The sequence below is a fragment of the Elephas maximus genome, chromosome X (assembly GCF_024166365.1).
Source record: "Elephas maximus indicus isolate mEleMax1 chromosome X, mEleMax1 primary haplotype, whole genome shotgun sequence".
NCBI lineage: Eukaryota > Metazoa > Chordata > Mammalia > Proboscidea > Elephantidae > Elephas > Elephas maximus.
Window position 1 is genome coordinate 10,489,076 of NC_064846.1, and position 144,179 is coordinate 10,633,254.

Here is a 144,179-nt window from a genome sequence, read left to right on the forward strand (position 1 = left end):
CCGAACCCCTCACGTTAGCGCTAAACTCTGTGTCATCTTTTATTACCCGTGGGCAATTCTTGGTAAGCCTCGTTTCCTCAAGCATAGGCAAGTAACTCAAGGGCAGGAACCATAGTATTAGGCATCTCTCCAAGTGCCCACCACAGTACTAAGCGTAGGGAAATACTCAACGGGAACTTTTTTTCATTTTGCATTAGTTTCCTGCTGCAAACTTGGTGGCTTCAAATGCCATAAATGCATTCTCTTCCAGTTCTGGAAGTCAGAAGTCCTACATGGGGCACACTGGGCTAAAATGAAGGTGTAGCAGGGCCATGTTCTTCTTACCTTTGTCATCTTCTAGAGGCCACTCACACTCCTTGGCTTACGGTCCCCTCCCTCAGTCTTCAAAGCCAGCCGTGTAGCACTATCCAATCTCTCTGACTCTGACTGCTCTTCTGTTTCCCTCTTTCACTTTTAAGGACTCTTGTGATTGTGTTGGCCCCACCTGGATAATCTAGAATAAGCTCTCCATCTCAAGGTCAGCTGATTAGCACCCTCAGTTCCGTGTGCAACCTTAGTTCCTGCATGCTATCTAGCATAAGCAGCGCTGGTGGCACAGTGGTTAAAGTGCTCAGCTGCAAAAGGGAAGGCTGGCAGTTGGAACCCACCAGCTGCTCCAAAGGAGAAAGAAGTGGCAGTCTGCTTCTGTAAAGATTTACAGCCTTGGAAACCTTATGGGGCAGTTCTACTCTGTCCTGTAGGGTTGCTCTGAGTCAGAATCGACTCGACGGCAGTGGGTTTGGTTTGGTTTTAGGGTATGTAGCATAACATATTCACAGATTCTGGAGATTCAGACGTGGGCATCTCGGGAGGGCGATTATTCTGCCAACCGCACCCTCCACAAATTGGAGGGAGGAAAGGGGGAGGATGTGTATTTCCCCCTGTATTAGTTTCCCATTGTTGGTGTACCACATGTACAACAAACTTAGCACCGTAAAACACAACACAAATTTATCCTTTTACAGTTGTGGAGGTCAGAAGTCTGAAATGGTCTTACGGGCCTATGATCAAGGTACAACAAACTTAGCACCGTAAAACACAAGACAAATTTATCCTTTTACAGTTGTGGAGGTCAGAAGTCTGAAATGGTCTTACGGGCCTATGATCAAGGTATTGGCAGGGCTGATTCCTTTTGAAGGTTGCAGGGGAGAATCTGTTTTCTTACCTATTCCAGCTTCCAAAGTTCACCTGCATTCCTTGGCTCTTGTCCTCTTCCTCTGTCTTCAAAGTCAGCAATGGCAGGTTGGGTCCTTCTCAGATTACATCACTGTGACCCTGCTTCTGGTGTCACATCCCTTTTCTGACTCTAACACTCCTGCCTCCCTCTCATAAGTACCTTTATGGTGACATTTCTAGGAATAATCCAGGACTCTCCGCATCTCAAGGTCATCTGATTAGCAACCTTAATTACATCTGCAACCTTAACTCTCCCTTGCCATACAACGTAACATATCTCAGGTTCCAGAGATTAGAACATGGACGTATGGGACGGGGGGGCATTATTCTGCCTACGACGCCTTTTGAAAACACTTCAAGAAATTGTTCAAATATGCACAAAAGTAGAGAGAGAGTGCGACATTTATTTACTCACCCCCACCCCCAGCTTTGGGCATAGTTGATCTTCAAAGGTTATTCTGTGAGTAGTTTGGATATTATTTCATACAATGAATGCTAGTCAGCTTTATATCTAAACTATTTCAAACTATTTCCATTTCTTATTATATAAATATTGCTTGAGATTATAAAGTGCTCTTTCAAAGTTATTTTGTAGACTTTAATATTCACGATGGTTATAAATGATAGTAGACAGCACTTCTGAATACCTGAAAGGCAGAAAATTGTATTTAAAAATGAAGAAAAACAGGAAGGATACGGACTCACCTGGTATTCTGACACCACATGTACAAAAGAATACCTTTGAAAACAAATTTGTAGGACACTTTGTTGGGGGTTGTACTTTTTAAGTCCACGATCTACCAGAAACTCATAAATGCACATAAGCCAAGGATGGATTGCGTGTTGTATGGGGCTGAACAGATTTCAACGGAGCTTCCAGACTAACACAGAGTAGGATGAAAGGCCTGGTTATCTACTTCTGAAAATTAGTCAATAAAAACCCGGTGGATCACAAAAGTCCAATCTGCAAACTGATCATGGGGATGGTGCAGGACCAGGCAGCATTTCATTCCATTGTGCATGGGGTCTCCATGAGTCGGGGGCCGACTTGATGGCAGCTAACAAAAACAACAACATACTTTTTAACCCAACGACACATAGTTTTAAAATAGAAATCACTATAATTTTATACACTTTCATTAGAATTTATAAGATTTTCTTTGCAAAACACATTTCTTTAAGTTCTTTGATAGCTTAGTTATAAAACGTTCAGATACTGTTTTTCGTTTGTGTTCTTACCTTTCTCTCTTCCCAGAGCCTTGTTGGACTTAAAAATATCCACAATTCTCTGTCAGTGTTTAGGCTGGACGTTTTGTTTTATGTATGCATATGTTTTCTATTGTTGTTGTTGTTAGGTGCCATCGAGTGGGTTCCAACTCATAGCGACCTTTTACACAACAAAATGAAACACTGCCTGCTCCTCCATCGTCCTTATATTCGTTGTTATGCTTGAGCCCATTGTTGCAGCCATTGTGTCAGTCCACCTCATTGCGGGTCTTCCTCTCTTCCGCTGACCCTGTACTTTGCCAAAAATGATGTCCTTTTCCAGGGACTGATCCCTCCTGAAAACATGTCCAAAGTATGTAAGACGCAGTCTAAGGAGCATTCTGGTTGTACTTCTTCCAAGACAGATTTGTTTATCCTTTTGGCAGTCCATGGTATAGTCAATAGTTTTCCCTACCACCACAATTCAAAGGCCTCAATTCTTCGGTCTTCCTTATTCATTGTCCAGCTTTCACATGCATATGATGCAATTGAAAATACCATGGCTCCGGTCAGGTGCACCTTAGTCTTTAAGGTGACATCTTTGCTCTTCAACACTTGAAGGAGGTCCTTTGCAGCAGATTTGCCCAACGTGATGTGTCTTGATTTCTTGACTGCTGCTTCCATGGCTGTTGATTGTGGGTCCAACTAAAATGAAATCCTTGACAACCTCAATCTTTTCTCCATATACCATGATGTGGTTTATTGGTTCAGTTGCGAGGACTTTTGTTTCCTTTATGTTGAGGTGTAATCCATACCGAAGGCTGTGGTCTTTGATCTTCATCAGTAAGTACTTCAAGTCCTCTTCACTTTCAGCAAGCAAGGTTGTGTGCATAACGCAGGTTGTTAATGAGTCTTCCTCCAGTCCTGATGCCCCGTTCTTTATATAGTCCAGCTTCTCAGATTATTTGCTCAGCATAAAGACTGAATAGGTATGGTGAAAGAATACAACTCTGACGCACACCTTTCCTGACTTTAAACCAATCAGTATCCCTTTGTTCTGTCCAAACAACTGCCTCATAGGCACAATTAAGTGTTCTGAAATTCCTATTCTTCCCAGTGTTATCCATAATTTGTTATGATCCACACAGGTGAATGCCTTTGCACAGTCAGTAAAACACAGGTAGACATCCTTCTGGTATTCTCTGCTTTCAGCCAGGATCCATCTGACATCAGCAATGATATCCCTGGTTCCACGTCCTCTTCTAAAGCCGGCTTGAATTTCTGACAGCTCCTTGTTGATATATTGCTGCAGCCGCTTTTGAATGATCTTCAGCAAAATTTTGCTTGTGTGTGATATTAATGATATTGTTCGATAATTCCCACATTCGGTTGGATCACCTTTCTTGGGAATAGGCATAAATATGGATCTCTTCCAGTCAGTTGGCCAGGAAGCTGTCTTCCATATTTCTTGGCATAGACGAGTGAGCACCTCAAGAGCTGCATCTGTTTTTTGAAACATCTCAATTGATATGCCATCAATTCCTGGAGCCTTGTTTTTCGCCAATGCCTTCAGAGCAGCTTGGACTTCTTCCTTCAGTACCATCGGTTCCTGATCATATGCTGCCTCTTGAAATGGATGAATATGGACTAATTCTTTTTGATAATGACTCTGTGTATTCCTTCCATCTTCTTTTGATGCTTCCTGCATCATTTAATATTTTCCCCATAGACTCCTTCACTATTGACTTCAGTCACTAGTGTTCAATGCGTCAAACCTATTCTTCAGATGGTCTCTAAATTCAGGTGGGATGTACTCAAGGTCACCTTTTGGCTCTCGTGGACTTGCTCTGATTTTCTTCAGTTTCACCTTGAACTTGCATAGGAACAATTGATGGTCTGTTCCACAGGCTGCCCCTGGCCTTGTTCTGACTGATGATATTGAGCTTTTCCATTGTGTCTTTCCACAGATGTAGTGAATTTGATTTCTGTGTGTTCCATCTGGCAAGGTCCATGAGTATACTCGCCATTTATGTTGGTGAAAAAAGGTATTTGCAATGAAGAAGCTGTTGGTCTTGCAAAATTCTATCATTCCATTTCCAGCATTGTTTCTATCACCAAGGCCATATTTTTCCAGGTACTGATCCTTCTTCTTTGTTTCCAGCTTTCGCATTCCAATCACCAGTAATTATCAATGCATCCTGATTGCATGTTTGATCAATTTCAGACTGCAGCAGCTGATAAAAATCTTCTATTTCTTCATCTTTGGCCTTAGTGGCTGGTGTGTAAATTTGAATAATAGTCGTATTAACTGGTCTTCCTTGTAGGTGTATGGATATCATCCTATCACTGACAGCGTTGTACTTCAGGCTAGATCTTGAAATGTTCTTTTCGACGATGAATGCAACACCATTCCTCTTCAAGTTGTCATTCCCAGCATAGTAGACTATATGATTGTCCGATTCAAAATGGCCAATACCAGTCCATTTCAGCTCACTAATGCCTAGGATATCTATGTTTATGTCATTTTTGACAGCTTCTAATTTTCCTAGATTCATACTTCATACATTCCAGGTTCCGATTATTAATGGATGTTTGCAGCTGTTTCTTGTCATTTCAAGTCCTGCCGCATCAGCAAATGAAGGTCCCAAAAGCTTTACTCCATCCACTTCATTAAAGTCAACTCTCCTTGGAGGAGGTAGCTGTTCCCCAGTCATCTTTTGAGTGCCTTCCAACCTGGGGGGCTCATCTTCCAGCACTATATCAGACAGTGTTCTGCTGCTATTCATAAGGTTTCCACTGGCTAATGCTTTTCAGAAGTAGACTGCTGTGTCCTTCTTCCTAGTCCGTCTTAGTCTGGAAGCTCAGCTGAAACCTGTCCTCCGTGGGTGACCCTGCTGGTATCTGAATACCGGTGGCATAGCTTCCTGCATCACAGCAACATGCAAGCCCCCACAGTACAACAAACTGACAGATGAGTGGGGGATGTTTTATATAAGTCAGGCTAATGCTTGTTTGGGACAGTAGCGTACCACATGGAATTTACAGGTGTTTTTTTTTTTTATTTCTCACTTACACAAAGTCTGATGTGGATGTTCCTGGTTAGGAAGTTCTCTTGAGCAGCTATAGTCCAAGCTGTGAACTTGGGGCTTGGGCTTGGGCTTGCTTCTTCAACACTTAGCCATACAGATGTGGGAAGAGGAAAGGTGTGGAAAATTGCATGGGTCAGTTTAGGGCCAGGCCTGGAAGTGGTGCATATCAATTCCACCACAATCCACTGGCCAGAATGGGTCGTATGGTCCCACCTACATGTAAGGGGGGACGGAAAAATGTCATCTTCCTGTGTGCCTCAGAGAAAAAGGAAACCACGTGGTGAACACATAGCATTTGTCTCTGCAACCCTTTGTGTAGAAGATTTTCAGATCTTTGATCTGGAAGACACCTTAAAGTCCAGCTTCAACCTCTCATTTTATGGAAGTGGAAACTGAGGCCCAGGTCTGGGGGGGAAGCCTTGCAGAAGACTATAGGATAAGTTTCAGGCCAATATCCTATTATATCTAGTATCCAGATAGCAACTGGGGATTAGTTCAGACCCTTCTAGCATCATATGGTCCAGTCCTCTGCCCAGAGGAAAATGGAACATACTCATCAGCACCCCTGGCCTCCTTCTAATGAAGAGTTGATGCTTCTGTTTTTTAGTTGAAGAATGATGATATGTACAAATTTCTAAATTCTGAGGTAAAATATGTATATATATGTAATTTCCTAATATTTTAAAATAAATTTTAACTTTCAACTCATGGACTAGTGTGGCATTATGTTATTTTACGAGGCTAAAAGTTTTTTGCTCATTAATGAGTTTTGTTAACATTAAGTAGCATTTATAGAAAATATGCATGGGAAATACAACTGGAATACTTAATATTCATACTTTGTTATACTTTACTGTCTTGCCTAAGAGTTCAGGGAGGAGATGGCATTTGTGTTCTGCACATGTCAGTATCTCTAAACCTTTCCGTTAGTATTCACATTAGAGATAAGTGAATGAAAATAAAAATTATCTGGAAATTGAAATGTTTCTGCAGTAAATTTGAGGCTTTCATTTTCTAGAATACATTATTTATGGTTTCAGCTCTAGTAATCTTGTTTATACTGTGTGGCTAATGCGGAACGCACAGAAATTACACATGTAGAAATGTTTGGTTTGGAGGGTTGCAGTGGGGTAGCAGATCAGGAATAAAACAGTGAAATACAAATGCTACCAGCTTTTTTCTTCTCCCTCCCAAGGGGCACCAGAGCTCTCCCATGGCTACAGTGAGAAGAAGGCTATTGCTCCAAACCTAAATCCCATTAGCTCTGAGTCAGTTTCTGCATATTTAAGTTGAAACACCTTGGAGTGCTTGGTTTTTCCAGCTTTTGTCAAAGCTCTTCTGGTGGCTGTATGTTAGTGTTTGTCTTAGTTACGTTGACAGAAGGGTAGTGTACATATGTCATTCCATATGCAGGGTGTCACAGCCTCCTGGGGGTGCTACACACTAATAACAACAACAATAACAACAGCAACAACAACTAACACTTGGCACACAGTATTGAGTATGTGCAGGTCACTGTCTTAAGTGGTTTACCTATATTAGCTCATTTAATCCTCAAAGTAAAAGTACATATCTCTATTATGTTCCTTTTTTAAGAGCAAAGAAAGCCTTCCCAGAAGCCCCCAGCAAAATTCCCCCTAAGACCTCACTGGCCAGAATTACATCACTTGCCTATGCCTAAGCCAATCATTTTACCAACAGGAATGGGACCAACCCTGCTTGACGTAGAGTACAATCAAAGCTCATTCTCTAAGTCTGCAGAAGGACATTGTAATTCAGAGGAGGTTGGACAAAACCTGGGCTGTGTTAGCAAGAAAGAAGGGAGAGGTATGGCTATTGGGTATTAAGCCCGCCCGCGGTGTTTGCCATAATAGCCAGGAGAAAGGAGTAGTTATCTAGAGAATCCAATCTGGAGACAGTCTTTGAACACTAAATAAACTGAAAATAAAATTTAATTAGTATTTTTACCAGTTAAATATAATGAGCATTAACTAAAATCGCTGCACATTTTCTGGGCAGCTCTAATTAATTTCTTCTTAATGGTTTGCCATGTAACCCCAGGAAAGTCAACCTGAGCATTTGGCATTTCTTCTCTGAATATGACAACGCAACAATGTGACTTTTTAGTTCAAGAAACCAGAACTGTCATTCTGTGCTCTTGGTTCATCCCAGCTGTTTACAGCTTGATCTAGTCTTCTCTCTCCATCACCAGGGACCAACAAGGGCAGAGGGGAACACTTCAGTAGCCCCTCAAAGCGTTAGAAAGACCAACCCGCACTACATCAGAGGGCCAAAGAGCCTGGTACTCACAGGCATTTTGGGGAGAATACATCTGTGTATTCCTTCTGTTGCCTGGTTTGGGGTACAATCTTCTTCCCCTACTCCTGTGCATAATCTCAGTCAGTTCACATTACAGCACTTTCTCCCCAATCTTTCTTCCTAGATGTCTGGGATCACCACCAGTTTGCACCACTGAGAGGACACCTGCAAAATGTGGCCGTCTTGTAGGCATCAGTTTCTTTCATATTAGCTAGATAGATTTTTCCATATATAATATTTGTTATGGTTGAGATCATACTCTATTATATTGCTTCTTGATTTTCCACTTGAAATTATTCAGTCTAGCAGTGTTAAATTTTCCGTAAATCTCTTTGGTCTCTGATATGTGGGTCTCTCCCTGGGGCCATGCACCCTTTGTCTGCCGGTATTACCAGATTCTTCCTCCCCTATGACCCCATCTCCCTAGCTCATAGGTGACCAGTAAAGCACCATGATGTGTTTCAGTCCCTGGGAGTGACAACTGGCAAGATCCACTTTGTTCCAAATAGTGCAAACCCTTCTATTGTGTTCCTTGTGGAAGCTATACACGTATTCTAGCAATGCTGAGCCATAATACTTTTCCAGAAACAGGTGAAATGAAGTTTGTCATTCTCTAGTTAGACCCTGCATTTGACCCGAAGCTCTATCACTCCCTTTTTTCATCATACTTGGCTCCAAGTGGAATTGGACTTTTTCTGAAAATTTACTTTCAAAGGATGAAGATCTGCCAATGAGTATATTCAAAAGAACATGCTTGAGGCTTTTTCAACTGATTACTATGTTCAGGAGAGTGCCAGGGACTGACATTTCCTCATTCTGGAAGGGCCCGTTCAAATCCAGCACCCATCCCATAAAGAATTCCCCAGTCACTGCTGGAAGTGATCTTCCCTCCTCAGCCCTGTAGATTACTCATAAGGCACTTAGTCATTTGCATGCAAAGATTTCTGGAAAAGCAGGGCTGATCTTGACAGCTGACCTAAACATTCAGCTTGCTGCTATTCAGCTCCCCACCTTTATGCTAAGCTGCAGCTGCAGAGCTCACAGGAAATACACACACCCGAGCACTCCAGGAGCTATTTTATACAAGTGGATTTCATAAATAGCCACAAGCTCTTCTTATCTATCAAATCTCAACCCCCAAGCTCCCTTGTGTTCCCTGGAGAAGTGTGTGCTCCCCAGAGGAGTGCCAAGACAGGGAGAGAAGAAAGCCTTCGGGTTCACTCCTGTGAGTCCTTAACCCTGAGCCGCCAATGCATGCGTGTGCCAGGACAGCTGACTCCTGATTACTGAACTCCTTATCTAAAAAAGAAAGAAGACTGAGATTCCCTGCATTGTGCTTTATCTGCATTTCCAGAAATAAAGTGTGCTTCAGGGAGGAAAAAAAAGGTCACTGGACCACATTCATTATCAGGAAAAGAAGATTGTAAGAGGAATTCTTGAGCACAGGGCTATTCAAACTAAAATTTGAGCAAAAAGAGTTTTTTTCTCCTTTATAATATCACATAATTAAGACACACACACTTGATCTTTTTTATGGCAAACAGGAAGGAAGAGAAGGGGGCTCTTAATCTAAAGGTAAGAAACAGTCAGTTTGCAAATACTTGGTCCTGACACCTATGCCCTCCATTTTTGATACAGACATGGATGTGTACTGGGAAGGAATGTATGGCATAATCTTCAGGTTAAATCCTATCCTGGCCATTTCTCAGCCTCATTTTAGCTAGTTAAGTAGCCCATAGTTTCTTCCTCCCCAGAGTAAACTTTCTGTGTTTTTATTGTTGTTGTCAGTTGTCGTCAAGTTGGCTTTGGCCCATAGGGACCTTATGTATAATAAAATGAAATGTTGTTCAGTCTTGCACTGTCTTCATGATTGTTGGTAAGTTTGAGTCCATTGTCTTGACCACGGTGTCAATCCATTTCATAGAGGGCTTACCGCATTTGTGCTGTCCCTCCACTTTACCAAACATGATGTCCTTTTCTAGGTCTTTACCGATGACGCATCTAAAGTAAGCAAGACAAAGTCTCGCCATTCTCGCTTCTGAGGAGCACTCTGGTTGTACTTCCTCCAAGACTGATTTGTTTATTCTTTGTGGTAGTCCACGGCATAGTCAATATTCAAACTTTCTAGAGCACCCCAATTTGAACAGCATTTTTCAAACCACCCATCTCCTTTGCTTGGCTTTCAGAGACTGCACGGACAAATAGACAAAGTACTCCACAAGTGCCAGAGGAAGGGGGGGCTCACCCTGCAGGGCGTGGGTCCCAGTGCACTGCAGCCCCTGGATGGAGCTTTGTTTTCTTTTGTCCCCTTCATTGCCTTCTCTGAAGATAAAGAGTTGCCTCAGACTCTTTTCTCTCAGGCCCTAACATCTACATCAAGACCACTGTCCAGGCAAACCGCCTATCTCATTTAGACAGGAGTTCTCAGGACTCTGCCGGCCTGAGCCCTGGATGCCAGCACACTGGCCGGAATGTTAAAGGTGACTGGAAGAAAGTGGCAGACTGGCTCAGCTACTCAAAACGCAGTCCACCCCAAAATTATTCCTGTTATTCCTCCATAGCCCACTTCTGCTCTTTAGGTATTGGCTTGGAGCTTCTCCGGAGGCTCCCCAGGAAGGACTTCTTTTCTCTTTATTTGGGCTAGGGAGCCCTGGTGGTGCAGTGGTTAAGAGTTTGGCTGCCGACCCAAAGGTCGGCAGTTTGAATCTACCAGCGGCTCCTTAGAAACCCTAGGGGGCAGTTCTACGGTCCTGTAGGGTCACTATGAGTCACAACGGACTTGATGGCAATGGGTTTTGTTTTTTTTTTTTCTTTTCTTTTGGTTAATTTGGGCTAGATGGTTTACAATGTTGTTTCCTCAATTAATCCCATCCCATCTACCTTCTCTTTTTGTTGTTAGGTACCATCGAGTTGACTCTGACCCGTGGCAACCTTATGTATAACAGAATGAAACATTGCCTACCTGATCCTACACCATCTTCATGATGGTTGCTATGTTTGAGTCCACTGTTTTGGCTGTTGTGTCAATCCATCTCATTTCGGGTTCCTTCATTTTCACTGACCCTCTACTTTACCAACTAAAATGTCCTTTTGTAGAAATTGGTCTTTCCTGATGATATGTCCAAAGTAAGCAAGCTGAAGTGTTATCATCTTCACTTCTAAGAAACATGTTGGTTATATTTTTTCTAAGACTGATTTGTTCATACTGGTAGTCCACAGTGTGTGTGTGTGTATGTATGTGTACATATATATATGTATGCATGCATGTGTACAAATATATATGTATGTATGTACATGCATATATATATATGTATGTGTGTGTATACTTTCTACCATTGAGGATTTCTTTGAAATCTCTTGTCTTCTGTCTGCTGTCTTCCTGATTTTTCTATCACTGCAATAGGCTTTTCTCCCCCTTACCCCCCAAAATATTTTCAATAATTTCAAGAGGATCTTGGAAGAGAAGAGAGGGAGATATGTATGTTCAACACACCTTTTTGAACTTGAAGCCCAGATTTCTCTTTATCTTTTTTTAAATCATCTATTAGTTGGGATGTACTTCATGCCTTTATCTATTAGATAGGAAGAAGTCAGCCTTGTTAACTATTCTAGTTTAAGGAGCTTCTTAAGCACTTTGCACAAATTATCAGTGAACCTATCTGATTACATAATCATCATCTGAGCTAATGGCCTTTCAAGCAGCCTCTTTCTGAGCTCAGTGGCTGCTCTAAAGGACTTCTTCTCATTCCTATCACATACTGGTCCTATAGCTCTGTGTGGTGATTTATAACCCATCCCTTTTGGTGATGCCCTTTCTGAATATAATAATTAGAGAGAGAAGCTACGATATGTAATATGAGCATATAAACATCACCACACCATCAATTTTCCTACCATTGCTTCATTACTGGTTTGTTGAACATGGTGGTGTGGAACATTCATAGTTACTAAATTCAACAAAGAAATTTTTTAAGCCAAGTTGAGTCGCAATCTTCTGTTTTAAAAAAAAGCCCTTCTCCCTTATAAACGGTGATTCTTTTTGGATGCAGAGATATGGTCAAGTTGATTTTATCTCCACTCTGCCCAACACAAACAAAAGCCCTTTCTACAACATTCTGTAAATTCATTTTCTTTCTTTCTATTTCTCTATACTTCACTTGGAGTGATTTAAGCCATGGGGATCCATGGAATTTTGGGGTTACACAATCTGACCCTACTAAATGTAAACAATAAATTCTTGTTGTTGTCAGGTGCCATCGAGTTGGTTCTGACTCATACTGACCCTATATACAACAGAATGAATGAAATACTGCCTGGTCCTGTGCCATCCTCACAATTATTGTTATTCTTGAGCCCATTGTTGCAGCCTCTGTGTCAGTCCATCTCATTAAGGGTCTTCCTCTTTTTCACTGACCTTCTACTTTACCAAGCATGTTGTCCTTCTCCAGGGACTGATCCCTCCTGACAACATAACCAAGGTATGTGAGATGCAGTCTCGCCATCCTTGCTTCCAAGGAGCATTCTGGTTGTACTTCTTCCAAGACAGGCTTGTTCGTTCTTTTGGCAGTCTATGGTGTATTCAACATTCTCTCTTCGGTCTTCTTTATTCATCATCCAGCTTTCATATGCATAGGAGGCAATTGAAAACACCGTGGCTTGGGTAAGGTGCACCTTAGTCTTCAAGGCGACATCTTTGCTTTTCAACACTTTAAAGAGATCTTTTGCAGCAGATTTGCCCAATGCAGTGCATCTTTTAATTTCTTGACTGCTGCTTCCATGGGTGTTGATTATGAATCCAAGTAAAATGAAATCCTTGACAACTTCCATCTTTTCCCCATTTATCATGATGTTGCTTATTGGTCCAGTTGTGAGGATTTTTGTTTTCTTTATGTTGAGGTGTAATCCCTACCGAAGGCTGTGGTCTTTGATCTTCGTCAGTAAGTGCTTCAAGTCCTCTTCACTTTCAGCAAGCAAGGTTGTATCATCTGCAATAAATTAGAAAGTATCAGTTATTAATTAAAATGGATCAGTGAGATAGTCTCCACTTGATATAGCTACTTTGGTACTTGCATAAGAGGGCTACAAGAAAAACTGCTTAAAGCAGAAAAAACTGCTTACTGCACAGAAATCCTTCTTAATTAAAATCACCCCAGCTGGAAACACTGGAATCATTTTCACCTCACTCATGTCTTTCCTCACTCCCCTCTCCACCCCACAGCCCAGTAGGCATCAGGTTCTCTCAAAGTCCTGTCTTCCATGCCCACTGCCATTGCTGTACTTCAGGACCTCATCATTTCTTGGGTCAACGATTGCATTACCCCTGACTGATCTCCTTGACTCTGATCCAGTCCATCTAGCCCAACATTATCAGAGGGCTCATCCTACAACTCAGATTTGATCATGTCGTATCTTTTCTCAGAAGGCCCATTATGCTCTCCATTGCCTAAAGAATAAAGGCCCAGGCCCTCTGTGATCTGACATTACCTAAGCTTCCCAGACTCCCTTCCCGTTATCTCTTTGTCTTGCTCATACCATTTGTTCACCTTCCCCAGACAGCTTGCCTTTTGAACCAACTACAGGAGTTTCCATGTTTGGGTTCTCTCCTCCTGGAATATCCTCCAGCCCAAAGCTTACTAACCAAAAGCCTTCTCATGGTTCAAGGCAGGGCTTTGAACCAGTTCTGCCTGGTTCAGACATGGCCGTCAAAGAAAAATTGGAATGGACTCAAAGTTTTAAAACGTGAGTGAACTGGAGTGATACCTGGAAGGGGAAAAATTACAGGTTGAAGCCTTGCTAGAAACTTAATCTCTCTCTTAGAAAACAAAGGCAGCATGTGCATTGTATAGCAACTAAATCTCTTGATTTACAGAGTTGAGAACAGTGGTGCCCCACTCAAAGATGGTGGCCAACCATACTACTCTGAATGTGTTTCCCTCTTCACAGTCCTGGCAATAATCCAGTCTCCCACATCAGGCTCCTGAAAGGGCTCACTATGCCTCTTCTGAGTCTCCCATTCCAGGACTTTGACCCGTAATTTTCCCCATTCTAGTTATCAGTCTGCTTTACCCCAATTAAAAAAATTCGGGTCTGTTCTGATTTCCCTTTGTCGGCCATGATTGAACTGGTTCAAATTGGCTCGAAACCCTGCTTCAAGGTCAAGTTCAAAATTTCCCTCTTCCATGAAACCCTCTAAAAAAAACCCCAAAAATGATTTAATTATTCATTTCCTCACACACCCATAGGGCATTTACAATACTTCTTTTTCTTACCTTTTGATTTGAAAGCTCCTAGAGGGCAGAGTTCATTGTTAATTCATTTCTATCTCTAGAACCTCCTAGAGTGCCTTGAGTACAGAGTTAATACATTTCCCTCTGCACAATCTCTGATTCCATGCTAAAGTTCTATCAAATGTTAGCCAGAGAGGCTGTTTTTAAAAAAGGTCATTATTCTCCCTTTCTTAGAGTTTCTGGCAATTACAAAAGACTGTGTGTGTGTGTGTGTGTGTGTGTGTGTGTGTGTGTGTTTATGTGTGTATAGGCCTCAAGCATACCAATGATTGTGAAGATGGTGTAGGACTGGGCAATGTTTCATTCACTAGACATAAGGTTGCCCTGATTTGGAGCCAAGTCGATGGCAACTAGTAATAACTGTATGTATATGCACCATTTTTTAAAAATAGTATTGTGTACATGGAAAGTCCTTCTTCTTCCTCTTTTCTTCTCTGAATCATTTCTGTTTCCTTTGATAGCACTTTTCCATTTGCAGATCTTGATTGTTCTCTTTCCTCTTGCAGATTTCTTTCCATTTGCAGATCTTGATTGTTCTCTTTCCTCTTGCAGATTTCTTTCCATTTGCAGATCTTGATTGTTCTCTTTCCTCTTGCAGATTTCCCACAACTCTCTACTGATTCTTGCTCATCCATCCATATGTACGAATGAGACAATGGAAAAGCTGTGAGTTTTTTGCACACATTTCTGGATTGTTAAACTTCCAGCTTTCATTTTGGGTAAGCTGGCAGGAAATCAGTATTATGCTTTGGGGCTTATAAATGTCAGAATATGGAAGGTTTTGCTTTGGAACACCAACTCCCACAGTAGGTGTCCTAGTTTTCCTTAGATGGTTTCTTCAATCTCATTAGAGAAGAAACCTCTTTTCCCCCCACCCCCTCAGGGAGGGTAAGTATCTACCTGCCTGTTGTGCATATCTGTAGTAGAGAAAGGGGCGGACTGTCCTGTTTTCAGACCTTCAAATAACCATCGTGCATTCAGTCTTCTCTCTATGTTGCCCATTGTCTCCGAGTTATTAGCTTCTCTGGCCTTCTGCAGAGCAGATCAACTCCTTTTTTGGCAATTGCCTTCTCCCACAAATTCCCTCAGCCCTAGTTTATCAGTCACGATTCTGTCATCTACTTTCATTATTCTAGAGATTCATTGTTATCGCTTACTTACAGATATTCCTCCTCCCCAACTTCTCTTTGTTCTTATGCAATTATTACTTTGCTATTCTTTCACTATGGTTTCAATTGGGATTTGGAAAGGGGAGGAAGTAAGCACATGTGCGTGAGTGACTGACAATGTAAATATCGAACAATTGATTTTAGAGTAATGCAGTATCATAGGGGCTTCTCTCTTGGTAATTGCGTCTATTCCACAAACAGTAGTCAGTGGCGTTTTCAGTGATCAGAAACATGTTTTTCTAGGCTTGCGAGAAAACAGCTTATCTCTGTGACGTGAGTTTTGGATCATAGTTATGAGGTACAAATAAGGAAATGAGAATGAGTGGAAAGAGGAATTCCAAGGGGACATAACAAATAGGGATATGTGAGAGGGTGCAGAGAAGGAAGCAGAGGAAAGAAGCAGTAGATTCAGAAAATAAAGAACAGAAAGCAAAGGCAAATGAGATCACATTTTGATATAGGAGCAAGTAAACCCTAACAAACAACTTCAAAGCCATCAGAGGTTGCATATGTTGCCTCTGAAGCAAGAGCTTCCTATGCTACCAAAAGATTTTGAGATGCTCTGGTCTACTAGAAAAAATGAAATAAAAAACTCACTGCTCTCTACTCTGCCCTGTTTAACTTAGGGTCATCTTAACTGTGGGAACCTGGAAGATTAACTATACAACTGACCCATTTTTCAAACAACCTTGAGTACATGTCTTCCTACCACATTCTCATTCCAAATTCAGTCCATCCTCACACAATAATCCATTTGATAAATAGAAACAGCCCATACATGATTAACCTTGTACTGAACGACAGGCAAAATATTTCATGGCTATTTAAAGTTTATCCAGAATTCATCTGGATAAGGTCATCTTTTATATGAGTCCAGAGTTCTCATCAATACTGGATGAATATTCCGTAGGCAGAGCTCTTGCTCAGGTCATGCCCCTGCTCAGAAATCTCCAGCAGCTCCCAACTATGTACAAAGTCCAGGTTTCTGAGGTTGAACTTTGAGACCCTTCCAAAGTCTGACCTTAATATAGACTTATAGACCTTTTCCAATACCTCCACACATACCCATACATACACCCCGTACATATACTTGCCACACACACACACCTAAACACACATCCCACACAAACACACCACACACACGTACCTATTCATGTACACATACCCTCTCACACACACCCCAAATATATCGCACTTGCTCACCACACATACAATTTACACACATCCTACAATCCCCATAAAAATCCCCCACCCTCACACAAACCCTACACACCCCTACACAAACAACCCTCCACATCCCACACACACCCAATACCCCTTCACAGACACCCTGACAGAAACACCCCTACACACATCAACAAACCCCATACCTCTCCCCTCCACACACACATACTGCACATACCACAGACCCCCTGTATGAATCCAATATGTGAATTCCACAAGCACATGCTGAAACACCCCGCATATCCATCTCCACATACTCCTCACACACACCACAGTACACAACACACAACATCCCAGAGTTTTTTTAAGCCCTAGAGTTCTAGTGAGACACTAGTCAGAAGCTTATTCTCAACTGCCTCACAAGTACCCCCTTTAGTGCTTTCTTGACATATTATCAACACTAGGATGAATTGAGTGATAGTCTTTAAGACCACTCTCCTTGGGGAGATTGGGATGAAAGGGGATATAAGTACAGGGCCAGCACCCCTGGCCTATTTTTTCTCCAAATTCAAATTCTGATCACATTTTCCCTTACTGTTTTGTAGATAAAAAGACTACTTAGAGATGAGTAACACAGTGAACAAATAAACAACTGTGTGGAAGTAATGAGTGAAATTGACACCTCAGAAAATTGAGTTAGTGAATAAGAAAACAAAGTTGGGAAACTCTTAGAACACAGAGGAAAAATGAGAGTAGAGACAATATGGTGGAGAGGTCCAATGGGTACAAGCTACAAATAAAAGGCAGCCTTTTTTTTTAGAAGACAGGCGAAAACCTTTGAAACAGAAGCAATATTGAAGAAAAACACACTGGGAAAATGTTTATGATCTCAAGAAAGGCATTAAATCTAGAAAATAAGTGTTCACTGGGTTCTGTGAAAAATTAATAAAAGGAGATTGACATCTGGTGAAAATGTTAAAATGTCACAACGAAAGAATCCTCTAACTTGTCAAGTTTCTAAGTCCCACTAAAACCAAAACCAAACAAATCAACTCAATAATACTTATTCACAAAGGAACAAGATGAAATTAGCTTTAATCTCCAAAATGCTGAATTGAGGCAGACAGGAGATCAACAACTAGAGCCATGGTGGGAAAGGGTGTGACTTAAGAATTCTAAACTTGACCAGTCATTTATCTTTGAACATATTTGAAAGAAGTATATGTGCGTGTGTGTGTGTGTGTGCGTGTGTATATAGGTTTTGTGTGGTCAGAAGCTTTTTACAATTTAGGGTACCGTTTTTAGAAAAAGAATACCAAGTTAGATATGAACGCAAATATTTAGGCTAAAAAAAGCACAATAAATCGCAAATTATGAAAGATGACAAATTTGGGGGGGGCTTTTGGGAGAGTTGAGAATGGGCTTCTGACTTGTCACATAAACATGATCATGTTTCCCAATAACACTGGATGAGAGTTGTAATCACAGATTATATTAATAAAGGTCATAAAGGGAAGTCATATATGTTATTCTACTATTGACATTGCTTGTCAAATTCAATGGTCACTTCATTATCTTCCTCTTAGTCAATCGTTCAGTAGCATTTGACATAATTGACCACACCCTATTTCTTGAAACACTCTCTTTTCTCTGCTTCCATGTCACACCCCTGTTTTTAATTCTCCCTCACTGGCTGATCCTTCTCAGTCTTTTTTGTTTACTGGCTCCTCCTCCTGTACTGGGCTTCTAGAATATGGAGTGCCCTAAGAATTGAGTACTGTGCCACCTTCTCTGCTTTTTAGTATACAGTACTCTGGTGGTGATTTCATTTTGCTATATTGTTTATATTTATAATGGAACATGTTATATTTTATTTTTTTCTTTCTCTCCCCACCATGATGTAAGCTCCTTGAGGGCAGGCATTTGGTATTTATTCAGAGCAGTTTCCTTAATACCTAGAATACAGCCTGTCACATAAAAAAACATCCTGTCACATAGGTACTTAATACATGTGTTGAATAAGTGAATGCTTAATGAGTACTAGAAACAAAAAGTAGGTCTCTACATTTCAAATCATGGAAGAAGATAAAAGTGAGTATATGCAGTACACTGAACTAGGAATAAGTGTAAGGTGCAGTAAGAACATTTTGTTTTCTCCATTTTTCCTTTAAATCTACCTGGTGGACTATATTTTCCAACCCATGGATGAAATCTCAGGCAGTCATCATAGCTTAGCCACTCAATCTTAGATAATGAAAAATTCTCTGGTTGCTTTCATTAGTAATAGTTGCATTTTAGTAATGAATGTGTGCAGTCCAGGGTAATAAAAAAACTTGGACCTTCAAAGTTAAGGACTCTGTGCTCCATGTGCACGTCTCTTCCTTGCACATCTCCTCCTTTCTCCTCCACCCCCACCCCCCAGCATGTAGCTACAGTTTCTGACCTCTCCAAGGTAGAAAACAGGTGGAAGGGAAGTCAAGGTCAGAAAAGTCTTATCTTGACCAGAACCTATGGTATCTAATCTGGTGTTGGTGCCTCTGGCCTTGGCAGCTCTTTAAAGGTATTTCTTCTGGCCTGGTGGATGTTCAAATTTGCCTATGTACTTATTTTTTATTGTGCTTTAGGTGAGAGTTTACGGAGCAAATTACTTTCTCAATTTGTGTATTAATATTTAATACACAAGTTGTCTTGTGACATTGGTTGCCAACAACCCCGCAGTGTATCAACACTCTCCCCTTCTCCATCCTGGCTTCCTGTTACCATTCATCCAGTTTTCCTGTCTCTTCCTGCCTTCTCGTCTTTGCTTTTGGGCTGGTGTGCCCATTAGTCTCATGTACATGATTGAACAATGAAGCAGGTCCCTCACGTGTGTTGTCTTTGGCCCTATAGACCTGTCTAATCTTTGGCTGAAAGGTGAACCTCAGGAGTAACTACAGTACTGAGTTAAAAGAGTATCTAGGAGCCATCCTCTCAGGGTTTCTCCTGTCTCTGTCAGACCAGCAACCTGGTCTTTTTTGTGTTTGTGAATTTGAATTTTGTTCTACATTTTTCTCCCACTCTGTCCGGGACCCTTTATTGTGATCCCTGTCAGAGCAGTCGGTGGTGGTAACTGGGCACCATCTAGTTGTGCTGAATTCAGTCTTGTGGAGGCTGTGGTAGTTGTGGTCCAGTACTCCTTTGGACTAATTGTTCCCTTATGTCTTTGATTTTCTTCATTCTCCTTTGCTCCAGCCAGGATGGGACCAGTAGATATATCTTAGATGGATACTCGCAGGCTTTTAAGACCTCAGACACTACTCACCACAGTTGGATGTAGAACATTTTCTTTATAGACTATGTTGTGCTGATTGAGCTAGATGTCCCCCGAGGCCATGGTCCCCAGCCCTCAGCCCAGTAGCTCAGTCCCTCAGGGTGTTTGGATGTGTCTGTGAAGCTTCAATGACCTTGCCTTGGACGAGTTCTGCTGGCTTCCCCAGTATTGTGTACTCTCTTACCCTTTACCAAAGTTACTACTTATCTATTTTTAGTGTTTTTCCCTCCCCACCCTTCTCCTCCCTCATAAATATCAAAGATTGTTTCTTTCAGTGTGGAAACATTTTCAGGTGTTTTAATAATAGTGGTCTCATACAGTATTTGTCCTTTTGTAACTGACTTATTTCATTCAGCATAATGCCTTCTAGATTCATCCAGTTGTGAGATGTTTTGGAGATTCATCACTGTTCTTATTGTTGTGTAGTATTCTGTTGTGTGTATATACCATAGTTTGTTTTTCCATTCATATGTTGATAGGCCCTCAGTGCCTCCTTTTTCTTTTTATTTATTTTTATTATGCTTTGGGTGAAGGTTTATAGAACAAACTAGCTTCTCATTAAACAGTTAGTATACATATTGGTGTATGACCTTGGTTAATAACCCCACGACATCCCAACACTCTCCCTTCTAGACTTGGGTTCCCTATTACCAGCTTTCCTGTCCCCTCCTGCCTTCTACTCCTTGCCTCTGGGCTGGTGTACCCATTTAGTCTTGTTTTATTTTATGGGCCTGTCTAATCTTCAGCCTTTGGGTGAACCTCAAGAGTGACTTCAGTACTGAGTTAAAAGGGTGTCTGGAGGCCATACTCTCAGGGTTTCTCCAGTCTTTGTCAAATCAGCAAGTCTGGTCTTTTTTTATGAGTTAGAATTTTGTTCTACATTTTCCTCCAGCTCTGTCTGGGACCCTCTATTGTGATCCCTGTCAGAGCAGTCAGTGGTGGTAGCCAGGCACCATCTAGTTGTACTGGACACAGACTGGTAGAGGTTGTGGTAGTTGTGGTCCATTAGTCCTTTGGACTACTCTTTCCCTTGTGTCTTTAATTTTCTTCATTCTCCCTTGTTCCTGAAGGGGTGAGACCAGTGGAGTACCTTAGATGGCTGCTCACAGGCTTTTAAGACCCTAGTTGCTACTCACCAAAGTAGAATGTAGAACATGTTCTTAATAAACTCTGTTATGCCAATTGTTCCCTGAGACCATGGTCCCCACCGCCCCCATCCCAGTAATTCGGTCCCTCAGGGAGTTTGGATGTGTCTATGGAGCTTCCATAACCTTGCCTCGTACAAGTTGTGCTGGCTTCCCCAGTATTATGTACTGTCTTACCCTTTACCAAGGTTACCACTTATCTATTGTCTATTTAGTGTTTTTTCCATTCCCACCCCTCCCCTCCTTCGTAACCATCAAAGATTTTCTTTCTGTGTGTAAACCTTTTCATGAATTTTTACAGTAGTGGTCTCATACGATATTTGTCCTTTTGTGGTTGACTTATTTCACTCAGCATAATGCCCTCCAGATTCATCCATGTTGTGAGATGTTTCACAGATTCATCTTTGTTCTTTATCTTGCATAATACTACATTGTGTGTGTGTACCACAGTTTGTTTATCCATTCATCTGTTGATGGGCATCGAGGTTGTTTCCGTCTTTTTGCTATTGTGAACAATGCTGCAATGAATGTGGGTGTGCATATGTCTATTCATGTGACAGCTCTTATTTCTCTAGGATGTATTCCTAGGAGTGGAATTGCTGGATCATATGGTATTTTTATTTCTAGCTTTTTAAGGAAGTGCCATATCATTTTCCAAAATGTTTGTACCATTTTGGATTCCCACCAGTAGTGCATAAGAGTTTGGATCTCCCCGCAGCCTCTCCAACATTTGTTATTTTCTGTTTTTTCAATCCCTGCCAGTAATGTCCTGTGAGATGGTATCTCATTGTGGTTTTGATTTGCATTTCTCTTATGGCTGGTGATCCAGAGTGTTTCCTCATATGTCTGTTAGCCGCTTGAATGTCTTATTTGGTGAAGTGTCTGTTCATTTCCTTTGCCCATTTTTTAGTTGGGTTTTTTGTCTTTTTGTTGTAGAGGTGTTAGATTTTCCTACAGATTTTAGAGATTAGACCTTTGTTGGATTCGTAATTGCCAAAAAATTTTTCCCAGCCTGTAGGTTCTCTTTTTACTCTTTTGGTGAAGTCATTTGATTAGCATAAGTGTTCAATTTTTAGAAGATCCCAGTTATCTAGCTTATCTTCTGGAGTTTGTGTGTTGTTGGTTGTGGTTTGTATACTGTTAATTCTGTGTATTAGGGCCTCTATAATTGATCCTATTTTTTCTTCTATGATCTTTATAGTTTTTGGCTTTATATTTGGGTCTTGGTCTATTTTGAATTAGTTTCTGTGCATGGTGTGAGGTATGGGTGCTGTTTGATTTTTTTGTAGATGGGCATCCAGTTTTGCCAGCACCATTTGTTAAAAAGACTGTCTTTTCCCCATTTGGTGGACTTTGGACCCTTGTCGAAGATCAGGTGACTGTAGGCGAATGGATTTACATGTGGGTTCTCAATTCTGTTCCATTAGTCAGTGTATCTGTCATTGTACCATTGCCAGGCTGTTTTGGCTACTGTAGCTGTATAGTAGGTTCTGAGGTCAGGTAGTTTATTCTTCCTACTTTATTCTTCTTCAGTAGTGGTTTACTGAAACAGGGCCTCTTCCCTTTCCATATAAAGTTAATGATTAGTTTTTCCATCTCTTTAAAGAATGTTTTCGGTATTTGGATCGGGATTGCATTGTATTTGTAGAATGCTTTGGGTAGAGTTGTGATTTTCACAATATTGGGTCTACCTATCCATGAGCACGGTATTTTTTTCCATTTATGTAGGCCTCTTTTGGTTTCTTGCGGTAGTGTTTTGTAGTTTTCTTTGTATAGGTCTTTTACATCCCTGGTTAGATTTATTCCTAAGTATTTTATTTTTTTAGGGGCATTGTAAATGGTATTGTTCTCCTGGTTTCCTTTTTGTTGTTCTCTTCATTGGTGTATAGGAATCCAACTGATTTTTGTATGTCCATCTTGTCTCCTGCTACTCTGCTGAATCTTTCTATTAGTTCCAGTAGTTTTGTCATGGAGCCTTTTGAGTTTTCTATGTATAGTATCATACTGTCTGCTAAGAGGGACAGTTTTACTTCTTCTTTACCAATTTGGATGCCCTTTATTTCTTTTTCTTGCCTTATTGCTCTGGCTAGGACTTCCATCACAGTGTTAAATAGGAGTTGTGATAAAGGACATTCTTGTTTTGTTCCTGTTCTCAAGGGGAATGTTTTCAGCCTTTCTCCATTAAGAATGATGTTAGCTCTTGACTGGAGGGGGGATGGGAAGATAGAGAGAGAGGGAAGATGGCAAAATTGGCACGAAACGAGAGACTGTAAGGGCTGACTCAATAGGGGGAGAGCAAGTGGGAGAAGGGAGTAAGATGTATGTAAACCTACATGTGACAGACTGATTGGAATGGTAAATGTTCACTTGAAGCTTAATAAAAATTAAAAAAAAAAAAGAATGATGTTAGCTGTCTGTTTTGTGATACCCAAACCAAACCCATTGCCATTGAGTCAATTCTGACTCACAGCAACCCTATAGGACAGAACAGAACTGCCCCGTAGTTTCCAAGGAGCGCCTGGTGGATCTAAACTGCAGACCTATTGGTTAGCACATGTGGCTCTTGCCCTTTATTATGCTTAGGAATTTCCCTTCTATACCTATTTTATTGAGAGTTTTTATCAGGAATGGATGTTGGGCTTTGTCAAATGCCTTTTCTGTGTCAATTGAGATGATCATGTGATTATTTTCTTTTATTTATGTGGTGGATTGCGTTGATTAATTTTCTAATATTGAACCATCCTTGCATGCCTGGTATGAATCCTACTTGGTCATGGTGTATTATTTTTTTGATATGATGCTGAATTTTATTGGCTAGAATTTTGTTGAGAATTTTTGCATCTATATTCATGAGAGGTATTAGTCTGTAATTTTTATTTATCTATTTTTTGTGTTGTCTTTGCCTGGTTTTGATATCAGGGTTAAGCTGGCTTCATAGAATGAATTCATAAGTATCACTTCCTTTTCTATGTTCTGAAATAGTTTGAGCAGTACTGGCGTAAGCTCTTCTCTGAATGTTTGGTAGAGATCTCCAGTGAAACCATCTGCGCCAGGCCTTTTTTTTGTTGGGAGTTATTATTATTATTATTATCATTTCAATCTCTTCTCTGGTTATGGTCTGTTCAGATTTTCAACATCATTTCGTGTTTGAGTAGGTAGTGTGTTTCTAGAAATGTGTCCATTTCTTCTAGGTTTTCAAATTTGTTGGAGTACAATATAGTTTTTCATAATACTCTGTTATGATCCTTTTATTTTCAGTTGGGTCTGTTGTAATGTCCTCCATTTCATTTCCTATTTGGGTTATTTGTGTCCTTTCTTGATTTTCTTTTGTGAATTTGGTCAGTGATTTGTCAATTTTGTCGATCTTTTCAAAGAACCAACTTTTGTTGATTCTTTCTATTGTCTTTCTAGTCTCTCTTTTATTTATTTCTGCTCTGATCTTTATTATTTCCTTTCTTCTGGTGGCTGTGGGCTTCTTTTGCTGTTCTTTTTCTATTTGTTCGCGTTGTGTAGCTAATGTTTTGATTTTGTGCCATTTAGTGGCTGCATAGAGAGCTCCCAGTGCAGCCCTTTCTCTCTGCCACTTCAGGCCAATGGTCATGAACTCTCTTGATGGTTAAACTTGTCAGGCATGTGGGTCTACTGTGCCTTCTGCTCCCAACTTCAGGTTGTAGTTCATAAATAAGCTTGTGAAAAAGGTATAAAATTATAAGAGAATACTCCACATCTTGAAAGATATGTGATTTTACAGGAATACACATTATCAACATTGACTTTTTTTAAAAAGTAGAAAAGCAGAGTAGACAAACCAGAAAGGAACTCTCAAACTCTCCCAGAACAGATCATTTTGGGGCTAACTGGAAATATATAATGGCTCATCCCAATCATAAACTGGTCTATAAAATGGACAAATTAAAAAAGCCAATCAATTCACTTTATTGACATAACATAACCCAGATACAAACAAGTTTGACAAAAAAGGAAACAGTATATATTTTTCTTATTTATGGATATAGATATGAAAAACCATAAATAAAATAGTATTGATCAGAAACCAACATTATATTTTAAGAATGATACACATTCACTGAATAGGTTTTATCTCAGGAATGTTATGCACAAATAGTTTAAAACTATGCAATCTATACATAAGATACATGTCCTTATTAGGTCCCCATGGTGGGGTGGATACATAAGATACATTTCTCTATTAGGTCTCCAAGGTGGGGGGATACATAAGATACATTTCTCTATTAGGTCTCCAAGGTGGGGGCATATGATCATCTCAGCAGATGCTAAAAAAGGCATATGATAAACTTCAACACATATTTCTCATTATTAAAAGCAAACAACTTAAACTAATTTAACCAAAAGGAGGAATCCTGACAAAGACTCTCCAGCTCAAATCTGCACCCAACATCATATTTAATTATAATGTACTGGGGGTATTTCCTTTAAAAGCTGGATTCCAGGATTCCTTTCAAATGCAAGTTTCTCTCAAAACCAGGGCTTCAAACTGGTTTGGTCTGGTTTGACCCCCTGCTGAGAATTTGCATTTCTACTCCAGATAACTGAATCAATCTACATTTTAACAAGATCCCCAAGTCATTCTTATGTATACATCTACATTTCAATAAGATTTCCAGGTGATTCTTATGTATATATCTTCATTTTAACAAGATCCTCAGATAATTCTTATGTATACATCTACCCTTTAACAGGATCCCCAGTTGATCAGATGTATGCAGATCACCTGGGGACCTTGTTAAACTGTAGATTCTGATTCAGTATATCTGGGGTGAAAATGGAAATTTTCAGCAAAGAGTTGAACTGGAATGATCCAATTCGAAGCCCTGCTCAAAACCAGGCACAGATTAACCAGTAAGCAGGGTATGCACAGGCTTACATTAAGCAATCTGTAGTGCACAAGATGTGGCAAAAAACATATGAAATTGTGCACTACAGATTAGTAAATAAGCACAAATAAGCCCTGCATACCTTGCTTATTGGGTAATCCGTCCCTGCTCAAAACACAATGATGACATGGCCAATGCAAAGACTTGAAACAGAAATAAAGAGCTACCCTATTATTGGAAAACAGGAGCTACAATTACCATCATTTGCAGATTATATGACTGTTTATTTACAAATTCATGGAGAATCAGCAGATAATGAAAATGAACAAGTTTGTTTAGTAGTGCAGAACCTTGGAAACATTATACTAAGTGAAATGCCAGTCACAAAAAAGACAAACATTGTGTGATCTCAGTTACATGAAGTATCTGGAATAGGCAAGTATATAGAGACCAAAGTGGGGAGGCAGAGGGTAAAAAGGGAGACTCACCACTTAAGGGACACTGAGCTTTTGTTAAGAGTGATGGAAAAATTTGGAAATGGATAATGGTGGTAGCTGAATAACATGGTGAATGTAATTAATGTCACTGAATTGTACATGTGAAGAATATTGAAGTGGCACATTTTGTTACGTATGTATTTACCACATGTGCAAAAAAATCTATTTTGGAGCTTTAGTACCTTTCTTAGTTACCTAGTGCTGCTGTAACAGAAGATACTGCAAGTGGGTGGCTTTAAAGAACAGAAATTGTCTCAGGGTGTTGGCCATGTCGATTCCTTCTGTGAGTCTCTCTTCTAGCTTCTGGGGCCTGCCAGTGATTGTTGGCGTTCCTTTGCTTGTAGACATTATCTTCACATGGTCTCTTCCCCATGTGTGTGTCTGTGTCTTTGTTGTTGTTGTTAGGTGCCATTGAGTTGGTTCCGACTCATAGCGACCCTGTGCACAACAGAACGAAATACTGCCCGGTCCTGCGCCATCCTTACAATCGTTGTTGTATTTGACCCCATTGTTGCAGCCACTGTGTCAGTCCACCTCATTGAGGGTCTTCCTCTTTTCCGCTGACCCTGTACTTTGCCAGGCATGATGTCCTTCTCCAGAGACTGATCCCTCCTGACAACTCCTCCAAAGTATGTAAGACGCATTCTTGCCATCCTTGCTTCTAAGGAGCATTCTGGTATACTTCTTCCAAGACAGATTTATTTGTTCTTCTGACAGTCCATGGTATATTCAATATTCTTCGCCAACACCACAGTTCAAAGGCATCAATTCTTTTTTGGTCTTCCTTATTCATTGTCCAGCTTTCACATGCATATGATGTGGTTGAAAATACCCTGGCTTGGGTCAGGAGCACCTTAGTCTTCAAGGTGACATCTTTGCTCTTCAACACTTTAAAGAGGTCCTTTGCAGCAGATTTACCCAATGCAATGCGTCTTTTGATTTCTTGACTGCTGCTTCCATGGCTGTTGATTGTGGATTCAAGTAAAACGAAATCCTTGACAACTTCAATCTTTTCTCCATTTATCATGATGTTGCTCATTGCTCCAGTTGTGAGGATTTTTGTTTTCTTTATGTTGAGGTGCAATCCATACTGAAGGCTGTGGTCTTTGATCTTCATCAGTAAGTGCTTCAAGTCCTCTTCACTTTCAGCAAGCAAGGTTGTGTCATCTGCATAATGCAGGTTGTTAATGAGTCTTCCTCCAATCCTGATGCCCCGTTCTTCTTCATATAGTCCAGCTTTTCGGATTATTTGCTCAGCATACAGGTTGTTTAGGTATGGTGAAAGAATACAACCCTGACGCACACCTTTCCTGACTTTAAACCAATCAGTATCCCCTTGTGCTGTCCAAACAACTGCCTCTTGATCTGTGTAAAGGTTCCTCATGAGCACAAGTGTTCTGGAATTCCCATTCTTCGCAGTGTTATCCATAGTTTGTTATGATCCGCACAGTCGAATGCCTTTGCATAGTCAGTAAAACACAGGTAAACATCCTTCTGGTATTCTCTGCTTTCTGCCAGGATCCATGTGACATCAGCAATGATATCCCTGGTTCCATGTCATTTTCTGAATCCAGCCTGAATTTCTGGCCGTTCCCTGTCGATATACTGCTGCAGCCGTTTTTGAATGATCTTCAGCAAAATTTTGCGTGCGTGTGATATTAATGATATTGTTCTATAATTTCCACGTTCGGTTGGATCACCTTTCTTGGGAATAGGCATAAATATGGATCTCTTCCAGTCACTTGGCCAGGAAGATGTCTTCCATGTTTCTTGGCGTAGATGAGTGAGCACCTCGAGCACTGCATTTGTTGAAACATCTCAATTGATATTCCATCCACTTAGAAAGAATTAGGTTTAGGACCCCCTACTCTGGCATGATCTCATTAACATAACAAAAGAAAACCCCTATTTCCAAACAGTCACATTCATAGGTACAGGGGTTAGGACTTCCACAGTTCCTTTTGGGGGGACAGAATTCAATCCATAACTTACCTCAGACTATGATTGCTGCTCTAGGGAGATATCTTCCTTCAGTTGTGATGGAATATTATGCCCTCTGGCTCTTTAAATGGTCTAGACAAGAATGGTCTATTTGTGAACAGTGCTTGTGTGTCTTTTTAGAGTCACAGTTGAAAATATTGCCCACTGTGTTCCTCATTGCCCCTTACACAGGGACCCACCTGATAACCATCAGACTTATTCTGAGGCAACAGAGCTTGTTTCTGTAGACCAGCGTGTGTGCTTTCTTTCATCAGACAATGACTAAAGAAAAGATCCACCCTTTGGGCTTTCATTGCCAGAAATCTCAGCATCCAATTCAGTGCCAAACTGTAGCCACCAGCTTGACTCAGCCACATAGTAGAAATTTTCTCTCTCTGCTGACCTTAAATAGTTCTTGTCCTGTTTTATCCCCTGATTGTCCAGATTTGCATTTTTTTGAACTTCTAACATGTCTCAAATGTTTTTGGAAATGGTTTATATGTTGAATCCTGAAATAAAATAAAAATGTGAACCGCAATTATCAACTAACTCAGGAGAAAATAATATAGTTCTGTCTTAGTTTTCTAGTGCTGCTGTAACAGAAATACCACAGGTGGATGGCTTTAACAAACAAATGTATTTTCTCAGGGTTTATGAGGCTAGAAGTCCAAATTCAGGGCTCCAGCTCCAGGGGAAGGCTTTCTCTCTCTGTCAGCTCTGGGAGAAGGTCCTTGTCTTTTCTCAGCTTCTATTTCTTGGTTCCTCGATGGTCTTCATATGGTGTGGCACCTATCTTTCCCCATCTCTGCTTTTATATCTCAAGAGATTGATTTAAGACACACCCTACACTAATATACTGTCCATGGTGACAGGTTTCAGCAGAGCTTCCAGATTAAGATAGACTAGGAGGAAAGGCCTGGTGCTCTACTTTAGAAAATGAGCCAGTGAAAACCCTATGGATCATGACAAAATATTGTCTAATATAGTGCTGGAAGATGTGCCCCCTAGGTTGGAAGGTACTACACAATATCTGCAACAGTGGACTCAAACATACCAGTGATCATGAACACGGCTCAGACTGGACAATGTTTTGTTCTGTTACACATAAGGTTGCCATGAGTTGAAGCTGACTGCACAGCAACTAAGAACAACATAAGGGATATGGAAAAGTAGCCTGTAGATACCCTAGGAATGACTGAGGTCAGGGAAACACTATGTTACACCCTGCTGCCTTAACCATAAAATGAATAGATACATATTTTAATTTAAACCCGCATCTTGTCCTAGTTGACACATTTATTATATGAATACAACATATTTATGGTATGATGCAACCTGTTTAATCTAAGGTCTGTTGAGCCTCCCTTACATGCCAGGTACTCATATGGGTATTTCAGGTACCAAGATTATTAGAGATATTGCCTCCTCTCACCAAGCTTTCACTCAGGACCTCAAAGACACCTGACATCAGTTGTATCTGTTGTTGTTGTTAGGTGCCATTGAGTCGGTTCTAATTCAGCTACTCTATGTACAACAGAAAGGAACACTGCCCAGTCCTGCACCATCCTCACAACTATTGTTATGCTTGAGCCCATTGTTGCAGCCAGTGTGTCAATTCATCTCATTGAGGGTCTTCCTCTTTTTCACTGAACCTCTACTTTACCAAGCATGATGTCTTTCTCCAGGGACTGGTACTGTCTTAGGCTGGGTTCTGTAGAGAAGCAAAACCAGTAAAGTGTATAAATACATATATAGAGAGAGATTTATATCAAGGAAACAGCTCACGCAATTGTAAAGATTAGAACATCCCAAGTCCGTGGATCAGGATAGAGGCCTTTCCCAACTCACGGAGCCGCAGAAGCTGGTGAACCCAAGATCATCAGGTTGGAGAGCAGGGCTCCCGCTCACAGGCTATGAAGGTGGAGGTATCCCAAGGTCAGCAGGCAAGATTAGAAGTTTTCTCCTGATTTGCATAGGTGTAGGAGCTGGCGAACCCAAGATCAGCAAGTCGGGGAGCAGGACTCTTGCTTGCAGGCTATGAAGATCCACGAATCCCAAGATGGACAGGTAAGCTGCTAGCTCAAGTCCCAAGAACTGGAGGTCAGACAAGAGGCAGCTGTTGGATCCAGAAGGAAGTAGGTGGCAGAAGGTGGAGAGATGAAGGCTGAGGGGGCAGTGAGCCACCACAGGTCCTGCCCCCACCGGTACCACTCAGCAGATTCCATCATGGGGGTGATCACATATCAGATTTCAACAGGGAAGTGATCACAACATTATACAACTGCCAAAACTCTGAGAATCCTGGCCCAGCCAAGTTGACACACAATGTTAATCATCACAGGTCCCTCCTGATGACATGTCAGAAGTATATGAGATGTCTTGCCACCGTAGTTTCTAAGGAGTTTCTGGCTGTCCGCACTTCATCCAAGACAGATTGTTCGTTCTTCTGGTAATGCATGGTATATTCAATACTCTTCTCCAGCACTGTAATTCAAATGCATCAGTTCTTCTTCAGTCTTCCTTATTCATTGTCCAGATTTCGCATGCACATGAGGTGATTGAAAATAAAATGAAGCACTGTATGGACATTTCTGCCCACCAATTCTACCCACATACTTCTAAATTCCATTATAAGTGTGGCTTATCCTCTGTTGTGTGGCCGTTTCCTTCTTTGCTTTACAATAGCAATGCTCGTGTAAGCTAATTCAGCTGTGCGGGTCACTCAATCAAAGGTCAGTTATCAGCTCTGATTAAACAGGCTGTTGTCTCTTTCCATCTGTTATATCAGCTTTGAAAACAAAGATGCCAGAGACCCAGATACCAGGTGAATCTGTGCCCTATAAATAGCAAAGATAATAAGGTACTTCGGCTTTCTTCTAGTAAAACTTTATGTAGGGTCTTGGTGACTAAAATTATAGGCATTTAGAATGTCAGGGAGGGAAAGAAAAACTTATAATAAAATAGCACAAAGTTTGCCTCTCTGTAATAGTTATGAGTTTTTTTCCTGGCCTAAAATAACATGATTTTATGAGCTTATAATACCTGCTGGAAATTAAGAGTACTGCATTTTGAAGCTCATTAAGTGTTGATTACGTAAGTATTTCTGGGTGAAGCATCATGTAAATTTTCCTCCAAAAGCACAACCTACACTTTTTCTCTGTCTCTTTTGTTATTATTTTCTCAATTATGTGTTTGTAAAGTTCATAATTACTCTTAGTTATTATCATGAGCATTCATTTTCATATCTAGTAATAATCTTAGATCTGAAAAAAGTGTTGCCAAAGAAGCAATAGAGAAGTCTATGTACTGTTAGCTAGAATTAGCATTTATGAATATTTTAGTTGATTTTTCCGTAGCTCGTTTTCATCATCGCTACATTATTTTCTCTATCATAATTAAAAAATATATATATCTTAATCTCAATATGTATTAACATGAATTCATTTAGTTTTCAGTAGAGAACACTTGAAGCAATGGCTATAGCTCTGTTAGTTATGTCTCCAGATAGAAAGACCTGAGATGGCCAAATCGTGGGCTGGACACCATGATTCCCACAGCTTCCACAGAAGACGAGAGGTTCAGGAGTGGAGGTAGAGGGGAAGAGGGGCTAGTATTTCAAGCAGTGGACTTAGTTGAAGTAACCCAGGTGTATCAGTCTGAGTCCAATCAGAAGACACAAACCATATAAACTTTGGAGCTGAGCGGCGACAAACTGATAACAGGCACACTGGCTTTGGCTTTTACTGCCTTTGTGGGGCTTGGTCTCTCTGCCTCTTCTCTCACCCCTCTTCCGTCCAGCCACCCCAGGGTATTTTGAACACAGCAACCATGGTGAACTGTTAAAATTGATATTAGGTCATGTCACTCCTTGAGTGGTACAAATGCTTTGTGTTCCACTACTAACTTAAAGGTTGATGGTTTGAGTCTACTCAGTGGTGCCATGGAAGAAAGCCCTGGCAATCTGCTTCCCTAAAGATTACAGCCAAGAAAACCCTATAGGGTAGTTCTACTCTGTCACACTTGGGGTTGCCATGTGTTGGAATGGACCCCACAGCAGAGGGTTTGGATTTTGGTTTTAAAGCTTCCTGCCTCACTCAGAGAGAAAGCTGAACTCCTTACATCTACTCAGACATACACAATCTATGCTTCCTACCTTGACCTCTCTGACCTCCCCTTTACTACTCTTCTTCTCTCTCATGTGCCACCTCAGCCACAATGGTCTTCTTGCTGTTCGTCAAACATGCTAGGCAGCCCCTGCTTCAGACCCTTGCTTTAAAGTGCTACAATACAGCATGGCTGCGATAGCACTGCCCTGAGATAGCACATGGCTCACTCTCTGACTTTCTTTATTCAGATGTCATCTTCTTAGTGAAGGCTTCCCTGGGCATTGATCTCAAATTCCATCCTACCTTAACCCTTCAATCCCTCTTGTATTCTTGGCTTTTTTCTCTTCCACACTTATCACCAGCACATGGAATTCTGTATACCAGTAGAGGGTCAGCAAAAAAGAGGAAGACCCTCAACAAGCTGTATTGACATAGTGGCTGAAACAATAGCCTCAAGGATAGCAATGATTGTGAGGATAGCACAGGACTGGGGAGCATTTCATTCTGTTGTACACAGGGTCACTATGAGTTGGAACCAACCTAACAGCACCTAACAACAACATACCCAGTTACAGGAAGAAAGGCCTGGTGATCTGCTTCTAAAAATCAGTCAGTGAAAACACTATGGATCACAATGGTCTGATCCACAACCTACCATGGAGATGGTATAGGACTGTGCTGCATTTTGTCCTATTGTGCATGGGGTGGCCATGATTCGGGGGCCGACTCAATGGCAGCTAACAACAACATAATCAGTCATGCCATGGTTATACTAGTACGTACCTACTTTATAGGGATATTGTGAAGATTGGATGGCTAAACTAGCTATCTGTAGAGGAGCTGACACACAGAGAACACTCAGTAAATACTAGCGAAAGATAGCCAACAAGCCTTATGAAGGATAACCTGTGAAAGACTGTGTGTGAACCTTGGAAATCCCTTAGATTAAAAGCAGGCCTAATTTTTACCCCTACACTGAAAGCTGGCCAAGTGGCCACCTTGTCCCATACTTAAATACAGGCTTGCCTTGGAGATATTGTGGGTTATGTTCCAGACCACTGCAATAAAGTGAATATTGCAATAAAGTGAGTCACATGAATGTTTTGATTTCCCAGTGCATATAAAAGTTACGTTTACACTATACTATAGTCTGTTAAGTATGCAGTAGCATTATGTCTAAAAAACAATGTTGTTGTTAGGTGCTGTCAAGTTGGTTCTGACACATAGTGACCCTTAATTAAAACATACTTTATTGCTAAAAAATGCTAGCCATCATCTGAGTCTTCAATGAGTCGTAATCTTTTTGCTGGTGGATGGTCTTCCCTCAATGCTGATGGCTGCTGAATGATCAGGGTGTGGTTGCTGAAGGGTGGCTGTGGCAATTTCTTAAAATAACAACAATGAAGTTCGCTGCATCGTTTGACTCTTCCTTTCACGAAAGATTTCTCTAGCACGCGATGCTGTTTGCTAGCATTTTACTCACAGTATAACTTCTTTCAAAACTGGAGTCAGTCCTCTCAAACCCTGCCACTGCTTTATCAACTAAGTTTATGTAATCTAAATCCTTTGTCGTCATTTCAACAATGTTCACAGCAGCTTCACCAGGAGTAGACTCCATCTCAAGAAACCACTTTCTTTGCTCATCCATAAGAAGCAACTCCTCATCTTTTAAAGTTTTATCATGAGATTGCAACAATTCAGTCACATCTTCAGGCTCCACTTCTAGTTCTAGTTCTCTTGCTGTTTCCACCAGCTCTGCAGTTACTTCCTCTGCTGAAGTCTTGAACCCCTCAAAATCATCCACGAGGGCTGGAATCCACTTCTTCTGAACTCCTGTTAATGTTGGTATTTTGACCTCCTCCTATGAAACACAAATGTTCTTATTGGCATCTAGAATGGTGAATCCTTCCAGAACGTTTTCAATTTACTTTGTGCAGATCCATCAGAGGAATCACCGTCTATGGCAGCTGTAGCCTTATGAAATGTATTTCTTAAATAATGAGACTTGAAAATTGAAATTACTCCTTTATCCATGGGCTACGGAATGGATGTTGTGTTAGCAGGCATGAAAAGAACATTGATCTCCGTGTTCATCTCCATCAGAGCTCTTAGGTGACCAGGTGCATTGTCAATGAGTAGCAATATTTTAAAAGAATCTTTTTTTCTGAGCAATAGGTCTCAACAGCTGGCTGAAAATATTCGGTAAACCATGTTGCAAACAGATGTGCTGTCATCCAGGCTTTGTTGTTTCATTTATAGAGCACAGGCAGAGCAGATTTAGCATAATCCTTAAGGACCCTAGGATTTTCAGAATGGTAAATGAGCACTGGCTTCAACTTAAAGTCCCCAACTGCATTAGCCCCTAACAAGAGAGTCAGCCTGTCCTTTGAAGCTTTGAAGCCAGGCATTGACTTCTCCTCTCTAGCTATGAAAGTCTTAGATGGCATCTTCTTCCAATATAAAGCTGTTTTTGTCTACATTGAAAACCTGTTGTTTAGTGTAGCCATCTTCATCAATTATCTTAACTAAATCTTCTGGATAACTTGCTGCAGCTTCTACATCAGCTTTTGCTCACCTTGCGCTTTTATGTTATAGAGACGGCTTCTTTCCTTAAACCTCATGAACCAACCTCTGCCAGTTTCAAACTTTCCGTCTGCAGCTTCCTCACCTCTCTCAGCCTTCACAGAATTGAAGAGTTGGGGTCTTGCTCTGGATTAGGCTTTGGCTTAAGGGAATGTTGTGACTGGTTTGATCTTCTATCCCGACCACTAAAACTTCTCCCAACTCAGCAGTAAGGCAGTTTCAGTTTCTTATCATGCGTGTGTTCCCTGGAGTAACAGTTTTCATTTCCTTTAAGAACTTGTCCTTTGCGTTCACAACTTGGTCAACTGGTGCAAGAGGCCTAGCTTTTGGCCTATCTCGGCTTTTGACATGCCTTCCTCACTTAATCATTTCTAGCTTTTGATTTAAAGTGAGAGATGTGCGACTCTTCCTTTCACTTGAACACTGAAAACCCTATGGAGCACAGTCCTACTCTCACACACATGGGGCTGCCATGATTTGACATTGACTCGATGACAACTGGCTTGGTTTTTTTTGGTTTCCAAACCGAAAACCAAACCCATTGTTGTTGAGTCGATTCTGACTCATAGCGACCCTGTAGGACAGAGTAGAACTGCCCCATAGGGTTTCCAGGGAATGGCTGGTGGATTCAAACTGCCAACCTTTTCGTTAGCCATTGAGCTCTTAACCACTGCACCACCAGGGCTCCTTTTTGTTGTCAGTTTTATATAATTTTCCATTTTAAGAATATCAACTTCTGAAGGTCAGTTTCAAAAAGACTCAACAGATTTGATCTTGTACAAGAATGAGTACCTGGAAGGAGACTCAGTAGAATTTAGGAATGTCATGAGTGATGGCCTGTGGCATTATCAACAGAATGCCTGGACCTTAGTTATTCAGTCTCTTGATTGAAAGATACAAAATGCTTGCAAGCATAAAGCCTTCAAGAATTTTTTTCTTTTCTGATATCAGCCCACCTGGCCTGAGATTTTGTAAACCAGGTGACTTTTTGACTCTCAAAAACATGACATTTTTATGATGATAATAACACAAAAAATAAGTATCAGTTCTAATGTATCTGAAATATTTTCTATCAAACTGTGACCTTTCCTATTTGAGCTAGTATCTGAATCTTTTAACCTTGTGTTCCTAAAGCACGCTGAGAGATTCAAATGATATAATCTAAAATGTAAAGGTATGTTTAGTAAAATTGGCTAAGCCCAGATGTTTACTCAGGGATGTGGCAGCTACATAGGGCTGCTGATTGAAAATGGGGCCATAGGCTTCCAGGTTCGTTTGTCTGAATCGCCCTTCAGATGAGAGAGGCCACGGGACAGATCAAATAGTTTTTATTAGGAAGGGCATCTGAGGAATCTGGAGTGATGCCTCGGGGAGCTAGATTATAAAAAAAAAAAAAAAATAGTTCACAGGATATTTAGAAAACATTTGCACCCTCTCCTGGGAGTGGATAATAAGTGCTAAGTGTGCCAAGATGGTTCATATATGATGTGTGGGGCTATTCTCATAGGCTCCTTTCCATCCTTTTCTGTATATTTTTGAAAGACCTGAGCATATCTGATTCAAGTCCCCTTTCCCCTATATTCCCTCCAACTGTGGCACAGATAGATTGGGAAACCAGCAAAGTAGGAGTGCTGTATCAGGGCATGTGTGTCTTCCTCTCTTCCTCACCCCAATAGGAAGGGACTAAGTGATCCTATCATAGTAGGCCACTCAAGAGAAAACCCCAAAAGGGAAAAGAAACCGGTTTCTAAAATAGGGATAAGAGCTCTTCTCTGTAAATTCCTCCTGATCCGTTAGAAGAAAGTTCAGATCGTCTCTTCTGAAAACACTAGCTTACCTTTCTCCTCAATTGTCACCAAGCACTTCTAGGATGCCTTTCACATGCCAGGCACGACGTAAGGCAGAAATGAGAAGACTTGATCTTGTCTCTCAAGGATCTTACAGTCCAGAAGGGAAGACAGACACACAAACACAAAACTTCAATCCTAGAGTGAGATGCTGCTACAGTGTAGAAAGTCCCTCCTTCTGCCTGGGAGGAAACCCTCGTGGTGTAGTGGTTAGTGCTACGGCCGCTAACCAAAAGGTCAGCAGTTCGAATCCGCCAGGTGCTCCTTGGAAACTCTACGGGGCAGTTCTACTCTGTCCTATAGGGTGGCTATGAGTCAGAATGAACTCGACAGCAGTGGGTTTGGTTTGGTTTTGGGTTCTGCCTGGGAAAATTAGGGAAGGCTTTTCTGACGAGGCGATCCAACTAACTCTTGATCTTGCTTAAGCAAACAGAGGGAATTTATTAAAAGGTTTTATAAAACGTGTCTCAAGGATTCCATGAACAAGGAACTGAAGCCAGAAATTGAAGTGCAGCAGAATGCTGCTTTCTGCTTAACATCTCTACTACTCTTGAAGAGGTGGCTTCAGTCTGTCTGTTTCTCTCCCGCAGTTACCAATCCCTTCAACGTGCCCACAGTAGAACCTGACAGTTGAATGCAGCTGCACACCTTTGATCTGTCCACAGGGTTTTCATGGCTATGACCTTTCAGAAACTAGGCCTTTCTTCTGAGGCTCCTCTGGGTGGACTTGAGCCTCCAACTTTTCAGTTAGTAGCCAAGCGATTAAACATTTGCATCACCCTGGGGCCTAATATGGTACATTGTTGTCATTGTTAATAGCTGTTGTTAAGTCAACCCCTGACTCATGGCGCCCCCATGTGTTACAGAGTAGAACTGCTTCATAGGGTTTTCTTGGCTGTAATCTTTACGGAAGCAGATCACCAGGCCTTTTCTACTGTGGAGCCACCGGGTGGGTTCGCACTGCCAACCTTTAGGTTAGCAACCGATTGTGCACTTTCTGCGCCACTCAGGTTCCTCAGTATAGTATGTTAGAAGGTGTTATACGTGTCATGGAGAAAGGTAAAGAAGGGAAGAGGAGTAGAAGGGGTTAAGGGGTTACAATGTTAATAGGACGGTCATGTAAGGCTTCACTGAGAAGGTGAGACAGAGCCATGAGGGCATCTGGGGGAAGGTTCCAGGCGAAGGTAAAGGCCTCGAGAACTGCCTGAGGCAGGAGCATGCTGAGTGTTTCTGAGGAGTGATGCAAAGCCAGATGACTGGGGCAGAGTGGAGGAGGTGATATGGTCAGAGAGGTGCCTAGGGAGGATCCTTGTGGAGGCACGTGTAGCCCAGGGTGAAGACTTTCCTCTTTCCCTAAGGGACATGGAAGCTCTTGCAGGGTAACTCAGCTTAATATCTACCTTAGTCAGTTAAAAGCTGGTGAATTTTATGTGAAATCATGCATATTTCTTAGTATTTCAAACAGCAAAGTATGTGCTTTTGTGAATAAACAGAATTTGAGGAAGAAAGTGAAAGTACTTCTGCCTTAGCTAGCATCTTAATTTACTAGTGTTGCTGTAACAAAAATACCACAAGTGGGTGGCTTTAAAGAAGAGGAATTTATTTTCTCGCAGTTCAGGAGGTTAGAAGTCCGCATTCAGAGAGTGGCTCTAGGGAGAGAGAGGTCCTTGTCCATTTCAGCTTCTAGTAGCTGCCAGCAATCCTTGGATTTCCTGGGCTTGTAGATTCATCTGCTTCCATCGTCATCAGATAGCATCTGTCTTTTCCCCATGTGTGCTTGTCTCAGTGTCTAATCTGTTCTTTTTATAACTCAAGTGTTTTGGTTTAGGCCCCACCGTACACTGGTATGGTCTCATTAATATAACATCAGATTGCATTATGGAAGGTCATGAGACTACATTACATCCACAGGTATAGGGGTTAGCATTCCGCACATATTGGGGCCGGGGCACAGCTCAGTCCTGAACAGCTAGGTCTTCATTCAGTCCTCAATTGCCTGTCTTCCATTTAGCTCTTCCTTGCTTTTTCAGTCATAGTCACTGATGGCCGACCATCCCCACTACCACAGCTCTGGTTCAGGCCCTCCTCATCTCCCTCGTACCACGGCAGTGATCTCAGAAGTTCCTCAGCCTCCGCCTCCTCCCACTCACCCCTGTAGTTCACATGACTGGGTGTGGGCTTCCTTACCTACTGTTCACAGCCCATCCACCCAATTGTTCCTTCTGTTGAACCCTAAAAAAAAATCATTCACTGTTGTCTGATGCCTAAGAAGGTCCACTCAAAACAATGCCTTTTCCAGTTTCTTCGTTCAAATACCCCTAATGTTTGAAGAGAGAGGTTGGAACTGAGCTTGAAGCAACTCAATCCAATCATGAAATGTTTTTAAAGTCCCCTATTTTATCTTAAATATTCATGAAAATTTTGCATTCTTCTTCATTATATATTTTTATTTGTGACTTAAGACTAATGTTTCCCCTTAAATCCTCAAGGGATACTGGTTTTTCCAAGAAATGTATCCTGTAGATTATTCACTGCATTATCTTAGCTAATCAGAAAAAAAAAGTACTTGGACTCTATTATCTTAGCTTCCCATAGAAATGCCTTCACTATGATTTAATGTTATGTTCTATATTTTCATAGAGGTCTGGCTAAGTGTACTCAGAAATATTATCCAAAATAGTACTCAATATTCTTTATTCTTTATACAAGGAGCCATGTAATACATTTTTATCAGATTTTTTTCCTGTGGCTTCGAGGGACACTCCTGGTGTCCATATATCTCAGCTTGAGGAGTAAGACTTTGGCCCAGTGGTACTCAAAGTGTGCTTCCTGGACCAGCAGCATTAACATTATGTGGGAACTTGTCAGGAATGCAAATTCTCAGGACCCACTCCGGATCTGTTGAACCAGAAACTCTGGAGTTGGGGCCCACAAAACTGTTTTCATGAGCCCTTGTCGTGATTCCGATACATGTTCAAGTTTAAGAACCACTGCTTTAGAAGATACCTCTGGCCCTAGATAAAATGATGAAAGAGGGCACATTCAGCTCAAAGTCACCAGGTTTGAGTCCTACTTGGAAGAAAGGTCTGGAGATCTCTGTCCAAAACACTGGCCATTGAAAATCCTATGGAGCACAGTCCTATTCTGACACGCATGGGGTTGCTATGACATCAACTTAATATCAACTGGTTCAAATGTAATGCAGCCAACTTCCATAATGCAATTTAATGCAGTGTAATCAATTGATCCATTGAGGTCATACCAGTGTAGGGTGGATCCTATACCTAATCATTTCTGAGTTATAAAAATAGAAGAATAGACACAGACACTCCAAGTGATTTTTATGTCCAGGCAAAAGTGTACAAGCAAAAGAACACCAAGGATCGCCAGTAGACACCTGAACTAGGAGAGAGGCTCCCATAAGAAACTGGCATGGCTGAAACCTTGATTTGTACTTCTAGCTTCCAGAACTGTAAGGAAATAAATTTCTGTTCTTTCAAGCCAACCACTTGACACCAATTGATACCAAAAAAAGGCTAACTATGGCTACCATTTGCAGAGTAATGCCTGTGTGTCAGGCACTGTATGAAGGCAGTGTTCACATATTATCTCTATTCCTTACAAAGTCTCTTCGTTGTATATATTATTATCACCATTTTACAGATGAGGAAATTGAGGCTTACAAAGGTTAATCAACCTGTTCCAATGTCATCCAAGAGGTAGAACTGGGATTCAAACACAAGTTTGTGTAGATCAGACATTTTATCCACTGTACTATACATTCATTATCTTGGCGAAGGCTCAAACCATCCTGTGAGGTAAAGATGATTACTAACCCCATTCACAGTTAGAGAAACAAAACTCAAAGGGATTAAGTGATTTGCCTAAAATCATATAGTTAGTGAGTGATAGAGCTGGATTTGATTTGTCCGCTGGCTTTAAAATCCACACACTTTCCCACTACGATACATTGCCTGAAATGTTCAAGTGAAAAATGTGAGCAAGAGAAGAGAATACTGTTCTTTTGGTATTGAAGAATATCGGTTTCATGGGAAAGGTCACAAGGCTGGAGGAGTTCGGAAGTCTAATCTGGGACTCATGCCAAGGTCTGAGTCCCATCTTGTTGGCACATACTTAGCCAGGGCATATATCAGGGTGTCACCAGTGTGGGTTATAGCTCATGTTGACTGTTCCACTCCTTTTCTGTAGCCAAGTCTCAATGGAATTCACTAGAATTCTTCTGGACTCTCTCTGTCCAGGCAGATGCCAAAGATCTTCTCTTTTCTTGGGATGATCTTTTCCACTTCCTCCCCTAGTAACTCCTACTTATCATTCAAATATCAGTGTACACTTTATTTCCTCAGATTTCTTCAGGCACCCCTACGGAAATCAGGTCTCCCCAGGATACACCTTCATAGCATCTTACAATTCTCTGTAACACTCCTCAGGACTGTAATTAAAGATCTGATGGTAGAATTCCTCTTTTCAGTTTCTCTCAGCAGGGCCGAAGCTTAGAGAAGGCGGGGGCTTTGTCTTGCCTCACACTTGCATCTCCAGTTCCTAGTACAGTACCTGGCACACAACAGGTACTCAATACTTGTGCTTTTGAAATAAATGAATGAATGCACAGATGGAAATGCTGGATTCTTATGCAGCCACGTCTGCTGTCTTCCCCACGTTTAATCTGACCAGTGTTTCCTAAGCTTGCCTGGTCATAAAAATCACCTGGAGTGCTTGCTGAAAATACAAGTTATCAACAGAGAAGACTGGGCATGGTCTAAGAAATCTCTGTATTTTATTAGCACCCTGGGTGATCCTTGTGGCCAGGCAGGTTTGGGAAACACTACTTTCAAATATCTGTGCCTTATTCCTAAGTATAATTTGCTAATTGGGCCTGTACCTTGGTTATCCTGTTCTTTAACCTATTACTGAGACAGCAGTTGTTTAGACAGCATATTGGAGATGTTGCGTACGATGTTAAACTTGCAGCTCTAATCACAGCACCCTCTGCTCAGTAACCTGCCATGGACCACCAGTGCCTACGGAATGAAGTCCACAGGCCTTATTCCAGGCATCGAGAGACTTCCAGGATCTGCCCTAAAGCGCCTTTTCTATTGCTCCTCTTCATATGCCCCACGTTTCATGTGCACTAAACTACTTACTGTTCCCCATACATACCCCACAGCCCAAATGTTTTGATTTTAGTTGTGCTTTTTCTATGTGGTGGCCCCACGTATGTCAGAGGAGAACTGAGCTTCCGTAGGGTTTTCAATGGCTGTGATCTTTCGGAAGTAGATCACCAGACCTTTCTTAAGATGATCCACCACTCTTTCAGATAGTAGCTGACCACTTAACCATTTGTGCCACCGAAGGACTCACTTTCAGCTTGGTGGTTCAGATCTATCCAAAGGCACATCAGAAGAAAGGCCTGATGGTCTACATCCGAAAAAAATAAGCCATTGAAAATCCTATGGCGTATAGTTCTACTCTGAGTCATGAGTCTGAGTCATGAGTCTGGATTGACTTGATGGCAACTCAGTTTTTTAAAAAATTTCTGTATACCAAAATGTCTTTTCTTTCCATTTCTTTATCTTCAAATAATACTTTTCAGATCCAGCTCAATGCCACTTCCTCCATGAAGCTTTCTGTCGCTTCCCCGTCTTCTGACTACTCCTCACCTTGCAGGCATAACTCTGTTCTCATACTCAACCTCGTAGCCTATCTTTTAGGTCTCTGTGCTGTCACCCCTTTTAGGTTGTGAGCTGCTCGAGGGCTAGATCCATATCCATGCGCAAATCATTTTGGTCTCCCCTGAAGCACCCAACACAAAGCTTTGCCCCCAGTACCAGATGTTAATTTAAGACATTTCCCCATCAGCTCTCCAGCACTGCAAAGAAAATAGAGAGCAGCAGGTTGAGACTTCAACTGTTCTGGTCCTTCCGCCTCCCGGTATAGCTAGGTCTTCCTGTCTTCCTTTTGTCTCAGAATAAGCCCACCTACTCCTTTCTAAGGAAACCTCTCCACAAAACTAAGCATCTTGATGAATGAATAAATGAATCAGTCAGGAGGAAGTAGGTTATACACGGTGTTACAAAACCCCGAATCTCAGTGGCTTCACACATCAAAAGTTTATTCCTTGCTCGTGCTACCGGCAAAACATAGCTCAACGGGGGAGTCTCCTCATGGCCACTCCTGGCCCCAGGGTGATGGAGGGTTTCTCTCAATACGTGCTTCCCAGATCACTGTGGCAGAGGGAAGGGACAGAATAACATTATGCACCGCCTCTCAGAACTTCCGCCTTGAAGTGCCGCGCACACCGCTTCCACCGCATCTCACTTCCGCTCACGTCTCATTGGCCAAAGCCCGTCACATGGCCACATCTAATTTAAAAGGAGGCAAGGAAATGTAATCCTATTGTTTGCCTGAAGGGAAGAGACCAAAAAAAAAAAAAAAAAAAAAACACACACACACAACAAACCAAACCCATTGCCCTCCAGTTGATTCCCACTCAGCAACCCTATAGGACAGAAAAGAACTGCCCCATAGGGTTTCCAAGGAGCAGTTGGTGGATTCGAACTGCCCACCTTTTGGTTAGCAGACAAGCTGTTAACCACTGCGACACCAGGGCTGGAATATTTGTGAACATCCCCACTGATTACCAAAACGTATGGATACAGCATACTTCAGTAGCAGCACTTTTCTTGCTTGACTTTTATTTTACCCAAGTCTCTCCTGGTTAAAGGTTACAACTGCTTTTCTTCGGCTCAGTGAGAGGTTCCGCATATTTGGAAGAAAAAAAAAAAAGAATGGCCTTGTGCGAACGTAAGTAAATTCACTACAGGCTGGTTCTTGCTTCGCTGAGTAATCCAGAAGGTTCCTTAGAGCTAAAAGACTGAGAGTCAGAGCAGGACAAGTTTGAGAAAGTGTCAGACTATGTTACTTTAGAGGACAATTAATTACACTTAGTAATTTGCAATTTAATGCTCGATGTCCCATGCAGACAACATCTGCTTTCCTATAAAGGATATATAGGGAACAATAGCCCTAACGCAGCTCTTTGGAAGGAGATTTTAAAGAACAGTTCGGTATGCCGATAACAACCCCTTTTGTTATGGCAAGCATTTGGGTTCAGCCTCTGCCTCCATCCTGGCTTGTTTTTGCATGTTTGATGTCACTTAACCTTTCTCCACACCATTCCTCGCTCACTTAACCTTTCTCCGCACCATTCCTTGCCTGCAGAAAGGACACAATACTTGCTTTTAAAGCTCTTTGGGAATTTCAAAGGAAAGGGCTAGATAGTAAGCACAGCTTATGTGGATGGTAGGCTTCAGCTAATGTATCTTAATCTTAAACATTCTTGCCTTTCAAAAGGGTACAAGATATAGAAGAAAAAGCACCCTCTGGTAATCAAAAAAAAAAAAAAGTCACGTGGAGTCCTGGCTCCGTCACTTCCTAGCCCTGTAAACTTGGGAAAGGCATAGTCCCCCTGTAAAACGTGGGCAGTAGCATCTACATCATGAGACTATACAAATCACCTCCCTTAGTGCCTGGCACGGCTCAGACAGACAATAGAAGACAACGATTACAATTAAAGAACAGGCAGAGAGGGATGATTTCAGAGGATTCAGCAAATCCCAAAACATCCTTTAACCCAGTGTGCGTTGATGTCAGACATTCTGGGTTAAAACACTCTACCTTTATCACTTTGACTCCGTAATTATAATGTACACAGGTATTGAGTTTCTCACTCTTTCAGAATTCATCATGGTTGCTCGTATTGTTCTCTGACTCAATAAAACACTTGCCTTCCAAAATGAATGCTAACATCTTTCACAGCTACATACATTCTACTAGAGGGAAATTATCATGCCCTTATCCTTTAATGATTCAAAATAGGGACTCAGATATTCTCTACTGTGGCATTCATTATTAATGTGCATGCAACAGTAGCTTTGGAGTTAAAGTTATGAATGTGTGAACTGTTATGGTGTCACAAATTATGGCTTTGTGTGTATTGAATCATCTATATTAAATATGGATAAAATGTAGATAGAGATACAGTCATGTGATAAATTCAGCAGAAAAAGCAAAGAATACTGATCAGTCTTTATGAGGCTAGGGAATGTTTCTCTGAAAGTATGTTTTTCCTTAGGATCTACCATTGTATTTCTATATATTTTCCTGCTACTTACTAATGATGAACAGTCTTAAACAACAAATAGCTACATCAACTCCTTTTCCATATGTTGCTTACTTAATCTGTATAGGGCATCGAATATTTGAAATGGGCTAGTTGAAAATACACTTTCAAATACTTGATTGAGAAGAGTTTAAGTAGCAAGACATAAGAGAACATTTGTTCCTGCGGTATCAGAGCTGGAAGAGGCATTTAAGATCATCTTTAATCCAATGCCCTCATTTGGCAAATTGCAGTAACTGCTATCCTGAGAGCTCAGATCCCTTGTGCAAGATCTCATAATTGTTAGAGGAAGAAGCAGGATTAGAACTGAGGCCCCACACTGCCTTCTGTGCTCTGTTTCATTCCTAAAATAGGATGGTCAAGGGTTGGAAACTGGCCCTACCACAGCCCATGGAAGGACTGTAAGACCTAATGCTTTTTACCCTCCTTGGGACACAAAGTGCAAGAGAGCTGTCATCTTTATTTTCTATGTTTCCTTCTGAGAGGAGGCCAGAATGAGCACTCAGGTATTCCACAGGGAGCAGGTAGACAGTAATATGTCTGACAGTCAAGACCCCCTGCCCTTGGTGCCAACAGCAAGTGTAACCTGTTTGACATTGGCAGTAAAGGGTAGAATAACAATTCATTGAGAGAGGAAAGAGAATATCCCTTTTATCATTGGCTCTCCCTCCTTCATGCGTATGTAAAACACAATGCTGTTTGTGGCTCAAGCTGAGACTTGATTCCTAGCTAAATATTATTGTGGTTTTGACTCCAAGCCCTGTGATGATGGGTGAAAACCCAATAACGATGTAAACTCAAAGGCATTTTCTGTCCTCAAATATACTAGGCTTTGTGAGCTGCGGTTCAATTCACATTTACGGCTGCATTTACCATTATTATTCTTAATAGAACTCATCACTCTAGGTCATGTTATTAAGTGATGAATGGCATTAAATAATATAAAGTTTGGCCACACTTGGTCCAGTCATGTCATTAGCCAATACCCCTGCCCAAACATAGAAGCAAAAATAAAAATGTAAAAACCAATACGGTTATCTTTTTATCACACTTAAAGATTTTTAAAAGTTGAAAGAGCAAATCTAAAAAGAAAAAATAGTTATATTGGTGTGATGCAATGTAGAGGAGAACTGGTGGTACACTGTTTAAGCGCTCAACTGCTAACCAAAAGATCAGCGGTTCAAACCCACCAGCTGTCCTGCGGGAGAAAGATGTGGTAGTCTGCTCACATAAAGATTTACAGCCTTGGAAACAAACCCCGTGGGGCAGTTCTACCCTGTCCTATAGGGTCGCTATGAGTTGGAATTGATTTCAACGGCAATGGATGGGTTTGTGATTGTTCACTGTAAAAGTTTATCAGAAATATGTGTTTCCTAAGGGCTGGTCAGTGTGAATGGCTGAACCACCTGCTAAGTTCTTCTTCCTGTTTGTTCGGCCAAATCTTTATTATAAGCCAATTTCCTATATGAAAAGGATTGGTGAAGGCATCAATAAGAAGGGATCTTTTATTTAGTAAAAATGCAGTGTAAAAGATTATCAGAGTACCAGTTAGCAAGCTGTATTGCTGGACTTCAAAGTAGTTTCATCTATAGAACAAACAGTTGGTAATAAGTAGTAAATAGGATTCTCCAAGTATTGGGCTATGCAGAAATCGGATACAGAGGTAGGAGAGTGGGTGTGTGCTTGCTGCAATGAATTCTCCTTAGCACACTTGCAGCCAGGGCAAACCAGGTGTAATTGATCCATAACGGGGTTAGAAAGATGGAGGGGGCACCAGGTTCCCCCAATAGTTACCATACTCTCTGATCAATTCATGCCGTCAGATTTAGTATTCACGTCTTGTAATCATTTCAGAAAGATCTATCCATAATCTTTGGAAAGAACAAGAACTAACATCTGCAGAGGACTTGTATGTACCTGGTACTCTGCTGGGTGCCTTATATACCTCATTTCACCTGACCCTCACCTGGTCGACTGTGTCGTTCGCTGCCATTGAGTCAGCTCCAACTCATGGCAACCCCACGTACAACAGAATGAAACGTTACCTGGTCTCGTGCCATCTTCATGATTGTCGGTATGCTCTAGTCCGTTGCTGCGGCCACTGTGCATTTTGAGTCTTCCAGCTTAGGGGACTCATTTTCCAGCAGTATATTGGAAAATATTCTGTTGTTACCCATAGGATTTTCATTGGCGGGTTTTCAAAGTAGATTGCCAGAACTTTCTTCCTGTTCTGTCTTAGTCTGGAAGCTCTGCTGAAACCCATCCACCATGGGTGTGACCTTGCTGGTATTTGAAATACCAGTGGCATAGCTTCCAGCATCATAGCAACACACAGGCCACCACAGTATGACAAACTGACAGATGGGTGGTAGACATCAACTCTGGGAAAAAAAAGGGGAGGTAGGTATTATTAGTCTGATCCTCATTTTACATGTGAAAAAGCTGAGGCGGAGAGAGGTCAGGTAATGTTCTGAGCTAGCCAGCAAGTGGCAGAGCTGGGATCTCAATGCAAATGTGGATACCTCCAGAGCCTGTGTTTTTTTCTCCCTATTCTGTGCTTCCTGTCATATTATGTTTGCTTGAAAATAAAGGTTTTAACTAAAGGCAAAAGGCAAGCATTCAGTTAAACTACATTTGGTGAATTTTAAAGAAGATTTCTATATATAGTATTACAATTCTACTGAATAACCTGGCTAGCATTCTTAATATTTCAGCTCCATAGTCAGGTACTGAGGTGTGTCTGTGGATTAATTATTTTTATGCAGTGGTGAGTATTTTCAGAATTGACCTATTTTAATAACCAAATCCAGCCATGCACATATGCACGCATACACATGCACACAGAACAGATCAAGGGACCTGGTGTTATTGCAGGAAGTATCAATATTTAAATGTTTATGCTCATGCTCGGTAAACTGTATAGACAGAAGTTTTCAGTTAAGTAAGCAGATTAAAATAGCAAAACTAAAACTGAATCTCAACTAGCTTGAATGTTTAAGAATCAGTGCAGTTAATGTTTTAGTTAACTGAAGATCAGGGGTAAAGATTCTCTCTGCTTCACCCTGATGGAAATCCTGTCAGTCCCCTTTTCTGTGTATTGTTGATTACATTACGGTGCCAGTCAGGTCCTGGTTTGTGCCTTTAAGACACACATACTCGTGCTTTGTTTAAAGAAAATTCTGGTGAGAAAAGCAGTTTGGTGGAATTGGTTAGGCCATTCTCAGCACTGTTGCCATCCTTCTGTTACCTGTTGTCCTGAGTCCTTATTTTTTTTTCTGATTCTTGATTGTTGGCTTCTGCTCAAGACTCAATTCAGAATAACCTAGAATAACAACCTAGAATCTTTTCATCTCTAGCTGGCCCCCTTTAAATTGACTGGATCATTCCACACAAAGCCATGCTATTAGCAGATAGAAATCTACCACTATCCAAAGTCCATAGCTGAAGAAGTAAGAGTCCAAAGTAGGAATTCAGGCCACTAGTCTACATTTTGTTTCATTACTCTTTCTCTACTATCATTCTTTGTAGGCCTTCTCATCTTGACTCCAGCTATTACCTCTAGCTTTCCACTTCGTCGTAGGAATGAGAAATACAGTTTTGAATTTCTGTACTTAATGAACTCAAGCACCATTTTGGACCATGGATTACAAAATCTGTTCCTAGCTTGACCCAAGAAAACCTCCTACCCCACTTAAAGCCTTGTTGGGCTAACCAGTTTGGCTCACCCTTTGCCTCCTACCCCACTTAAAGCCTTGTTGGGCTAACCAGTTTGGCTCACCCTTTGCCTAGCACCCATAGAGGAGGCAGAGGTACCTCCTACCCCACTTAAAGCCTTGTTGGGCTAACCAGTTTGGCTCACCCTTTGCCTAGCACCCATAGAGGAGGCAGACAGGATCCCTTTGGGTACCTGTGCCTGACCCCAGCACTTGGATCATGGACTGTCCGTGCTCCTTTTCCTTATTTACAGCAGTGCCTTTGTGTGTCTCATATTTCCCAGAGACTAGGGTGATTGTGGTTATCATAATCTTCGTTGCTTACCTCTGTAAATGTAGATGGCACAGATTAGGAATTATATCTGTACTCATCTCAGTATATCCATACAACACTGCTTTTTAGGAATAAACACTTCATGTCCACTTACTTGCTCTGAAAAACAAGAAGTTAGAAAATTCTAGGGATCTAAGAGAGTGACCCAGTCAGCTACAGTCATTTCAGTACAATTGTACGTTTCTAACGGACCCAAATGCAGTTACTGAGGTCCTAGGATAAGGTAAAAAGTAAATGAAAAAGTATTACATGAAATGTATTATAACTGTTGCTAGCATTCACTTTGTTTTCAACTTAAAGGAAGTCTCTGAAAGTTTTCTAAAGAAAGACTTTGCTTCCTTTGGTTGCTTGATGTTAACTGAACCTTAAGTACAAGCTGGAAATACATAGAACTGAAAACCCACTAGAAATTACATCCTTGGTTGTTTTACTGTCAATCAGTAAGAGGCTTAAAAAGGCTTAGCATCAATTACCTGAGTGGACAACCAGTGGAAAAATAAAATTGCATCCAAAATGATGGTGATGATTGGCATGTTCAGGCTGCTGGAGACCTTACTCACATGCCCTGTGATTATACCTTCATTACGTCCCACTGAAGATATGGCACTCTGAGCACCATGATTCGTAGGCTAAAGCAAAATTATACAGAGAAGGTGGAAGGTGACAGGTGAAATTAGACCAATTATGCACATACAATTCTAGGACCAGTGAAATTTGGTCATACCAGCGTGACTGGTTAGTGTAAACCTTATTTGCCTAGTTTATCTGATTAGAACTTTACCTTATGTTTAATCCAATCTCATCTAAATGAGTGGAAATTAGGCTATGGACCAAAAGATACTGACCTTATAAACTTAGCTGTTTCTGGCACCAGTTTTATGAGCTTGTCCATTAACTAGGCTGTAAGTTTTACCCCTGTTCCAAGATCAGAAGATCCATCCGTTTACATTAATGTGTCATAGGGTACCCTTCTCTGGCTGGATCATCCTTCCTGCCACTCTTGACTGGCTCAATTCTATCACTTTTCAAAGCTCAAGGGAAACCTTCCTGTTCTGCTCCTTTCCAGCCCCACCACCTGAGGTCTACACGAGGTGACTTTCTTGCATCCCAGAGATCAGATTCACAAATATTCAGGGATGTCCTTTCAAATGACAGCATGCTGGCTTGGAAGGGATGTGCAGCAACTAACAGTAACCTGGCGTGGCTCCCTCAGCCTGTCTCAGTCCCATAAAGTCCTGTGATTGATGGACCCCAATGTCAATAGGTGGGTCTTGTCAAGACAGAGGACATTTTAAACTCTTTTTGTACAGTTTTTTGGCAAGTAAAACATTGCTGTTATTTATCTTAAATAATGAATCTTCAGATTCTCAGGATTCACCTGTATATGCCATATTTAAATAAATTGTTTAAACCCTTGGATAGCTGTCCACATGAGTACCTGGCCCAGGTGTCCCTGTCACATACCAGTCACATGCAGTCATGTACCAGTGTGTTTGTCTGCCACTTATTCTTTTTTTTTAATTGTGTTTTAAGTGAAAGTTTACAAGTCAAGTCAGCTCCTCACACAAAAACCCATATACGCCTGCTACACACTCCCAATTACTCTTCCCCTAATGAGACAGCCCTCCACTCTCTCTTTTCGTGTCCACTTCGCCAGCTTCTAACCCCCTCCACCCTCTCATCTTCCCTCCAGACAGGAGATGCCAACATAGTCTCAAGTGTCCACCTGATCCAAGAAGCTCACTCCTCACCAGCATCCCTCTTCAACCCATTGTCCAGTCCAATCCATGTCTGAAGAGTTGGCTTTGGGAATGGTTCCTTTCTTGGGCTAACAGAAGGTCTGGGGACCATGACCTCTGGGATCCTTCTAGTTTCAATCAGACCATTAAGTCTGGTCTTTTTACCAGAATTTGGGGTCTGTATCCCACTGCTCTCCTGCTCCCTCAGGGGTTCTCTGCTGTGTTCCTTGTCAAGACAGTCATCGGTTGTAGCCGGGCACCATCTAGTTCTTCTGGTCTCAGGCTGATGTAGTCTCTGGTTTATGAGTCTCTTGGGCTCATAATTACCTTGTGTCTTTGGTGTTATTCATTCTTCTTTGCTCCAGGTGGGTTAATGTCTGCCACTTATTCTTGACAGTAAACTTCTTGATGGCAGCCAGTGTTTTGTTCATCATTAACTCCCTAATGTCAAATGCAATGTTGGTCATATAGTAGGTGCTCAGTGCTGTAAGCTGATTGAACGCATAATATTATTGGATGGTTGTGGTATGTGAAACCGTGCTAGGTGCTATCCCATACAGTTAGTTATTGTAATTATTCTCACTTTACAGATCAGGAAACTGAGGATCAAGAGGGTTAAAATAAAAATGTCAACGGTCACAGAGAAAGTAGTGGCTGAGAGGGGACTTGAGGTCTGTTTGTCCTCAAAGCCCTTGCCCTAAACTCTTAAGCACAATGCTTCTGGTATCTGAATCCTCTCTCCATGGAGAACAGGAACCTGGGGCTCTGTACCAAGGCTTGGGTGTGTTACTGCAGCAAGCTGGGATGAGCTGTCATTTGTCCTCAGGCTATGGCCTATAGACCAGGGAGGCGATATGTAAGAAACATTATCCTGTGGAGAAATGATGACAAAGATTGGCAGGCAGTCCTGCTGGACCATCAAACTGAAGGGGCTAGGCGGAGGGAGAGTCCAAATACAAGAGCAGGCCAAGGGAGCTGGAAAAGAGCAAGAAGGTTCCAAGTGGATGGTTAAAGCCAGAGTCTCGAGGGATTGTTGATCTGAAAAGAGTAGCTGAGGCAGGTGTGTACTTGTCAGGATGCCAATCAGCTCAGACAGCTGAATAAGCATCCATCCATTCTGATGCTCCTCAAGCATTTATTGAGAACGTACTGTTGGCCAGCCACTGAAGCTACAGCCATAAGCAAGCCATGGCTCCTGGAGCAACAGAACAGCTGATTCCCCAGTGTCCAGATTCTAGTGCACAGTGGGTGCTCCTACTTGCCTGTGTCTGTGGCTGCCTAGCAACAATCCCCCTAAGAGCAGACTCTGGGCTGGGTGCTGGGGATGTAGCAGCTAAGAAGACAGGCAAGGTACTGATACCAGTATAGAAGGGCTGTGAACTGATACATGGGATCAGAGAAAGCAATGACACACCACCTTTTCCCTTCAGGACCTGACCCATGTCCCTCCTCTGTTGTTAAAAGTGCCACATGCTTCCCAGCAGATGCCAATACAGAATCAAGGGCAATTCCACCCACTCTCATGACTCAGACCTGTGAGGACTTTGGTTTGAGCCCCTTCTGTGTTGGGATTGGCCAGTGTATGTGTATGTTGTTGTTGTTGTTAGTTGCCTTATAATGAGACCCAACTCATCCATTGGCTAAAATGGAATTAAGGCTGGAAAATATTTGATTCCTAGAACCGAGGAATTTAATTTGACAGCAAGCATATTAATTGATAATCCATGGCCACATAACAGCACGTAGAAAAAATGGCCTTGCTTGTGTGAACTTGAAAGCATAAGTCTGCACCTCCCCCCCATCCCCGCCCCCAGGCAGTCTGGACCAGAGACGTCAGAGGAATCAAAGGGGCACTTTAAAAGGAAAAGACATGTCCAGTTGTACTCGTCTGTTGCTCTGTTATTATGGCGAACACTTAGTGTTACTGCATAATTTTATTACTTAAAATAAAATAGAACTGATTATAAATTCACATAGAGAACAAGGTAAATGGATGTTTAAAATGTTCTGGCTTTCAAGTTCAAGGGTACTAACTGAAAATTCAATTTCTAAGGATAGCAATGGGAGGGAAGAAAACACTATCTTTTGAAAAACAGATTTTATCTGGGCCATGTGGGAAGCCCTTCTACAGTGGAACACAGGCTATTATCTGGAAAATGTATCTTATCTCAGAGTCGGCGGAGGATTCCATATTGCACCTCCACTTTGAGTCCTCTTAATCCCCACCTTGCCTCTTTTATTCCGGTTTCAATAGCAATTTTGTTTTATTAGTTTGGATCTTAGGAACCACAACTACTAGACATCGGTATTTTGGATTAGCCAAAGTGAAACACTTTTGAATCCCAACGTATGGAATTTGACAGGGAGCTCAGGATAGGGGTCCTGGGAAATTTTATATTGTCTATTCAGCACACATTGACCTCGGGCCAGGTCCTGTGCTATCAGGGACACAAAGCTCAGTAAGATATACCCCCAGGCTCAGCAAGTTTGCAGTCTGAAAAAGGAGTAAGACACTGATAGATGATTGTAAGATGGGGGTGGATCCTGAGAGGTACTGGGCCTGGGCTAATTCCAGCAGGAATGTAATCTGTGGCCGAGGTCCCCATGCCAAAAACCCACTGCTGTTGAGTTGATTCCAACTCATGGCAATGCCATGTGTGTCAGAGTAGAACAGCGCTCCATAGGGTTTTCATGGCTGTGATCTTTCAGCAGCAGATCACCAGGCCTTTCTTCCGAGGTACCTGTCAGTGGTTTCAAACTGAGTTTATAGCTGGGTTAGTGGCTGAGTTTGCACCACCCAAGGACAAGAAGAAGGCAAAAAAACACCCAGGCAGGAGCCAGAGTGAGAGTTGTAGATAAAAGCAGCAGTGGTTAAGGGGACCAACTTTTGCATCGGCCAGATGTGTGCTAGGGTTCTCTTCCAGGATTTGGGAGCCCTGAGACCTTGGCCAAGTTAATTAGCCTCCAACACCATCCATTTCCTGAAGGCCTAAAAGGTCTTATGCAGAGGACAGATTCACTCAGGTATCTGCTTCAGGAAGCTCTCTCCAGTGCCTGGTCTGCAAGGACAGAGGCTGGAGGCGGCCAGGTGGGGGCAGGGACGGGGAGGAGAACCCCGAGCTCTGTTGAGGAAATCAACTTCTCCCAGCACAGGCTCTTTCATATGCATTAGCCAGCATCTGGCATTGCTGGTGCTGACAGTGATTCACCATATACAGTACTTACTTCACGTTTGGCAAACGGCCAGTGGCCGGCAAGCACCGCTCCTCCCCCTCCTGTGGGCCCAGCAGCACACAGAGCCCATTCAGTGCCAGTCCTTTAGACTCGCCTGGGCTTCCTGCCCTCCAATCCCCGCACGCCACCGGCCCTGGGGAAATGACAGGCCCTGGGAATCAGGAGACAGTGCCCTTCCTCATCGCGCTCAGCTGCCCTACTGTCTCGGGGGTCAGGGATTGTCCCGGAGGCAGCGCAGCTTTGCGCGCATTTGCAGGAGGGGCTTGTGCATAAAAACTCGGTCTACCCCTGGCTCCCAACAGGACGTGGGCGGCCTGCATCCCCGTTGGCCTGGAGCCCAGATGCCAAAGCACAGCCCCTTCTCGCTGCTTGCTGGGACTTGCGAGGGAGACTTTAGAGCAGTGTGCAGTTTTCCCAGGACTTGTTTCCTGCGCTGTTTTTGGCGGATGCTCTTCCATAGCAATTGCAACAACTGAAACAAGGCCGGTGGTCACATACGCTTGGGAAATGCTGCACACCAGATTCCCCTCCAGAGAATCTAGAATTGCATTTTTGGCTATTGAGGGCGTTAAGAAATGCTGCAGTAAAGAGCCATTTGACTTTCCTTAACCTGGCTGGTGTTATTGTTAGCTTTAGACTTTAGTACCCATGTGGCTGGAGTCCCTGGATGGCACAGTTAATGCTCTCCACTGCCAACCAAAAGGTTGGAAGTCAGTTCTACCCAGAGGCACCTCAGAAGAAAGGCCTGGCATTCTGCTTCCTAAAAGTCAGCCATTGAAAACCCTATGGAGCACAGTTTTACTCTGACGCATGTGGGGGTGCCATGAGATGGAATTGACTAGGCAGCAACTGGATTTTATGCATGTGGCTGGACAAGTTAATCTTCCTGAGCCTCTGTTTCCTCATCTGTAAAATTGAGATACCCCTGAACTTAGGGACTGTTATGGGCATTACCTGAGATACTACAGGGAAAGCTCCTGTACATAGGTCCATAAGAAGTAATTGATACTTATTAGTTCTGCACTATGGCCAGTCATGAATCTAGGTTTCCCAGAGGTAGTTTTCCCACTACAATTGTACTCACTCATTAAGATTTTAGCTGCAAAATCTGCAATCCGCACACATATGATTTATTGGAAACAAAATAGCATTAGATTGCTTTCAGGACCGAGGAGGAAAAAGGCAGAATATGGAGTGGTTTGCATTTCCTTCATGAAAATTGGGGCTACGTGGAAACTCGGACCTATGTTTTCTAATAATGAGCCAAGTTAGGCATATCTTGAAAAAAATGTCCCAGTCTTCACGTCTCCAGCATCGATAGTTAGCACTTTTTGTTTGTTGTTGTTTCTGCTTTTCTACTTGCGTAGGGAAATAAAGTCCGGGCCTGAGGTATAAGCTTCTAAATAACAGGGAAAGCAGTGTGATTCCAGGGCCCTTTGCTTGACTAAGCCCTGGTGGCACAGTGGTTAAAGTGCTCAGCTGCTAACTGAAAAAGTTGACAGTTAGAATCCACCCAGAAGTGCCTTGGAAGAAATGCCTGGCAATCTGCTTCTGAAAGGTCACAGGCATGAAAACCGTATGGAACACAGTTCTACTCTGCACACATGGCATCACCATGAGTCAGAATCAACTTGTAAGCAACTGTTTTTTTTTTGTTGTTGTTGCTAGTTTATCTTTTTTTCTGAGATGAAGGTTTATAGAACAAACTAGTTTCTCATTAAACAGTACACATATTGTTTTATGATATTGGTTAACAACCCCACGACATGTCAACACTCTCTGTTCTCGACCTTGGGTTCCCTACTACCAGCTTTCCTGTCCCCTCCTGCCTTCTAGTCCTTGCTCCTGGGCTGTTGTGCCCCTTTAGTCTTGTTTTCTTTTATGGGCCTCTCTAATCTTTGGCTGCAGGGTGAACCTCAGGACTGACTTCGGTACTGAGCTGATAGGGTTTCTCCAGTCTCTGTCAGACTATACAAGTCTGGTCTTTCTTTTTGAGTTAGAATTTTGTTCTCCATTTTTCTCCAGCTCTGTCTGGACCCTCTATTGTCATCCCTGTCACAGCAGTCAGTCATGGTAGCCGGGCACCATCTAGTTGTACTGGACTCAGTCTGGGGGAGGCCGTGGTAGATGTGGTCCATTAGTCCTTTGGACTGATCTTTCCCTTGTGTCTTTAGTTTTCTTCATTCTTCCTTGCACCCAAAGTGGTGAGACCAGTGGAGTATCCTAGATGACCGCTTACGGGGTTTTAAGACCCCAGATGCTACTCACCAAAGTAGAATGTAGAATATTTTCTTTATAAACTGTGTTATGCCAGTTGAGCTAGATGTTCCCCAAGACCATGGTCCCCACAGCCCTCAGCCCAGTAATTCGATCCCTCAGGGAGTTTGGATGTGTCTATGGAGCTTCCATGACCTTGCCCTGTACAAGCTGTGCTGGCTTCCCCAGTATTGTGTACTGTCTTACCCTTCACCAAAGATACCACTTGTCTATTGTCTACTTAAGGTTTTTCCATGCCCACCCCTCCCCTCCCTCATAACCATCAAAAATTGTTTCTTCTTGTATGTAAAGCTTTTCATGAATTTTTACAGTAGTGGTCTCATACAATTATTTGTACTTTTGTGATTGACTGATTTTACTCAGCTTAATGCCCTCCAGATGCATCCATGTTATGAGATGCTTTGCAGATTCATCATTGTTCTTTTTTGTCATGTAATACTCCATCGTGTGTATGTACTGCAGTTTGTTTATCCATTCATCTGTTGATGGGCACCTAGGTTATTCCCATCTTTTTGCTATTGTGAACAATGTTGCAATGAACATGGGTGTGCATATGTCTATCCGTGTGATGATTCTTATTTCTCTAGGATATATTCCTAGGAGTGGGATTGCTGGATCATATGGTATTCCTAGCTTTTTAAGGAAGCGCCTTATCATTTTCCAAAAATGGTTGTACCATTTTGCATTCCCACCAGCAGTGCATAAGAGTTACAATCTCATCACAGTCTCTCTGACATTTGTCATTTTCTGTTTTTTTGATTCGTGCTAATAATGCTGGGGTGAGATGGTATCTCATTATGGTTTTGATTTGCATTTCTGTAATGGCTAATGATTACAAGCCTTTCCTCATGTATCTGTTGGCCACTTGAATGTCTTCTTTGGTGAAGTGTCTGTTCATTTCCTTTGCCCATTTTTTAATTGGATTATTTGTCTTCTTGTTGTAGAGGTGTTCAATTTTCTGGTTTTGGTTTTTTGCTTGACTAAAACTTTTCCCCATCTGCCGGCTATTGTTCCAAATCACATGTCACAAAGCTTTTCTTTGCATAAAGCAAAGACTGGTAAACAAAAGACCCTGTATAGTTGAATATAAACTATAAGTACTGCTGGATGGTTGGATGGATGGATGGGTGGACGGACAGACGGACGGATGGACGGACGGATGGATATAGCATAAATCTCCAGTGCTCTTACCTTGATAAATTGCCCTTTTGTACACGTCAGCCTTTTCCTTATCTGAAGATACCTATTTATTTTGTGGCCTGCAGCTAATCTCGTCCCAGCTACACTTCCCCAGTTTCTTCCACCATTGCGTATATATCAGTCTCAGTCTCTCCTGGTCCTTTGACACCTGCCCACCTCTCCGATTTGAGTAGGTCCCCTGATACTCAAGCACCTCTGCTGAAGGGAAGACCTAAGCCAGTCCACAGCCCACACACTCGGGCCTTTCAACAGTGTGCCCCAGATATTGGCCTGTCAGCAGCCCCTGTCCTCCTCGTGGAGTTCAGAGGGCAGAGAGCAGGAGGGTTCCTAGTTCTGAGTGGGAATAAACGTCAGCAGATGACACGCCCTACCAGCGCTGCAGCTTTCTCAGAAGTGCTGTTTTGTTGGTTGCGTTCCCACAGCTGAGCTTGTCATAAAGGAGCTCTGTTCGCTGAGGGCTTGTTAATAGTAGCATCGCTGGGTAAAAAAGACAAAAAAAATTCCAGGAATGTAGGGAATCTTGTCTTCATTCATTTTGATATTTACTCCCTTACTGCAGTGTCAGTTCCCCATCTTATTTTTGATACACCCCAAATTAACAATTCAGACTCATACTGACATATTAAAATTTCCAATATTTAAATAACGCTCTATGCTAATTAAGTGTAAAAAAACCCATTGCTGTCCAGTTGATTTCAACTTACAGTGACCCTGCAGGACAGAGGAGAACTGCCCCATAGGGTTTCCAAGGCTATAATCTTTACAGAAGTAGACTGCCACATCTTTCTCCTGCAGAGCGGCCGATGGGTTTGAACCACGGACCTTTCAGTTAGCAGTGGAGCACTTAACCACTATGCCACCAGGGCTCCTTAATTAAGTGTAAATTACATTAGATACCCCGGATTATAGCGCTGCATGTCACTCAACAGTTAAATCATCTTTTGAATACTGTCAAAATCTATGATTTCAAAGAGCATTAGCTATCTTTTTTCCCCCTGTTAATATCTAGTGAATATCTAGCGCCCTCAGTGAAATTTTTTTTGACAACTCATTTTCAAGTGAAGCAAATACTGGTTCTGCTTGGAGTTGGCTTTGATCCTTTGATCTGGTGATGATGTGAGAGTGAGGGTGGGGAAAGGAAAGGCTGAGCTCAGTTCACTTGGTGATTTAGATAGCTCCTTTCACAGGATTAGAGGGAGAACCCTAAAGAAAACAGCATTGTTGGAAGCCACAGTAATTAGGGTATCTGTGAGTCGGAGTCGAATCGACGGCAACGGGTTTTGCACTTCAGCTGGACTAAATTTCCAAGTAATCCCAGTGGCCTGGAAGTCAGAGAGCCCATTTCATTCTGTGTTTAAGAAGCACCTCCCTGAAAGAATCCTGGTGACTCTAGAGATTAAGGGAGAACTTTCTGGTGGTAATTAATTAATTGCATGCTACACTTTAATTTAAAACGAGTCACTCCAGTTTCGGAATAAATAAAAATACCGTAAACTGTGAAAGTAAAATGAAAATAAATATTGATGGCCGTACTGCCAACCTTGTCTGGCTCAGTGTATTCTTTTTGGAATCTTGGTGCCAATGCTGCCAAGACCAACGTTTTTATAGCCAAGAAGAACATTCAACTCAGTCCTAGGGCCCTTCAAACCAGGCTGCTGTCATGCCCACCATACAGGTCACCAGGGGAAACAAGGTAGGCTGGGGTGGGCTGGGCATTAGCAATACCAGTCCATTATCAATACCAGGACTCAGTCCATGTGGTCCCACCAACAGGAAGGCAGCCTCTTCTAAACTAGAAGATAGATGAATTCCTTCTGAGTGCTCAGGGGCATCTGTGGGGAGCAGAGGTGACCCCGAGGAAACTGAAGGTGTGTATTTTCATCCTATGAGTCTCAACCATATCATTCACAAACTCATTTGTGCATTTCTATGATCCCTGTTGACAGGGTGCCCCTAGAAAGTAAAGCTTTCTGGTCTATTTCCAGGCCTGCTCAGTGCAGCTTACAAAGGGACTTCTTTTTTTTTCTTTTTAATTTTTATTGTGCTTTAAGTGAGTTTACAAATCAAGTCCGACTCTCATACAAAAATTTATATACACCTTGCTATATACTCGTAATTGCTCTCCCCCTAATGAGACAGCACACTCCTTCCCTCCACTGTCTCTTTTTGTGTCCATTCCACCAGCTTCTGACCCCCTCTGCCCTCTCATCTCCCCTCCAGACGGGAGATGCCAATGTAGTCTCAAGTGTCTACTTGATCCAAGAAGCTCATTCTTCACCAGCATCTTTTTCTATCCCATTGTCCAGTCCAATCCCTATCTGAAGTGTTGGCTTTGGGAATGCTTCCTGTCTTGGGCTAACAGAAGGTCTGGGGACCGTGACCTCCGGGGTCCTTCTAGTCTCAGTCAGACCATTAAGTCTGGTCTTTTTAAGAGAATTTGAGGTCTGCATCCCACTGCTCTCCTGTTCCTCAAAGGGACTTCTTTATCTACCAGCTCCTACCCATGATGCAGCACTGAAGCCCTTCCTGAACCTTCCAGGCAGAATATATTACTCCATCTCAATGTGCTCACCTTTAAGTGGGGGTGATCTAAAATGCCAATAGCAGGCATGATGTTCTACTTTTTCTGGCCCCGACCTTAGTCCACTTTTCAGACTTGTCCTCTGGGCTTTTGGCCTATGCTAGATGAGGATACTTCAGTTCTGCTCTTAGACTGTGCTGGAAGCCCTCCCATCACACAACTCTGCCTGCTTCTATAGGATACCTATAAAAAGCACCAGCACTTGACCATTGTACTGGTCAACTAGGAAAAACACTTCAAGCCTTGCTTTCCTTTCTCCAGCCCCTTCCTCGCCAAGCTCCAGACTCTGTGGGAGTCCCATCATAGCTGGCCTTTCTTTCTTTCCTGGTTTGGACTTGATGACCAAACTCCAGCCTCTTGTCCATGACTAACTCAGAAATCCTACATGCTGCTGTGGCTGGAGATATGTGAGGTTTTAGTTTGCAGAGCCACAGCTAGAAGGCTGCCCTGAAGCACCCATTTCAGACATCTAGGTCAACACAGTACAATTCCTGGAAAGAGACTGATGGTGTATCCTCCACCATAGCTTGGGGCTTCCTGGGCTACCTCAGACTGACCATTAAGCCCAACTCTAGGCTGGCCAGCAGCTGGGACATAGCTCTTTCTTCTTCAGCACACCCATGGCCCTTTGCTTGTGCCTAGTTCTTTAATTCTATCCTGCAGAATTGTTCCTTGGCTGGATATCTATCACTCTCAATTTCTCAATAGCATGAGATCTTCAGAGGGGGATAAGTCTCGTGTCCCTGCTCCTCACCGTAGCATCGGACATATTATAGAATTTCAACAAATAGCTTCTGAAATGAATTGATTCTGTTATGACAATCTATCGTGGCAAAAATTGAGGAGCAAATAAACAGCAAAGAGGCAGAACTGGGGAGAGTAGATATGAGAGGCAGGCTTAAGTCTCTGAGAAGCCATCTGTGGAAAGAGTGCCTTAAAATGGCCCTTGAACACGTAGTGTTTGGGATTTAGCATTATCAAGTCTCTCCTTAGAAGTTTCCCTTTGTTAATACTATTGATTTCATTAGTATTGGAAGATCCCATCTCTTTGTATATTCCCCATAAACAAAAACAATTCTGAAATTACCAATTTTATACAGTCATTGGGCAAAAGGAGGCGAACATTCTTAGAGGGCAAGTGAGGATCCAGGTTTTGCCTGGCTGCGTGATCTCTTCTTCAACCAGGCCACCCTTCTTTGTTGCTAGATGATATTCTAGCTTTTGTTATGACTCTCACTAATAACCAAATAAAGGCAATCAGCATAGTTTTATTTTCCTTATTATTTTTTTTTGTTGTTGTTGTTGTTATACTCAAATGGTACTAGTAAGCATCTTTGGACTCAGAGCCAAATGGTTGGTCTTTGGTGGAAACGTATGACAAATTATGTGCTCAGTTATCAACTGTCCTTATCTCATTGTGAGGGCAATGCTTGTTCAGTGGTAGAGTTCTCTCTTGCCTTCCATGTGGGAGACCTGGGTTTGATTGCTGACCAATACTACCTCATGTGTAACCACCACCCGTCTGTCAGCGAAGGCTTGCATAATGCTATGATGCTGAACAGATTTCAGCAGAGCTTCCAGACTAAGATGGACTAGGAAGAAAGGCCTGGTGGTCTACTGAAAATCAGCCAATCGAAACCCTGTGGATCACAATGGGCTGATCCCATTGTGCATGGGGTCACCATGAGTTTGGGGCCAACTTGACGGCAGCTAACAACAACAACAACAATTTCATCATGGAAAACTTTCCTCTAAACTAGGCTCTGCATGGGTATCTGGAAAGAATAACCTTTTATCAGTTAGTTTAGGCTGTGGTAACAAAAAGTCCAAAATCTTACAATAGCGATGTTGGTTTCCCGCTTACATTTCTTGCCCCTTTGGGTTGTCTTCCTAATCCATGCTGATGGAACAACCCCCATTTGGGACATGGCTAATCTCAGGGAAGAAGGAAAAGAAAGAGTGGCAAATCACATGTGGTTCTCAAAACTTCTGTTCAGATGTGGAATGGATCACTTGTACTCACTTTCTATTGGCCAAACTCAGTTGCATGGCTAAACTGGCAGGATGGGGATGTGTAACTCTCCCACAGGAGGGACAGTGATGATTTGAACAGTAACAGAATCTTTCAGAAGTCTCCTCCTCCAGGCTCCCTCTTAGCACATTTACCCCCAAAGGGAGCAAGTAGATTTTGCATTTGAACTGTGGTCTTTTGCTTGTAAGCCTAGCCACTGTGGTATCCAGGCAGTAGTTCCAGGACCTGCCCTCAGGCCTCTTGTGTTACAGAGCCCTTCCTAACCTGCATCAAAAGTCCCCTGGGGTCTGTGGCTTTGGAGAAGAGAAGTTACTCAGAAGATGCCTTCTCTGCATAGCAAAAGCTGCCTTCTCCTACTCAAATGGCAAACCAGAGTAGAATTGCCTTCTGGAAGTTTCCTACATCTGTATTGTAAGCCTCTTGTTAGGTGCTGTCGAGTCAGTTCCAACTCATAGAGACCCCATGCACAACAGAATTAAAACACTGCCCAGTCCTGTGCCATGCTCACAATCGTTGTTATGCCTGAGCCCATTATTGCAGCCACTGTGTCAGTCTATCTTGTTGAGGGTCTTCCCCTTTTTCGCTGACCCTGTACTTTACCAAGCATGATGTCCTTCTCCAGGGATTGATCCCTCCTGACAACATGTCCAAATTATGCAAGACACAGTCTCACCATCCTACCATCGTTGCTTCTAAGGAGCATTCTCGCAGTACTTCTTCCAAGACAGATTTGGTCGTTCTTTTGGCACTCCATGGCATACTCAATATTCTTTGCCGACACCAGAATTCAAAGGCATCAATTCTTCTTCGGTCTTCCTTATTCATTGTCCAGTTTTCACATGCATATGAGGTGATTGAAAGTAACATGACTTGGGTCAGATTCGGCAATCTACTTCCATAAAGATTACAGCCTTGGAAACCCTATGGGGCAATTCTACTCTGTCGTACAGGGTCACTATGAGCCTCGGCAGCAGTGAGTATGGGGTTAGTTACATGTAGCTATTGAGCAATTGAAATGTGGCTAGTCCATCAGAGAAATGCAAATTAAAACTACGATGAGATTCCATCTTGCTCCAACAAGGCTGGCATTAATCCAAAAAACACAAGATAATAAATGTTGGAGAGGCTGCGGAGAGATTGGAACTCTTATACACTGCTGGTGGGAATATAAAATGGTACAACCACTTTGGAAATCTATCTGGCGTTTTCTTAAAAAGTTAGAAATAGAACTATCATACAACCCAGAAATCCCACTCCTCGGAATATACCCTAGAGAAATAAGAGCCTTTACATGAACAGATATATGCACACCCATGTTTATTGCAGCACTGTTTACAATAGCAAAAAGCTGGAAGTAACCAAGGTGTCCATCAACGGATGAATGGTTAAATAAATTGTGGTATATTCACACAATGGAATACTACGCATTGATAAAGAACAGTGACGAATCTGTGAAACATTTCATAACATGGAGGAACCTGGAAGGCATTATGCTGAGTGAAATTAGTCAGAGGCAAAAGGACAAATATTGTATAAGACCACTATTATAAGATCTTGAGAAATAGTATAAACTGAGAAGAACATATACTTTTGTGGTTACGAGGTGGGGAGGGAGAGAGGGTGGGAGAGGGTTATTTACTGATTAGTTAGTAGATAAGAGCTACTTTAGGTGAAGGGAAGGACAATACTCAATACACGGAAGGTCAGCTCAACTGGACTGGACCAAAAGCAAAGAAGTTTCCGGGACAAACTGAATGCTTCAAAGGTCAGCGGAGCAAGGGCAGGGGTTTGGGGACTATGGCTTAAGGGGACTTCTAAGTCAATTGGCGAAATAAATTCTATTATGAAAATATTCTGCATCCCACTTTGAAATGTGGCATCTGGGGTCTTAAATGCTAACAAGCGGCCATCTAAGATGCATCAATTGGTCTCAACCCACCTGGATCAAAGGAGAATGAAGAACACCAAGGTCACACGATAACTATGAGCCCAAGAGACAGAAAGGGCCACATGAACTAGAGACTTACATCATCCTGAGACCAGAAGAACTAGATGGTGCCCGGCCACAACCGATGACTGCCCTGACAGGGAGCACGACAGAGAACCCCTGAGGTAGCAGGAGATCAGTGGGATGCAGACCCCAAAATCTCATAAAAAGCCCATACTTAATGGTCTGACTGAGACTAGAGGAATCCGGTGATCATGGTCCCCAAACCTTCTGTTGTCCCAGGACAGGAACCATTCCCGAAGACAACTCATCAGACATGGAAGGTACTGGACAATGGGTAGGAGAGAGATGCTGATGAAGAGTGAGCTACTTGTATCAGGTGGACACTTGAGACTGTGTTGGCATCTCCTGTCTGGAGGGTAGATAGGAGGGTAGAGAGGGTTAGAAACTGGCAAAACTGTCACGAAAGGAGAGACTGGAAGGGCTGACTCATTAGGGGGAGAATAAGTGGGAGTATGGAGTAAGGTGTATATAAGCTTATATGTGACAGACTGACTTGATTTGTAAACCTTCACTTAAAGCTCAATAAAAATTATTTAAAAAAAAAAGAAATGTGGCTAGTGTGATTGAGGAACTGTTTTATTTTAATTTAATTCATTTAAATTTAAATAACCTCACGTGGCTAGTGGGCACCATACTGGACAGCACAAATATAGAGGAAAATTGAAGACCGATGGGAGGATGAAATTCTCCAGAGAGACTGTGCCGAGTGAGAAGGGAGGAGAGCCTTCTCACAGAGCTTTGGGGAATGAACAAGCATGTCAGGGATGGGCCGAGAAAGGGCAAGGCGCCTGCGAATCTGATTAGGAATAGTCATAGTGGTACGGTCACAGACAGTGGAGAACAGAGTCCCAAAATGGGGAGGGGAACAAGGTCAAATGCTTCTCAGAGGCCAGGTAGAATGAAGACTGTAGAGGGACCGTGATTGACTCTTGCCACAACTGCCCTGCAGGTACTAAAGGATACACAGAAGCATGTCCTCCTCAAAGGGACATCAAATGCTTTGGAAAGTAAAAAAGATACCTAAGATTTTGTCTCTGAAAAGGAAAATTCTCTTCCATTTGTATTAGCCTGCATAGGGTACAATTTGAAACAGGTGTTTAAAACAAGCAACTTAATTCGTCAGTGCTCTGCTTGGTAACAGGATGCTAATGATTGGTTTACAAAGCATCCACTTGTTTGATTAAATTTAATCATTTGGGGTCTTTTCAAAGCAATTTATGTGCTGTGTGGAGCTAGCTATAAACTTGTCTTGAGGATGGATGTGGAAACTCCATTCAGCGAAAAGCCCAGGGTAATAACATGGATATTTTCTTGACCGTCTATTGAAGTCACCGGGGCGCAGGCTGTGCATCTCTCAAAGGAAAGCCCTTTGAGATCAATGCCTGTGTCTTTCAGGAATTGCCTGAACCCTCTTCAAGTTGTCCATCTGCCATTTTTTGCCGTGACTAGTTTGAACTCTTTACAATTCTACGTAAAATCCCCACGGTTGACTAACTTTTAAAGAGCAATATTTCTTCCCCACCTCATTTCATGATGACTCACACAATAAAGCCACACAACTGAAATATCTTGTCTTGAGCTCCAGAGCTTTCAGTTGAGTTGAAAATAAGCCATGTAGAACTCTCCTCCCAAGCATTCCTATTCATTTGTTGTGCAACAGTCGAATTCAGGGGGAAATACGAGTGCAGACGTTTTAATCCACTCCCCAGTCACTCCTAAGCAGTATGTCCAGGGAGCTCTGTTTAGTAAGCACAGCTAGATCTGTTTTCACATTCCCCGAGACTATACACCCCAATAGCTTCTCCCTGCCACTCATGGTCTTCCCTGGTGATTTACCACAACTGTTGTCTGACCTGACTAATTCAGTCTGCTTTCTTAAAAACACCAGCTTCACAACAGTGCTGGAGGTTACAGTTTGGAGCTCCTCCTTCAGCAGAAGCATTGCCGTGCCCTTTGCAGTAGACAAACTGTAGCAAGATATATGAATCTTTCTGCAAAGCAGTGCCTCCCATTGATTTGCTCCCTGGGGCCTGGGTGTCCAGATTTAAAGATACTCATTCCAAAGACACTGGAGGGACAGGGCAGAAGATCGGTAAGAAGATACTACTGCTTTGGAATATGCAGCTATAAACAAATAAACACACACATACACACAACCAAACTCATTGCTGCAGAGTCAGTTCTTACTCATAGTGACCCTATGGAGCCCTGATGTGGCGCAGTGGTTAAAAGTCTAGCTGCTAACCAAAAGATTAGCAGTTTGAATCCACCAGCTGCTCTTTGGAAATCCTGTGGGGTGGTTCCACTCTGGAATCGACTCGATGGCAGTAGGTTTAGTTTTTTTTGGGGGGGGAGGGGTAGTGACCCTATAGGACAGAGTAGAACTACCCCACCGGGTTTCCTAGGCTGTAATCTTTATGGGGTGTCCTGGTGGTGCAGTGGTTAACAGCTCGGCTGCTAACCAAAATGTGAGCAGTTTGAATCTACCAGCCACTCCTTAGAAACCCTATGAGGCAGTTCTACTCCATCCTATAGGGTCGCTGTGAGTCGGAAATGACTCAACAGCAACCGGTTTTTTTTTTTGTTTAATCTTTATGGAAGCAGATTGCCACATCTTCTTCCTGTGGAGCCGCTGGTGGGTTTGAACCCTCAACTTTTTGGATAGCAGCCAAGCACTTAACCACTGCACCACCAGGACTCCTATGCAGCTATACCCAAAACCCAAATGTACTGCCGTCAAGTTGATTCCAACTCTAGCAACCCCATAGGGTTTCCAAGGCTTTAAATCTCTACGGAAGCAGACGGCCACTTCTTCCTCCTGTAGAGCCGCTGGTGGGTTTGAACCCCCAACCTTTTGGTTAGCAGCCAAGCACTTAACCACTGCACCTTTGTGCAGCTATAAAAAAAAAAAAAAGCAGCTATAGAACCATGAAAATCATAGTCTCTCAATAAGGGTTTCTCAAGTTTCTCCAATGCTAATTTATCTAACATAATATTATCAAGCCCAAGTATAACTGGTATGAATTTTCTCCAGTTCATTTGAGGGGTAGACATTTTTCTTTCTCTCTCTCTTTTTTTAATCAAATAAATCTAATTTAGCCCCCTTCTGCTAGGATTGATAGGAAATTCCATCTCAGCAGTGTTTCAGGAAACTCCCTCTCCCCTGGGAATTATACAGGAGACACAAGGGCTATTCAGTCTGGAAAGTGTGATGATGGGCTTCTAGTCTTCGGTCTATCAGGACTGTAACCCCTGGTGGTCCTTGGTCCTGACCAGCTCTAATCCCTCCATGTCAGCCTTAAGGATGGGAGCCTTGCAGAGCCCCCAAGGTAAAGCACCTAATGTCTAGCCTTCCCAACTATACTACGCAGCCATCTCCCCATTTGGAGACTTGCAAGGAAGCAGGGAACAAGTCTCTTCCACTTAAGGAATTTTCTACCAAAACTAAAACCCTAACCCATTTGCAATCCCTGGGAAAAGCCACTGAGTATTCCAGGGCAAGCCACCCCTTAGTTTTGGTTCAGGTACCAACGCCACTTTCGTCACGTCCAGCATGATTCCTCGAGGAATCTAACACAGAAGCAGAAACACTTTTATCTCAGGAGAGAGAAGTTGGAAAGCCAGCCTGGCCATTGGTTCTCGGCCATGTCAGATCAGTTCTCCCTTTTCTAACAAATATTTCCCAGTGCCCATTTTACTATCCTGAAAAGAGAGCCACACATAATAAAACTCACATAGTCACCTAATTAAGAAAAAGAATATAATGCCAGAACTATATCGTAAGGGGAAATTAAATAAATCCATAATGAGTGAAAACGTATTTAGGATATGTAATAATGATCTAGACAGATTTGTGTAAGAGAAAAAGGAGAAACAAGCTTTATTGGAATGTGGATAAACTGCCAAACAAATTACCCACTCTCCAAGTGGAGAGAAGGAGCAGAGGCATTATTTTCGCAAATGAGCTGGTCCTCATTTTTAAGGTTATGAGATGGGACAGGGCAGGGATGAGGTATCATAAAAAAATACCTTCTAATTTGAAACCCCGTCTCATGCCAAGGTATACATCATAGTCTTGAACATATAAAGAGACCTTGGAGAGCATATCATTCAATAGAAAACGGGGAATACAGGATATATTAGAAAAGGACACTAATAAAAAAAACTTAAAGGAGGTTATAATAGACCTCAGGAGACAGGATTAGAACAATATTGAAAGCAACAGGTAACACAAAAATTAACTAAAAACTTACATAGGAAATTTTTACAACTAAGATATCTAATTGTGGTATTCCAATCATCATCATCGTCATCTTAAAACAACCTTTATTATTGAAATTAAATGAGATCACTAAATTTCATATGATTGACACAGTGGCTGCAACAGTGGGCTCAAGCATAACAACAATTGTGGGCATGGCGCAGGACCAGGCAGTGTTTTGTTCAGTTGTACATAGGGTCGCTGTGAGTTGGAACTGACTCGATGGCACCTAACAACAACAAATTTAGTATTTCCTCTTGCTCTCAATGAGATGGATTGACACAGTGGCTGCACCAACGGGCTTAACCATAACAACGATTGTGAGGTTGGTGCAGGACCAGGCAGTGTTCTTTTGTACATAGCGTTGATATGAGTCGTAACCGACTCCACAGCACCTAACAACAACTTACCTCTTTGCATATGACAGTTATAAATAAAGTAGATAAAGGTATCTCAAATACTTCTAGTAGAATTTCTATTAGGCTCGTGATTTTGTGACATGGTGAACAATTCTCGAATATGGTCTCTAAGTCTTCCAGCTAGCTTAAAGCACCCCCATTTTGAGTGTAAATTAACCCCCACTCCTCGTGACATTTAATCCATTGACTTCTCTACTTTCTACCTATTCATCAGCCCTCACTCTTCTCTTTATCCACCTTAGATTCAATGGCCTATCATGTCAGTTACGTTATTGCCATTATTCTAATATCCCTTACCCATCTTTCTCTCATTGCACTTCCTTGGCAAAACCTGACAAGACCTAAACTCAAATATCTACCTTTTCTCTCTGCAGTGAAAAATCCTAGGGCTGCTGGAGAAAAATCCTAAAATATTGCAGGTTCTATTATACCACCACAGTAGTCAAAACAGCCTGGTACTGGTACAACAACAGATATATGGACCAATGGAACAGAATTGAGAATCCAGACATAAATCCATCCACATATCAGCAGATGATATTTGACAAAGGCTCCAAAGCAGTTAAATGGGGAAAAGACACTGTTTTTAACAAATGGTGCTGGCACAACTGGATATCCATCTGCAAAAAAAATGAAACAGGACCCATACCTCACTCCATGCACAAAAACTAACTCAAAATGGATGAAAGACCTAAATATAAAATCTAAAATGATAAAGATCATGGAAGAAAAAATAGGGACAACGTTAGGAGCCCTCATACATGGCATAAACAGTATAGGAAACATTATAAAGAACGTAAAAGAAAAACTAGATACCTGGGAGCTCCTAAAAATCAAACACTTATGCTCATCCAAAGACTTCACCAAAAGAGTAAAAAGACTACCTACAGACTGGGGAAAAGTTTTTAGCTATGACATTTCTGATCAGCGCCTGATCTCTAAAATATACATAATACTGCAAAAACTCAACTGCAAAAAGACAAATAACCCAATTAAAACATGGGCAAAAGATATGAATAGACACTTCATTAAAGAAGACATTCAGGTAGCTAACAGATGTATGAGGAAATGTTCATCTCACTCCAACTAGGCTGGAATTAATCCAAAATACACAAAATAATAAATATTGGAGAGGCTGTGGGGAGACTGGAACACTTCTACACTGCTGATGGGAATGTAAAATGGTACAACCACTTTGGAAATCGATTTGGCGCTTCCTTAAAAAGCTAGAAATAGAACTACCATACGATCCAGCAATCCTACTCCTTGGAATATATCCTAGAGAAATAAGAGCCTTTACACAAACAGATATATGCACACCCATGTTTATTGCAGCACTGTTTACAATAGCAAAAAGATGGAAGCAACCAAGGTGCCCATCAATGGATGAATGGATAAATAAATTATGGTATATTCACACAATGGAATACTATGCATCGATAAAGAATAGTGAGGAATCTGTGAAACATTTCATAACATGGAGGAACCTGGAAGGCATTATGCTGAGTGAAATTAGCCAGTTGCAAAAGGACAAATATTGTATAAGACCACTATTGAGAAATAGTTTAAACTGAGAAGAAAACATTCTTTTGTGGTTACAAGAGCGGGGAGGGAGGGAGGGTGGGAGAGGGGTATTCACTAATTAGATAGTAGATAAGAACTACTTTAGGTGAAGGGAAAGACAACACACAATACAGGGGAGGTCAGCACAACTGGACTAAACCAAAAGCAAAGAAGTTTCCTGAATAAACTGAATGCTTCAAAAGCCAGCATAGCAGGGGGCGGGGGTTATGGGGACCACGGTTTCAGGGGACGTCTAAGTCAATTGGCATAATAAAATCTATTAAGAAAACATTCTGCATCCCACTTTGAAGAGTGGTGACTGGGGTCTTAAACACTAGCAGGCAGCCATCTAAGATGCATCGATTGGTCTCAACCCACCTGGATCAAAGGAGAATGAAGAACACCAAGGACACAAGGTGATTACGAGCCCAAGAGACAGAAAGGGCCACATGAACCAGAGACTACATCATCCTGAGACCAGAAGAACTTGATGGTGCCCGGCTACAACCGATGACTGCCCTGACAGGGAACACAATAGAGAATGCCTGAGGGAGCAGGAGAGCAGTGGGATGCAGACCCCAAATTCTCATAAAACCAGATGTAATGATCTGAGTGAGGCCAGAAGGACCCCGGTGGTTATGCCCCCCAGACCTGTTGTCCCAGGACAGGAACCATTCCCGAAGCCAACTCTTCAGACAGGGATTGGACTGGACAATGGGTTGGAGAGGGATGCTGGTGAGGAGTGAGCTTCTTGGATCAGGTGGACACTTGAGCCTATGTTGGCATCTCCTGCCTGGAGGAGAGATGAGAGGGTGGAGGGGGTTAGAAGCTGGTGAAAAGGACACGAAAAGGCAGAGTGGAGCACAATAAAAAGTATTTAAAAAAATATTGCAGGTTCGTATTACTATAAATTCATGGTCACAAACCTTTAATAAATCAATCCTCAACACTGCCAAGCAATCCTATTATGTTCCTCTTCTTGAACTGACTCTTCTACTCTCTCCAGGGTCTATTTCAAGCATCATCACTCTCTTCCAAGCTCTGATATTGCCTCTTCCTTCACAAAGGAAATACATGCCATTAGACAAAAAGTCCCTCCATTACTGCCTAATCAAATGTTACAAACTTACCTGTATCTGCACCAGTCTTTTCCTCATTTCTTTTTGTTACAGTATAGACCTGGGTCTTTAATTTAAAAAGTGCCCATACAAAATTCTCTCCAAATATGCTTTGGATCCCAACTCATCTCACCTTCTTAAGAATCTTACAGTATTGATCACCCTTTCTATACCTTCACCCATTCTCTCTTTATGGACTCCTTCCCGCCAGGACTTACACACGAGTTACTCTCTCACATCTTTCCTCATCCCACACACTCTTCTGGCAGGCAATGTCCTCTGTCGTCACCTCTCTTGCACATTTCCTCTCCTCCTTGTCTATACTCCTCATGTACATTCACCCTGAACCCATTCCAGCCTAACTTGCATTCCCACTCCTCCACTCACATCATTCTTGTCCACGTCACCAATGACCTCCGTGCCACTAAGGTCTGCCTACACTACTTACTTTGGGTGAGTTAGTTAACCTCCACGCTTTAGCTTTTTCATTGATGAAATTAAAATAAGAATAATAGTGAACACATAAATTTGTTGGGGAGATTAAATGAAATCATACAAATGGGATTCTTAGAAAAGTGACTGGAACAGAGTATAAACTCCATAAATCTTGTGTGTTGCTCGCCATGAGTTGGAATTTGTGCAATGGCAACTAACAACAAGACATTGTTAGTAGTAGTAGAAATAATGATATTAATAAATCCAACAAGCAATCCTTTGTGCTCCTTCTATGTGGCTTCTCAGCACCTTTGACTCAGTGAGCCGTATAAAATGCTGGCCTTCTACATTCCTGGTTTATGAGAATGGCTTCACAATGTTATATTTTCCTTTCAGCCCAAATGATCTGTGCTCACTCTGCCAGATGTGTTCTTTCTAGTTTATCTGTGTTCTCTGAACACTGTGGCAACATAGATGGTGCCTTAAACTCTTCTGAAGAAAACTGTACTTCCTATTTGGGTCCTTCTAGAAACTGGATACCAAACAGTGTTAGAATATTTTTTAATAATTTTTATTGTGCTTTAAGTGAAAGTCTACAAATCAAGTCAGTCTCTCACACAAAAACACATATACACCTTGATAAAAACACTCCCAATTACTCTCCGCCTAATGAGACTGCCCACTCTCTCCCTCCACTGTCTCTTTTCACCAGCTTCTAACACCCTCCATCATCTCATCTCCCCTCCAGGCAGGAGATGCCAACATAGTCTCAAGTGTCCACTTGATCCAAGAAGCTCACTCCTCACCAACATCCCTCTCCAACCCATTGTCCAGTCCAATCCCTGTCTGAAGAGTTGGCTTTGGGAATGGTTCCTGTCCTGGGCCAACAGAAGGTCTGGGGGCCATGACCACCAGGGTCCTTCTAGTCTCAGTCAGACCATTAAGTCTGGTCTTTTTATGAGAATTTGGGGTCTGCATCCCACTGATCTCCTGCTCCCTCAGGGGTTTTCTATTGTGTTCCCTGTCAGGGCAGTCATCGGTTGTGGCCGGGCACCATCTAGCTCTTCTGGTCTCAGACTGATGTAGTCTCTGGTTTATGTGGCCCTTTCTATCTCTTGGGCTCTTAATTACCTTGTGTCCTTGGTGTTCCTCCTTCTTCTTTGATCCAGGTGGATTGAGACCAACTGATGCATCTTAATAGATGGCCGCTTGCTAGCATTTAAGACCGCAGACGATTCTCTCCAGGGTGGGATGCAGAATGTTTTCTTAATAGATTTTCCTATGCCGATTGACTTAGATGTTCCCTGAAACCATGTTCCCCAAACCCCCACCCCTGCTACGCTGGCCTTCGAAGCATTCATTTCATTCAGGAAACTTCTTTGCTTCTGGTTTAGTCCAATTGTGCTGACCTCTCCTGTATTGTGTGTTGTCTTTCCCTTCACCTAAAGTAGTTCTTATCTACTATCTAATTAGTGAATACCCCTCTCCCATCCTCCCTCCCTCCCTCTTCAAAGTGGGATGCAGAATGATTTCGTAATAGATTTTATTATGCCAATTGACTTAGATGTCCCCTGAAACCATGGTCCCCAGACCCCTGCCCCTGCTCCGCTGGCCTTCGAAGCATTCAGTTTATTCAGGAAACTTCTTTGCTTTTGGTTTAGTCCAATTGTGCTGACCTTAGAATATTTTTTGTTTGACTTCATTGTACTCTGCACTCTGGCGTCACCCTGAGCAGCTCTGAGACTTTCGGGTTTGATCATTTGATGCCAAAGGCATGTGACCTGTACATAATATATTGCAAGCTCCTTGTGGGTAAGAAGTGTGACTCATTCACCTGTATGCCACATGGCATGGGACAGAGCGTTTGGCATATGCCAGGCTTCAATAAATGTGCTTTGGATTGAACAGAAAATTGGAAAGAACAGGCTGAATACTCAACTTGACATTCACTAAAGTACGTTTACATGCTTAAGATTTAAACTGACCTGTAAAAGGCCTTCTCTTGCTGATTAAGCATTCTGCTTGCTCAAATGCTGTCTTTCCATTTCTTGGTAGCTAACATTGAAAGTGTTTCCCATCAGTCCTCTTTATAGAGCATCCATCCCCTGAAATAATTAGTATACTCATCAGTCTTATTTAGATGTTGCCATCCCTGGTTGGCAATTTCCACCTGAGGGCCTCTGCAAAAGGCTTTAGATGCCATGGCAGAAAAAATGGGTGTGGGATTAGAAATTGTGAGACAGGTCAAGTTCAGGCGGTGGGGTAAAGGGACATATTTTTCCTCTGAGTCAAAATGAGGAACCCCTGAAAGTAGCATATTATCTGAGATCTTAACACCAAACTCTTTGTCTTTACAGAGGACCTATGGATGGGGAGCGGACAGTCATCTGGAACTTAAAATAGCACTCACAGGTTTTCTTAGTCTCAGAAATTAGTGCAGCCACTGGACTAGGCCATTGAGTGTGTACATGTGTGTATACATATATACGTGTGTGTGCTGCAATACCATTTTTTTCCATTGAAATCTTACATGAAACTAATATAAACCATATAAAAATGGATCCAGAATCCCATCAGCTCAGTGTCCTCCTTGCCTTCACCCCTCTATGACCCCTGATGCACCTTCACAGAAGTCCAGGTCTCGGGAGAAGACAGTTTGAAAGCCATTGACCTAGGGGGTGGATTGTGAAAAATCTGCTGGGATCCTACAATGAAAGCCCTAGGAATTGCAGATACAACAATGCAAGATGCATTGTCTGTTTATATCATCCTCTCTCACCACATGCTGTTCCCCAGTGTCTTAGTCATCTAGTGTTGCTATAATAGAAAGACCACAAGTCGGTGGCTTTAACAAAGAGAAATTTATTTCCTCACAGTGAAGTAGGGTAAAAGTCCAAATTCAGGGCTTCAGCTCTAGCGGAAGGCTTTTTCTCTCTGTTGGCTCTGGAGGAAGGTCCTTGTCCCCAATCTTCCTCTGGTCGAGGAGCTTCTCAGCCGCAGGGACCTCAGGTCCAAAGGACACACCATGCTCCCAGTGCTGCTTTCTTGGTAGTGTGAGGCCCCCAAATCTCTGCTTGCTCCCCTTTCTCTTTATGTCTGGAGAGATAAAAGGTGGTGCAGACCACGCCCCAGTTAAACTTTCTTTACTTGGATGGGGGGGTGGTCTGGGTAAGGGTGGTGTTACAATCCCACCTTAATCTTCTTTAATATAAAATTACAATCACAAAATGGAAGATGACCACACAATACTGGGAATCATGGCCTAGACAAATTGACACACACAATTCAATCCATGACACCCAGCTACAGAGAAAGGGGAAGCTTGAGGTTTGGGCCTCAGGGGAGGAAAGGATACACCTTCCAAGAGGCAGAGAAAGAGGGGTGAGAGAGGGAGAAGGAAATCCAAGAAATGGCTGTGTCATAAAAGCTAATGCAATTTGCCTTTTTTTTTTTTAAGTGGTCAACAGGGTTGAATATTGGTAATAGGTCACGTCAAATGAGATTTTTTTGTGTGTGTATGTGGTGTAGAATCCATTAATGACCTTGATAAAAGCTGGTTTGTGGCATGATGGGATGGCAGCTGGATTGTGTTGTGTGGTGGTGCAAAGGCCTAACGCAGTTGGCTGCTAATGAAAGGTTCGAGTCTACCCAGAAGCATCTCAGAAGAAAGGCCTGGTGATCTACTTTTGAAAGATCAGCCATTGAAAACTAGGGAGCGCAGTTCTACTCTGACACACATGGGGTTGCATGAGTCAGAATCACGTCAATGACAATAATAGCACAGAGGAGTAATATTCTAGAAGTAGTCATGGGGAGCAATGGCCCATTGTCACTATTTCCAGGCCCACGACTTAAACAATGGCATAAAAAGAGCAACTGATGCTCAGGACATAGTGTGATGTGTTTGTGTCTTCCCTCTCCACTCCATGCTAAGGTTTGCCTAGAATATCATACATGCCGAGTGGACCTAGGGCGTGTTTCTTTTTTCAGTTTTCAACACATTCAAAGTTTATAACTGAGTGAGAAATGGTAAGAAAAATTCCTTATGTCTTTCTGGCATCAGGATAAACTGTACCTGGGAACATATAGTGTTCTCTTGTTTCTGGCTTTTCCTTTGAGAGGGCCCCAGGGAAAGCAGTGTTTTTAGGAGAGCCAGGTTTCAGTTAAGGTAAGGGGGTGGAGGAGATGCTCAGAAAGAAGTGGAAGGTATAACCAGCACGTTATGGCAAAGCAAAAATCTGGACATCGTCTTTCATTTTTAGTAAACTCTCACATCCACTAAAATACCAATTCTTTCGAATGTATCTCCTGAATATCTCTTTAAAGAGTACACGTCTGACCGCACCTTCTGCCAGCATCATCTCTCATCTGGACTATTGCAATAGCCTTCTCAATGGGGTCCCTCTTTCCATTCTTGTTTACCTTCAGTCCACTTTCAGTTCTGCAGTCAAAGTGATCCTTCTGAGACAAAAGTCAGGCTAAGTCTGTTTGCTTGTCTTTCTTTCTAGCAAAAATGAGGCTTTCCAAATAGTAGGCACTCAGTAGTTGATTGATGAATATGAGGGCATTGCAAGGTCGATTTGGGGCAACAGTGAGAGAGAACGGTAAACATAGCTGGGCTTCTTCTGGAACAGTTACATGGATTTTGAATGTAAGAGTGGCCTTGGAGAGGAGCGTCTACCAGTTTTGGAATCTAGTTGAAACTGATCATATTTTTTCCCCCAGGACAAGTGGAGTACTATGGCTTTTCCTATAGAGGGTTATCCAACCACTGCCTCACCCCCAATAGTGTTCTTTGTTTCTCTCTCATACCATATCTTTCCTCTTCTTGGTGCAAATTATAGTTACTGAGTCTATCATATGATTATTAAAAACCTATTATCAGAATGTAATTTCCACAAGCTGATACGAGGGCCTCATCAAACATAAGTACTCCAGCAGTACAAGGTTAGGGTTTACTATATAAAGGAACGTTGTGAACAGTACACGCACGCACTTGCTGTTTTCCTTTTTAGGCATAAGGTTAGGTAGGCAAGCCATCAGTACATTCCAAAATCCCTCTTGCTCAATTTTTAAAAACTTTGTATTTGGAACAAAATTTAGATTTAAAAACATTATGAAAATAGTGCAGTTCCTTTGGATTCCTCATCCAGTTTCCCTAATGCGCATATCTCAGGTCGCCATAGTACAATTAGGGAAAGTAAGGAATTCACGTTGTTCTATTGGAAACGAATTAGTGAATTAGCTCTCTCATCATCTGGAGCATTTATGTATGTATGTATGTGTGTATTTACGGGGGGTGGCAGACCTTTTCAGCTCTAGTTGAAATAAAAGGGAACTGGAGTGACTCTGCAGGATAGTTCTGTCCTCTGTGTGTGCAAAGAGATCAGACCTTGAACTACATTACGCTTGCCTGGAAGAGGAACGTTATTGCTTTTTGAAAGGAAAAAAAATCTCATCCAGGAAAAGGTAGAGAGGTTTGGCTGGGAGGATGCTGGACTGGGGTACAGGAGGCCTGGGTTCTAGTCTTGGCTCTACCGTGAATTGTTCCTCACGAATCTGTGCAAATCTCAATACTTCCCAAGGCCCCACTGAGCTCGCCAACTTATAAGATTCATCACATCCGAAGTTTAATGATAGATACGCTGTAGTTGGAAGAGCCCGTGTCACGTTGATGTTTAAGAAGCCCTACACTTGACTACATTGAACGATAAGATGGGGGGAAGTCACTTGTATATCTAATTGGCACAGAATTGCCAAGGGGAATAATTGTATTTATTAATTTTTGCTTTGTTTATATTGTCTTCTCCTAAAATTTTATCTTTTTGTCTCTGAAATATCATACTGCATGGTTCTGTTATCTTTCCTAGATATTGACTTCTCCTTTGCTCCTTGGCTGGTACAAAAAGAAGAGCACTAATATCCAATTAGGATGCAGATAGAAGGAAATAAGGGACTCGGTGTAGAAGGGAAGGAGCAGTGAGGGAGTAATCTGTAACACACAAAAAAGTAACATTTTCAATAAAAAGCAAACTGAGTTAAAAAGAAATAAAAGGAAAGTAGAGGAGAGCTCATGAAACTAGTCCCTGCTTTACTGCTTTTCCTGGCTTTCCACGCCAGCCACCGTCACCTCTGAAACAAATCTATTCTACAAATGCTGTGTGGAAGGCCTCCCTCCCTGCAGGGAGAGGGGGAGATAGAATGGGGAAGGATAGAGAGTGGAGGAAGCCAGGAGGATACATAATCTTAGTTAGAATCCATTCAGTACATAGTGCAGGTGAAGGAGAAGCACTGTGATGAAAAAAGTAGTGTCTTGATGAAGAGACAAAGCAGGCAAATAGCACATTGCCCTTAGCTACCGTCTAGTCAGCTCCAACTCATGGCGACCTTATGTCTAACGATGAAATATTGCCTGGTCCTGTGCCATCCTCACAATCGTTGGCCTGTTTGAGCCCGCTGTTGCAGCTATTGTGTCAATCCATCTCATGGAGTGTTTCCCTCATTTTTGCTGACCCTGCACTTTACCAGACATAATGTCCTTCTCCAGTGATTGGTCTTTCCTGATGACGGGTCCAAAGTAAGCGAGACAAAGTCTCACCATCCTCATGTTTAGGAAGTTTTCCACCCTTATGTCTGGTTTGTTCATTCTTCTGGCAGTTCATGGTATATTCAATATTCTTCACCAACACCACAATTTAAATGTATCGGTTCTTCTTCCGTCCTCCTTTTTCATTGTCCAGCTTTTGAATGGATATGAGACGATTGAAAAGACGATGGCTTGGGTCAGGCACATGGTCCTTAGTCATCAAAGAGGTATCTTTGCTTTTTAACACTTTAAAGAGGTCTTTTGCAGCAGGTCTTCCCAATGCAATACGTTGTTTGATTTCTTGCTTGCTGCTTTCATGAGCTTTGATTGTTGATCCAAATACAAAGAAACCCTTGACAACTTCGTAATGATCCATAACTTCTGGCTGAACAGTTGTCTCCCACAGCCTGTTGGCAGTGCTTCACACCAATTGTTTGCAGAAGAGCCGGTTCCCCAATGTTTTGAGTATGAGAACACCTTATCAACACTCCCCCCAAATGATACTGACCTCCACCTAAGAGGAGTTATTTCTGGATTAAGAAGAAAAAAAATAATGATTTTTTATAAACCTCTAATTTCAGTAATGCATTTAAATACATCTGTATTTTATAAAATGTTATTAATAACAACACCCATATGCATTTGCAAACCAGTCAGACACAGGAGCACAGGACAATCGATGGACAACTGCCTGAATGTTAATGACGCTGAGTTTTGACTCAGCTCCAAAGGGTGCCCTGTGACCATGGGCAGGTTCCTTTAACCACTTCTCTGTAGGTCTTAGCTTTAGCAGTACCTAAAAAAGGAATGGATTCATTGACCTTTAAAATTTAGTCTCTGGCATTCTCGTAAATTTATGTGAGAAGAAACGTTTTAGGCAAGAACACTTCAGAAGTTGTAGTCTCGCCAGAAAAGTTCATGTCCAATTTCACAATCAAACTTCACCTCTGCTAAGATGATATTTCAGCTTTCAGTATTTGGCAATGCTCTCACACTGCAATTTAAAAATAACTCAATCAGGTAAATAGTTCAGGGCAGCAAATGCTTCATATTTTTTAAAGTTGCCCAAGTGAAAAGTTACAAACTCAGTTTGTCTGTAATTGATTTGTCACTAACAAGGACAGACCTGGCAAGGGACAAACAATTAATGGATCCTCAGCTTATCATTCTGTCTACACTTACAGTCCTACAACTGGTTTCTACTTGAACTGGAAACTTCCTGATTCCACACCAGGAGTACACATTAGTAAAATAGGCCTTTTTTTTTTTTTTTCATTTAAACAATTTATTGCCATTTTATGTGTTTGGCATTTCTCAGCAGAAATTTGGGCTCACCCAAAGTTTTCAAAAGCTGAATGCTATAATTAAGACAGAAGGTATCCTTAAGTAATTACCTTCATTGCATAAAGTCTTTGAGTAGCTAATGAGAAAATCAACAGCTTTGTAGACACCAGTTTTCAAAGGTGTTGTTGGTACTACACACACAAGAATATATATCCCCATCTAGATTCTTGAGATCACCCTTGAGTCCCTCTTCTCCCCTCCCAATGTGCCCATCTGATCAATCACCAACATCAACAGATTCTCTCAATTGTTTCATTTTTCTCTCATTCGCCCACTCCTGTACATCCCACCGCCCCATTAAAATCAGGCATCAGCCTTTCTCATCTAAATTAATGCAATGGACTGGGACTCCTATTTGGTGTGCCTGATATTCCCTGTGATGCACAACCACCACCACCACTACATCTGATCTGTTCTCCACACAGCAACCAGAATCATCTTCAAATAGAAATCTGATGATGCCATTCCCTTTCAGTGGCTTTTCATTACCTTTAGAATAAAGTCTGAGCTCCTTAGCGTTGCATGATCTGACCCCCACTTCCCTCTTCAGCTTCACTTTCTGACCCTGCTCCACTCCCTTTGTAACACTCAGTATTACAGTCACATTCAATTCGTAGATAGGTAGGTAGATAGCTGCTGAGTTGACTCTGACTCGTGGTGAACAGAATGAGACATTGTCCAGTCGTGCGTCATCCTCGCCATCACTGGCAGGTTTGATTCTCTCGTTAAAGCTATTGTGCCGATCCATGTTACTGAGAGTCTCCTATACCCTTGTTGGCCTTCTACTCCACCAAACATGATGAACTCTTCCAGCAATTAACCTCTCCTGATCATGTCTCCAAAGTGAGTGAGACAATGTTCTGTTGTGATCCATAAGATTTTCATTGACTAATTATTGGAAGTAGACCACAAGGCCTTTCTTCCTAGTCTGGAAGCTCTGTTGAAACCTGTCCCACCATGGGTGACCCTACTGGTATTTGAAATACTGGTGGCACAGCTTCTAGTATCACAGCAACATGCAAGCGACCACAGAACAACAAAGTGACAGATGGGTGCTGGGGAGAGAAGGGCTCAAACAGATCAATGATCATGAAGATGGCACAGGAGCGGGCAACATTTTGATCTGTTGTACATGGGGTTGTCATGAGTCAGAGGTAACTCAAGGCAACTAACAACAACACTCTGCTGATGGTAAGAAGCTTGCATTTCTACGGAGGACCCTTCACTAGTTTTGATAGCGATGCTGATTTAAGCGTTGTACTGAAGAGGTACAGTATAGATAGCTTATTAATGAAAACTGCCATACTTCCTGACGTTTCCACCTGATTGCTATTTAAGTTTCTGGAATGATACTAGCTACCAACTGGTGAGTGCTTCCTGTGTGCAGAGCGCTGTGGTAAGTGTTTCATTTCATGTGTACTAACAGATGTGAGCCTCATGGTCTTGTTGGGTAAATGTTCACATTATCCTGTTTTATAGATAAGAAAACTGAGAGACGTAAAGTTGCTCAGGACCATGACACAACTGGCATGTGACCCAGCTGGGCTGACTCCAGAGCTGGTGGTCTCAGCCACTGTAATGTATGAGCTTGACAAGCTCCTATCAGCTCTGTGATATGGGGAATTCATGATCCCTTCCCCGTCAGGACTAGCGCATAAAAAAAAAAACAAAACGCATAGGCCTTTATTAATTTACTTTGCATTTTTGCTTTAACAGAATTATTGGGGTATAATTTACATACCTGAAATGCACTCATTTTAAGTGTGCAATTCAAAGATTTTCAGTAAATTCACAGTCGTGCAACTGTCACCACAGTCCAATTTTAGAACATTTCCATCCTGCCAGGAGAAACCTAATGCCCATTTTCAGTTACTCCCTGTTCCCATGCCCAGCCCCAGGCAACCACTAATCTACTTTCTGTCTCTATAGATTTGCCTGTACATCGTCTATTACACGTTCTTAATAAAATTAGCTGATTTTCAACCAGATGGCCCAATTTTTAACTATACAGTTATTCTAGTCATGAGTAGATGTGTTTGAGCAAGTTCATAAAGATGTCTATTGGAAGATATATATGTATGTATGTAGGAGTCCCTGAGTGATGAGAACGGTTAAGCACTTGGCTGCTAACTGAAAGGGTGGAGGTTCAAATCTACCCTGAGCCACCTCAGAAGAAAGGTCTGGTGATCTACTTCTGAAAAATCAGCCATTAAAAACTCTGTGGAGCACTTTTCCGCTCAGACACATGCGGGGTCAACATTAGTTGGAATTGACTTGGTGGCAACTGGTTTTGTTTTGTTTATGTGTGTATGCATGTGTGTGTGTGCCACATGCACAATGCAAACCCATCAAAGACCATAGCACTTCTGCATCCATTCACTCATTTACACCTCACAACATTGCGAGGAAGGCAAGGTTTTATGATACAGCCATTAAGACATGGGCTGTGCAATCAGACAGAGCAGAGTTCTATTTAAGTTCCATGGGAACAGACTGTGTCCATTATGTTTACCATTATGATTGTGTCCTTGATATACGGCAGAGTGCCTGGAACACTGTAAATGGTCAGCGAAGGGTAACCAAAACCTGTTACCATCGAGTTATACTGACTCATAGCAGTGAAGGTTAGGAAGTAAAATAATAATAATAAAGGAACTATCCAACTTCCCAGCAAGCTAAACTATGAAGTTGGGAAGGTTACCTGAATTCATGGAGCGTCAGTTCTATCGTTTATAAAAAGGGACGCTACCCACCTCGTAGCTGTTGTGAGAATGGGCAGAGATGACCTATGTGGAGTGCCTGGCATGCAGATACGAAAAGGAGAGTGAGGTGCAGGAAGATGTATTTACTCGCCAGTGTTGTAGGGCATGCAGTGTTGGAAGGAAGGCTCCAGCCCAGGCCTGTTTGCCAACCCGAGAAAGCAGTTAACAAGTCTCACTCCCAGGCAGCTTAACTGAGCAGAGATCATTGTGATCGTGCGTTCTATTATTGAGAGAGGTGCAGGGATCGTAGAATTAAAAGCTCCTAAAATGTCATTTTTCTTCTTAGTAATGGTGGTAGGAAAGTCCCTGAGTGCAAGCTGCTGTCATTTCAGAGTCCATCCTGACAGAAAAGGCCCTGCCTTTTCTATGACTTCTCTAAAAAACTGCCCATAAAATGGGGTGGGATCACTTTAAATCCTCTTCTCCGCTTGGCTTTGATGGCAAAAAATGGTCAGGTTAATTGGAACAATTAAGGTGCTCCTGGGGGATAATTACCCCTTTTACTTTCTGTGTGTGAAGAGGAAGGAGTATGGCTGGTCCTGAAAATGGGATCCCGGTGGCACACGGGGATGGAAAATTAAAAACACAGTGAGATGGAGCCCAGAATGCGTTTCCTCTTGTACCTAATATAATTAGCCAGTAAAAAAGCACATGGCGTCCCTTCTTTTTTTCCCCCATTCAAACATCTGAAAGGACACAGAGAGATGGGACCTGGCATCTGAACTACGAGGAAGCCGTGTGTGAGTCGAAGGCTGAGGGTGGGCGGGAGGGCTGGAGAGGCTGGCGCATGTCCCCACCCTCCTTGCCCTCCTTGCCCTCCAGAAACACCACTGCACTGTGATTAATGCCAGGCCTTCTCACTGAGCCTTGAGGAGCAACAGCTACGAAGGAGGTGCCTTTTTTTCTTTGCCTCTGGAGTTAAGCCCCTGACAGAACAGGAATCTCCTTTTTGGATATTTGTGCCCAATGATAAAGCCTCCCTCCCCTCCCACTCCAAAATCATTTCTCAGCTCTGAAAAGTGCTGCCCTGTCTTAAACGCCACGGCCACTCCTGGGATTCGCAAGTCGAAGTGTCCTCCCCAGCGGGCTTTAAGGTCCACTCAGGAAAGTGGTGGAGTAAGTCCTCTTGTACCTTAAAGATGTTATGAGCTGCAGTGTCTCACGAATTGGATTAAAACCAAAAAACCCACTGCCGTCGAGTCGATTCCGACTTATAGCGACTATAGGACAGAATAGAACTGCCCCGTAGAGTTTCCAAGGAGTGCCTGGTGGATTCGAACTGCCGACCTCTTGGTTAACAGTCATAGCACTTAACCACTATGCCACCAGGGTTTCCACAAATTGGATTAGGGCTCTGAAATTGGAAAACATTCTCTTCACCCTCCGACTTGTATAACAAGCACGTTATGACACTGACTCGTATACAAGTTGCGTGACATGAGCAAGAGGTGATTCGAAGACAATTTAGGTGTCAAATGAACACAAAGTCTCATTTACACAATGGATGCATTTCTCACATTCAATAATTAATATTGCAAGTTAGGTGCAAGAACCATGTCGGGATTGGCAGCCTTTAAAATGACGTCCTTCTGGGTTATCAGGAGGAAAGGGAAATGGAGGAAACTTCGCCAACAGAATCTTAAGTAGATGGTTTCCTGGCTTCTACTATGGCAAGCTCGAATTGCCTGCCCACTGACTTCCCCAATTATGCTAAAATGCTTGAATGTAGACTGTCAAATCAGGGAGAGAGTTTTGAAGCAATTTCACCTTTAAAAAAAAAATTTCACCTTTAGGGGTGCTTAAATTTATAGTTTAAAAAATAAAGAGTGAAAAAGGTGGCAGAGAAAAAATGGCTTTGGGAACAGAGCAGGCATCGCCTCTACTATGTGACCTTGAGAAAGCCCCTGCATTTCTGTGAACTTTCGTCTTCTCTATAAAAGGACATGATACGTCCTGCGTTGTGGTGTCCTTATGAGGATTAACATGCGATCCCAATGAATGTGAAGTCCCTAGCAGAGTCTTTCATAGAGGAGGTGTCTACTAAATTTTAGTTCTCATGCGTTCCTCTAGAAAAAAACATCTGCCGTCGAGTTGACTCCAGCTCATGGCACCCCCATGTGTGTCAGAGTAAAAGTGTACCCCACAGGGTTTTCAGTGGCTTCTGTTTTGAAAGTAGATCACCAGATCTTTCTTCTGAGGCCCTTCTGGGTGGACTCTGGCCTTCAAACTTTCAGGTAGCAGCCGAGCGCATTAGCCACTGGTACCACCCAGGGACCACTCCTCTAGAAAAGAAGTTCATAATTGAAATTAGTTGCAAAACATTGTATGCAGGTGGTCTTGCCTAGAGAGAAGGTTCATAACTTCCATCCAGTGTTCAAAGCTCCAAAAGATTAAGAACAAAGCTTATCCATCACACACATTTTCTCTGTAAGGCACATCACAGCCTGCTTACCCTTAAGAACACTAGACAGCACTTCAGCATGATGCTTGGGGGCCATTTTAAACTGTGAAATTGCCAAGAAAAAGCACAAAATGTGAAAAACGTGGCATTAAATAGACCGAATAAAGGACACTTTGTAGACAGTATGAGAGCTGAGACAAGAAGGCAGAGCGTCGCCTTCTGCAACCTCAGCTGAGAATGTGCACATCGGCTGACTCAAATTGTCTGCTGCTCTGTGCATTGTGTGTCTGTGAAAGTGCTGTAAGTATCGATTTGGGATTACAAATACATTTTAGCAAGTAGGCAAATTCTCAAATATGAGAGCCTCAAACAATGAGGATTGACTGCCTGTGTGTATATGTGTGTGTATGTGCGTACATGCTGTCAAAAAGTTCTTTCTAGAACTTCATGCACTAGAAGTGATCCATTTTTTCTCTCATTTCCACTGACAGGTCTGTTGGAAATCAACAATTTTCCTTCTTCCAATAAAAGTAGTAGCAGTGTTAATGGACTTTTATCTACACCAGGTATTGGGCTATGTCCTTGATGTACATCATAGCATCTCTCCTGGGAAGGAGATACTATCAGCCCCATTTTACAGATGGAGAAATGAAGGCTCAGTATGATTAAATGATATGTCCACAATGACACAGCCAGTATGTGGCAGAGCCAGGATACAAATCCAGTGCTATCTACCCTAAAATCCCATGCTCTTGGAGCTCTGCCAGGCTTTCTTCCAAAGTTGCTAAGTCCAGTCCATGGGCATGTTTCTAATAGCACCTCAGCACTCTCGGCTCCATACAAATGAGTAAGACGAATTCAAACCTGGGCTCACGATTTGTGCCACTGCAGTGTCACTGAAACCAAGGATATGGTGGAACCAGGGAGGGAGAATCACATTCAGCGAGGCATAAAAAATAATCATTAAATGTATGATTCAAAGCAAAATTATAGGTATTTTAAGTCCAGTGGCTTATTCCTATGTGCAGGGAATTGAAATGTTGTGACATTCAGAAATCTCAGCATTATAAACTAATTTCTGGATGTAGCCATTTTGTATTGAAGGCTCATTTTTGTCAGAGTTTTCTGCTCTTAAACTAAAAATTTAATTTTCGGAGATGCTAAAGATGCGGGGGCTAAGTGTATCAGTGTAATTTATCAAGTACTATAAATTGGACAGTTTAATCCTGAACAAGGAATTTTAATAACAGTGCCTTAATAAATCTTTAAGTATATGGGGAAAAGTTACTTATAATCATTTTAGCTTTAAAAGAGATTTTCCTAGTCTTTTCTTTGAAGTCATAATAGATTTAAGACCCCTTGCAGAATATAAAAAATAAAGACTAGAAGGGTATTTTTCACAATTATTGCTAATGTTACAATTGCCTCGGGTCTGGGATGTTAGCACTCCTTCTCTGAGCCCAGAGAGGCTTAAATTAGATTCCCAGCCCAGCCATTACTAGCTTACCACATAGCACTAGGCCAGTTCCTTACCCTTTTTGTGCTTCATTTTCCTAATCTGTAAAATGCTGCTAATGACAGTACCAAACCCACTGCGGTCGAGTCGATTCTGACTCTTTAAAGGTAGTTTTACTGTCATTAGTGATAGGGTCGCTAATGAATGACAGTAGCTACCTTTAAAGTTGTCTCGTGGATAAAATGAGATCATGTATGTGAAGAAACTGGACTGATGCTGGGTACATAGAAGCACACTCAACAAATAAGGGCACTTATCCCTGGATATAAGGAGCCCTGGTGGTACAACGGTTAAGCGTCCAGCTGTTAGTAACCAAAACGCTGGTGGTGTGAACCCACCCAGTGGTTCTTCAGGAGAAAGCCCTGGTGATCTGCTCCCGTAAAGATTACAGCCGAGAAAACTCTATGGGGCAGTTCTACTCTGTGACATCGGGTTGCTATGAGTTGGAATCCACTCGATGGCATCTAACAACAACAACATCCCTGGATGGTGCAGACAGTTAACATGCTTGGCTACAAACAGAAAGGTGAGTGGTTCCAGTCCACCCAGAGGCTCCTTGGAAGATAGACCTGGTAATCTACTTCTCAAAAAATGAACCACTGAAAACCCTATGGAGCACAACTCTGCTCTGACACACGAGGGGGCACCATGAGTCGGAGTCAACTTGATAACAACTGGTAACTGGTATAGAATTGTAATTTGGGCCATATGGGAGCTGAGCTTTACTCCATGTCCTGGCCCCAGACAGCAGTGGCAGCTCTGGGAAGCAGGTGTGTGCAATGACCTGAATAAGACACCTTGAACTCAAGTGAGGGATCATCATCCCAGTCCTGGGTCAGCAATGTCAAGTGCACACTGTACTGAGGACCCTCCAGAACATCACCTTGACATAAAAAATGCAGCAATCAGGTAACTGATCGGGTATTAGCTTCGCAATAACAATGCAAATTGTTAACTTTTTGACAACTTCCTATGTGCCTGGCCCTATGCTAAGCACTGTATGCATTAGCACTTTGCATCGTATGAGGCAGGTGCTAGGGTTACCTTCAGGTGACAGATGAGAAAACTGCTGTCTTGTCTGAGGGGAAGGTGCTGTTTGGTCTCACAACTGCCACCTCCATCCCTGGAATCCCCTGCCAAACAAGCTGCTTTCCAATTAGCAGTAGCCTTTGAGGGTGCGCATGCACGTTTGACAACATCGTGAGAAGGGTGGGATGAGCACAGTTGGGCATAGAACGGCTGGCCTAAAGGTGAGTGCACCTGAATAAGTAAGGGAAAACATTGTACCTGAAATTGTAGAGGAGATTATGGTTAAAAAAGGAGAATATAGAATGCTATGTGAGCCTTAGACAGAGAAACCCAACAGGACATTAGCATATGATGAAGGCACCAACAAATATATAACCCTATAGAAAACACTTGCTAACAATTATTATATAAAATATGTGTCAGGTTTCCTGATGTACAGTGTTACAATTTGCCCAATGAAATATGTCCTTTGATTTCTTGACAGCTGCTTCCATGGGCTTAATTTTGCTCATGCGTAACGTGTACATAGACCAAGAGGCAGTCGTTCGAACAGAACAAGGGGATACTGTGTGGTTTTAAATCAGGAAAGGTGTGCATCAGGCTTGTATCCTTTCACCATATTTATTCAATCTGTATGCTGACCAAATAATCCAAAAAACTGGACTATATGAAGAACACAGCTTCAGGATTAGAGAAAGACTTATTAAAAACCTGTGCTATGCAGATGACACAACCTTGTTTGCTGAAAGTGAAGAGGACTTGAAGCACTTACTGATGAAGATCAAAGACCACAGCCTTCAGTATGGATTGCACCTCAACATAAAAAAAAACAAAAATCCTCACAACTGGACCAGTAAGCAACATCATGATAAATGGAGAAAAGATTGAAGTTGTCAAGCATTCCATTTTACTTGGATCCACAATCAACATCCAAGAAAACGGCAATCAATAAATCAAAAGATGCATTGCATTGGGCAAATCAGCTGCCAAAGACCTCTTTAAAGGGTTAACAACAAACTGGGAAAATGGTCATGAAAGGAGAGACTGGAAGGAGGGAGCGGGCTGACTCATTAGGGGGAGAGTAAGTGTGAGTATGTAATAATGTTTATATAAGTTTATATGTGAGAGACTGACTTGATTTGTAAACTTTCACTTAAAGCACAATAAAAATTATTTAAAAAAATAAAGCGTTAACAAAGATTTCACTTTGAGGACTAAAGGGGGCCCAACCCAAGCAGTGGTATTGGGTTTGAACTGCTGACCTTTCGGTTAGCAGCTGAGCACTTAAGCACTGTGCCACCGCGGCTACTTACATGTGACTAGGGGACACTGTATTCGACAGTGCAGATCTAGAACACTTCCATCATCACAGAGAGTTCTATTAGGAAATGCTTCTTCATAGGCTAATGACTCCCAGATGTGCCTCTAGCCCAGACATTTCTCCGGGGTCTCAGACCCATAACAGCTCATTGGACATCTCCAAAGCAGAAAAGTCGTTTCCACCAAACTGCAACTTTCCTGGAAGTTAGACTGGGGCCTTGAATGCCGAAATAAGGACTGTCATCCTTATTCTTTATAAAGTGCAGAGCTGTCAAGAATTTTGAGTGTTCTCAATGATTAATTTCAAAATTGATTGTTCTTTAACATGAAAAAGAGGCCCAGTTATGACATGTGGCATTTTCCAATTTCTAAGTTGAGTCCTCCCTTGCAATGACCTTGTAACTGGTACCCATTCCCTCCCCTTACCCCGTCCCCAAATTAATTTCACTGACTCAATGCAGAACGAAACACACAAAGCAATCATTGTGATAGAAATTCCACAGATTGCTTAATTGACACTTCCAAATCTCTCCTTTATTTGGATTTCTAAATAAACAGAATTAGACTACAAATTAATTCATTAGTGCCAACAGCAGAAAATGAGGTCAGGGTTATTAAGAGAAGAATGACAAGGAGATGAATGGATCCACAGTCAGATACACAGGTTGGTCCTTGGAACTCCGGAAAAGTAGGTCAACTTTTCCCCTCTTCCTTAATTACATGCCCACAAGCTTTCTTCCGTCGGGTCTGGAAATCTTGGGGCTTGCTTCTGCATGGTGTAATTATGTTTCCATATCTGATTGTGTCCAATTTTGAAATGAAATAAACACATTAGCAAGTGGAGCCACCAAATTACATTCATTAAGGCATTGTTCACTTACACAGTGCGATCCTCCGGCGACCCCAGGAAAGCAAAAAGTCCAGTTTACAATTAAGGACCTGTGATACTCTGTAAATATATGTACTGTTTTAGAAAGAATACATCCCCCCCCCACCCCCATCAAAAGGAATCTAGATCTGGAAAGGGCTTGGATAAAGAACAATTGCACTTTGATGAAAAGAAACGGAATTCACCTTGATCCAAATCAGTTCAGTAATTATCCACTCTAATGCAGTATAATGATCCTTTGGATTTATAATTATAAACCTTCAGGAGAGTCTTAGTACAATTTGAAGTAACAGCAAGGTAACAAACAATGTTTCCTATTTCATTTTCTACAACATACAGCACAATTCTGTACTGGCATTCTGCTACAATAGTCATTTCTCATGCCGTTGTGAAATTCTCTTCTCTCTACCCAAATATACAGTTCCCCTTGTCAATCTTAGTTTGTCTTCCCGCCTTTGAACACATTGTTCTCAACAGCTCTGAGGCAACCTACCTCTTATCAGGCCAGCAAAATGTCTGTCTCCTACCTTGCAAAGTTGCCTTTCCAACTTTCTTTCTTCAACAAGACCCTTTTTGAAACTGCCAAAAGTGAACAAGGAAGGTTGATTCCAGCTCAATGACTAAAATGGCCAAAGAGGCCACTGTTACCCTTGCTTGTCTACTGTATGTGGCTGCATCGACATTTGACTATTTGATTGGATTACAGAGTAATGTTGGATCACACACAACACACAGCCTACATCTGCGAGAGGGAGACACACACATACACACATACATAGAGACAGAGACAGAGAGGGCAGGAGAGACAGAGAGAGATTGAGAAGGCAAGCTATGAGACAGTATGGTATAGTAGAAAGGACATGACCTTTCACATGCCTTATGTGACCTTGAACCAAATATTTAATCTTCTGAGCCTCGATTTTCTCATCTGTAAAATTAGAGTCAGTGTATATCTCACACTGTAAAATATGCTTTTATATTATTGTGGCCTTGGCGAAGAATATTGAATATACCATGGACTGCCAAAAGAATGAACAAATCTGTCTTGAAAGAAATACAGCCAGAATGCTCCTTAGAAGGGAGGATGGCGAGAAGTACTTTGGACACGTTATCAGGAGGGACAATCCCCTGGAGAAGGACATCATGCTTGGTAAAGTAGAGGGTCAGCAAAAGAGAGGAAGACCTTCAACAAGATGAATTGACACAGTGGCTGCAACAACGGGCTCAAGCATGGCAACAATTGTGAGGATGGGGCAGGACCAGGCAGGGTTTCATTCTGTTGTATATAAGGTTGCTATGAGTCTGAACAGACTCAAGGGTGCTTAACAACAACAACATAAAATATCTACTATAGTGTTTATCACATAGTAGCCATTCAGCCAACAATGGCAGTTACTCTCTTAAAGAAATCATTCCATTAAATAGCTGCAGAGACATATTAGGCATATTGACATATATGAATAAATTGAAGAAGCATACAATGTCACACATATGTTACATACCTTTGAACTGGAAGGTATGTAACATATGTGTGACATTGTATGCTTCTTCAATTTATTCATATATGTCAATATGCCTAAGCAGAAGTGCAGCCTGGAAGAATGGGAAGAGTGCTAGCTGTGGAATCTGGAAATCAGCATTGGGGTCTCCACTCTGATGGTAACTAGCTGTGTAACCTTGGGGAAGTCACATAACCTCTGGCGCTGTCATTTTCCACACTGGCAGCACGAAGGATGCGTGTGGCTATGTGTGCAAACGAGCTCTGTGAGATTAAAGCTCTTCAGGCATGTCTAGAGCATAAAGGGGTGAGATCTGGTTCATGTCCTTCGCGTTTGGAAAAGCAGTTCCTGAAGCAGGCCCTCTCTGTGTGTCGGTGAGAATACTCGAGCAGAGCGCTTTTCTTCCAAATGGCCTTTGAGTTGCACTGGCACCAGGGCAGGTCTTAGACTTGGAGCCTGACAACAGCCCTAATGGGTCAGCTTCCCCTTTCTGTTTCTGGGGGCTGCTGCCACAGTTGTAGGCTGTGGCCAAGCAACAGAAAGGACCCTTGTGGGCCCTGGGTATGGAAATGAAAAGGTAGTGGTGTAAACTTCAGGATGGACTCTCACAGGCAACTGGGCTGGGCACATTGATTATCAGAGGTAGCAGACGCAACCTTGGACTCACGTTCTGCTTGTCACCCTCTAGCAACATAGGCCTAGTGCACAGTAGGTGCCCAGTAAATACTTGTCAAGGAATTCCAGGCAATCTCCTCAGGGTTTTTGACCCCAATATGTCTAATGACTCAGAGTCAAGTGACTCTCAAGTCAGTCATTACACACAGCACTTAATGGAGATTTTGTGCCTCATTCCTGGGAAAATGGCTTCTCTTGTCTTCTCCCGCCCCCTCCCCGAGACAGCCTTCCTTTATGACCTCACTTTGAAATCCCCAGTGAGATCAGCTGGGAAGCATCTTCTGGATTTTTCTCTCTCTGCCAGCTTTCAGTTGCTGATGGGGTTGCCATTTTGGATTGCTAAATGGCCTTCTAATTTCCATTTCATGCTTGGTACTTTGTCTCTTGTCAGTTCTACAGGACTGTCAGAATCTATTTACTAACCTCGCCTCTCTCCTCCTTCAGAACTCCTCAGTCTGGCTCTTTTTCCTGCTCTGTATTCCATTCGCTGCTCCACCACCCTCTCAGGCCTCGGCTGCAGCTTAAGAGTCCATGAGAAACAGCTCAGCTACGTGGCGCGTCCATTTCGAAGAGAAATACCCTGTATTTCCTGGGTCTGGGAAATTTTAAATACCACCAGTCTGCCTCTCTATTAAACTATTTCCAAAAAAATGAAAAATGGATTTCCGTTCAACAAAATATCTTTATCATTTCAAGCCACACAAGGCATACTTGGGTAAGCCTGCTTGATGGAAGCAAACAATTTACTGGCAGTCACTATTATATATATTTAGCTCTCTGAAAAAAAGATGACAATGAGAAAAGCAATATTTTTTTCAGATCCAGTGGGAAAGAAAACCTATCAGAGCCCATTTTTGATCCTCTCCTTGACTGCTGACAATTTTTTACTGAAGACATTTCTACAGCCCTGTATTAGTGGCTGAAAAGTATAGTGAGTCCCTAAGTATTAATAAGTTTTAACTGGGGGGGAAAAAAAACTACATATTCGGGGATGGCAACTGGCAATTTGGGGATAGAAATAATGTAGTCAGTAAATAAATTTCACACAGCCCAGCTAAGCACTCCTACAGACTATTCAGATCAATATTTGATGAGAATGTATCAAAGCAAACTTATTGCTATGAGGAGCCACTGCTGTCTTTTGATTGCACTTAATGAAGCTGACATATTAGTGTAAAGCACCGGCTGGATGCACTGGAAATTTGTCCTATCCACCACTACTGCTGGTAATGGAAGATGGTAGTTACCGTCCACAGCCTTCTGAAATAATTAGGAAAATGGGCACTTTTCGGAATCATCCGATCTAAATGCAGGTCTGATAGCAGAAAAAGTTTCTGGACATGCGCTGACTTGCATCAGTGAAGATAAAAGTGACAGACTGCCTTTCTACTTTACAATGGAAATGTCTCTTCTGTCGCATGCTGGAAAGCTTTAAAGGGACGAGGACGGCGAAACCTTGCCAGTGACACAGCAGAGAGGCCACGCAGGAAGGAAAGTGGGGTGCCACAGAGCGCCTCCCACCCCCGCTACACCAAGAGTGGAGCCCCACTCGGGCTTCATCCATGTGAAAGAAGGCACCTGATTCGGATGGGCCTCTTGGTGGCTTCCCTGGAGGCACATAGAGGTGACGGCATTTCCAAGGACTTCCGAGGACTGACGATGTACAGGCATCCGTGCCATCTCTGAATAAAGCGGCCCCACTCCCTGCCTCAGGCCCGGCCCTGGCGGATTTGCAGTAGGTGCCTCTCATGATGGAACATGAGAGAATGAGAAATGTGGGCTCTGAAAGCCAAGACAAATGGTTCCTAGGAGCAGGTGGTCAAGCGTGGGGCAGGGCTCCCCTTCCATGAATGAGAGGAGCTCCTTAAAGAAAGGGCTCCTGGCACGCCATTCTGGAAGCGAGACGACTGGTAAGCAAACGTGGTCTCCGTGGACCAGGGCCTGTGCTACTCCCCCGCTCCATTTAAAATGCCTTCGAAGTAATTCGTACTCGCAGCTTGTCTGATCTGAAAAAAGAAAGGCCTTACAAAACATGGACCTGCCCAGAATATGTCAGGGAAAGCAGTCTCTGTTAAGGTGAGATGGCTTCTTGGGAAATCGTGCACACATTGGGTCCAGGTGCCCTGCAGTGAGGAGCCCATCCGCCTGGGGCGGGGACTTAAACAGCTGTGCCGGTAGGCACAGGGTTCTGGAAAGAAAGAGTTATAGCAGGCAGCAGCCTCAAGACCCCTTGCACAAGCTCTGCAGTGTAGAAAGCTCTTTCACATATGTTACATCAAGTCTCTGCATAGCCACCTGTGAGGAAAGCCAGAAACCAAACTCATTGCCGTCCAGTGATTCTCACTCATGGCGACCCCATATGTTAGAGAGTAGAACTGCTCTCCCAGGTTTCTTGGCTGTAATCTTTATGAAAGCAGATCACCAGGCCTTTGGTCCATGGAGCTACCTTTAGGTTAGTAGTGCCACCCAGGGACCCTGTGAGGGTGGCAGAGCAAGGATTATCATCCCCGTTTAGAGATGAAGAAAGTGGGGGCTCAATGAGGCAAAATGATGTGTCTAAGGACGGACCTTCCAACTTCAAGCCCAGTGCTCTTTCCAATGTGGCACTCAGCGGCCTCTGTGCTCCGTATGGCTCCACGCTGCTCTTTTTGGCACCCGAGGGTGCGCCCTGTGGCCCATCCCCAGCTCCCAGCCATCCCCTGAGATAGCTCTAGCTGTGTCCCCTGTACCGGCTGGTGATGAGCAAGCAGCACCGGGAAACCTATTCTCAGAAAGAGAGCCAAAACAAAATGCCACCAGACTTAGGATTTTAAGCCATCACCTCCTTCCTGCTCTTTCTCTGTTCCAAAAGCCCCAGTGGGTCTCCAGGACTTACAGGTCAAAGTCTAAACCTCAAAGCCTGCCATTTGATCCCCTCAGTATTTGATTGTGTGCCCAACTTAAGCCAAAAGGAACTCATCTGGGCAGCCAGGCAGACCTCTTCTCCAGCATTCGAAACCACGTTTATTTTGAACACCATGCTTTCCTCTAGGCTATGCCCTCCAGTTGGCATTGGTAGGGCCTCCTTTCGCTTCTCTTTGGCCAAATCCTGCCCAAGTTTGCTGACCAAGTCTCCAGCCCCACTGCCTCCACACAGGCTCCACTGCCAGTGTAGCTGTGCATTGTATCCGCCCAGTCCCTCCGTTTCATGCACTGGATCCGGAGTGCTTGCTGACTGTACCAGTCACAACTGATCTGATTGCAAATGACAGAAATTCAGCTTGATCTGGCTGAGGCAAAAAAGGGAAATTTATTGCAAGGCTATTGAGGAATTTAATGGACCAAGGAATGATGGGAAGAATCAGACTCAAAAGGCTGCCGCCAGTACTCTGTCCCTCTTTCATCTTTTCTCCTTTTGGCATGCCACCTTCTTTCTCTCAGACGGCTGCTTCCACATGGTGGAAACATGGCAACCAGCAGTTCCTGTCCTGCGCACCTTACAGGCATATGACTCAGTTCTCTCCTCCGAATTTTATTTCAGATAGCCCCTGGGGAGTACTCTGATTGGTCTGCTTGCTTTGGACACCTATCTCTGGGGCAGAATTATTTAACATAGACCCTGCCACTGGGGCCCTTGTACCGGTTATCATATCCAGAGAAGGGGGAACCAGAAAGATGAAGGCAGCCTCTCTGCTTGGTGTCTATGACATTTACCATGTGCCTCTGGTGAATTGCTACTTCATTTTGCGTGCAGCATGCCTCGTCTGTCAAACAACCTGGACAGCTCCTTGAGAGCTGGGACTAAAAAAAACTAGGGCCACATATTAGCCTTCTAGAGCTCCCATGGTGCCTAGTACGGTGCTGTACCATTTCATTTATTTACTCAATCGTTTGTTGAGCGCCTCTTCTGAGGCAAGCCCATACCAGATAGTATAGGTGATACTTGTTAGCTATCCCAGTTCTTGCCACAGACTTCTGGCAGTTCCTCAAACCACCATGCTTTGCTTTCACACATGTTATTTCCTCTATCCAGACTACCTTCCCCTGACAGAAAAGCCCGCTTGGTCTCCAAGGCTTAGTTCAAATGTCACCCTTCTGGAAAGCCTTTCCTGAGCTTTTCTCTTCATTCCATAGCCCCAAGGCTGGTTGAGGCACCCCTCCCCTGTGCACCCAAGCACCTGTCCTGGCACTTACCACTCTTCACAGTACACTGTAATTATTTACTTGTTCATCTTTTCTACTAAGTCCGTGGTTCTCCAAGTGTGGTCCCCCAACCGGCAGTGTCAGCATCACCTGGGAACTTGTTAGAAATACAAATTCTTGGGCCCCACCCCAGACCTACTGATTCAAGGACTCTGGGGTGCGGCCCAGCAATCCGTGTTTTAAGAAGCCCTCCAGGAGATTTTGACACATGTTCAAGTTTAAGAACCACTGATGTAATATGCTCCCAATGGTCTTCACAGCATCTGGCTAATAGTAGGTGCTCAGCAAAGTTTTGTCAAATGAACAAATGAATACCTATTTCCTTGTTCATGTGAGGTTTTTGGATGTGTTATTTGTTCTTGCTTGCTTTTCAGTCACTATTATCAGATCGATGTCTGATTTCCATTCATTCATTAGGCCATCCATTCATTTATTCATTGATTAGACTATCTAGAAAACTTGGGGTTCCTGAGTTGAATTCACACTGTCACAACACTGAGGTGTATAGTTTCCCCAACCACCACGGCTATTTGGGGGACCTTCTTGCATGGCTATAGGCTACAACTTTATAAATATGGTGTCTTCCAGTGATATCTTTCCAGAAGAGTCATCAAGAATTCCAGAGAAAACCATAGTCATGCAGCTGCGGACATCCTTTGAGCTTTGCATGATTTTGAGGGGAAAAAAATAGCCTCCCTTGAACCAGAATACATTCAACTCATCTTTGCTGATAAACTAGGGCTTAAGTTGTAAACAAATTAAAGACTGAAAACTTCGTCACATTCTTTCAAGAACTTTATTGCTGTCTGTGAGCTACTTGATTCCTTTCAGAGAGAGCAGTTCTCTGTCTGCTGGGCTGAGCAGGGCCAGCCTGCACCTTGGCAAAGCTGAGTGGGAGTGTGTGTGAGAGACTGAGCTGTCTCAATGGCCCAATGTTATGCTTTCAACAAGCTTTTGAGAACAAAGTCTCTGTTTTTATTGCATTCCCTGCCAGTGATCACGGCAGGCTTCTTTCAGTGGGAAGCTCCATGCCTTTGCACCGAGTGCCAAAGCAGGGCATCCCCTGAGCACTCCAAACACTCCTCACAGGGCCCTGAAATGAGGCCATTTTCCGGGCCATCCTCTCTCCCGTTACACACACACACATACACACTTTTTCTCATAATCATTTCTTGTACCCCAAAGAAGACAGTGAATATAAAGCCCCCAAGGACAAAACTAGTCTTTATTATACCGACTTCTTTTTTTTTTTAGTTAGTTAAACTATGAATGATCAGTTTCTGGAAACTTTTTCTGCATTATAATGTTCAACACTTATCCAATGAAGTCCGGATACATGTGACAACATAGATTAATATTGAAAACAATATGTCGAGTGAAGTGAGTTAGTGACAAATATGAAATACCCAGAACAGGCACATGTATAGAGATCAGAGTGTAATCATGTACCAGAGAAGGGGGAAGGGAGACTCATGGTTTAGGAAGCACTGAGTTTCTGTTTATGGATATGGAAAATTTGGCAATAGGTATTGGTGATGGCTGCACGACATGATAGATGTAATTGGTGTCACTGAATTGTACACGTGAAAAATGTTGAATTGACAAGTGTTGTGTTATCTATGGAGCCATGGTGGCACAGTGGTTAAGAGCTGTGACTGCTAACCAAAAGGTTGGCAGTTTGAATCCACCAGCTGCTCCTTGGAAGCCCTATGGGGCAGCTCTACTCTGTCCCATACAGTCACTATGAGTTGGAATAGGTTTTTTTTTTTTTTGGTGTTATCTACGTTTTTACAACAACAAAAACTTATGCCAGAGGAAAAATGAGTTAAAAGAATGAACTGCTTAAAGCTTAGTGGTTAAGGTTTAACTCAGAAAGGGTAAAAGCATGATTTTATATAGAGAAATCCCACACATGGACTAGGAGAGTAACCATAGGAAGGGGTTCCCGGATGCTGTGTCACACCAGGAGAGATAGATGAAACACACAGATTTCCGGTTCCCACTCCTGGAAAGTCTGGTCCAACAGGGAGTCCGGGAAATTGTTATGTTGTAACAATTTTGCCAGGAGATTCTGAAGTGCAGTGACTGTTGGGAATTACTGGTTTAGATAATGTACAGCTTCCCTTCCAGCACAGAATCTATGATGGTCTGTATTGCCACACAGATTGCAGTCTCTCTCTCCTTCTCTTCACTTTTTCTGAATAAGGAAGGAGGTAATACAGTAAAACCTGCGAAAGCCAGAACCTGGGTAAGGCAGAAACCTGTCAGAGAAGGAAAACTCAAATATTTTCCGCTAATAAAGAGCAATAGAAAAGTGGTAAGACTGCACCCTGTCAAAGGCAGAAAACTTGCAAAACACGGAAAAACAAGGTAGTCCCATCAAATTCAGGCTCTTCCAGGTTTCACTGTAGTAGCTTCAATATTATTGAAGGTCAGAAAACCTGGGTTAGGGTTTCTGCCACATCCTAGCTCTGTTACTCTGGTCAGCCATTAGCCTCCTCTGACCTCCAGTTTCCTCGTGCACAAAATGAAGGGTCTATACCACTAGAATGGTTTGCACTCAACTACTAACCAAAAGCTTGGTGGTTTGACCCAACCCAGCAGTGCCATGGAAGAAAGGCCTGGCAATATGCTTCCATAAAGATTATAGCCAAGAAAATCCTGTGGTGCTGAATTCTACTCTGGAGAACATGAGGATGGCATAAGTGGGAATCGACTCTATGCTAATGGTTTGGTTTTGGTTTTGGTACTACTAGATCCAGTAGAGTGCTGGTTAAAAACAAAAAGGGCTTGATTTGTAGTATTTGTAGAATTTGCCAATTTTCCACGATGTAAATACTCCCGCCATGAACAATTTCAAACTCCCAATATGATGTCACTGAACATGGAGTTGACAAGAGCTGATTCCAGCTCACCACTGACTAGATCCCTTCCAACCCCAAATACCTATATTCCATCTTAGCAAATTAATAATGGCATCACCTCTTTATAAAAAGGAATGAGAGGTGGGGCCAAGATAGCTGACTAGGTAGAAGCTACCTCGGATCCCTCTTGCAACAAAGACTCGGAAAAACAAGTGAATCGATCACAAACATGACAATCTACGAACCCTGACCGTCAAACACAGATCTAAAGAGTTGACCTGAGTGACAGACACTGAGAACGAGCAACCAAGGGGAAGCAACGACTGTTTTCAGAGCCTGGAGCCAGCGTCCCAGTCAGAAAACCTTGGCGCTGGGCTTTGGACTGAGCGCAGGGGAGGTGAGCACAGCATCCTGAGACAGCGCAAACATGGTCGCAGCCCTAGCCCCTAGAAGTGACCTTGGGGGAAGCCCAGCCAGTGCACGCAGGCAGCTCAGCGAGGCGGCTGACAGGAGGAGAAGTCACCAGGAGGCAGCAACTGGTTTTGGAGCTTGGAGTGCGGCATCCCAGCCGGGAACGTTGGTGCTGGGCTTTGGACTGGGAGCAGAGGAACTGACCACGGCTTCTGAGACAGCACAAGCACAGGACACGGGCCTGACCCTCAGGGGCAATCTTGACCCAACCAACGCACACAGGCTACACGCCCCTCGGGAATCTCAGATAAAACAGTCATCACCAAGCAAGATAAGTAACTTTGTCTTATTCCAGGGTGCTACTCTCTCCTATCTATCTGATCTCTCCCTCTCCCCTTCCCAGGCGGCTTCATTAACATTGGAACTCCCTGAGCCAGAGAGTGAAGTGCTCTGTGGTTTTTTGTTTTTTGTCTTTTCCTAACCCATTCTCCTGGCCTGAGAGAAGCAGCTACAAAAAACCCAGGGACCAAAAATCCTTCCCTGACTTCCTGAAATTGGACTAAAAATACAGAACCAGCTCTAGCCAAGCATATGAGATCCACGGTCTTGGGCTTTCGTCCTACAGGGAACTAGGTGGCTATTATAATGCAAAGGCAATTCTGATAGGGATCTGACTATAATTGTTTTAGCAGATTACTGGGAAGACAAGTTTTCCAGGTCTGATATCTCTACATATTAAACAGAGCCCTCATTGACCCGCAACGGGGAACTGAGGGCTGAAGCTCCACCCAGACCACCTAGCCTCCTGCCACAGGGGTCTGAGGATGGTGACACCTACCAATCTGTAGAGGTACATGCATTGGGTGCCTAAGGTACAGCTGCAGAGCCCACCCACCAAAGTGATTTAGGAATAGAGACACACCTACCTCACTGGCTCTTGGGGGAAGCCTGTCAGCATCCTGCCTCCCCTGGAGTGTGACCCTGTGCTGCTACTAGAATCTGGTGCATGCAACTATCACCACTACTCCTCTAGGTGGATGGGTGGCAGTCTGCACCACACATTTGGTGACCCAAAATCAGATTCTACTCAAGAATAGTGAATGGACTCTTAGGCTTATATATCTGGTAACAGCCCAAACCAGCTGGTAATAGGACATAAGTGATTCAAGGGCTACAACAATCAAGACAGCGCAATCTAGTAGCCCATCTATGTATATTGAAAGAAAACAAAACAAGGTAAGACTCAGTGAGCAAATATAAAATAAATCATTACAATATTTTATAGACAGCTCAGAGACAGCAGTCGATATCAAACCACATAAAGAAGCAGACCATGATTGCTTCTACAACTCCCCACATTAAAGAATCAAAATCTTTCCCAAATGAAGAGACAATCCTGGAATTGCCAGATGCAGAATATAAAAAACTAATTTACAGAATGCTTCAAGACATCAGGGATGACCTCAGAAATGAAATAAGGCAATCTACAGAGAAAGCCAAGGAACACACTGATAAAGCAGTTCAAGAAATCAAAAAGATTATTCAAGAACATAGTGGAAAAATTAATAAGCTGTAAGAATCCATAGAGAGACAGCATTTGGAAATCCAAAAGATTAACAGTAAAATTACAGAATTTCGACAACTCAATAGGAAGTCAGAGGAGCAGAATTGAGCAATTGGAATGCAGAGTCAGGAAGGTGGAGGATAAGGCAATTGACACCAATATAGTTCAAAAAAAAATCAGATAAAAGAATTTCAAAAAATGAAGAAACCCTAAGAATCATGTGGAACTCTATCAAGAAGAATAACTTGCGTGTGATTGGAGTTCCAGAACAGGGAGGGATAACAGAAAATACAGAGAGAATAGTTGAAGATCTGTTGGCAGAAAACTTCCCTGACATCATAAAACACGAAAGGATATCTATCCAAGATGCTCATTGAACCCCATATAAGGTTGATCCAAAAATAAAATCACCAAGACATATTATCATCAAATTTGCCAAAACCAAAGATAAAGAGAAAATTTTAAAAGCAGCCAGGGATAAAAGAAAGGTCTCCTACAAAGGAGAATCAATAAGAATAAGTTCAGACTACTCAGCAGAAACCATGCAGTCAAGAAGGCAATGGGATGACATATACAGAGCACTGAAGGAGAAAAACTGCCAGCCAAGGATCATATATCCATGAAAACTCTCTCTCAAATATGAAGGTAAATTTAAAACATTGACAGATAAACACAAGCTTACAGAATTTGCAAAAACCAGACCAAAGCTACAAGAAATACTAAAGGAAATTGTTCGGTCAGAAAATCAATATCAGATACCAGCACAACACAAGGTCACAGAACAGAACATCCTGATATCAACTCAAATAGGAAAATCACAAAAACAAATTAAGATTAATTTTAAAAAGAAAAAAATGCTCAAAACAGGGAATCCTTGAAGTCAATATGTAAAAGATCACAATAATCAAAAAAAGCGACTAAATACAGGTGGCATAGAACTGCCATATGGAGAGGAAAACGAGGCAATACAGGACAAGTTAGGTTTTTCCTTAGAAAAATAGGGGTAAATATTAAGGTAGCCACAAAGAGGTCTAACAATTCCATAACTCAAAATAAAAACGAAGAAAAACATAACGACTCAGTAAACATAAATTCAACTGGTATGAAAATGAGGAACACACAATTTACAAAGTAAAATGTCTCAGCACAAAAAAGTAAGTGGAAAAATGAAATTGTCAACAACACACAAAAAAGGCATCAAAATGACAGCACTAAACACGTAAAAAAAAAAAAACTTATCTATAATTACGCTGAATGGAAACGGACTAAATGCACCAATAAAGAGAGAGTCTCAGACTGGATAAAGAAACACGATCCATCTTAGACTTAGAGACACAAACAAACTAAAACTCAAAGAATGGAAAAAAATATATCAAGCAAACAATAAGCAAAAAAGAGCAGGAGTAGCAATATTACTTTCTGACAAAATAGACTTTAAAGTTAAATCCACCACAAAGGATAAAGAAGGACACTACATAATGATTAAAGGGACAATTGACCAGGAAGATATAACCATATTAATATTTATGCACCCAATGACAGGGCTGCAAGATACATAAAACAAACTTTAACAGAACTGAAAAGTGAGATAGACACCTCCACAATTATAGTAGGAGACTTCAACACACCACTTTCGGAGAAGGACAGGACTTCCAGTAAGAAGCTCAACAGAGACACGGAAGACCTAATTGCTACAATCAACCAACTTGACCTCATGGACTTATACAGAACACTCCACCCAACAGTTGCAACGTACACTTTTTTTTCTAGTGCACATGAAACATTCTCTACAATAGACCACATATTAGGTCATAAAACAAACCTTTGCAGAATCCAAAATATCGAAATATTACAAAGCATCTTCTCAGACCACAAGGCCATAAAAGTGGAAATCAGTAACAGAAAAATCAGGGAAAAGAAGTCAAATACTTGGAAACTGAACAATACCCTGCACAAAAAAGACTGGGTTATAGAAGATATTAAGGAGGGAATACAGAAATTCATAGAATGCAACAAGAATGAAAACACTTCCTATCAAAACCTCTGGGACACAGCAAAAGCAGTACTCAGAGGTCAATTTATATGGATAAATGCACACATACATAAAGAAGAAAAAGCCAAAATCAGAGAACTGTCCCTACAACTTGAACAAATAGAAATGAGTAACAAAAGAATCCATCAGGCACCAGAAGAAAACAAGTAATAAAAATTAGAGCTGAATTAAATGAATTAGAGAACAGAAAAACAGTTGAAAGAATTAACAAAGCCAAAAGCTGGTTCTTTGAAAAATAAACAAAATTGATAAACCATTGGCCAGACTGACTAAAGAAATACAGGAAAGGAAACAAATAACCTGAATAAGAAACGAGATGGGCCATATCACAACAGACCCAACAGAAATTAAAAGAATCGTATCAGATTATTACGAAAAATTGTACTCTAACAAATTTGCAAACCTAGAAGAAATGGATGAATTCCTAGAGAAACGCTACCTACCTAAACTAACACAATCAGAAGTAGAACAACTAGATAGACCCATAACAAAAAACTCCCAACAAAAGTAATGCCCTGGCCCAGACGGCTTCACTGCAGAGTTCTACCAAACTTTCAGAGAAGAGTTAACACCACTACTACTAAAGGTATTTCATAGCATAGAAAATGATGGAATACTACCTAACTCATTCTATGAAGCCACCATATCCCTGATACCAAAACCAGGTAAAGACACCACAAAAAAAGAAAATCACAGACCTATGTCCCTCATGAACATAGATGCAAAAATCCTCAACAAAATTCTAGCCAATAGAATTCAACAACATATCAAAAAAATAATCCACCACGACCGAGTGGGATTTATACCAGGTATGCTAGGCTGGTTCAATATTAGAAAAACCATTAATGTAATCCACCATATAAATAAAACAAAAGACAGAAACCACACGATCTTATCAATTGATGCAGAAGAGGCATTTGACAAAGTCCAACACCCATTCACGATAAAAACTCTCAGCAAAATAAGAATTGAAGGAAAATTCCTCAACATAATAAAGGGCATCTATACCAAGCCAACAGCCAACATCACTCTAAATGGAGAGAGCCTGAAAGCATTTCCCTTGAGAACGGGAACCAGACAAGGATGCCCTTCATCACCGCTCTTATTCAACATTGTGCTAGAGATCCTAGCCAGAGCAATTAGGCTAGACAAAGAAATAAAGGGCATCCGGATTGGCAAGGAGGAAGTAAAATTATCTCTATTTGCAGATGACATGATCTTATACACAGAAAACCCTAAGGAATCCTCCAGAAAACTTCTGAAACTAATAGAAGAGTTTGGCAGAGTCTCAGGTTATAAGATAAACATACAAAAATCACTTGGATTCCTCTACATCGACAAAAAGAACATCGGAGAGGAAATCACCAAATCAATACCATTCACAGTAGCCCCCAAGAAGATAAAATACTTACCAAAGATGTAAAAGACCTATACAAAGAAAACTACAAAGTATACTACTGCAAGAAACTAAAAAGGACCTACATAAGTGGAAAAACATACCTTGCTCATGGATAGGAAGCCTTAACATAGTAAAAATGTCTATTGTACCAAAAGCCATCTATACATACAATGCACTTCCGATCCAAATTCCAATGACATTTTTTTTTAACTTTTATTGAGCTTAAGTGAACGTTTACAAATCAAGTCAGTCTGTCACATATAAGTTTACATGCATCTTACTCCGTACTCCCACTTGCTCTCCCCGTAATTAGTTAGCCCTTCCAGTCTCTCCTTTCGTGACAATTTTGCCAGCTTCCCACTCTCTCTATCCTCCCATCCCCCCTCCAGACAGGAGATGCCAACACAATCTCAAGTGTCCACCTGATATAATTAGCTCACTCTTCATCAGCATTTCTCTCCCACCCACTGTCCAGTCCCATCCATGTCTGATGAGTTGTCTTCGGGGATGGTTCCTGTCCTGTGCCGACAGAAGGTCTGGGGACCATGGCCGCCGGGATTCCTCTAGTCTCAGTCAGACCATTAAGTATGGGCTTTTTATGAGAATTTGGGGTTTGAATCCCACTGATCTCCTGCTCCCTCAGGGGTTCTCTGTTGTGCTCCCTGTCAGGTCAGTCATCGATTGTGGCCGGGCACCAACTAGTTCTTCTGGTCTCAGGATGATGTAGGTCTCTGGTTCATGTGGACCTTTCTGTCTCTTGGGCTCTTAGTTGTCATGTGACCTTGGTGTTCTTCATTCTCCTTTGCTCCAGGTGGGTTGAGACCAATTGATGCATCTTAGATGGCCGCTTGTTAGCATTTAAGACCCCAGACGCCACATTTCAAAGTGGGATGCAGAATGTTTTCATAAGAATTATTTTGCCAATTGACTTAGAAGTCCCCTTAAACCATGGTCCCCAAACCCCCGCCCTTGCTCCGCTGACCTTTGAAGCATTCATTTTATCCCGGAAACTTCTTTACTTTTGGTCCAGTCCAATTGAGCTGACCTTCCATGTATTGAGTGTTGTCCTTCCCTTCACCTAAAGCAGTTCTTATCTACTAATTAATCCAGTGACATTTTTTAATGTGATGCAGAAACAAATCACCAACTTCATATGGAAGGGAAAGAGGCCCCAGATAAGTAAAGCATTACTGAAAAAGAAGAAGAAAGTGGGAGGCCTCACTGTACCTGATTTTAGAACCTATTATACAGCCACAGTAGTCAAAACAGCCTAGTGCTGGTACAACAACAGACAGATAGACCAATGGAACAGAATTGAGAACCCAGATATAAATCCATCCACATAGGAGCAGCTGATATTTGACAAAGGCCCAGTGTCTGTTAACTGGGGAAATGATAGTCTTTTTAACAAATGGTGCTGGCATACCTGGATATCCATTTGCAAAAAAATGAAACAGGACCCATACCTCACACCATGCACAAAAACTAACTCCAAGTGGATCAAAGGCCTAAACATAAAGACTAAGACGATAAAGATCATGGAAGAAAAAATAGGGACAACCTTAGGAGCCCTAATACAAGGCATAAACAGAATACAAAACATTACCAAAAATGATGAAGAGAAACCAGATAACTGGGAGCTCCTAAAAATCAAACACCTATGCTCATCTAAAGACTTCACCAAAAGAGTAAAAAGACCACCTACAGACTGGGAAAGAATTTTCAGCTATGACATCTCCGACCATCACCTGATCTCTAAAATCTATATGATTCTGTTAAAACTCCATCACAAAAAGCCAAAGAACCCAATCAAGAAGTGGGCAAAGGATATGAACACGGACGTCACTAAAGAAGATATTCAGGCAGCTAACAGATACGTGAGAAAATGCTCTCTATCATTAGCCATTAGCGTAATGCAAATTAAAACTACGATGAGATTACATCTCACTCCAACAAGGCTGGCATTAATCCAAAATACACAAAATAATAAATAATGGAGAGGCTGCGGAGAGATTGGAACTCTTATACACTGCTGGTGGGAATGTAAAATGGTACAACCACTTTGGAAATCTCTCTGGCGTTTTCTTAAAAAGTTAGAAATAGAACTACCATACAACTCAGAAATCCCACTCCTCGGAATATACCCTAGAGAAATAAGAGCCTTTACATGAACAGATATATGCACACCCATGTTTACTGCAGCACTGTTTACAATAGCAAAAAGCTGGAAGCAACCAAGGTGTCCGTCAATGGATGAATGGTTAAATAAATTGTGGTATATTCACACAATGGAATACTATGCATCGATAAAGAACAGTGACCAATCTGTGAAACATTTCATAACATGGAGGAACCTGGAAGGCATTATGCTGAGTGAAATTAGTCAGATGCAAAAGAACAAATGTTGTATAAGACCACTATTATAAGATCTTGAGAAATAGTATAAAGTGAGTGGAACACATTCTTTTCTGATTTTGGGGGGGGAGGGAGGGATGGTGGGAGAGGGTTATTTACTGATCAGTTAGTAGATAAGAACTACTTTAGGTGAAGGGAAGGACAATACTCAATACACGGAAGGTCAGCTGAACTGGACTGGACCAAAAGCAAAGGTGTTTCCGGGATAAACTGAATGCTTCGAAGGTCAGCGGAGCAAGGGCGGGGGTTTGGGGACTATGGCTTAAGGGGACTTCTAAGTCAATTGGCAAAATAAATTCTATTATGAAAACATTCTGCATCCCAGTTTGAAGTATGGCGTCTGGGATCTTAAATGCTAACAAGCGGCCATCTAAGATGCATCAATTTGGTCTCAACCCACCTGAATCAAAGGAGAATGAAGAACACCAAGGTGACACGTTAACTATGAGCCCAAGAGACAGAAGGGGCCACATGAACCAGAGACTTACATCATCCTGAGACCAGAAGAACTAGATGGTACCCGGCCACAACCGATGACTGACCTGACAGGGAGCACAACAGAGAACCCCTGAGGGAGCAGGAGAACAGTGGGATGCAGACCCCAAATTCTCATAAAAAGACCAGACTTAATGGTCTGACTGAGACTAGAGGAATCCCAGCAGTCATGATCCCCAAACCTTCTGTTGTCCCAGGACAGGAACCATTCCCGAAGACAACTCATCAGACATGGAAGGGACTGGACAATGGGTAGGAGAGAGATGCTGACGAAAAGTGAGCTACTTGTATCAGGTGGACACTTGAGACTGTGTTGGCATCTCCTGTCTGGATGGGCGATGGGAGGGTAGAGAGGGTGAGAAACTGGCAAAACCGTCAAGAAAGGAGAGAGTGGAAGGAGGGAGTGGGCTGACTCATTAGGGGGAGAGTAAGTGGGAGTATGGACTAAGGTGTATATAAGCTTATATGTGACAGTCTGACTTGATTTGTAAACTTTCACTTAAAGCACAATAAAAATTATTTAAAAAAAAAAAGGAATGAGAACAGGACAAGAAAAAAGTTATTTGTGCTGTGGAGGCAGATCTGGGTTTAAATTCCGGCTCCAGCTTTTAGAGCTGTGTGACCTTGGGGTCAGACAAGGTATGTATATAACTTACAGATTCCAGTTTCCTCATTTGTAAAATAAATAAACAAAAGCCCATTTTTCAGTGAGGAGTAATGAGTAATGTAGAGGGCAGTGGTGGTTCAGTGGTAGACTTTTTGCCTTCCATGTGGGAGTTCTGGGTTCTATTCCCAGGCAGTGTTCCTGTCTGTCAGTGGAGGCTTGAGTGTTGCTATGATGCTGAACAGGTTTTAGTGGAGCTTCTAGACTGAGATGGACTAGGAAGAAAGGTCTGGGGATCTACTTCTGAAAATCAGCCCACGAGAATCCTGTGGATTACAACGGTCTTATCCTGTCGTGTGTGGGATCACCATGAGTCAGGGGCTGACACAAGGTGTCTGAGAAGAAGAAGTAATGTGTGTAAGCTGCCTAGCATAGTGTCTAGTAACTGTAACACGCAAATGAATGAAATTAGAGAAGATAAAGTAAAGCAATAGCAGCCATAGCATTAGAAACACTTGCACTAAAGAAGAAGAACGTTCAAAAGGAAAATATGAGAGAGCTCACAACCTTGAAATTTGGGCTTCATGACAACCAAAACCAAACCAAACGCACTGCTTTCGAGTCGATTTTGACTCATAGGGACCCCATAGGATTTCTGAGGCTGTAACTCTCTACAGAAGCAGACTGCTGCATCTTTCTCCTGCAGAGCCGCTGGTGGTTTTGAACCACCAACCTTTCAGTTAGCATTTGAGCACTTTAACCAGACAGTTACCATTTTATTGAGCACTTGCCATGTGCTAGGCACAGTGCTAAGTGCTTGGCATGGGTTATTTGATTTGAAAAGCGCAGAGAGCTCTAAGTATTATCAACTAAACCATCCCTTAAAAAAAAGTAATTTGGATTTCTTAAAAGTTGGTTTTGAATTTGAGGTTCTTCTACACAGGACCACTTTCAGGAGGGTGACTCTTGAGAGAAACAAGGTGAGGGGCTGAAACCAGCTTACCACAGTCCCGAGCTTTGTACTTTGCATTCAGACCAGTTCACTTGTATAGTCTTTCAGTGGACACCCCCTATGTCCAAGATACTGAACAAGGCACTCGGGGAGGAGGGAAAGCGGGGGCAAGTTTGAATAATGCCAGGCCTCTGTATTAGGAATCCAGACAGACTCAGGCATAAATCACTTTGATTTAAGGCTAACTCAACAAACTCTTCCCATGACCCCTTGGTTAGACCGCTGGCTCTGAAGCCATTCACCTGGGCCTCCCATTCCCATCTTTGTTCTAAACACAGTGCACTCTTTCTAACCGGCAGGAGGTCTGCTTCAGTGGGTGTGTAGTGCAGAGAGGAGGGTCTGAAACCCTATTGCCCCATTTACTAGCTGCAGCAGCCTGGGGAAGTTCCATCACCTCTTATTTCCAGATTTTTGTTTAACACTGTACAAAAACCAAACCTGTTGCTGTCCAGTTGATTCTGACTCATAGCAACCCTATAGGACAGAGTAGAACCGCCCCATATGGTTTCCAAGGAGTGCCTGGTGGATTTAACTGCCGGCCTTTTCGTTAGCAGCCGTAGCACTTAACCACTAAGCCACCAGAGCTCCTTTTTTTTTTTAGTACTAGGGGCTCAATAAATATTAGCTTTTGGTTTTTGTAACTTTATTAAGTAAGTTGACACTGTTGTTGTTGTGAGTCAGTTCTGACTCATGGTAACCCCGTGTGCTTAGAGTAGAACTGTTCCATAGGGGTTTCAAGGCTGCGACCTTTAGGAAACAGATCGCAAGGCCTATCTTCCAAGGAGCCTCTGGGTGGGTTTGAACTGCCAGTCTTTCAGCTAATAGTCAAGCGCTTAACCATTTGCACCACCCGGCCATCTAAATTGACACTATCTGCTATAAGTCAACACCAAAATATATGACGGCTCTAACCTGATAGAAGCTTATTTTTAGCTCACGTAAATTCCAGAATGGGTGTTCCTGATTACCAAGTGGTTCGCTTTCAAGTAGGAGTCCTTGAGTGATACAAATGGTTACACACTCAGCTACTAACTGAAAGGTTAGAGGTTCGAGTCCATGCAGAGGTGCCTTGGAAGAAAGTCTTGGCGATCAGCCCCAGAAAGGTCACAGCCATTGAAAACCTTGTGGAGCACATTGCTACTTCGAAACACGAGGAGCCGCCATGAATTGGAGTCAACAGCAACTGGTTCTTTCTTTCAAGTGGTGATTCAGGGACCCAGAATTCTTCATCATCTGACTCCACTGTCTTTAATACATAGCTTCCAAGGTCACCAAGTTCATCTGCTTCATCCAGAGAGCATGAACTTGATGGAAGATTTTATAAACCAGCCTGGTTCATATAACTTTCTGTCATCATCCATTGTCTAGACTCAGCTATATCACTACACTAAACTCCACAAAAGTCTGGGAAATGCAGGAATAAAAAGACATGTTCTGATGACTAGCTGGCCAGTTTCTACCACAGGGACAAATTCTTTCTTATTCCTCTCTGAAGATTTCATCCTACATAGCACCATGTGACGGCAAGTCCATATATTCATTTTTGAGAAATATTACAGTGCCGGCACTGTTCTAGGTCCATAGTTTTACATTTGGGTATAAGTTTACAGGAGAGAGGGTATGAAGCCAACTTGCCCTCTTGCCTTTTTTTGATGTTGTCTTTCGGTTTTAATCTGTCGCTCTTCAGCATCTGCCTGTGGGACTACAGTTTGCACTGGCTATTATGTGGAGGTGACATGATAATACTAAAACAAAACTAGACAAACAAGATAGGCATCAAGAGTCAAAGAGTAAGAAAGTTGTGAGTCAGTACTGAGCTGCTAGAAGCACAAAGAGGGCAGGAGAGATGTCAGAAGCCTAGTTCAAAAAAAAAAAAAAAAAAAACCAAACCCAGTGCCGTCAAGTCGATTCCAACTCATAGCGAACCTATAAGACAGAGTAGAACTGCCCCAATAGAGTTTCCAAGGAGCACCTGGCGGATTCAAACTGCTGACCCTTTAGTTAGCAGCCATAGCACTTAACCACTACGCCACCAGGGTTTCTGAAGCCTAGTTAGAGTGATGTAAATTAGAAGTTTTCAAGTACTAAGGGTGGAGAAAACCAGATATCATATTTGAAGACCAACATTAGAGACCAGGGTATTTGAAGGAACTACCTGATGTCTCGGAGGTAGAGCCAGAACAGAATGTTATTTTAATAACACGAAAGACAAACACAGGACCTGAAGTATCCTGTTAGCATCCTGTCAGCCAACCTATCCCCTGGATCCCAGATAAGGACGCAAATAGAGAAAGAAAGGTAATGGAGCGTGTGCTGCTGCCTGCTGCTACCTGGAAAATCAGGGTGTCAGGGTCTGCCTTCAACTCTGGACCCCTCACTCTGTCGCCAATCAGGGGTACTGTCTTAGTTATCTAGTGCTGCCATAACAGAAATACCACAAGTGGATAGCTTTAACCAAAAAATATTCTCTCACAGTGTAGTACACTAGAAGTCCAAATTCAGGGCGCCAGCTCCAGGGGAAGGCTTTTTCTCTCTGTCCATTCTGGGGGAAGGTCCTTCTCATCAATCTTCCCCTGGACTAGGAGCTTCTCAGCACAGGGACCCTGCGTCCAAAGGATGTGTGCTCCTGTCTCTACTTTCTTGGTGGTATGAGGTCCCCCGTCTCTCTGCTTGCTTCTCTCTTTTATATCTCAAAAGGGATTGGCTCAAGACAAAATCCAATCTTGTAGATTGAGTCCTGCCTCATTAACATAACTGCCCCTATCCCACCTCATTAACATCACAGAGGTAGGATTTACAACACATAGGAAAGTCACATCAGACCACAAAATGGTGAATAATCACACCTTACTGGGAATCATGACCTAGCCAAGTTGACAAATATTAGGGGGACACAATTCAATCCACAACAGGCACTCACTCACTGTTCTCACATATGGACTTGCCATCCTCGCTCGGAACTAGTTCTTATCCCAACAGGAGAGAAGCAAGGAGTCCCTGGCTAGGATCAGGGCCACCCTGGGATCTCCTGGGTGCTGGTGATTCACATTTACTTCCTTCCTTTCCTGCAGGACTTCTTTGCCCATTGACTTTCCCCCTGGCTCCATATGTGCCTCTCATACTTGCTTGTTTCCTGCTTACCCTCAGTTTCAGTGCATTTGGAACCTGCCTGTCTGACCACAGATTTCTGTTCACCTCCCATCAGGTTACTCTGGGCGCTGGCAACACAGACAGTAGCAGTAAGTAAGGGAGTGCAATAAACGCCATCTTATAGAAGGAACCAAGCAAGATAACGACAGGTTGAAGGCTATTAAGACTTAAGTGAGATGGCCTCAATAGCTGGAATTATTGAACTCTTGACAAGAGTGTGGTTGTGTGCGCGTATGTGTGTGTGAGGGGGGACTCCCAAAATAGGAGAAATGCTGGGTTTTTGCCATAAGAGTTCAGAGGGCAGAACCCCAAATATTTTCAGAACTGCAATCCATTTTCACCTGTTCAAGAGAAAAGCTATTAAAGTGCTTTCACGTGCTATGGCACCTTTCATTCCCGAGGTGACAAGATGGGCATTAGATTCATACCATCCAGTCTGTTCTGCCTCAGCAAAGCTCAAGATGTTAAACATAGTAGTGCTTCAAGTTTATTGAATTAAAGCATTTGGAAGAGAAGGTGAAGAAGGAAAGGAAGAGAGGACACATTTATTGAGTTACTCCTCAAAAGAACCCTTAGAGTAAGTCCTCTTCTTATCCTTATGTCAAAGATGAAGAAACGGAGGCCAAGAGAGTTATTAAATGACTTAAATGTCACACAATTAATAAATGGTATAGCTGGGACTAGAAGTCTCTGGGTAGAGCAGATGGTTAATATGCCCAGCAACTAACCGAAAGACTGGAGTTTCAAGTCCACCCAGAGGTGCCTAGGAAGAAAAGTCTGGTGCTCCACTTCCAAAAAATGAGCCATTGGAAACCCTATGCAGCACGTACTACTCTGACACACATAGGGTTGCCATGAGTTGGAACTGACTTGATGGCAACTGGTTTTGGTTAGAGCTGGGGCTGGAACCCAACTCTTCTCCTTCTTTCAACCCTTCTAATTTTTTATATGCCAGGCTGAGGCTCCCAGAAGTTTAAGTAATTTTTCCAAGACCACATAGCTAATCAGTGATGTTGCTTAGGTTCAAGTCCATGAAATAAGAGCAAAGGTGTCGGAAAAGATGGTTGAATTAATGATGTTCTAGCCTTTTTGCATGAAACACAAGACTGTATTTCAGTTCAACTGCATATATAAGAAGTTACTTCACCTCTTTGTTCTGCTATTGCTTCTGCCCCAGAACCTCCTTATAAGCTACAAACTCATATATGCAATTGCCTATTGACTTTTCCCCCAAACCTGCCCCGCCCCGGTCTTGCCTATATCAGCAAATGGCCTCTCCTTCCACCCCGCTCCCTAACTTGCTCACATCAGAAGCCCCGGGGTCTTCTTTGACATGTCCCTCTCCCTGCATCGACTTCTTTCAAGATCTGAGGTTCCCAGATACTACAGTTGGACTTTGGCAGTGGGGCAAAATCCCTTGAGAGCATCCACATGTTAGATATTCTGTTGTCTGACTTCTTACCTTTGTTATTGAAAAATTGGTTCAATGACTCAAAGCTGCAGCCGCGTCTCTACTACCCAGGATGAAATTTTTAAATGCCAATCACATTATACCAGTTCCCTGCTTAAAACCCTGAGGAGAGTCCCCGTTGCCTTTAGGATGTGGTACAAACATTCTCCCCAAGTAAGGCGTGATTAGGTGTCTACTTGCCTCTTCAGCCTCACCTTGTTCCACTTCCTCTATTCTTGCTCTCTCTCTTTCCAATCACACTGGCTTCTCACATTTAAGCTACTTCTCGCCTCTGGGCTTTTGCATATGTGGTTCAGTCTTCTTGGAATGCTTGCCTCATTCCCCACCGTCTGCCTTCATACCTTGCTGAGTTCTAACTCATTCTGTTTTCAACTTTAATGCCACTTTCTTGGGGAGGCCTTCCCTAACATGCCAGTCCAGAGTAGGCCTCCTTGGGGGATAGTCTCATAGCGCCTGTCTTAGTTATCTAGTGCTGCTGTAGCAGAAATATCACAAGGGGATGGCTTTAACAAACAAAACTTTATTTTCTCACAGTTTAGGAGGCTAGAAGTCCGAACTCAGGGTTCTGGCTCCACAGGAAGGCTTTCTTTCTCTGTCGCCTCTGGAGGAAGATCCTTGTTTCCTCTGAGCTTCTGATCCTGGGCAATCTTCATGCACTTGGCATCTCTCTCCCTCCATCTCTGCTTGCTAGCTTGTGTTTAATCTCTTTATATCTCAAAAGACATTGATTTAAGATACACTCTACACTAATCCTGTCTTATTAACATAACAAAGACAACCCATTCCCAAGTGGGATTATAAGCGCAGGCATAAAGGTTAGGATTTACAACACATATCTTGGGGGGACACAGTTCAGTCCATAACAGCACCCTTCACTTTATTCACACAAGTCATCAAAATGTATAACTGTGTATGTGTTTTTTTCTATTATTTGTGCAATGAATCTCTCTTCAACTAGACTGAAGATCCCATGAGGGCAAGGCCTTTATGTTCATCAGTGCTGAGCACAGTGCTTGGCACATAGTGGTGGGTGTTCAATAAATACTTGTTGCATGAATGGATAGATGGATGAATGGATAAAGGAATAAAAATAGCTAGTCTTATTTTGTTATTTTGGTTTGTTTATGAATTGAGTGGCCTCCTAGAAGAGATCCTCCAATCTTAACAATCTCTTCCTATTTGGAACTGTTCTTTTCCCCTTGGCTCCAGTCAAACTTCACTCTCATGCTTCCTTTCCCATATCTGACAATTTCTATGTAGTCTCCTTCATGAATTTCTCTTTCTCTGCTCACTTCTTAACTATCGATCCTCCCAGAGTTCTGTTCTTTTTGTTCTGTATACTCTCTTCCAACTCAGTCAGCTCTTTGTTGGTGACTCTGATGACTGTATAGCTAGGCAAGACCTTGCTCTCAAATTTCAGATTTATATAGCGAATGGACTGCTGGGAGGTTTCATTTGGAGTCTCCAGTCCATATAACTAGAACCACACTCATCATATTTTCTGGCAAAGCTGCTTCTGCTCCTGTGTCTCCTGTCTTTGTTTTTATATGTGGAATTGTGTTGCTGCCCTGTGCAAATATCTATCATAGCACTCACCACATTGTATTGAAATTCTGTCTCCTTATATAAATGATTAGCAACCTTTAGAACAGGATCCATGTCTGATTATCTCTGTGCTTCCAAGACCCAGCATAGTATATGGCACAGAGTTGGTATTCAAAGTACATTTGCAAACACATCTATGGATATCATAGTTACTCATCCAGGTTCCTTAACTTGACCCCTTATAGAATGTTGATGATCATGATATTCAATCGACTACCAAATTCCATGGATTCCACCTCTATGATGTCTCATAGGCCCCTCCTTTCCAGCCCTTCTGTCTTATCCAGAGTCCTTCACACAAACTATTGTAGTGGCCTCTTAACTGGTGTGATTACATAGAATTTCTTCTCACATGTAACTCCTACAAAATGCTCCTTTCCTTCCTTCCTAGGCAACAAATGGTCATTGAATGCCTACTATTTGCCAGGCAGTTTTCTAGGTATTGGAGATATGAGTGAACAGAAGACAGCAACTCCTCAAGGAGCTCTCATTTGATTTAGGGAGACTAGAAATAAACAAATAGCGAAATATATATTTTATAACAGCATTAAGTGTTAGGAAGAAAAAATAAAGTAGGGTATGAATAGACAAGTGATTTCCTGAAGTGTGAGTTGGGGGATATTTAGATTGGTTTGTCAGGTAAGGTGTGTTTGAAGAGGTAACATTCAAATAAAATAAAAAAGCAAACCATGAGAATAACTTTGGAAAGAATGTTCCAGACAAAGGGAGTTGCAATGTAAAAGCCTTTAGGTGGGAGCCTACTTAGTGTAAACCATGTAAAAAAAAAAAAAAAAAACCATGTGGCTGGTGTGAAATGAGCAAGAGTTTTCCAGGGACCAAGATCATGTAGGGCCTTGGAGACAGTGGGTTTCCAGCAGGGAAATGTGTCAGGCTATTACTATAGTCCAATTGAGAGACAATGGTCATTTGGACTAGGAAGTGGTGGGAGAAGTGGTGAAAAATGGATGTATTGAGAAACTAAATTAAAGGTAGAGCTTGCAAGAGTTAATAATGGATTGGATGCAGGGATAAGGGTATCATATATCAATCATAGGTTTTTGTTTCAGAAATTGGGTGCCAAGAGCTGGCATTTACCAACATAGAAAAGACAGAGGGAAGAACCATCTTTTGAGATTGAGACATGTTAAATTAGGGAGCTCTATTAAATACCCAAGGGAAGATGGTTATGGGGCAGCTGCCTATATAGATCCAGAAGTCAGAGAAGAGGGCAGGACTGGAGCTATACCTTTACAAATCATAAACACCTTGTTGTTGTTATTATTGCTAGTTGCTGTCAAGTTGTTTCTGACTCATGGCGCCCCCATGTGACAGAGTAGAACTGCACCATAGAGTTTTCAAGGCTGTGACCTTTTGGAAACAGATCACAGGCATCTAGATGGTATTTAAAGCCCGAGTCTGAATGAGATGATTCCAGAATGATCTTCTAAAGCCATGTGTAGTCATGCCACTCCCCAACTTTTCCAGCCCCATTTCATATCCTAACATTCTATCTAAATGCGACTAATTTCACTTTCTCAGAATGTGTCTGCACTTTCACATCTCCTAAATGTTCGTGTTATCCTTTTTGCTTGCAATGCTGTTTTTCTCAATCTCTTCCAGTCAAAAGTCTTCCCCGTTTTCAAGATCAGACTCATATGACACATCCTCTATGAAGCCTTTGCCCATATCTGCATATGGAATAGATATTTTCATCTCTGCACTCCCATAGTTTTCTGCTTACATATCAACTATAGAAGTTCTCATGCCTGGCTTTGTATCAGAGCCCAAGTGATTCAATTTCACCTAACTGCTTCCAATGGCTTCTATCACACTTGCAAATCATACGTCTAGGGTTCTTCATAACAGTTTGAATACCAGATTTCCAGTCTAATGCCCCCATTTTACAGATAGTGGTTCAGGTCCATATAGCATAAATGAAAAGCTCAAGCATGTACATACTGCCAATTATTCCCGTTTGCCCAGATGCCCATCTCCTCTATTAGGCTGTGACCTCCTTGAAAACAGGAACCTGAGCTAAATCGGATCTTTATCTCTCCCCAGCTCCTGGCTTCTGCATACTGCTAGAATTGTGTATATATTTTGCTGTATTTGCGTTTGCGTTACCACTGTAGACTCTACAGGGGCGTTCTTTAAGTGCTGTTTATTACAGAAGAGCCAAGGTGGAGGCACAGTGGATAATCACAGTAATATGAGTTTTTTATTGGCAGGGGACTTGCTATACATTGGCTTATTATAAAGCAACTTCCCTGTGCTGTGAATCCAAACCAACTGCAAAACCAGTATTTTTCCTTCCCCCTCAGTCTCCTTCATATTTATGGTCTCCTACATATTCAATACTACCAGACTTCCTGGCTATGGCTAAGCCATCCTACACTAGCATTTTTTAAGAATACAATTGAAACATCGGAAATTGTACATAACCTGCCATTTTTCTGAATTAAACAAGTGTGTCTCGGAAAGCAAACTGCTGGACGGTGCCAGGAATTGCCTTTCCCTTGGGGTGGGGCATGTTGTGCCACTTGTTCCAGGGAAGCAGTAGAGGAGTAATATTCAGAAGAGGTTAGAAGGCCATTTCAGGGAAGGGAACAACCCCTTGACAACTGACATTTTTGAAAGCTATATTTAAAAATATATTTCTAAGAGAAGTAGAAATTCTTTAGTGGGAAAAATTAAGGGTTTTAAAAATAATGTAAACTTGCTTAAGAATATCTTTTATTAGTTTTAAGTGCACATGGGTGGGTCTTATTCAAAACAGCATTGATCTGACGCTGATGTTTATTTTACAACGGAGAGGAGGTAGTGTACAATGGAGAGGAGGTTGCGTTGCAGTGAAAGACAAGAAAACTAATTTGTTGTGTCAGCATTGCCATAAACCATTGATATGTTGGGTAAATCATTTCTCTTATTCGTACATTTTCACTTATCCTTCCGGTCATTCATAAGAACCTACACTGTACAACAGAGTCCCTGGGTGGTACAAACAGTTAAGTGCTCAGCTGCTAACCAAAAGGGTTAGTGGTTCGAGTCTACCCAGAGGCACCTCTGAAGAAAGGCCTGGCAATCTGCTTCCAAAAACTCAGCCTATGGAACAGTTTTACTCTTAACACACAGATTGCCATGAGTCGGAATTGATTGGACAGCAACTGGTTTTACTCTATACGGTATTAGTAGTACAATATCACATAAATTTTATTGACTATAATCCTTTCGGTTGTAATAACAGAAGTCTACTGTATTTTTACACAAATAAGGCAAGCGTTGACTAGTTTAAGCAAATAAGGGGAAATTATTGTTAAGGGTACCAGAGTGTGTCATGGCACGGTTGCAACTAGGTCTCAGCAGTAAGCTGGAACTAGAGGCTGGAACAGTTCTCAGGACTTTCTCTCTGCTTGTGGCTTTACGCCTTTCTGCAAATCTGTATAGTTAATCAGAATGAGATTGGAATTTTCTCAGCTCAGTTATCTGGGAAGCAATTATTTGCACAAATGGGGTCAGGTCTCCATCTCTGCAAGTGAGGTGGGGTAGAGGTGTCATGTTGTATGAACATGGTTGCTAGGAACCCTGCTACCATAACCACGATGATGAGAGGTATGTGGGGGTGGTTGGGGGAGTACTGAGATCCAGTTCCCAGGAAAGGGAGAGGAGCTGAGAAGTTGTGCCATGCAAAAGATGTCTACATCCTAATCCCCAGAACTTGTATGTTAGGTTATATGGCAAGGGAGTATTAAGGCTGTTAATCAGCTGACCTTGAGATTAGAAGATTATCCTGGATTTTCTTGATGGTCCCTATGTAATCACAAGGGTTATAAGAGGGAGGCAGAAGGTCAGAGTCAGAGACAGATTTGAAGATGATATACTGCTGGCTTTGAAGGTGGAGGAAGAGGTCATGAGCCAAAGAATGTAGGTGGCCTCTAGAAGCTGGAAAAGGCAAGGAAACAGATTTTCCCCTGGAACCTCAAGAAGAAACTCAGCCCTGCAGACACCTTGATATTCCAGTGAGTCCCATTTCAGACTTCTGACCTCCAGAACTGTAAGGGAATAAATTTGTGTTGATTTAAGCCACTAAGTATCAGGTAATTTGTTACAGCAGCAAAAACAACTAAAAAAGAAACTAATACAGAAGTTAAACCAAATCAGTTGCTGTCAAGTCAGTTCTGACTCATGGGGATCCCCTGTGTGTCAGAGTAGAAGCTGTTCCATAAAGCTTTCAATGACTTTTTCAGACATGGATTGCCAGGCCTTTCTTCTGAGGCACCTCTGGGTGGACTCAAACTGTCAACCTTTTGGTTGCTGCCAAGCGAGTTAACCGATTGTACCTCCCAGGAACTCCATTGAGTGCACAGCAGGGTAATGGCAAGAGGTGAAGTAGAGAGGAAGATAGTGAGCAAGGAGCTAACGTCTTCCCTGAAAAAAGTGGATTGACCAGGAAGTACAAAGCAGTCCCCTGTTATGAACACTTACGGACAACTCGTACTTGCCCTTTAATGTTTTATAAATTTGTCCTCCCTTTTGAAACAATTGAACCAACCCCTACTCACAACGAATTCTTCATCATAGTCGCCTTCAGTTTCTGCATTTGTAACTTTTAAATCACTGACAAGGCTTTGATCCTTTTCTTGCACTAAAGTAAAGCTAAGTAAGAACTGTGTGTACCTGTTACGCACTTACAAATTTGACTTAAAGGCACAATTAGGAGTGGATCTCCTTCGTACCTCAAAGCAGCAAGGGTAGGAGGGCAAATCCCCGGGAATTAGTGATGGACAAGAGCCAGCTAGCTCCTCTCCTCTTCTTGAGATAGGGTAGAAGAAAAGCAGTAGCAGCAGCAGCAACAGTCTTTTTCTTCTTGGCGGGGGATAAAAGTGAAGCTGTGCATTTAGATAAGACAAGGAAAAGGGAACGCTCAGAGCAAAGTTTGAGGATAGGGTAAACTTACTAATGGTGGAGAGTTCAAGAGGAAGGAAGAGAAGGGCGATGTTTGGATCCTATTAGGCTATGAGACAAGCAGCATGGGGAGAAGAGCCTGGTGATAATGAATTACCAAGGGCCTTGAAGTTCTGGAGATATATGAGGTTCACATGGGTATGGTCCCCTTTCTCTGACAGTGGAGCGCCACCTCTGACAGGTGTTGACCATTAATGCCTCTGACCTGGGCATAGATAAGCCACACTTCCTTATTAGAGGCAAAGGGAGGGAATTGAAACACATGGTATTTATGTAGTGATACATGATAAGGACAAAAAGAGTATAAAAGGGCATTAAGAGTTTGCTGTTGTTAGGTGCCTTCAGGTCTGCTCTGACTCACAGCGACCTTATGTTAACATAAGGAAATGTTGCCTGGTCCTGAGCCCTCCTCACAATCCTTGCTATGTTTGAACCCATTGTTGCAGCCACTGTGTCAATTCATCTCATTGAGGGTCTTCCTCTTTTTCCCTCTCTACCAAGCATGATGTCCTTCTGTAGGGACATGTCCCTCCTGATAACATGTCCAAAGTATGTGAGACCAAGTCTTGCCATCCTCCTTCCTAAGGAGTATTCTGGCTGTACTTCCAAGACAGATTTGTTCATTTTTTTGGCAGTCCGTGGTTTATTCAATATTCTTTGCCAACGCCATAGGAACTGCTAGGGGGGTTGAATTTATACACAGGGAGGCCAGAGGAGGCCTCATTCAGAAGAATCCTTTTGAATTAACACTTGAAGAAGGGAAAGGAGTAAGCCAATGCATATTTGGGGGAAGAACTTTGCAGGAAGAGAAAATGCTAAGTACAAAGGCCCCGAGGCAGGAGTGCACCTCATGTGTTCAAAGAACAGTGAAGAGGCAGTGTGGCTGAAGTAGACTAGATAGTAGAGAGAGAATGGGAGTGAGACCTTGGCTGTTTTTTCAACTTAAAACCTGTGGCTGCAAATAGTTCAGAAGATAGTTGAGCACTCTCGACAAGGCTCAAACCTGCTTCACATATCTCCAAGATTCATTGGATGGGTCATAGGCCCTTATGTTGGCTGCATGAAAATCAAATATATCCCCTACATGCTTTGTTTTTACATGATTATGTAGAGAAAATCTATTCTTTAAAGAAGTAAAATTGGAACAAAATGCAACATAGGCATTTTCATCCCTGATTGAGGACAAAATTATGGAGGAGTTATAATTATAGGTGTCTTGCAGTTCTGAAAATGCCTTCATTAAGTCCAGAGCACTCTAATACAATGACCCTTACCCATCTTCATATGCATTTCAAATAACTCTTCCCACACGGATGCTTGCTATATACTCTTTGGTAGACAGTTCTTCCAATTCATCATAACTGAACTAGCAACATCGACTTTTTATATCTACTTATGGAAACTGTTGAAAGTTTGGGAGTTTTGATTTTGGAGAAGTTTTGCTCAGACCCAGAGGAAGCAATTATTTGACATTACAGTGTGTACATTCGTAATGATAGTGTGACTGATTGGTTAGTGCAGCACCTGAAAACTATACGTGAATTACATTTAAACGTATTAGCCCTGGTGGCACGGTGGTTAAGTGCTACGGCTGCTAACCAAAAGGTCGGCTGTTTGACTCCACCAGCCACATCTTTGGAAATCCTATGGCGCAGTACTCGACTCTGTCCTCTAGGGTCACTAAGAGTGGAAATCGGCTGGATGGCAACAGATTTGGTTTTGGTGTTTTTACTGCAGGGTAATATTTCTAAGTGGAAAGAACCTCTGATGTAGAAATTGTGTTCTAGTGTTTCTTCTACCCAGGGCTTCGAACTGCTTTGAACCCCTGCTGAGATTCTGCATTTCTAACAAGTTCCCAGGAAGTTATACATAAGAAGCACCTGGGGATCTTATTAACATGTAGATTCTGATTCAGCATATCTGGGATGAAAAGGTAAATTCTCAGCAGGGAACTTGTTAGAAATGCAAATTCTCAGCAGGGGCTCAACCCGGAAAGAACTGGTTTGAAGCCCTGGCTCTACCAGCAGCTGACTGTAAAACCGCAGCTCCTTTCAGTCTCATTTGCCCCGCTGGATTGTGCCAAAATTATGAATTCATTCAACAAATATGTATTGCCTATTTTGTACAAAGAACCACGCTAGGAGCTGCTAATACAGCAGTGAGCAAAATAGTAAAAACCCCGGCCCTTGCAGAACGTACATCCCAGCTGGTGTAAAGAAAAAGTGCCGATGCTTTCCTCGAATCCAGCATCTGTCCCTACCCCACCGTCTATGTCCAGCGCTCTCCGGGTCATCTTCTTAAAGCATGTTTGTGAGCAAGCCCCTCCAGTGCCCCCAAACTTTCAAGGCGTGCTATCAATCGAAGAATATGTTGCAAATTCTTCAGGCATTCTCTGCTCTAAGAGATGTTAGCAATCTCATCTCTTAAGAGATAGTATCGGCTATCAGGAAAAGAATTAGCCTAGGAGTCCAAAGCCCTGGGTTCAGGTTCCAGTGCTACTATTTACTAGCTATATAGCTTTAACTTTCGGTAGAGCACGTAAATTCTCTAAGCCTCTGTTTCCTCATTTGGAAAATAAGACCAATAATAACCCAGCTCCACAGGACAATATGCAAGCAATAAACTGCACTTGATAAAGGTATGAAAGCACATTGTGGTACAGTGGGATAGTGGGAAGACCAGAGTTTGGCAATCACATAGAACTCAATTTGAAATCTGGTTCAGCTTCTTACTGTGACTCTGAACAAGTTAATTAATATCTCAGCACTCCCTATCTAAAATATTGGATCAAAATAGATATTTTGTATGGTTATTATGAGCACTAAATGAGGAAGTATAAGGAAAATACTAGACAGTTAACAGGTAAATAGGTGACCATTGAATAGTATTTATTATTAAGGCAGTTATTTATTTAACCCTACACGGAGAATGATATACATACCATGTTCCTACTGATCCATGGGTTAGTTCAAAGATTTCTCTAGAGAAATTTCATATGGGTGTGTGTGAGAAGGGATCATGAAAAATTCCAACTAGAACAAGGATGAATTGCATTTCAGACTCTGAAGTCAGGCTGATCCTACGGGACCATTAAATAGGAGTAGATAATTTGCACTTAGAAAGAAATAAGAAATAAAAAGAGCAAGAAGAGTGATTTGGTGTTATTTATTAGAGTTGAAGATGTGTAGACACTATGACCCAGCAAATCTACTCCTAGATATATATCCTACAGAATTTCTATGCATGTCCAAAATGTGATATGAACAGAGATGCTAATTGCACAATTGTTTATCAAAGTGAAAAATTGAAATAAACAGTTGATAGATAAATAAAGTAATCGTGGTTAATTTATTCAATGGAATCTATACAACAGAGAAAACGAATGAACTACATAGCTTACATTATCAACAGGAATTGATTCTTTTCCAAAACACAATGTAGAGTGAAACACAGGTCTGCAGAGTATTTACAATACAATTCCATTTATACACATGAAAGAATGCTGTATAGTGCGGTGAAACTGTAAAGACATGAATGAGAATGACAATCACCAAACTCAGGAGAGAAGCTCATTCTGGGCAAGGTGTAGTGTGTGAGGGTGTGAGGGGAATGCAATCAGGGTGAGGCACGCAGGTGGCTTCCCCTGTATTTGCCACCTTCCATTTCTTAAGGTAGGTGGTTGGTACATGGCTGCCTGTTACATTATTTTCTATACTTTCTGTATATCTGAGTTATTTTGTGATGAATATTGAAAAGAGCATGAGAATGAGGTGAGAAGAGAGGAGGGGAGGGCCCTGATCCTCCTGTTCATCCAATCAGCCTTTCCTGGTGAGCTGTGAGTGCTGATTACCCAGTGAGAAGCTAAGAGAAGCAATCCTTGTGCTGATGCTCTCCTAAGAGGGAATCAGGAAGGTGTGCACGCTAACCCTCAGAGACTACTCAACTGAGTTTAACTCTGCTGCAGATGTTTAACTGAGCCTGGGCCCAGCAAAACCCCACAGTTACCTGAGGTCTCTGCCTGCACCCCAAACTTTGCAGAGATCCAATCAAGAATTATATACCCAGAGTGTTATCAATACCCTCCCAATTAAAAAAAAAAAATCACCATGTAGGTCACTGGTTTTCCGATACCCAGACCCAAGTATCTATCTAACCTTCTTCTGGAGGCAGCTAGATGGAAGAAGACAAGCATATAGTCTTGTTACCTGATTAGGGTCCATGCCCTGGAGCAGTCGAGCCGATGAAAAGTACTCCAAGTCAGAAAGAGTGAGAAAGTTTATTCAGGATATGTATACCTCACCAGGGGACCGGCAGCAACACAGGCTGTCTCTATGGAGTCCCAAAGAACGATTTGACATTAGAACTTATATAAACCCAGACCCAGTGCCCTGGAGTCGATTCCGACTCATAGCGACCCCTAGAGCTTATATAGAATCTTACAAAGTTTAGAAGTGTCTTTGTAGCCCGCAGATGGCCTGGCTGGAGGAGTTATTCATTACAAGATAGTGACAAGAGACTATCACACTGAAGAGATACACACGGGACATCTCCTTATCAGGCTAAAGATATACATATCAGACACCTGGGCTCTGATTTTCCTGTGGGGGGTTGTAATGTAAGTCACAAGTGGACAGAACAAAACAAAGTTATTTGCATCAGACTGAAACAAAGAACAAAGTCATTAGCATTAGGTCAAAACAAAGTCATTAACAGAGGTATGCAAAGGAGGAGGCTGGCAGAGGCATGGCCTTAGTTATGTCAAGCTCTCAGTCGTCCATTTTGAAAAGGAGAAAATATACTGGGGAGTATTAGGGTCACAGTATTAAATGAATGGATGACAAGAAGCACACACTTTGGAGGCAAGCTGTCCTGGCTACCAATTTCCCCTTCTGCTGCTCACCATGGAAAAATGAGCTATAAACCCAGGTTTGCCAATGATGAGCTATTTTACCTTGAACAAGTTACTTAACCTTTTTGACCTTCAAATTCCTTATCTATAAAATGAAGATGATAATATCTAGCTCATAATATTTCAAGGACTATATAAATTAACCAAAAAAAAAAAAAAAAAAACCCCGTTGTGGTCGAGTCGATTCTGACTCAGCAACCCTATAGGACAGAATAGAAGTGCTCCATAGAGTTTCCAAGGAGCACCTGGTGGACTCAAACTGCAGACCTTTTGTGTAGCAGCCTTAGCTCTTAACCACTATGCCACCAGGGCTTCCGTATAAATTAATATATACGCATATAAAACAATGCCTAAAAAATAGTAAGTACTCAAGGATGTTAGTTTCTTCCTTTTTTCTCTACTAAGAGACTTGGGACAGCTCGAATTGTCATGAGATTATTAAGTTTCATTACAATCCACTTGAGGATCAATTTGGATAATCCTGTTATTACAATGACCTGGTGCAGTGTTGATGTAATGCAATTTTTCTCATTTTAGTATCTCTGTGTTCACCCTTACTTTTATTACCATAAATTGTCAAAAAAGCCGATTAAATTTTTTAAAATAATTTTTATTGTACTTTAAGTGAAAGTTTACAAATCAAGTCAGTCTCTTACACAAAAACATATATACACCTTGCTACATACTCACAATTAAACCAAAAAAAACCCAGTACCATCGAGTCGATTACTGACTCATAGCGACCCTATAGGACAGAGTAGAACTGCCCCACAGAGTTTCCAAGGAGCGCCTGGCGGACTCAAATTGCCGACCCTTTGGTTAGCAGCTATAGCACTTAACCACCACACCAAATACTCCCAATTACTCTCCCCCTAATGAGACAACCTGCTCTCTCCCTCCACTCTCTCTTTTCGAGTCCCTTTCGCCAGCTTCTAACCCCCTCTACCCTCTCATCTCCCCTCCAGGCAGGAGATGCCAACATAGGCTCAAGTGTCCACCTGATCCAAGAAGCCTACTCCTCACCAGCATCCCTCTCCAACCCATTGTCCAGTCCAATCCATGTCTGAAGAGTTGGCTTTGGGAATGGTTCCTGTCCTGGGACAACAGAAGGTCTGGGGGCCATGACCACTGGGATCCTTCTAGTCTCAGTCAGACCATTAAGTCTGGTCTTTTTCTGAGAATTTGGGGTATGCATCCCACTGCTCTCCTGCTCCTTTAGGGGTTCTCTGTCGTGTTCCCTGTCAGGGCAGTCATCGGTTGTAGCCGGGCACCATCTAGTTCTTCTGGTCTCAGGATGGTGTAGTCTCTGGTTCATGTGGCCCTTTCTGTCTCTAGGGCTCATAATTACCTTGTGTCGTTGGTGTTCTTCATTCTTTGCTCCAGGTGGGTTGAGACCAATTGATGCATCTTAGATGGCCACTTGCTAGCATTTAAGACCTCAGATACCAGTCTCCAAAGTGGGATGCAGAATGCTTTCTTAATAGATTTTATTGTGCCAATTGACTTAGATGTCCCCTGAAACCATGGTCCCCAAACCCCTGCCCCTGCTACACTGACCTTCGAAGCATTCAGTTTATCCAGGAAACTTCTTTGCTTTTGGTTTAGGCCAGTTGTGCTGACCTCCGCTGAATTGTGTGTTGTCTTTCCCTTCACCTAAAGTAGTTCCTATCTACTATCTAATTGGTGAATACCACTCTAACACCCTCCCTCCCCCCTCTTGTAACCACAAAAGAATGTTTTCTTCTCAGTTTAAACTATTTCTCAGGTTCTTATAATAGTGGTCTTATACAATATTTGTCCTTTTGCAACTGACTAATTTCACTCAGCGTAATGCCTTCCAGGTTCCTCCATGTTATGAAATGTTTCACAGATTCCTCACTGTTCTTTACCGATGCGTAGTATTCCATTGTGTGAATATACCATAATTTATTTATCCATTCATCCATTGATGGGGACCTTGGTTGCTTCCATCTTTCTGCTATTGTAAACAGTGCTGCAATGAACATGAGCGTGCATATATCTGTTTGTGTAAAGGCTCTTATTTCTCTAGGATATATTCTGAGGAATGGGATTGCTGGATCTATTTCTAGCTTTTTGAGGAGGCACCAAATCGATTTCCAAAGTGGTTGTACCATTTGACATTCCCACCAGCAGTGTATAAGTGTTCCAGTCTCTCCACAGCCTCTTCAACATTTATTATTTTGTGTTTTTTGGATTAATGCCAGCCTTGTTGGAGTGAGATGAAATCTCATTGTAGTTTTGATCTGCATTTCTCTAATGGCTAATGATTGTGACCATTTCCTCATATATCTGTTACCTACCTGAATGTCTTCTATAGTGATGTGTCTATTCATATCTTTTGCCCATTTTTTAATTACGTTATTTTTCTTTTTGCAGTTGAGTTTTTGCAGTATCTTGTAGATTTTAGAGATCAGACGCTGATCGGAAATGTCATAGCTAAAAACTTTTCCCCAGTCTGTAGGTGGTCTTTTTACTCTTTTCGTGAAGCCTTTGGATGAGCATAGGTGTTTGATTTTTAGGAGCTTCCAGGGTCGCTATGAGTCGGAATCGACTCGATGGCAGTGGCTGGCTTGGCCCAGCTATCTAGTTTTTCTTCTGCATTCTTAAAAATGTTTGCCGTTTAAATTTTTAAAACAGTTGGGTTGAAAAAACAAATTACCTTTCCATGTTCTCCCCTGGCAGGCATTACTAAAGCACATGTGGTGAACATGGAGACCCCCATCCTCCTTGGCCATCAGGATTGCAATCTTGTTGCAGAATGGACTTCGAGCATGTGAGCCCTCATAGTGCCCGGGGTCGCAGTGTCATATTTTCGAGGATCCTAGCTACAGAACCATCTGGGATCTCTGTAGTGAGCCAATTGAGAGTAGCCAGCGACCAGGAATTGTGGGGCTAGAGCTAGGAAAAAGGACAGTTTTGATTCTAGCTCCTAACTGACCAGCAGACCAAATTTCAGGGACTAATGGGACTCAGAGAGCTCAAACAGGCGCCAGCTTCTCACAAGCTTGTGAGTCCTAGAGAATCCCATGGCATAATTTATTTTAAGGAGAAAAGGAAAAAAGCTGTTAAGTAAAGTACCTAGCCAGAATGCTCCTTAGAAGCAAGGATGGAGAGACTACGTCTTACATACTTTGGACGTGTTGTCAAAAGAGATCATTCCCCGGAGAAGGACATCATGGTTCGTAAAGTACAGGGTCAACGAAAAAGAGGAGGACCCTCAATGAGATGAACTGATACGGTGGCTGTAACGATGGGCTCAAGCATAGCAATGATCATGAGGATGGCGCAGGCCCGGGCAGTGTTTTGTTCTGTTGTACAGAGGGTCACTGTGAGTCAGAACCAACTCAACGGGCACCTAACAACAACAACAGCCAAGGCAGGAACAATCTGATTATGTCTCCCCTGACCAGACTAATTTATATTCCTTTGAGAGAGCAAGCCAGGACATAACAACCCTGTTCAAAGCCATACACAGGGGCGGATTAACCAGTAAGCACGGTATGCACAGGCTTAATTGTATTTACTTGCTAACCTGTGGTGGGTGGTTTCACATGGGTTTCACCACGTCTTTACTGTGCTGGGGACAGATGAAACTGTGCACTGCAAATTGGTGGAAAGGCACAATAGGGCCCGTGCATACACTGTCATGGGGCAGCACTCTGAAACCTCAGACGACAACAGAGAGGAGATGGAACATTTAGGATGGCAAGGTTGCATGGAAATGCAGAATATCTGGTATTTCATCCTGTATTTCAGGTTCATTTGCTATAGCTGCACATTTTAACTGCTGTGGGGGGAGTATGTGGGTGGTAAAATTCTGCATTTTGGCACCCTCCTCTATTGCTTCTCTGACTGCTATGAAATAAAGCTAGAAATTAAAAACAAATGGTTGCAATTCATGCAAAAATTCAAACATTTAGAGATTTTAAAATGTGCTTCTAAATAACACCTAGGTCAAAATGGAACTCTAAACTGTAATTTACAGACTACGGTGACAGAACGCCACATCTCAAAATACGGGGATTATGGTCAAAGATGGACTTAGAAGATTCACAGCCTTGTATGTTTTATTACTAAACACAAAAGAAGAAAAATAAGAATGCAATTAAATGGAATAAAAATAACTTGAAATAAGTGTAAAGAAAATTAATTTATTCACTCAATAAATATTTATTGAGTGCCTACTATGCGCCAGACACTGGGCTCAGTACTGAGGATACAGCAATAAATACAACCAAGTCCATGCACTCTTGGAACTTGTGTTGTAGGAGAGGGAGCTAGAAAATTAACAAGTAAGCAAATAAGTGATACATCAGATGGTAAGCTCTACGAGTAATCATAAGACAGGATAAAGGAAAAGGCATTTCTGAATGCCAACAAAATGTGGGCAAATGTGATGTATATCACTTCTCAGTAAAAGCCCCAAGAACCAGTACCTGATATGCCATGTCCTGTTCCTGCTGCCTCTATGATCATGGAAAAAGGTGTCAAGATGGGGCCTCCATTAGCCCCATGTGTCAGTCCATGAGTGACACAGTGAGCAGGCCCCCTCCTGACTCATGATGGGCGTGTAACATTAGTGACAACTAAACATTGTTGTTTTAAGCCATGCACATTTTTATGCTGTTTGTTACTGCAGTATAAACTAAGCTATCTTGACTCTTAAAATCATCTAAGTGGGAATGTCAAGGAAGTAACTGGTTATATAAGACTTTGGGAGAGAATTTGGGAACGACAATTTTTTTTTTTTTTTAGTCCATAGATGGAAACCTGGTGGCTTAGTGGTTAAGTGCTACCGCTGTTAACCCAAAGGTTGGCAGTTTGAATCCACCAGGTGCTCCTTGGAAACTCTGTGGGGCAGTTCTACTTTGTCCTATAGAGTTGCTATGAGTCAGAATCGACTTGACGGGCAACGGGTTTGGTTTTTTTTTTTTAGTCTGTAGGTGGTAAAATCATGGAACTGGATAAGATCACTGAAGGAATGATGCTATATAGAAGAGATCTAAGGATTGAGCCCTGGAGCCATCAAGTTAAGAGATCAATGAGAACATAAGGACCCAGCAAAGGAGACAGAGAAGTGCCATATGAAAAAGAAGAAACAAGAACAAGTATTCTTGGAAGTTAGGAGTAGAGAGTGTTTCAAGAAGGAAGGAATACCAGTGGGTCTAATGTTGCTCATAGGTCAGAAAAGAGGGGGACTGAGAAATAATCATTGTATCTAGAATCTGGAGGTCACTGATGAGTTTGACAAATGTAGTTTTGGTGAAATGATGGGAAACTCAACTTGAATGGAGTAGGTTGATGAGAAAATGGGAGGCAAGGAAGTGTAAGCAGTGAGAATGGACATAATTGTCAAGGAATTTTTCTATAAGAGGGAACAGGAAAGAGGTTTATAGCTGGAAGATGATGTGTGAGGCTAAGAGGTTTATTTTCTAATATGGAGGTACTAGATTCTGTTTGTATGTTGATGGGAATGCTACAGGGGAGAAGAAAACTTGCTGATACAGGAAACAGGAGACAATGACTAGAAGCAGACTCCCCAGGTAGGCAGGGGAGGACGAGATCAAATGCACAGGTGGAAGTTTGGGTGGTAGCTAGGAGCTTGGAAAGTTTACCCATGATAACAAGAGTTAGTGCAAATCTTCTCTAATTATTTCAAACTTCTTATTGAATTAAGAGGAAAGTTCATCAGATTAGAATGAGATGAGTGAGAGGGTACTGGAAGTTTGAGGGAAGGAGAAGGTGTGAAATAACCACCTTGAAAAATGAGAGAGGGAACCTATCATGTAAAAAAGTGGGATGGAGTATATTCAAACAGAGAAAAACAATAAAACCTGTAAGGATGTTGGAAACTTGTTCTTTGAAAAAAGCAATAAAAGAAGCAAACCTCTGATAAAACTAAAGGGACAAAATGGAGAAAAGAGAAAATGCCCATATACAATATTTGAAATACAAAAGGCTAGAACCTCTATCTTGGTCTGTAGTTTGCAGTAACAATACAGGTTGAGATTTTTTTTTTCAGGAGACATAATTATTTTTATTTGTGTTAAGGAAATTAGGTTTACAATATTAGTTGTAGCGGTTAAACGTTTGTTTCAATTTTGGAAATTTTGTAGGTGTGGGACTGGTACCCTGGTGAGTTTTCAGAGCTTTGGAAAAGTGGAACACATGAGAGGTTTAAAGTAGGATTAAACTCAACTTTGAAACTACCCAGAGCACTACACAATCTTTGATAGAAGACAGTCTAGGCTACATTTGCTGAAAAACAAACCCAAACCAACCAGGTACCTAAGTGAGACCCCTCTTAATAGAACCTTTCATGATTTCATTTTACTTGGATCCACAGTCAACTCCCATAGAAGCAGCAGTCAAGAAATCAAAAGACGCGTTGCATTAGACAAATCTGCTGCAAAGGACCTCTTTAAAGTGTTGAAAAACAAAGATGTCACCTTGAAGACTGAGGTGCGCCTGATGTTTTCAATCACCTCACATGTATGTGAAAGCTGGACAATGAATAAGGAAGACCGAAGAAGAATCCACGCCTTTGAATTGTGGTGTTGGAGAAGAAAATTGAATATACCATGGACTGCCAGAAGAACAAACAAATCTGTCTTGGAAGGGGTTCAACCAGAACGCCCCTTAGAAGCAAGGATAACAAGACTTCATCTTATATCCTTTGGACATGTTATCAGGAGAGACCAGTCCCTGGAGAAGGACATCATGTTTGGTAGAGGGTCAATGAAAAAGAGGAAGACCCTCAACTAGATGAATTGACACAGTGGCTGCAACAATGGGCTCAAATATAACAATGATTGTGAGGATGGGGAAGGGCCAGGCAGTGTTTCATTCTGTTGTGCATACGGTCGCTGTGAGTCAGAACCGAGTCGACAGCACATAACAACAACAGCATGGGGGAGACTTAGGGGTTGTTACTTCCCTGTGGAAACCAGGAGAAAGAGATCCACGTTCCATTATAAATAAAACAATACGTAATGTGCTATTAAATAAGGCACACCCAGTAAATGAGCTAGTAGTATTATTCTCTGGCACTCTCTGAAACTTTCCTGGCATGTGATTTTCCCTGACAGGTGATGCCTGACCCTAAGAACTGATGAATGAGGGAGCAGAGCTTAAGGTCACTCCATTTTCCAAAGGTGTATTCTCTGGGGAGCTAGGGAGAAAAGAAGACAGCATTTCTGACTGGCTGTCTGCTTCAAAGCTGAAGCTGCTGTGGCTGTGGCTCAGTTCTCTGTCTGGCGTTCTGGGGATGGGGGTAGAGGTGTTGACATCACGTGCTCTCTGACCAAGCCCCTGTCATTTCCTCTCCGCTGATTACTAAGTGATTCCATGCCACACCTAGGAGACACCCGGAAGGTATACCAAGTGACAGGAGCATTTGAGAAGGAGTTAAAAGGACAGTGTGATTCTCACCTTTGTTCCAGGGACAGAGGATAATGGGATGCTTGTCATTAGGGCCCCTAGAGGAGAAATGCCACAGCACGAACTCCACTGACTGCTCCGTTTACCATCAAGAATGGCGGAAACAAGGGAAAGACAGCTTAAAGAATTCAGTTTAATCAGCTATTTCTTTGGTTTGGTTAACTATCCGCTTTTCTATATCCACATGATGGAATGATATGCTACCAGTAAAATCATATTTTTGAAGAATATTTAATGACATGGGACAATCTTATGATATAATCCTAAATGGTAAAAAGGAGGCAAAACTTTTCTCCTAGTGTGATTCCATGCAGGGGTTCGGGTGGGGGTGGGGGTGGGGGGAAGCTGCCTTGAAGGAGTTAAACACAATGATGGGGTCTCTCAGTGATGGGAATAATTTTTTGTTTCCCTTTTGTTATGTTGCTACATTTTCCAAATTCTTACATTTATTTTGAATTAGAAAAATCAAAGACATTATTTTTCAAAAGTCAGCTCTTCTTGCCTTGCTGAAACCACAGGGCTGAGTTTCAGGAACACCTGAAATTACACAAGCAAAAGGTGAGAAAGAGTGAATGGAGAGGGAGGGAATGGTTTCCTCATTTGGCTTTCCTCTGAGCTGTTTTGGCAGCTCAGGTTGAATTACTCAAGCTGATGAGTTTTATTTTAACCTTGTCTAACGGAGAGCTAGGAAAACCTGGTGGCATAGTGGTTAAGTGCTATGGCTACTAACCAAAGGGTTGGCAATTTGAATCCACCTAGGTGCCCGTTGGAAACTCTATGGGGCAGTTCTCTGTCCTGTAGGGTCGCTATGAGTCGGACTTGATGGTGCTTGGTTTTTTTTGTTTTGTTTTGTTTTTTAACAGAGAACCAAGAGGAATAAAGCAAATGGAGGGACAAAGTATAGAGCTGGCTAGACATTCCATTCTAATAAAGAATTAGAGTGTGAGCATTGGAACAGATAGTTAAGTTTATTAATTCTTGGAAAAAAACAGAGACAAGGACAGGAAGGGACTTGTCTCTTTTCTGAAGGCACCTGGGAGTATGTTAGTAACAAACCCAGTCCTTACAGTTAGTGTATACCCTTGTAACAAAACAACAGAATAAACAATAAAGCTATAAAATGAGTATTTCATTAGCTTATCACTACATTTCCCTACATTACTCCTACACTTGACTCTTTTCCACTTTTTTTTTAATCTTGAAGTTTCAATTCTTTTAGAGTAAAGAATAACATAGTAGAAAAGAATTTCAAGGCTCCTTGTAGTAAATTCAGTATTACTGAACCCGAAGGGCCATCTCCACGGAGTTCCTGGTGTTCTAAGCTGCAAATGCTGTCCTTAAAGTTGGTACATACTTAGGAAGAATTTTTCTGCAAGGTTCTGAGTCTGTACATTTCGATAATGAAAGGAAATAAAATGTTGACAATACAATAAAGGTTCCACCCTAATCATCATTTTTGTATAATACTTTGGTTAATTTTAAGGAGCCCTGGTGGCACATTGGTTAAGCGCTCGGCTGCTAACCGAAAGGTCAGTGATTCGAACCCAGCAGCCGCTCTGCAGGAAAAAGATGTGGCAATCTGCTTCTATAAAGATTACAGCCTTGGAAAACCCATGGGCAGTTCTACTGTGTCCTACAGGGTCTCTATGAGTTGAAATCTACTCGATGGCAACGGGTTTTAGGGTTAATTGAAGCCTATCCATACTCATTAAATTTTTGAGACAGAAGTTATTTTAAAAACATAACAAAATCCAACCACCTCATCTTACAGAGAAGAAAATTGAGGATGGAGAGATGATAGAGTGACAAGCCTAGGACAACACTCAACTATACAGTTGTCATTGTACTGTGCTTTCTATTCAACTGATCAACCATCAGGGATTATTGATGGTTTTATTTGAAATGTCATTAGAATCAAGATGAACAAACATAACATTTTAAATCTTAAAAATTTCCATCTGACTCTGGGTTGTGAAATTCTCCAGCATTCCTGACTGATGTCCAGGAAGCTTCTGCTACTGAGTGGGAAGATAGGCTAGAGGACTCCAGGAAGTAGAACATGTAGCTTATGAGTGTGGACATGTGAAGAGGTTGCCAGGCAAAGAAGGATGCAATGCATTTTTAAATTACTTCATTCAATGAATTAAAAATATCAATACATAAAGATATAGTTTCATTTATGTGAAAACAACTTTCTATTGATGGAGGGTGAATAAGAAGTTGCAACATTCACATCTCTTTTGCTCATTTCCGAAGACAGAATATTTCTCTCCCTCTCTGACTTCCATGCTCTCTAATGGTGGATTTACTATTGCTTTTGTATAAAAATATTTTGATTAATTTATTATGTATACTTTTTCTTATTTACTTTAAAGCCATGATCATCAGCTTTGTAGTACTTCCTTGTCATTGTGCTCAGTGATTGATATTCTTGGTTGCAGTGAGAAAGAAAACAGGCTTATAAAGATTGCCCTTTTGACCAGCAAATAAACAAGCCCCAAATGCTCACTCTAAATCCACTTTAAGTTCAAATACCATGCCTTTGTTTGAACACATACTTCCTAATAAAATTACAAGGGGAACTTCCATTCCTAATGCTATTTTAAGCATCTAACTTGACATGTTATAAGGGTATTAACTGAATTCATTAACCATGTGATGATAGCAGATTTGCTACTTAAGAACACCACAGAAACATAATTCCATTTATGTTACCTCCCCATTGCTGTGACCAAAGCACATGTTTAGTGGACCAGTTATTCTGCTAATTTTTATAGGAATCCCATTTAAAAGATGTGTTTGTAGTACGTTCTTTCATTTATTCCTTAAGTATTTACTGAGTCCCTGTTATAGGTCTGACACTCTTCCAGGTTCTGAGGATATTAACACAAGGTACCCTGTTTTCATTGGGTTTACCTTCTAGTGGGGTGTTGGGGGGGTGGACAACAGCAAACAAATGAATAAATAAACAAATTAGCTCAGACAGTTAAAAGCACTAGGAAGACTGGTTCATTCCCAGGTTTCTGCACATATACAAAAAAAGCACTAGGAAGACAAGAAAATGGAAGGGGTGTGATAGAGAATTTCTGGGGGGAGCTAATTTAGACTCAGTGGTCAAGGGTACCCTCAGTGAGGAAGGGGCACATGAACTATGAATGACAGAAGATCCAAGATCCAAGAGATATGTGAGGAGAGACTGGATATGGTGAGGAAGCAAGGCAAGTGAACATGTAGGGGAAGAATGCTTCAGGGAATAAAGGCAAACACCCTAAAGTGAGAATGGAATTGACGTGTTCAAGGATTCAAAAGAAATCCAGTGTCGCTGGAATATAGTTAGTAGCTGAATAAGTTAATGGTGGAAGAAAAGGGGGTCTAGTACTGAACCACTAAGGACATCATACACGAAGAGAGCAGAAGGTCACTAAAAAGACAGGAAAGAAAGAAAAGACCAAAATGGATGTCACAAGAGACTCTGAAACTTGCTCGTGAATGTAGAGTAGCTAAAGTGAAAGGAACAAATGAAATAAAAGAGCTGATCAGAAGATTTCAAAGGGTGGCTCGAGTAGAAAAAGTAAAACATTATAATGAAATGTGCAAAGTATTGAAATCAGAAAACCAAAAGAGGAGAACACACTTGGCATTTCTTAAGGTGAAAGAACTGAAGGAAAAATTCAAGCTTCAAGTTGTAATACTGAAGGATTCTACAGGCAAAAAATCAAATGATGCAGGAAACATCAAAAGAACATGGAAGGAATGCACAGAGTCACTGTACCAAAAAGAATTGGTTGACATTCAGCCATTTCAGGAAGTAGAACTGATGGTACTGAAGGAAAAAGTCCAAGCTGCACTAAAGGCATTGGTGAAAACAAGGCTCCAGGAATTGATGAAATACCAATTGAAATGTTTCAACAAACTGACACAGCACTAGAAGTGCTCACTCATCTATGCCAAGAAATTTGGAAGACAGCTACCTGGCCAACCAAGTGGAAGAGATCCATATTTGTGCCCATTCTAAAGAAAGGTGATCCAACAGAATGAGGAAATTATCAAACAATATCAATATAAGAAGAACAAACAAGTCTGTCTTGGAAGACATACAGCTCCTTGGAAGCGAGGATAGCAAGACTATGTTTCACATACTTTGGGCATGTATCAGGAAGGACCAGTCCCTGGAGAAGAACATCATGCTTGGTAAGGTAGAGGGTCAGTGAAAAAGAAGAACACCCTCTACAAGATGGATTGACACAGTGGCTGCAACAATGGGTTCAAACATAACAATGACTGTAAGAATCGCGCAGGACCGGGCAGTGTTTTGTTCTGTTGTACATAGGTACTCAGAGGGACACTATGAGTCGGAACCGACTTGATGGTGCCTAACAACAATAACAACAAATTATTAATATCATGCCGAAGTAAAATTTTGATGAAGATAATTAAAAAATGGTTGCAGCAGTACATTGACAGGGACCTTCCAGAAATTCAGGCCAGATTCAGAAGAGGACGTGGAATAAGGAATATCATTGCTGATGTCAGATGGACCTTGGTTGAAAGCAGAGAATACCAGAAGGATGTTTACCTATGTTTTATTGACTACACAAAGGCATTTCACTGTGTGGAGTGTAAGAAATTATGGATAACGTTGCGAAGAATGGGAATTCCAGAACACTTAATTGGTAACAATGATTGTGACCAAGAGGCAGTAGTTTGAACAGAACAAGGGGATACCGTGTGGTTTAAAGTCAGGAAAGCTGTGTGTCAGGGTTGTATCCTTTCACCATACCTATTCAATCTGTATGCTGAGCAAATAATCCAAGAAGCTGGACTATAAGAAGAAGAACGGGGCATCAGGATTGGCAGAAGTCTCATGAACAACCTGCGTTATGCAGGTGACACAACCTTGCTTTCTGAAAGTGAAGAGGACTTGAAGCACTTACTGATGAAGGTCAAAGACCACAGCCTTCAGTATGGATTACACCTCAACATAAAGAAAACAAAAATCCTCACAACTGGGCCAATAAGCAACATCATGATAAATGGAGAAAAGAATAACGTTGTTAAGGATTTCATTTTACTTGGATCCACAATCAACAGCCATGGAAGCAGCAGTCAAGAAATCAAAAGACGCATTGCATTAGGTAAATCTGCTGCAAAGGACCTCTTTAAATTGTTGGAAAGCAAAGATGTCACCTTGAAGATTAAGGTGCGCCTGACCCAAGTCATGGTATTTTCAATGGCATCATACGCATGTGAAAGCTGGACAATGAATAAGGAGGACAGAAGAAGAATTGATGCCTTCGAACTGTGGTGTTGGCGAAGAATATTGAAAGTACCATGGACTGCCAGGAGAACAAACAAATCTGTCTTGGAAGAAGTACAGACAGAATTCTCCTAGAAGCGAGGATGGCAAGACTTGTCTCAGGTACTGTGGACATGTTATCAGGAGGGACCATTACCTGGAGAAGAACATCATGCTTGGTAAAGTAGAGGATCAAGGAAAGAGAGGAAGACCCTTGACGAGTTGGATTGACACATGGCTGTAACGATGGTGTCAAGCATAGCAATGATTGTGAGAATGGCGCAGGAGTGGGTAGTATTTTGTTCTGTTGTGCACAGGGTTGCTATGAGTCAAAACCTACTCAATCGCTTCTAACAACAACAGTACTAAACCATGGGGGTATTTCAATATTTAGGGGTAGAATTGAAGCGGAGGAGCCAGAAAATGGAAGCGACAATGAATAACTAGGGAGATAGGGGAAATAAAGGAAAAAACAAGAGTGCGATATCATGGAAGCCAAGATTTCATAAAGCTGGGGTGGGGAGGTCATGGTCAGCTGCATGGAATGCTTCTGAGAAGTCTGGTGATGTTAGGACAGAAGAGTGGCCATTGAATTTGGGGGATGGAGGCCATGGGTTCTGTAACAGGCACATTTTCAGAGGAACGGTAGGAGGTGGAAGCAGGATTGGAAGGGTTGAAGAGGGAAGAGTAGGTGAAGAGGTAGCAACAGATTGCAGATAGCAATATAGTGGCCAAGAGTTGGGATGGCAGCTGGAATGCAGGCAAAGTGGGGTCAAAAGAGATTTGCTTATTGCTGCTTCAAGATGTATAATACTCGGGCATGTTTATATGCTGATGGAAAGGCTGCAGTAGAGGGCCATTCGAAGATACGGGAGAGGCAAGGGAAATGCAGAAGGGAAGTCTTCCTGTAGGTTGGAGGGAATAGCAGTCAGGTGACAAAGGGGGAGGGTGGCCTTAGAGCCCAGTAACCCATTGCTGTTGAGTTGATTGTGACTCATGGCGACCCTATAGTGGCCCTACAGGACAGAGTACAACTGCCTAATAGGGTTTCCAAGGCTGTAATCTTTACGGGAGCAGACTGTCATATCTTTCTGCAGCAGAGCTGCTGGTGGGCTCCAACTGCCTATGTTTCGGTTAGCAGTTGAGTGTTTTAACCACTGTGCCACCAGGGCTCCTTTAGAGCCCAGTAGGAGTGGTTAATACATTGTGGCGGGGGAAGCAGGGGGTATGGTTGCAGGGGGTATGGGTGCAGGTGGTTCGGTAAATTCGGTGGCGGGAAGTTGAGGGAGCTCCCATGCTTTTGCCTTCTCTTTTCTCAGTGAAGTAGGGCACATATTATACACATGTCTGGATATGCACACACATATTTTTTTTCTTTTATTAATGTGCTTTAAGTGAAAGTTTACAATTCAAGCCAGTTTCTCCCACAAAAACTTATACACACATTGTTATGTGACCCTAGCTGCTCTCCCTGCAATGTGACAGCACACTCCTTCTCTCCACCCTGTATTTCCCGTGTCCATTCAACCAGCTTCTGCCCCCTCTGTCTTCTCATCTTGCCTCCAGACAGGAGCTGCTCACATAGTATCATGTGTCTACTTGAGCTAAGAAGCACACTCCTCACCAGTATCATTTTATGTCTTATAGTCCAGTCCAATCTTTGTCTGAAGAGTTGGCTTCGAGAATGGTTTTAGTTCTGGGCTAACAGAGTCCAGAGGCCATGTCCTGTGGGGTCCCTCCAGTCTCAGTCAGACCATTGAGCCTGGTCTTTTTACTAGAATTTGAGGCCTGCACCCCACTTTTCTCCTGTTCTATCAGGGATGCACACACACATTTTGAAGCACACACAGCAGGCATACCTACATACATAAACTCAAACATTCATATATGTGTGTGTGTGTGTACCATATATATTTGTTTAAGTTTTTATTTTTAGAAAATTATAGATTCACATGCAGTTATAAAAACGAAACAGATTTCATATATCCTTCACCCAGTTGGGCACACGGTAACATCTTACGTAACTACAGCACAATATCACAACCAGGGAATTGACATTGATAAAATCTATTAACTTTATTTAGATTTCACCAGTTTTACATGGAGTCATTTGTGTGTGTGTGTGTGTGTACATTTCGTTCTGTGCAATTTTATCATCCAGCACCCATCTGTCAGTTTGTTGTCCTGTGGTCGCTTGCATGTAGCTATGATGCTGGATGCTATGCCACCAGTATTTCAAGTAAGTAGCAGGGTCATCCATGGTGGACAGTTTTTGGTGGCGCTTCCAGACCAAGACAGACTGGATGAAAGGCCTGGAGATCTACTTCCAAAAATTAGCCAATGAAGACCTTATGGATCACAACAGAATATTGTCTGATATAGTGCTAGAAGATGAACTCCCTAGGTTGGAAGGCACTCAAAATACACAGTGTCTGCGACGATGGCCACAACAATGGACTCAGGCATTCCAATGATCTCGAAGATGATGCAGGGCTGGGCAACGTCTTGTTGTGTTATACATAAGGTTGCCATGAGTCAGAGCTGACTTGATGGAAACTAACAATGCCCCCATTGTTCCTGAGGTTCCCAGGGGGAGAAATAGCTGGAGCTAGGCCTGTGTAAGGAGTCCCCGGGTGGCGCAAATGGTTAAGTGCTCGACTACTAGACGAAAAGTTGGCCGTTTGAACCCACCCAGAAGCACCTCAGAAGACAGGCCTAGGCTATCTGCTTCTGAAAGGTCACAGCCTTTCTACTGTGCACACGTGGGGTCACCATGAGTAGGAATTGACTCGACGGCAACTAACAACTACAGGCCTGGGTAGAGACTGACAGGTCTAGGATAGCCTATGATCAAAAAATGACTGATTACTTCCATTACCATACACAGCAATTAACATGGCAATGGCGTTCAAAAAAGTAGCATACAAACAAGAACCAAAGAAATAAGTGTGTACTTTAGATTTAAGGGTTTCTCTGTTTTTGTTTTTTCAAAGTGCTCAAGTAATTAAACAGTGACAGTACAGACTCCATAGCTATCAAATGGCTACTCTGGCTTGTCCCTGAGAAACAGGATGTTGCTAACACTCTTGTTTGAACAATGCTAAAAATACCACCATTCATTTCAAGAGTAGGGAAGAGAAATGAAGATTAACTAGATGATGTGTCACCAATGATTGAAAAGAATCCAAACAGGTCATCCGGAGCTGTCACTGCTGAGAGACAAGGCACTCGGATGTCTTGGCCTGTTTCATAAAGGCATCTAAGATCAATATACATTTTTTTCTGTTTGGTGTTATGGAGTGGACTTGACATGATCCTAAAACAACTGGCATTTTTGGTCTCATTGAAGAACGAATCGATTTGTTGAAAATAGATTAAAAATCGAATTTGTTTACCACAATGTGGCTGTAAAATCCTTAACGCTCTCCACTCACTCCTACCCCATAAAATGCCTGTTTGACTGTGTTTTTTCCCTTTTCACTAGTGGGCCGGCTCACTGTAAATACCGTGCAAACAAATACCACTCTTAGCCCGTTTCCATGGATGTGTTCACTCATTCAACAAGCATCTATTATTTATAAAGTACTGGGTATTCCTCTAGGCCCTGGGGATACATATCTGAACAGACAAACTCCCTGCCCTCAAAGAATTTAAAACCTAACCATTAAAGTACATCTGACTACTTACGTCCCAACACAGACTCCAGCGCTGAGAGAAACAAATCAGTTCCTTATTCGTCTCTGTCTCCCAGCACTCGATGCACGCTTCCATGGCGCTATTCAGCATCCCCAGGTGAACTGTCTGTTGGGGAGGCAGAAGCCCTTATGCTGTGAGCAACTTGCAGGAAGCTGGGGTGGGAGCTAAAGCCAGTCATCCTTCGCCTGAGATCCTGGGGAGGTAACTGCACTTATCGATGGTCTGACCCTACACCCTTTCCCTTAGAATGTAACCCAGGAGGGCACTAGGCTTCCTGTGTTCATGACCGTGTTGCCAGCCCAAGGACAGTGGCCGAAATATCACCGGTAGACGGCTGAATGCCATGGAGTCAACTCCAACTCGTGGTGACCTTATATACAGTAGAAGAAACTGTCACTGATTGTGCAGCATCGTCACGGTCGCCAGCATGCTTCACTCCATGACTGGGGCAATTGCCAGTCCACCTCAGCGAGGCCTCCCCCGTCCTCCTTGGCCCTGTACCTCACCGAACAGGGTGTCCTTCTCCAGCAATGACCCCTCTTGACGATGTGTCCAAAGCAAGGGAGTCAGACAGTGTTCTGTGGCGGTTCACAAGGTTTTCGTTGGCTAATTTTCAGGAGTAGATCACCAGGCCTTTCTTCCTAATCTCTCTCAGTCCGGAAGTTCCACACAAACCTGCTGACATTGGAAGTACCGTTGGCATAGCTTCCAGCATCCTGGCACTATGCAAGTCACTGCGGTATGATAAGCTGACAGATGAGTGCTGGGAAATATGGGCAATCCATAAATTAACAAAGATGTCAGCTTCTCTGATTTCTGGGTCCTGATTATTTCCACCACAGCATACTGCTTTGTGCCTTTAACCACTGCTCTTGCCTGTTTCACAGAGCAGGTGGCAGAATTCCTAAAAGGGAGTATTCTGTTGTATAAATGCCAGAACCTTGGCACCAGTGTAGTTTTTAAAACTAGATATTATGCTGGCATATTGTCTACCTATGACCATGGCTCCAGATGATTCATCCCTTTACAGCCCGCACCGAGCAAGAGAAGAGAGAGCTCCAAGCTCCTGAGCCCTGCTCATGGCTGAAGTCCTTGACTCTTTTTCCTTGGCTTCACTTTGGTTCCTAACTTGTCCCTGCTTTCTCGCATCGCATCTCATTTTAGACCCTGCTTTCGCCCCCTTGGATCTGTGATTGCGTTTCCAGCTTTGATATCCATAGCCAGTGCTGAAATTGCCCTGCAGTCTGCCCGGTTTTTTCTGTCTACCCTCGGTAACTGTATTTTTTGATGAGGCTACCAAATGCCATAATCCTCTTCAGGGCTGGCTCCCTTAGCTGGCATTCACCCATATTAGCTTAATCTAGCCCCAATGGGAGGGACCAGACACAATAGGCATTCAGCAACTGCTAGTCACTTGAATTGATTCATCAGAGTAAGAGTAAAAAAAAGCTTAATCTAGCCCCAATGGGAGGGACCAGACACAATAGGCATTCAGCAACTGCTAGTCACTTGAATTGATTCATCAGAGTAAGAGTAGTAGACATAAAATGGGGTGGCTGCCTGGCTCACAACAATCCTCTTAGTCCCCATATCTGTGCTACCCTCTTTGCTTTGGAGGACTTCTCTGTCCTCAAATGTATAGTCTAAATGGAGGCTACTATTTCCTATAGGGTCTCTACGAGTCAGAATCGACTCAATGGCAACGGGTTTGGATTTTTGGTTTATTTTCTTACATTACCCACTTCCTTTGTCATAGTTCCTGATCAAAGGAGGAAGAAATTGACCAAACCTTAACTAAGCATATGACCTAAAATTGACCCTAATTCTCTTATCAGGAGTAGCGGAGGAATTGAAAAAATAGGAGAAGAAACTAGAACCCCAAGATTGGGTGATCAAATAATTCATTTACCAGTCAAAGAAATGAGTCAACAAAGGTAGGTCTTTAAGTCATCTTGTTATCCCTGTCTCTCGGGAAATAGTATAAGCCATTGTGTACTACTTTCTCTTACTCCCCTTCCCGAACCCGAGTTTTTATTGCTATTTTAATCTGCTTTTGTTCCATTGTTACACATTGGGCATTTTGTGCGTGGTTGAATATTTGGACTTGTTCAAGAGGAATAGGTGGCATATGGTGATCCTGGACTTCGAGGTGATGCTGTGACTATGTACAACCAACTTCGGGGAGGCCTGGAGAATGTATATGGCTGTGTATGGGAAAATTTTATTATCCTCAGTGGTGGCAGTAATGGGAAGAGGAGTATTTTTGCAAGGATATTATGGGAGGAAGGTGTGTATGCCAGGCAGTCAAGAGGTAAGATAAATTATTCAGAAATTGACATGGCTGTCTGGCTCCCAGTGATTCTCGGAATTGTGACACTCCTTTCTTTAAAAAACTGCTTCCCCTTGTACTGGTTAGACTGTCTATGGTCCAGAGGAGTGCTTCTGTATTCTTACCTGACCCTACTAAGCTGCCCACAGTGGTCAGTTTCGGGAAAGGGACCATGTCCCCAGTAAGTCCAATCAGAGTTTTTCCCTGAGATTTTTCAAATTCATTTGGTAGACCTATCTCTAGTTTCATAGAGAAGGAAGTCAACACTCAGAAGCAGAGGTAAGAGATGGAGAAAAACAGAGAGCGAGAGAGAAAAAACAGTAGCAGTTTCCAACAGTGGTCAGTTCTTGCTTTTAGTTCTCGGGGTTTCCAGAAGTGTTTTGGTTATTG